General features: G+C 34.9%; 6 protein-coding genes across 13 annotated transcripts; 3 read left to right on the top strand and 3 right to left on the bottom strand.

Annotated features, from left to right (window-relative positions):
• Positions 1–10252: 10252 nt before the first annotated feature.
• Positions 10253–90469, top strand: LOC111395798. Of its 6 annotated transcripts, none has more exons than XM_023021949.1 (4): positions 88192–88463; positions 88560–88765; positions 89508–89596; positions 90154–90469. In XM_023021949.1, the coding sequence occupies exons 1-3, from the start codon at positions 88371–88373 to the stop codon at positions 89578–89580; spliced, it is 372 nt and encodes a 123-aa protein (XP_022877717.1). In that variant the 5' UTR covers positions 88192–88370; the 3' UTR covers positions 89581–89596; positions 90154–90469. The 6 variants fall into 6 exon arrangements, with proteins under 6 accessions (XP_022877718.1, XP_022877719.1, XP_022877717.1 ...); XM_023021948.1 differs by having other exon boundaries at positions 90157–90469; XM_023021950.1 differs by lacking the exons at positions 88192–88463; positions 90154–90469 and adding an exon at positions 10253–10407 and having other exon boundaries at positions 89508–89786.
• Positions 30738–31603, bottom strand: LOC111395799 (heavy metal-associated isoprenylated plant protein 47-like). The gene is made up of 3 exons (XM_023021953.1): positions 31565–31603; positions 31346–31417; positions 30738–31265 (listed from the first exon to the last, which is right to left on the bottom strand). Exons 2-3 carry the CDS (start codon positions 31398–31400, stop codon positions 30952–30954), a joined length of 369 nt encoding a protein of 122 aa, XP_022877721.1. The 5' UTR covers positions 31401–31417; positions 31565–31603; the 3' UTR covers positions 30738–30951.
• On the top strand, positions 63561–66295 carry LOC111395796. 3 transcript variants are annotated; one of them, XM_023021943.1, is made up of 3 exons: positions 63561–63994; positions 64881–65028; positions 65962–66295. In XM_023021943.1, the coding sequence occupies exons 1-2, from the start codon at positions 63671–63673 to the stop codon at positions 65025–65027; spliced, it is 471 nt and encodes a 156-aa protein (XP_022877711.1). In that variant the 5' UTR covers positions 63561–63670; the 3' UTR covers position 65028; positions 65962–66295. The 3 variants fall into 3 exon arrangements, with proteins under 3 accessions (XP_022877711.1, XP_022877713.1, XP_022877710.1); XM_023021945.1 differs by having other exon boundaries at positions 63563–63994; positions 64856–65028; positions 65984–66295; XM_023021942.1 differs by having other exon boundaries at positions 63563–63994; positions 65984–66295.
• On the bottom strand, positions 83856–84787 carry LOC111395797 (heavy metal-associated isoprenylated plant protein 41-like). Its single transcript, XM_023021946.1, has 3 exons — positions 84729–84787; positions 84482–84560; positions 83856–84401 (listed from the first exon to the last, which is right to left on the bottom strand). The coding sequence occupies exons 1-3, from the start codon at positions 84732–84734 to the stop codon at positions 84064–84066; spliced, it is 423 nt and encodes a 140-aa protein (XP_022877714.1). The 5' UTR covers positions 84735–84787; the 3' UTR covers positions 83856–84063.
• Positions 90470–101864: 11395 nt separating the features above from the next.
• On the top strand, positions 101865–102775 carry LOC111395131. The gene is made up of 2 exons (XM_023021143.1): positions 101865–102196; positions 102343–102775. Exons 1-2 carry the CDS (start codon positions 101865–101867, stop codon positions 102773–102775), a joined length of 765 nt encoding a protein of 254 aa, XP_022876911.1.
• Positions 102776–142036: 39261 nt separating this feature from the next.
• Positions 142037–142614, bottom strand: LOC111395132 (small proline-rich protein 2H-like). The gene is made up of 2 exons (XM_023021144.1): positions 142609–142614; positions 142037–142522 (listed from the first exon to the last, which is right to left on the bottom strand). Exons 1-2 carry the CDS (start codon positions 142612–142614, stop codon positions 142037–142039), a joined length of 492 nt encoding a protein of 163 aa, XP_022876912.1.
• Between the last annotated feature and the right edge of the window lie 1565 nt (positions 142615–144179).

The raw sequence follows: 144179 nt of genomic DNA on the forward strand, positions 1-144179 counted from the left end.
TAATGGTAAATTAAGGGTGTGTATAGACTTTAGGAATTTAAACTTAGCTACACCCAAAGATGAGTATCCAATGCCCACGGTGGATTCTTTAGTAGATTCGACTGCCGGACATCTCATGTATTCTTTCATGGATGGGTATTCAGGATACAATCAAATTTACATAGCTGAAGAAGACATACACAAAACTGCCTTTAGATGCCCTGGGTCTCTAGGATGTTTCGAATGGGTGGTTATGCCTTTCGGCCTAAAAAATGCAGGGGCAACTTTTCAACGGGCAATGAATTTAATCTTTCATGATATGATAGGCAAGTTTGTTGAAGTATATGTAGATGACATAGTAGTCAAGTCCATTAAAGAAGAGGACCATTTCGAATAGTTAAGATGTTCGTTTGAGCAATGAAGCAATATAAGCTAAAGTTGAATCCCTTGAAGTGTGCATTCGGTGTTAATGCAGGGAATTTTCTTGATTTCTTAGTACATAAGAAAGGGATTGAACTTGATAAAAATAAAGCGAAGGCCATTTTAGAGGCCAAACCACCTAGCAATAAAAAAGAATTGCAAAGGTTTTTAGGCCAAGTAAACTTTTTAAGACGCTTTATTTCTAACTGTGCAGGGCGAACTAAAATCTTTTCGCTGCTCTTAAAGCTGAAAAATTAGGACGAATTCGTCTGGAAAGAAGAACATCAAAAGGCTTTTGAAAGCCTGAAGATATATCTATCAAGTCCACCAGTGTTGGTGTCACCAATCCAAGGACGGCCAATGAAAGTGTATGTATCGGCTGAAAAAGAATTAATAGCTGGAATGGTCGCACAGGAAGACCAATTTGGTGAAGAAAGGGCAATTTACTATTTAAGTAGACGGTTAACGAAATGTGAATGTAATTACTCTGCTATCGAAAAATTATGTCTTGCATTGTATTTCACATGTACAAAATTAAGGGCTTATTTACGACCTGTAACCGTTTATTTAATTTCTAAAGTAAATTTAGTTAAGTATATGTTCTCGCGCCCTATTTTACACCAGGGTAGGCCTTTGGACACTAGCTTTATCAGAATTCGAAATACAATATATACCTCAAAAGGCAGTCAAAAACCAGGCTTTGGCTAACTTTCTAGCCGATCATCCATGTCTTGACATGCATGAAGAAATCAAACTAGAAATCAATTCGTTCGAGTTAAAACCTTGGGTGTTGTATTTCGATGGGTCAAAAACCTTTAAAGGTGCAGGAGTAGGAGTAGCATTGATTAATCCTTTAAGGATTTGCTACAATTTCGCATTCACTTTAGACAGAATGTGCACCAACAATCAGGCTAAATATGAAACCTTAATTGTAGGCCTAGAACTAATGATAGATATGGGAGTAAGAAATGTGATCGTTAGGGGCGATTCTCAATTAGTGATCCATCAATTGATCGGTGATTTTAAATGCCAAAGTGATTCCATTATAAGTCAATATGAGATCGCCCAAGAATTATTAGAAGAATTCGATCAAGTAGAACTTCAATGCGTTAATAGGATATATAACGACGTGGCAAATGAGTTATCCCAAATGGCCTCAGGGTATTCAAAGGTTTTGAATTGGAAGTCTACTTGTGAGTATGGAATCATATTGCCCGTGACTCAAAGAAGGGCAAGAAAAATTGAACTTCACTGCATATAAGATGGAGACGCAGTGGATTGGAGAACAGAGATTAAAGGGTTCCTTAAAGAACCTAATGGAGGGATTAGTAGGAAAATGAAGCTGTGTTTACTGAACTACACACTAATAGATGAAGAGTTGTTTAAGAAACGCCCTGATGGTGTATTACTAAAGTGTGTAAGTTTGCAAGAAGCCAAGACGATTATTGCTGAGGTGCACGAAGGGATATGTGGAGCTCATCAAGCTGGCCAAATGATGAGATGGTTAATTATTAAGAGTGGATATTTTTTGCCATGGGAGAACTATGCGTTCGTATGCAAAGAGTTGTTTAGCATGCCAAAAACATGGTTCAATACAAAGGGCGCCAGCACGAGAGATGGCACCTATTATTAAACATTGGCCGTTCAAGGGTTGGGCGATAGATCTGATAGGGAAGATTTATCCCCCATCGTCCAAGCAACATACTTTTGTTATAGTTGCAATCGACTATTTCACCAAATGGGTAGAGGCGGTACCTTTGAAAGAGATCACCCAGAAGAATGTTATAGAGTTTATCCGTGATCACGTTATTTATAGGTTTGGAATTCCACAAACGTTAATGGTAGATCACGGAACATCTTTGAATGGGGATCAAGTGAACAAATTTTTGAGCGAGTTTGGGGTTAAATTAGTAAACTCCACACCATACTACGCTCAATCCAACGAACAAGTGGAATCTTCTAATAAGATTCTAAAAAATATCATCAGAAAGATGATAGATGAAAATGCCAGAAATTGGCACGAATGTCTGAACAAGGCCTTATGGGCTTATAGAACATCACCTCGGTCAAGTACCAAAGTTACTCCTTTCCAACTTGTTTATGGACAGGAGGCCGTATTGCCTATGAAAATCAACGTACAATCGATTAGAGTGTGCTTGCAACATAAGTTGAATGATGATGAGTATGCCGAATCACTAGTTCAAAATTTATTGGGTTTAGACGAATTAAAGTTGGACGTCTTAGATAAATTGCATCTTATAAAGCAAATAATGGCTAAGTTTTATAATAAAAAAGTCATAGCTAAGTCGTTCAGCCTAGGTGAACTAGTTTGGAAGACGATACTCCCTTTGGATAACAAGGATCCAAAGTACGGGAAGTGGTCGCCCAATTGGGAAGGACCATACAAAATAAACAGTGTGTTGCCCAATGGAGCGTATCACTTGGAAGATTTAGATGACACCAAGCACGTGAGATTCATTAACGGAAAATATTTGAAAAAATATGTTCCTTCTTTATGAGAATGTGAACAGATAAAATCATAATCAAATATGTTGAACGATTAAAGGATAACAAGGTCAGAGCGAAATACGTTCAAATGAAGTCTTTTATTATCAAACGTTCATTACAAAAATGCAAAAGTACAATTAATGGATGCTCTACAAAATAAAATTAAAAGTAAGCCAATCTCCCGGTTGATCGCTGAGTAAGCCTCACACCGCCTTCCTAAATGCATCGCTGCAATGGTGGGATCGCCGAATAAGAGGGTGGACTGGCCTCACCACCTTCCTAAATGCATCGCTGCAATGACGAGCAAAGAGGCTGAGAAGCACTCTCAGCAAGCAAAGTGGCCCGCAAGCAGCCCAAAAATTGTCTTCTATCATCGACTCCTTGTAAAGGACAAAGAGACGATGGGAAGAACTTTGATGGTAAAAATTTTGCTGCTAGCCAGAAAATATTTCCTATACCTCCCACACCAAAGGTGACATCAAGGTAAATAGTAAAATGGGCGGACTTAACAGTCCATTTTGGTTCGGATTGATTGTCAGAATACCAAACAATGGCAGCAAATTAGTTTCGAAGAAGAAAATGAAGAGATGAAGATAGAAGATGGAAAATACGAAGCATTTATAGGGGGGTGAAGATGAAGAGACAGAATATGAACAGCCACATTTCTGCCTAATAAACGGAATTAAATAGCCCAATGTTTTGGGAAAAGTGGTGGAAATATCAAAAGAAAATGGACAAGATTTTTAGCACAAAGCAGTTAAATGCTTAAAGAATTGACGACTAAAAAACAAACGTCAAATAAATGCACAAGAAGTTAATGTTCATTAATGATGAACAAAATTACAAAGGGAAAAATCAAATTACAAAAGAAAAAAAAGACATCATATGTCTTAATTACAGTCCACCCCATACTGAACGTCCCCTAAGTTTTTCCCAATCCTCGTTCTGCCGAGAGGAAGTGATGTTCAATTCAGCCGCGACATCATCATCAACTTCCAACTTCTTGTATTGCTCGACCAAGGACTTAGTTCGCTCAATTCCCTGGGAGGCGTTGCGCTTTTTAGCAGCCATTCTCGCCCTGCAGTCGTCCATTTTGGCTTGAAATTCCTTCATCTGAGCAGCCAAATTATCCATCAAAGAGTCTTCAACCATGACTTCGGAAGAGATTTCTTTCAACTCGTCCTCAGCCTTGTTAATCTCCATACGCAAAGACTCTTTCTCAGCTACGGCTCGAAGATATTGAGTACTTTTGGCCTTTAGTTCAGCATTCTTGGCCAACAAAGAAAGGACTTCGGAGTGGATAACCTTCAACGTCGCTTTAAAGTCGGCAGAAAGATTGAGCGACGGAAGCGTAAGTGCTTGCTCCAACTTCGCACTCAAGTGCTCAAGTTTATCCTTGTGTCTGGCAGCACTAGCCCTTCCAATATCCATATCCATGAAGGATACGTACTCAAATATCGACTCCTTGAGGAACTTCAAATCTTCCTCTGAAGAAGCAGTAGGACGATCAGATGGAGCAGGGCGAGACGTCTGGACTTGCCCCCAGGAAGCGAATAAGTCTTGGATAGAACGCACAATTTTATCAGCATCCTACAAAGAAAATTGCCAATATTAAAGATCCTCACTACAACGAACAAGATGGAAATAGAAGTGAAGCAAAGACTACCTCATCAACAATCGTAGAAGATGGCATGCCCTTAGCCAAGCTTGCCACCAACGACTCCTCCATTCGTGAGGACTTCCCCTTGTCTGAGCGAGAAGATGTTGCCATAACGGACGGACTCATAGGAGTATCTGCAAAACTCAACAGCAACGAATCAGAAACCAACAGCCCAAGCAAAGGTAAGACATCAAAAGACTGAATTACCTTCTGCTTCAATGTTTAGGGGGTTGACGCCCTAGTACGAAGGTGGTTCATCCATGGGTTGTGATGAGGACTACGGGACTGAAGATGTCTCTTTAAGCGTAGCCCCCTCATCAACCGGTTTGGATGAAGTAGCCTCAGCAGAGGATGATGGAGCAGGAGCTGTCGATGCCAAAGCCTTTGAAGGAGAGGCTGAGCTTTTCTGAGAAGTCCAAAAGATCATCAGCACACAGAAAAGTTTCAAGTGTGGAAAAGTATACTTGTGAGTAAACCAATTTAATTACCTTCCTCCTGATGATAAGAGGGGCATCATCATCATCATCAACATCATCCTCCAGAATGGGAGATGCTGAGGTGGGCCGTTAACGGCTTGGGGCATTCTTGGCCGTAGTAGGCTTGGCAGGGAGAGAAGAAGATGGACGAGCAGACTGTTTAATGCGACGAGAAGGAGAACAAGGAAGTGACTAAAACAGGAGGAAGGGAAGAAATGCTCGGTTGGTCTAATGAATGAAAGGCACGATTGGCGTCAGTCACAAATAATCTGCGCTTCACTGACGGCCAGAGCTGTTCAAAAAGAGGGTGAATGGGGTGGCTAGAATTGAAAGGGGCTAATGAAAAATGGCTGGTTAAAAGAAGATTACGAGCATTTATAGCCTCTACCTCCGCCTTATTAATGGTATAAAAACGATCAACTAAGTTCCTTGAATAACAAGGAGGAACAGGCTAAGTTTGGCCAAAACCAAGCTGACGAGCAAAGAATTAGGGAGCATAAATTTCTACCCCCGCCTTGGCATTGGTCCCAGTTAGAATATCATGAAATAGCTCCCTCCCGGTTAAAAACTGGATCCAAATGAGCAGGGAGGTGCTCGCGTTATCTATAGTGGAAAGGGGATGTACATAGTTTGGAGTCAAAAAAGGAGGAAAAGGAAAAAAGGAAGGGATTGAATCCAAAGAATAAAAGAATGAAAAAATGTCCCTTCTGGACATATTTACAGGAGCTAAGGGCTCCATGGCTAGCCCATAACAGCTAGCAGAGGAGCGAGAGATTGATGGAGCACCAAGCAATAGAAAATAGGATCTCAACCACAGTTGAGTGAACCAAAGAGGTCCACTGCCAGTGGGGGATGCACTATTCTTCAATTGAGCTTGAAGAGAGGCCATGCCTCTATAAAGGGCAGCCAAAAACAAAGAACATAAATTCAAAGGCCTGCCACGCGCCAATTCGTGCGCTATAGGTAAATAACTCAGGGAGGGCTTTATGCTTGGCACACACAAAACATATTTACAAAGCCAAACTAGAAGGAAGGCCACTCGCTCAGTATGGGAAGGCTCAGCGCTCGAATGATTGTGAAGGGTTTGTAGGCTTGAATAAGAATCGGTATAGTTTTTACCAAACTTTGGGGTGCCACCAGAAACCAAGATACCAGGAAAAATGGTATCGCCCAAAGGTGGTAGATTCACCAGGGCCCCAACATCCCTTAAGGTAATAGACATGGGGCCAAGAGGAAAAATAAAGGTGTTATACTCAGGGGACCAAAAACTCAAAGCAATCGAAAATAGTGCTGAATCAAAAGTAGGGGGGCGAATAGAGATTTCTAACAAATCAGAAATTCTAGTGCTATCAAAAAGTGCCTTAGTAGGACCATGACCTACAAGGCGAGCATGCCACCTACGGAAAGCTACATCAGATTTAGGCCAAGTGCGAATACCTCTTTCGCGAAGTGGCCCCAATGGTAGAGAGTTCAGAAATGGAGGGCCTTGAGTGCAAGGAAATAGCTGACCCACTGCCACCTGTTCAACTGCCTCTACATTGTTGAAGAAAGGACCCAAGTAGAACTCATTACGTTCAACGTCGACGGGCGCGAGAAAACTTGGAGTTATGTATGGGCGACTCAGAAGTTTCTGAAAGTCATCAAAACTAAAGGAGTCGCCAGCTTGAGATTGTGAAGCAGACATTTGAGAAGGAATGAAGTTTTCAGGGTTACGTAGCAGGGAAGCAAAAGATGAATAATAAATCGTGAGAGACACGCAAATAATTTGAGGCGTAGTTTAATAGTGCAGTGAAATGGCGTGTTTGGGGTTTATAAGGGTTTGCAAAACGACGCACCTTTTCAAGTTATAAAAGAAAACAATGATTGAAATTCTTAGGAATTTCGAATGTTGCTGGAAACACAAAGTGAATATGACAAAATTTAATAATTATTATTAATTCTGCCATATTGGGGAGTAATTGTTGACACATAAAAATTCAGCCCAAATCGAACAGCCCAAGGAGTGAAGCCCAATCGAAGGGTCCCCAAATCAGATAGCCCAAAGAACGAAGCCAATCAAACAAATCAAGATAAAGGCCCAAATAGGGAGGCCCAAGAACGCGGTAACACCATCGTCCAAGATTGCAAGTCGCCCAGAATCTGAGCGAATGGAGTGTCATACAGTCGCCCAGAGCTGTTACTCTATTCTCGCCCAAACTTTCAAGTCGCCCAAGGTCTTAACAAACATAAAGTGTCGTGGTCATCAAGAAGTGCAGTTATCAAAGTAGTTATTTAAAGCAGCCCCATCACGTTTCACGATTCAAGGAATTCAATCAAAAGCTGTTGAACGATGAAGAGTAATGACAGCAGTTAAAAAAGGCAGTTTTCATGACAAGTTGGCCATTACGAAGAAAGTGGGCAGTTATAGGACGATCAAGCGATTTTTAGGGCGGTTGATCACAAAGAGATCGTCCATGAAGTATAAAAGGGAGAAAGGACATAGAAGCAAAGGACCGAATCCAAAACTCTCGAACAGAGAACGTGTAATTTTAATTGCCTTAGTTTTTAAACTTAAACACTTTTCTTTCAGTAACTCGTATGCTTGCACCCCTTGGAGGCACTTTGTTTTTCATTTCCAATTGTAAAGTCATCGCCAATAAAAGAACACCCCTTTTTGGGACTTTGTCTCAAGAGGTTTTGTCTCTTACACAATCGTCTGATTCTTTTTAATTGTTAACGAATAACCCGCACGGAACATCATCATCATCATCATCAACATCATCCTCCAGAATGGGAGATGCTGAGGTGGGCCGTTTGCGGCTTGGGGCATTCTTGGCCGTAGTAGGCTTGGCAGGGAGAGAAGAAGATGGACGAGCAGACTGTTTAATGCGACGAGAAGGAGAAGGACTCCGAATGGACAAGGAAGTGACTAAAACAGGAGGAAGGGAAGAAATGCTCGGTTGGTCTAATGAATGAAAGGCACGATTGGCGTCAGTCACAAATAATCTGCGCTTCACTGACGGCTAGAGCTGTTCAAAAAGAGGGTGAATGGCGTGGCTAGAATTGAAAGGGGCTAATAAAAAATGGCTGGTTAAAAGAAGATTACGAGCATCTATAACCTCTGCCTCCGCCTTATTAATGGTATAAAAAAGGTCAACTAAGTTCCTTGAATAGCAAGGAGGAACAGGCCAAGTTTGGCCAAAACCAAGCTGACGAGCAAAGAATTGGGGAGCATAAATTTCTACCCCGCCTTGGCATTGGTCCCAGTTAGAATATCATGAAATAGCTCCCTCCCGGTTAAAAACTGGATCCAAATGAGCGGGGAGGTGCTCGCGCTATCTATAGTGGAAGGGGAATGTACATAGTTTGGAGTCAAAAAAGGAGGAAAAGGAAAAAAGGAAGGGATTGAATACAAAGAATAAAAGAATGAAAAAATGTCCCTTCTGGACATATTTACAAGAGCTAAGGGCTCTATGGCTAGCCCATAACAGCTAGCAGAGGAGCGAGAGATTGATGGAGCACCAAGCAATAGAAAATAGGATCTCAACCACAGTTGAGTGAACCAAAGAGGTCCACTGCCAGTGGGGGATGCACTATTCTTCAATTGAGCTTGAAGAGAGGCCATGCCTCTATAAAGGGCAGCCAAAAACAAAGAACATAAATTCAAAGGCCTGTCACGCGTCAATTCGTGTGCTATAGGTAAATAACTCAGGGAGGGCTTTATGCTTGGCACACACAAAACATATTTACAAAGCCAAACTAGAAGGAAGGCCACTCGCTCAGTATGGGAAGGCTCAGCGCTCGAATGATTGTGAAGGGTTTGCAGGCTTGAATAAGAATCGGTGTAGTTTTTACCAAACTTTGGCTTAGTAGGACCATGACCCACAAGACGAGCATGCCACCTACGGAAAGCTACATCAGATTTAGGCCAAGTGCGAATACCTCTTTTGCGAAGTGGCCCCAGCGGTAGAGAGTTCAGAAATGGAGGGCTTTGAGTGCAAGGAAACAGCTGACCCATCGCCACCTGTTCAACTGCCTCTGCATTGTTGAAGAAAGGACCCAAGTAGAACTCATTACGTTCAACGTCGGCGGGCGCGAGAAAACTCGGAGTTATGTATGGGCGACTCAGAAGTTTCTGAAAGTCATCAAAACTAAAGGAGTCGCCAGCTTGAGACTGTGAAGCAGCCATTTGAGAAGGAACGAAGTTTTTCAGGGTTATGTAACAGAGAAGCAAAAGATAAATAGTAAATCGTGAGAGAGACGCACATAATTTGAGGCGTGGTTTAATGGTGCAGTGAAATGGCATGTTTGGGGTTTATAAGGGTTTGCAAAATGATGCACCTTTTCAAGTTATAGAAGAAAACAATTATTGAAATTCTTGGGAATTTCGAATGTTGTTGGAAATACAAAGTGAATATGACAAAATTTAATAATTATTATTAATTCTGCCATATTGGGGGGTAATTGTTGACACATAAAAATTCAGCCCAAATCGAACGGCCCAAGGAGTAAAGCCCAATTGGAGAATCCCCAAATCAGATAGCCCAAAGAACAAAGCTCAACCAAAACAAATCAAGACGAAGGCCCAAATAGGGAGGCCCAAGAACGCGGTAACGCCATCGCCCAAAATCTGAGCGAATGGAGTGCTATACAGTCGCCCGGAGTTGTTACTCTATTCTCGCCCAAACCTTCAAATCGCCCATGGTCTTAACAAACATAAAGCGTCGTGGTTATCAAGAAGTGCAGTTATTAAAGCAGTTGTTAAAGCAGCCCTATCACGTTCCACGATTCAAGGAATTGAATCGAAAGCGGTTGAACGACGAAGAGTAATGACAGCAGTTAAAAAAGGCAGTTTTTATGACAAGTTGGCCATTACGAGGGAAGTGGGAAGTTATAGGACGATTAAGCAGTTTTTAGGCGGTTGATCACAAAGAGATCGTCCATGAAGTATAAAAGGGAGAAAAGACATAGAGCAAATGACCGAATCCAAAACTTTCGAACAGAGAACATGTAATCTTAATTTCCTTAATTTTTAAATTTAAACACTTTTCTTTCAGTAACTCGTGTGCTTGCGCCCCTTGAAGGCACTTTGTTTTTCATTTCTAATTGTAAAGTCATCGCCAATAAAAGAACACCCCTTTTTGGGACTTTGTCTCAAGAGGTTTTGTCCCTTACACAATCGTGTGATCCTTTTTAATTGTTAGCGAATAACCCGCGCGAAACAAATTCACATAAGCACCTCAAGAAAAAGTGAACTGAAACAGTGAGAAAGCTTAAAAATTAAGCTGAAAAATGGCGATTTCTATTCCTGTTCTTGTTATTGTCATCTCACTTCACCTCATAGCGTTCGTATTTGCCGTCGGTGCTGAACGACGACGTAGCACGGTAGTCTCCATTACTGCTTTTCGCGTTATTATTTATTTGTTTTTCAGTTAATTTTCTTGAAAGTAGTAAATTTTTTAAGTGGGTTTGTGTTGACAGGCGACGGTGGTGCCCCAACCAGGAATCGAACTCCCCACACTTGGTTCCAGAGCCCCCCAATGTGATTGTTCTGCCAACTTGGATGTGCCCTGGGGGGCAAAACTGTGTAGGGTAAACTTTTTAAAGTGACTGGCCCCACCGCACTGCGGCCCCATACTCCAGAAACCCCACCTCCGGCCTGGCCCTACGGGTTAGTATACACCGCTTGGCCCTACACGTATGGAGGGATTTTTTTGGAGAGGCACAGTACCACCATGCTGGTAAGAGGACTCGAACACGGAACCTCAGCCAGCAATGCCAATGTCCTTACCGCTAGAGCAAATAGACATCAGCGGCGTTTGGGCTGCTATTGATTAGCCAGACGGTGGTTAACGGCGTCACCAAGTGCTTGTGTTTTGGCAGAGGGATGATGGGTGGGGGCTCTACTACTTGTGCTATTTTCTTCTTCATTTTCTCATGGTAATTTCTGAATTTACTCTATTGTAATTGTCGTTTCACTTTATTTACCATTTTGTGCCTTTTTTGACTGCTTTTATGTTTTTACATGAACTGGATTCAATAATATGAGTGTGACATTGGGGTCGCAAACAGTTGTTTTGCATGTGATTAGATGATGACAAATTTGAATGTAGTAATTATTAGGTTTTTGTTTGAATTAAGCTCCTTGAACATATCAAATGTGCTTGGATTTTTATCTTAAACCCAGTTTTCTCAAGTGGCCAAGTTAGGGTTATTATTTTAAATCTTCGATAATTTTAAAACGAGCTGAACATTCAGATTAAACTGGTCAAATACAGTTTTTATTTTCACAATTTATAGACTCATAAATTATTATTCGATTTTTATCTTCATCTTTTATGGGATTGCTATTTAAATTATTATTTTAACAGTATTGAATAAGCAAAAGAAGTTAATGGTGGAATTTTCAGCGATTATTGGAGACAAAAATTTTCCATTTCGAAATTGCATCAATAATGCATTATGTTTTTCATAATATACCGATCATAATAAGATAAACTACTTAATGCTCTGTCGTGAATGTGTACATTTGGTGTTTCTGACTTTAAAAACAAGGTATTTTCATCCTTTTAATTGTTAAAATTACTTCTTCTTTTTTTATCCACAAAACTTATTTTCTAGTAGTAAATTGCTTTAATTTATATGGTATAAATATATTTGGCTGGGATAAGGCTATGTAAAGTCAATATGGAATCAATATTTCAGTTCAAGAGGACCAGGCCAGTGGAATAAAGTGTGAAATGTTAAGATTTGATGTTTCTGCTCAATCTTGTTAAGAGGATTAGCACAAAAAACTTTTAAATTGATTTATATTCTCATTTTTATTCGATATGAGATTTTATCCCTTACCATGCCGCACAAGATGGTAGCTCATTTAAGTAGACCAATCTTGAAATCTGTATACTCATTTATTGAAACTTAATCGGTTCGAATCGTTAGTTGAAACTTAATGAATTCTGATACCTTATTAAAATTTGGGATTCTGTCAATCTTGTTAAGATGAATGGTTCAATAGCTTTTAAGTTGGTCTATGTTTTCATATTTATTCGATGTGTGATTTTATCCATTGACATGAAACTTATGTTGCTTCAGTACTCAGTAGTCGGTACGACCAATCGATCGTATACAATGAAAGATCTGCAACTTTTAACTGACATGCTAATTTAAAACTAATTGATTCTCTTATTTTAACTAAAATGTTGTGCAGTCCATCAGCCTTATTAATAAGTATAATTTTATGCTTAGGTCATTAAAAGTGAAAGTTTGAGAGTACCTTTATTGAATTGATACTTCATTTTAATTGTATATTATTTTTAGGAGAAGCTCGGTGTTGGATGGCTTAAGGAGAAACTTAATGAAAATTGGATGAGGACTAAATTGACCAAATTATGGAAGATGGATATCAAGATGTCAAGATTTGAGAGATGAAGGACTTCCAATGCAAATCAGAAAAGGTAATTGAGCTGAACAAAAGAAGGAAGTTAGGGATCAAGTTGAATAGGCAGCAAAAGTTAACACCTTGTGATCAAAAGGTGCATACCAAGCAATCGCAAAGGTATCGAAAGTTTCACCAGAACGTCAGACATAGCGATGTGATCACAAGGACTTCTACGATGCGATCACTAGGTATATTCTGACAACAACAAAATTGTTTTCGTTTCCAATTTAGCATCTGTTTGGCATCCATTTTTCTCTCATTATAATGAGAATCTGATTTTGGAATAATAGTTTTTGGAATATAATATTAATGAAAATAACTATATCATTATCAATATTATTAAATGAATTTAGCTGTGTATAGTTTAGTTTACCATTTTGTTGACAGATGTTGAGCTAACGGCAAGTGTATCAAGTTGAATGTAGGAAGTAAATAAATTGAAATAAAATTCACATTTAATCTAGGAAATAAATGAAATTTAAATTTAATTCTCTAAGATCCTAAAATTTTTGGCATCATATGCCATGTAAAATTTCTTTAAAAAATGATGTAAATTACATTAAAAAATTTATCGTGCAAAAATAATATAAATGTTATTGAAATAATTGAATTTTTTAAAGAAAAGGCGAGTTAGACTCCTCATTTAAGGCTTATGTTTGACACATATTCAACTATTTTCAACATCCGTTTGGATAATTTAATATGACTGTAATGTATCTTTCGAAACGTGTTTCTAGATGACGTAAACAATTTGTGGATTCGGATAATATACGATCATCGGCAAACTTTAAAAGTTAACATCTTATCGAAATTTTCGAAATACTAATTTTAAAAGGCCTACTTTAATGCATCCTAACTTTTGTTACGACCGATTATTTTGCACGCCATTAAATAATGAAAAATTAGGTCATGAGCATTTTGAAATGGTGTAAGAATGCAATGTTTCAACTTCATTTGATGTTCCGTAATGAATAAGTCAAAGTATGTCGTAAAAAAGTCAAAATACTATTTTTTGATTTAAAAAAAAAAAAACTAAAAATTTTGTGGGGTCAAATGACCCCACACAACGGTCATATTTCTTTTCCGGCTAAGGAATGTATCAAAGTTAAAATTGTTAAACTGACTTTATACATTTGCTCGGTAATAAATTGTTTAGGCAGCATAGCTTAGTAATTATCCGATAAATAAATGCATATTGGCGGCGGTAAATTGAACACCTCATTGATGTAATTTGTTCGTAAAAAACAAAGATAGCATTTTCGTCGTACATTCTCGAAGGCTACATTTGAATACGATATGCATTTACTTCTTTTCAACAAGTCAACAACTTTAATATAAATTTCACCATGCAAATTGGCTCATGTTTAATCCACAGTTTTCTTCCAAGAAGAGACGAAAAAGAATTATTATTTTAGCATAAGAACTTAATAAAATGATTTCATCTTTTAGGAGATCGACGAGTAATGGTCCCTTAATTATCAAGCCAACCCAATATGCTCCTAAGTAGAAGTTATGCATCACACGTTATAATTTAAAAGTTGGAAGTCGTCGGTAGTGAGCCATTTCTAAATATAAATATATAATGTCTATTGTTCACGAAATTATTTTCTTTCGATTTAAAACCAACGCAAGTGTACGATTCGTTAACAAGTAATAAAGTGGATTAAATGAGTCCGAATATCATCCCATAGAGATTGATTAGTTCAAATTTTACCTACCATAACCTTAACCGAAACTAAATTACCAAAGTGAATGTAAACCTAATTAAACCCCAATTATGCAATTTTTTTATGATTAAATTGAAATGAATGTGCAAAACAATAATTTAAAACTCTAGAATGAAATCAATTGTTGAGAACACATGTTCTTATAATTATTAGGAATTAAATACGCTAGGATCACGAATTCCTATGCAATTATCACTTTAAACCCTAGTTTCATAATATGACAACACATTTCAATTGTGACGAATCAATGTTCCTAAATTTATCCAATACTTTCTCTCGAGATGTATCAAACCTATTTCTACATACCACCGGTCTATATTTCTATGACAAGAGCATATGTAAAAATGCATGCAATTTTATGAACACTTAAAGATTTACGTAGGGTATAGTGGTATATTTCTATCCACTATCGGACCTTACGATGATTTATATTATGTCAAATCTATTCCAATTCTCTCGAATGCAAGAATAAATCACTTAAATTCACACAATTACGAGCCCTTAATTGCGGAAACATTAATTGCATATAAATCATTCAAAACAATAAAAATTGTGTCTTAACATCAAATTGAAAAATGAGGATATTAAATTTCAAATCACATGGTTCATCGATCTCCTAGAATAATAAAAATCTAGCCTAGCATGATTAAAATAACACAATACATCATATTTTGAATAAAAGACATCACCGGGTTATGAAATCTTGAATAAATCTTGAAGTTCTTCGGGCCAATCGTTGTTCTTGCGCTCAAATCCTCTCCAAGAAGTGTTTTTCGGCCTCCAATTATGTTTTGGTCGTCTCTGGAATTTTTTTTGATATTTATATCCCGTGGAAAATTAGGTTACCAAAGGTGTTTCAATCGTATAAGGAAAGAAAAAAATCGCGCCGGAAATGTACCATGCGACCGCATGGTTTTAATCCGTGTGGCCGCATGGTTATTCTATATTTCCAATAAAATTCCTTGCATCCCTTCGTGTGGCCGCACGACATTTCTACAATGCGACCGCATGGTAGAATTCAACTTTTATTTTCTGCAAATTGGTCATTTTACTTGAATCTTCCACTTCTTTGCATCTTTTCTTTATTCTTCACATTCCATCGTCCCTAAATGTAATCAATTTGTATTTGGCAAACTCAATTTCTTGATTTGTTCATCGGGTCAACTTTTGGGTAATTGCACCTTGGTCCTTGAACTTTTACTTTGTGTCATTTTAGTCCTTTTTCACGTCTTTTCTCATGTATTTCACCATGTTCATCGATGTTACCTACAATTCACGAATGTAACAAAATTAAGTCACAATTCAATCATTTTATTCATAATTAAGTCATATTTGTGACCTAAATAAGTGTGCAAAAACACACTTATCAAACCCCCCAAACTTGAACTATTGTTTGTCCTCAAACAAGATGGTGACTAAAATTCTAAACAAACATAGCTTAATACCCTGCTACGGCTCAGGATTGGACTAAGTGTTTGATTTGATGAAGATATATCAGTGCAAAAAAAAATGACATCAACCTTCGCCTATTAAATGCGTACTTGACGTGTGTGTGTGAGTTCATGCCAACATATTAGGTTCATGATGGATTTGAGTCCCGACCCTGAGTGGTCAATTCTATCCTTACTCGCTCAAGAGATACACAACCCCCCAAACTTATGTTTTTTTTTTTTTTTACTCAATTATCCCATAGTTGTGTTTCGAAACTAGGAATTCACATAGCTGTAGTCCCCCCCTCTCATAGTTTGGATTAATCTCACTATCACAAGTTTACATTTCAACAAGTGAAGGCTCTCCTAAGTTTGATTGCTTCGACTCTCAAGATTAAACTAGGTTACTTGCCTTGCCTCAAAGATATAGTTTCTTTAACCAAATGTCCAAGGGCTTTTCTTCATGTTATCGTCTCTCTTTTATCTAATTTTTCTGATTTTATTATTAAGCTTCTCATTTTTTTCAGTTTCATCTTCTCATTTGCTTTCTATATAACCCAAGTAACGAGTGTTAAGCCGGTGACTCCCAAACCAGTTGGCTTTAGGGCACCAGGTTTTAAACTTTTGCAGGCTTATTCACTCGCGTTATAAATGCTCGATCAGATGACTTTCAATTAACCTCTTTCCCTCTTGCTTTCTATATGATCCTTTTAGCAAGTTTTAGGCCGGTGACTCTCAAGTTAGTTGACTTTAGGGCACCAGATTTTGAAATATCCTTACAGACTTATTTACTCGAGTCATAAAGGCATGAAAAGAAGTATATTGTTTTCATAAATTTATGTTATGCCCTTATTGTTCTAGACATTTAGTTTCTAAAACCAACCCCTAATTTAAGATTTTCACCTAATCTTCACCTCATTGGTCTAGGCAATCCACACAATAAAATTCATGCACGGAGCCTCCACTTATCTCAATGCTCCCTTATAATAGCTCAACCATCACCAAACTATCTTAAGGCAGTTTATGGTTTAATTCAATAGAGGGTTATCATTCTTTTTCTATTTTATGCTCAAAATCCAGTCATTTATCTAGTATGTCAAGCATGAATAGTGTGCACAGATAATGTCAAGTTTTGCATCAACAAGTGTCAGTTAGCCTAGTTGCATTAGATCCAATGTTTATACAGTTTAAACTAGTCCAATTATAACATCATAGCTAGCAAGGTTATCAAGTCCACACAGGCATGCATGAAAAGAATTAAAGCAAAAATGAATAAAATGCAAATTTTTTTGTGCACACATACCGATGAACATAGATACTTAGTTAAAATTATGTCACCTCCCCAAACTTTGTTACTACATTGTCATCAATGTAAAATTAACAGAAGATTAAAGACAGAATTTTACGGACAACATAAAAATGAAAATCCAAAATGTGATAAATAGTACTTCCCTTGAATCAAAATGGATGAGATGGTGGGAAACTGGGTCCTGCTATACCATCATCCGGCGGAGGAGGGTGTCGTCCAAGGAGCTGCCGCATCATCTCATTCATTTCCCGCATCAAGGTAGACTGCTATGTCTGCTCGGCCTGGATAGCTCTCATGGTCTCCCAAGTTTCATTGACCCTCATTTGGATACAGTCCACCTGACCAACATACATGTTCAACCGGCCATTCATGGTATCAACCTCCCGTCGCATGACTGTAGCATGATCCCTAGCATCTCTGATGTAGTTCAATGCAAGGTGATTGTCTCTTTGTAAACTTCCCAATTCAGTCCTCATGTTGCCAAAATCTTGAAAGAAACTGTGAAGGTCTCGGCTAATGCCTGTGGTGGTGGAGAAGATTTGTCTCAGCAACTGATTATCTATGTCAGCTTGTGGTACTGGAGCCCGTGGGTCTTCCTGATATTTAGGGATTTGTCCTTGTTCCGCTTGCTATCTACGTCGCTCATTTCCTGCTCTTCCCTGTGCTTAACCCGAGCCCTTGTCTGAGCATCAAATATAGTTCGTTTGATCATGGGGCTGGGTTTTTCAGGTAACTCCTCAGGTAGGAGGGCAACACCCGCAGCTCGACATATGCCACTAATGAGGCTCGGGAATATCAAAGTGAAGCGTAGATCTATCCAAGTTCCCAATGAGTGTAGTTGATTGTATATATGAGTAGCGAGATCAATCTTGTTACCTCGAGGCAAGTGGTAAATGAAACTCGCTGTCTGATCTGGAAATGTAGTCCTGTGTGATATGGGCTCAACATTGTGGCACATAAAGAGCCATAGAATGGCCATGGAAGGAGTAAGCTCAATCTGATGCCACTCGGTAGTGTCAAGGGGCCATGCATTCTCCCATCCCATTAAAACCTCAGCCACTTCATTCCAGTGAAAGTCAATTGGGAGGGGGACCACATTCTCCATGGTAAGCTGGTAGTAATCATGAATGACCTCGGGAGGGAACATAATCCATTTCCCCCGCACCCAAGTCTGATGGAAATGCTCGGAGCCTGGCTTGTCAATGTCACTGTTGAAGTTAGCGAAGAACTCTCGGCATAAAGTCTCATAGAGTGGATGCGGTCTCTCTATTAACTTTTACCACCCACAGAGCTGAATTAAATTGACCAACTCAAAACCCGGGAAGTCATCAAGCTTAACAGGTCTTCAGTATGTAAAGTCCAATGGCGTATGATGTTTTCATATTGTGCCGCGGTAGTTGCAGTTAAGAATCACTAAACTTCGCCCGCGAGCTCTCGAGTACGGGCTGTTTCGGTGGAAGAGCTTGCTTTTTCCTTCCCGTGCACAGTTCTTTTAGGAGGCATCCTGCAAAGTTTGTAAGATTATACTCATTAAGTTCGATGTGAAAAGAATAGGCAAGAAATGAGAAAATAAAATATGCATTGCACAAATCCCCCAAACTTTCCTAGATGTATGTGTAGTAACATAGTGTGCACTAGTCAAGATATGATGTTTAATTGAATTCACGTATTTTTCCAATATGAAAAATGGAGAAAAATTCGGCGTAACAATGCAATATTTCAGAATTTGGAACCATGACCGAGTGCACACCTTCGGCCCTTGACATCATTGAGAATTATCAAAATTTCCCCAAACAATCTCGGGGTATATCAAAGTATTCAGTGAAGTGTATCACATATTCGAATTTCAACTCAATTGGATGTCGTTTGGTGTGTCAAATGAAGATGCAAAGTAAGGGACAGAGGATGCCGTGATGTGCGGTGACCTAGTCATGTGCCTATGTCATGCAATGTGGAAGTGGGTGTTTTCTAGTTCAAATTATTTGGGAATCCGTTAAAATATATCTTGTGCCATGTTGGTGAATCAACGTATATGCAAAAAGCACCTAATTGTATACAAAAGGTTATTGTGGCATTTTATCAAACACTTGGTGTGCATTATGTGAAGGTGTTACCAATGTAATGAATTGAGTTTTAGAATCATTCCATAGTTCTCACAACACAATCACATCAAATCCAAACATACATGAACTAGCCCAATCTCCCTCAAATCCTCAAAATTGAAATTTCAAACGTGAATAACTTGAAGACGGAATCGAGAGGGATTTAAGAACACTTACGTTGTATTTGTAGGGTTGAATTGAGTTCAAAAATTGATTTCCTTTCGAAGATATTACACTTCAATAATGAGATTTGTGTATAGTATATGTGACTTGAACTCAACCAAGTGAAGAAATAGTGCCCTAGGAAGGTTCGTTTGTGAGAGAATTTGGGAAAAGAAAATATGGAGTGTGAATGAAGGAACCAGGCGTAGGTTTTTAACCCACGTCTTATTTTTGCCATGCGACCGCAGAGCTTAAAAACCCATGCCTTATTTTTGCCATGCGGCCGCATGGCTTTAAGCTCTGCGATCGCATGGTTCAAGTGGCTTTGGCCACTTAATTCACAGCTTCTGTTTGTGCAGTCGCACTGTGCGACCGCATGAAATTTATTTATTTATTTATTTTTTTGACTTTGTATAGAAAGGAAAAAATTAATAATAGGAATAAAATAAAACACATTTGATATCCCCAAAAATCCGACTTTTGACTAAAATTTTGGTTTTCAATTGATGAATTGACTCGGCTCTCAACGTCCCCAATTTTTCAAAAGCATACTTCTAAACATTTTGAGATGTGTATGGGTCTTAAACTTAGTACCCAAAACAAAATTTTTGTATTCAAATTCACACATTGACAAGTGAAATTTAGAAAACAAAATTTATCTCGAAATGCGTGAATTCCACACCCAATCACCCAAACTACTCCAATCAACCCGAACTCATGTGTGATGCTTAGGGACTCATGTGAACAGTGCTTGGACTCTTTTAACATGTATGGATGATTGATGACTACATAAAAAAAATGCAAAATGAAATTTAGAAAAAAATTAATTCATAATCTAATGCAAATAGCATAATAAATTAAATAAAAAGGATACAGTGGGTTATCTCCCACCCAGCACTAGGTTATGGTCGATAGCTCAACTTTTCTGCAGTTGCTTCATTCTTGCGTCTCAAGTTGAACGGTGGATTTTTGGTTAGAGAAGTCACCGCCCCAGTAGCGTTTCAGTCTTTGCCCATTCACAGTGAAGGTACCTTAGTCTCATGGTTCACTTGTATAGCTCCATATGGTAAGACCTTTGTGATAGTATAAGGACCCGACCACCTTGATCTTAGTTTTCCTAGGAAAAGCTTGAGTCTCGAGTTATACAATAGCACTTTCTGTCCCACTTCGAACTCTCGCCTCTGAATATGCATGTTGTGCCACTTCTTGGTTCGTTCCTTGTAAAGTTTTGAATTTTCATAAGCTTCCATTCTAAACCCATCTAACTTATTAAGTTGCAGTAGGCACTTTTCGCCGGCGGCGCTCAAGTCCATATTCAATTGTTTCATAGCACAGTATGCTCGGTGCTCCATTTCTAGTGGCAGATGGCACGCTTTCCCAAAGACTAAGCAGTATGGAGACATGCCTATCGGGGTCTTGAATGCTGTTCTGTAATCCCATAATGCATCGTCCAGCTTTTTAGACCAATCCTTTCTAGATGAGTTCACAGTGACCTCGAGTATTCTCTTCAGCTGCCGATTAGATACCTCAACTTGCCCGCTAGTTGGTGGATGATATGGGGTAGCAACGCGGTGTCTAACGCCATATTTATTCAACAATTGCTCAAACTGGCGATTACAGAAGTGCTTGCCCCCGTCGCTGATTATAGCCTATGGTGTACCACATTGGGTGAAAATGTATTTCTTCAAGAACCCAATTACTGCCTTTGAGTCATTTGTTGGAAGTGTAACTGTTTCCACCCATTTTGATACGTAATCCACTGTTACCAAGATATACTAATTTGAGAATGAAGGGGGGAAAGGTCCCATGAAGTCAATTCCCCAAACATCAAATATCTCCACTTCCAAAATATTATTCAGTGGCATTTCATTCCTCCTCGAGATATTCCCAGTGCGTTGACATCGGTCACACCTCTTGACAAACTCAAATGTGTCTCTACATAGTGTAAGCCAGTAGAACCCTGATTGTAGAATCTTTGCAGCTGTTTTTGAAGCCCCAAAGTGCCCTGCGTATGCAGATGAATGGCATTGCTCAAGAATCTCATGTACTTCTTCCTCAAGTATGCATCTCCTTACTATCTGATCAGCCCTTCGCCTATAGAGAATTGGGTCCTCCCAAAAATAATACTTCAATTTGGCGAAGAACTTTTTCTTTTGGTGACTTGAGTAGTCCAGTAGTGGAATGGAACTGGCCAAGTAATTGACAATATCTGCAACCAAGTTGCTTCATCTACTCTCAACATCTACTCATCTGGAAAGATCTCATTGATGTCCACTAATTCTTCTGTCTTCCCAGGCTCTAATCGGGATAGGTGATCCGCTACTACATTCTCACTGCTCTTCTTGTCTCGTATCTCGATATCGAATTCTTGCAGCAATAGCACCCAACGAATCAACCTCGACTTTGCATCCTTCTTTATGAGTAGATACTTCAATGCAGCATGATCTGTGTAGACGATGACTTTAGACCCGACAAAGTATGACCTGAATTTGTCGAATGCATATACTACAGCCAATAGCTCATTTTCAGTGGTGGCATAATTGATTTGCGCTTCATTTAGAGTCCTACTTGCTTAGTAAATTACATGAAAGATTTTGTTTCTCCGCTGTCCTAATACCGCACCCACGGCGTAATCACTTACATCACACATCAATTCAAAAGGGAGTTCCCAGTCTAGTGCCACAATTACTGGTGCTGTCGTAAGCTTCTCCTTTAAAGTGTTGAATGCTGTGAGGCATTCTTCATTAAACTCAAAGGTTACGTCTTTCATTAGCAGATTGCATAACGATTTAGTGACCTTCGAAAAATCTTTTATAAATCTCTTGTAGAACCCCGCATGCCCCAAGAAACTATGAACTCCTTTAATTGATGTAGATGGTGGTAAATTCTCAATAACTTGAATTTTTGCCTTGTCCACCTCAATTCCTTTTGCTGAGATTCGATGCCCGAGTACAATCCCTTCTTGTACCATAAAGTGGCATTTCTCCCAATTTAAAATTAGGTTAGTCTCCTTGCATCTCTGTAAGACCAAATTCAGGTGCTCTAGACATTCATCGAATGAAGATCCAAAAACTGAGAAGTCGTCCATGAAAACTTCAATAAACCTTTCAATCATATCGGAGAATATCGCCATCATACATCTCTAAAATGTCGCTGGAGCGTTGCAAAGACTAAAAGGCATCCTACAATAGGCAAAAGTACCATAGGGACAGGTGAAAGTGGTCTTCTCCTGATCTTCTGGTGTGACAGGTATCTGATTATAGCCCGAGTATCCATCAAGGAAACATTAGTATGAATGTCCAGCCAATCTTTCTAACATCTGATCAATGAATGGGAGGGATAAATGATCCTTTCATGTGGCTGCATTGAGTTTGCGATAGACGATGCAAACTCTCCATCCCGTAACTGTTCTGGTGGGAATTAATTCATTTTCACCACTGTGATTCCCCCTTTTTTCGGTACCACTTGAACTGGCTAATCCATGCACTATTTGAAATTGGGTAGACAATTCCTGCATCTAGTAATTTAAGTATCTCCGCCCTGACCACTTCCTTCATGTTCGGATTTAATCTTTTCTGACCCTCTATACTTGGCTTGCAGTTTTCCTCCATTAGAATTTTATGCATGCACAAAGAAGGGCTGACTCCTTTAATGTCAGCTATTGTCCACCCAATCGCCGTCTTGTTCTCTCTGAGTACCCTGAGCAATTTTTTTCCTCCACCTTTTTGGTTGTATTCGAAATGATTGCTGAAATTGTATCTGACTCCCCCAAATATGCATATCTGAGATGTGGCGGTAGTTGCTTGAGTTCCAAAATTGGTGGCTGCTGAATGGAGGGCAGTGGCTTTGTATTTCCCGTCCCCAGTTCCTCGAAGTGCCTCTTTCGGGTGTATGGCGGGTTGGTCTCCAAAAATCTTGCACATGTTTCAACTTCAAGAGACTCTGACTGGACTGATTGGGATTGTACAATACATGCCTCATAGGCATCAGATGGACCGTGTAGTAGGAATGTTTCCTGTACTGCCTTGTCAATAATGTCAACTTGATAACAGCTAGTTTCATTGCCTTGAATACATTGAACGATATCTGCTCCTCTCCCAATCTTAAAATCAACTGACCCATTTGAACATCAATTAACGCTCTCCCTGTTGCCAGAAATGGTCTGCCAAGTATCAATGGGACGTCCTTGTCTTCTTCCATGTCCGGGATAAGAGAATCCACTGGGAATATGAACTTCTCAACCTTGATAAGCACATCTTCAATTATTCCTCTGGGATGTGTCAGTGACCTATCAGCCAGCTGAAGTGTCACAGTGGTTGCTTTAACTTCTCCCAATCTGAGTTTTCTGAAAACAGACATAGGCATTAAATTAATACTTGCACCGAGATTGCTCTTCTTAGCTTGTGATGCTTATGATATGCTTTCCACCTTATGATACAGAGAGTCAATTTTTGCAGATATTGCTGAATAAGCGTCCACCTCGTAGACACCTGGAGTTTTCTTTGGGATAGCCCTCTCAGAAGACCACATGGCTGATGTGGTAGCCATTCGCTCAAATAATTCCAATGTCCCATCAACTGTTCGTGTGGATATTGAGTCATCTGATGCTGAATCCACCATGCTCTTATGGTATGGAAGTAATCCTGTGTAGAAGAATCGAATTTGGGTCTTTTTATCAAACCCATGTTGAGGGCACTTCTAGAGCATGTTTTTGAATCTGTTCCAGGCTTCGTCAAATAATTCATTTTCTCCTTGATTGAATACTGATATGTCATGTCTCAGCTTCGCTATCTTGGCTGGGGAGAAAAACTTTGTGCAGAATTTGTGTGCTAGCTTTTTCCATGTAGTGATACTTGCAATCGGGAGTGAATCCAACCATTCAAGTGCTCTGTCTCGTAACGTATGTGGAAAAAGCCTTAACCTAATAGCGTCATCCAAAATCCCTTGATGTCTGAAATGTTGACACATATCTAGAAATCGAGATACGTGTGTGTGTGGACTCTCCTCGGCTTTGCCACAGAATTGGTATCCATTTTGAAACAGCTATATTACATTGGTCTTCAATTGAAAATCGGGCTACCCAAACGGTGGATATACAATGCTGGATTGGCTTTGAATAACTTGAGGAGTCAAAAAGTCCCCCAGAATTTCATTTCCTTCATCCACTACCTCTCCTTCGTTAGCTTGAATAATATGATTGTTTAATTCGTTGGCCATTTGTACTTGTGTTTCGCGGTGATCTCTTTGTTGTCGATGAAAGGTGTGCTCAATTTCAGGATCAGCTGGAATCTGCAATTTTCCTCCAGGCAATCGTGACATGCAAATCTGAGAATTAAAACCAGTACGAGTACTGAGATTCAAACAATTCAAATAACTAAAACACAAATAAAGGATAATAACCTAAAATAAAAATAAAAACAAAAATAAAATTATGCTAGCAAAATAAAAATTTAGTTCGAATTAGTGCCTCGAGAAATAAAATTAAACTAAAACTCAATCCCCGGCAACGGTGCCAAAAACTTATTCACGAAATTATTTTCTTTCGATTTAAAACCACTGCAAGTGTATGATTCGTTAACAAGTAATAAAGTGGATTAAATGAGTCCGAATATCGTCTCACGGAGATTGATTAGTTCAAATTTTACCTACCGTAGCCTTAATCGAAACTAAATTATCAAAGTGAATGTAGATCTAATTAAACCCCAAAAATGCAATTTTTTTATGATTAAATTGAAATTAATGTGCAAAAAAATAATTTAAAACTCTAGAATGAAATCAATTATTGAAAACACATGTTGTTATAATTATTAGGAATTAAATACGCTAGAATCACGAATTCCCATGCAATTATCACTTTAAACCCTAGTTTCACAATATGATAACACATTTCAATTGTGACGAATCAATGTTCCTAAGTTTATCCAATACTCTCTCTCGAGATATATCAAACCTATTTTTACATACCACCGATCTATATTTCTATGACAAGAGCATATGTAAAAATGCATGCGGTTTTATGAACACTTAAAGATTCACGTAGTGTATAGCGGTATATTTCTATCCACTATCGGACTCTATGATGATTTATATTATGTCAAATCTATTCCAATTCTCTCGAATGCAAGAATAAATCACTTAAATTCACACAATTACGAGCCCTTAATTGCGAAAACATTAATTGCATATAAATCATTCAAAATAATAAAAATTGTGTCTTAACATCAAATTGCAAAACGAGGATATTTAAATTCAAATCACATGATTCATCGATCTCCTAGCATAATAAAAATCTAGCCTAGCATGATTAAAATAACACAATACATCATATTTTGAATAAAAGATATCACCGGGTTATGAAATTTTGAATAAATCTTGAAGTTCTTCGTGCCAATCGTTGTTCTTGCGCTCAAATCCTCTCCAAGAAGTGTTTTTTGGCCTCCAATTACGTTCTGGTCGTCTCTGGAATGTTTTTTTGATATTTATATTCCGTGGAAAATTAGGTTACCAAAGGTGTTTCAATCGTATAAGGAAAGAAAAAAATCGAGCCGGAAATGTACCACGCGACCACATGGTTTTAATCCGTGCGGCCGCATGGTTATTCTATATTTCCAAGAAAATTTCCTGCATCGCTTCGTGTGGCCGCACGACATTTCTACCATGCGACCGCATGGTAGAATTCAACTTTTATTTTCTGCAAATTGGTCCTTTTACTTGAATCTTCCACTTCTTTGCATCTTTTCTTCATTCTTCACATTCCATCATCTCAAAATGTAATCAATTTGTATTTGAAAAACTCAATTTGTTGATTTGTTCATCAGGTCAACTTTTGGGTAATTGCGCCTTGGTCCTTGAACTTTCACTTTGTGTCATTTTAGTTCTTTTTCGCATCTTTTCTCATGTATTTCACCATGTTCATCGGTGTTACCTGCAATTCACAAATGTAACGAAATTTAGTCACAATTCAATCATTTTATTCATAATTAAGTCATGTTTGTGACCTAAATAAGTGTGTAAAAACACACTTATCATCTATCTAGGCTCGAAGTTTTATATATTTAAAACAAATATGCATCAAGTATATTAAGTTGTTTAATTTTGACATATTATTAATATATAAATAGGCCAACTGCTTGTAAGTATATTATGTTACATGCATGCTGAATGTGAACCCTAAAAATTGAGCTAATGCCCAATGTACATTACATTTTAATTGAGCTAGTGTCAAATGCCCAACTACTTCTCAAACAATCTATTTATTTAGTCCTATGGAGCGACGAAATCCTATGCTGAGAAGGATCCCTGCTCTTGACCTAGTAACAGAGATTCAACATACCCAAACAAATCAATCACAGCTCACGTGCTTTACTTACGCATCACCTAAATAAAGCACACCCCAAGTCAACATAGGCCATCACAAACTATAAGCTTTGGCAGTACTGGATCAGCACTTGGCCAACACCTGCGGTAGCGCGTGTTGGATCCACTGAGAGGAATTTTTTTTTTTTTTGGTTGACAAGATAACTTTTTAGCATATATTACTGGTAATTCATTTTAATGTCAAACATCTCTTCTAACTAAGTTGGTTAAAGCTTGTAAATACAATTTTTACAAAAATTAATGCAATAGGGAAGGCACCGAAGATCATTCAAACTTGTGAGCTCTTATTAGGATTATTGAAAGCTCACCCATTATGGCATTTGTAGAATTTTGACACTAAATATAACAAAATAATATGTGCTAGATTTTAGTGATTTTGATGCAATTGTAAAGATTCGAATGGGTGCTCTTCCTATGAAATATATAAAACTTGGCAACAATGTTATTTGGTGAGTACGGTTTATTCTTATAACCAACTTATATGTGTTCAATTTGAACAAAATAATTGTTATATTTAAATCTTAGGCCTTATTTTATTTCCATTTATTTGAAAATACAGTTTTATCTTTTTTATTTTCAATCATATATTCTTCAATAAAATAATATTACAAGCAAATTCAAAACTTTTTCTTATTTTTAACCGCACATTCTACATCAAGTCATTATTCCAAAATGTATTTTTTTTTTTGCAAAAAAGAGATATCAAACAAGCTCTAAATATTTTATTGTGATCGACGATCACCCGTGCTAACTCAGAATCCTAAACCCACCATTGAGCTTCGGCCAGATTTTTAAGAAAATCTAGATTGGTGGTTGCACGAGCAGGAAACCCGTATTGACAAGGCTAGCGGCATTTGAAACACCCCAAATCTAGATGCCCTGATTTGGAGGTATTATATTTTAACTTTCTCTTGACATCATAAATTTGGAAGCGATTATTTTTTTTTTCTTTTTTTGACAAAGTAAACATCAATGACCTATTAATTTAAAATAATTTATGCTTAAAAATAGAACAATATAAATTGAATGTCAACTTTAATTACAAGAACAAATTCAACAATTAAATATGATAGTATTGACTTCGTGTCACCACAAGTCATCGTCCCAAATCATTATCTGAAAATGTGGGATAACGTGGGATGAGCTAACGCTCAGTAAGCAAACCTCATGCACATGATGCATGCCTATCATACGCATATGAGTTACTGTAAAATAAAAGGCAATTCTCATCATGTATCCCTTTCTTTTCATTTCTCTAAAAACTTAACATTGACATTGTGAGCTCACTTGGTGTATCGACTAGCCAATCAGAATGCAATGTAAAATTATTATTTGGAACCCAGTCTAGTCCTACCGGTAGTACCGCAAAACGGTTAACATTAACGTTATCATTGGACATTGAACATTGGTCGGGTGCGCCGATCCCCCATGCCCCATTTCCCACTCACACCTTTCATGGTGTAGACATTCACCTCTTAATAAAAACATTGAGGATACATATTTTAAAAATATTCGTTGAGTCGTGACATTTGAAAACTATTTTATTCCTTAAAATTTCATGTATGCTTATGGATGCGTTGATGTGCATGAAATATTCATGACATAAAACGTAATAATTAAAAATCATGTTCACATAATAGCAAATTTATGAACACATTGATACATTTAATAATATCACATGTGCATGAAGACAATGGAAGGTTTACTTGAAATCCTTAGCAATTTACATTTTGAATGACAAGTGAAGACATCGTTAGCCGCCCATGAAGTCTACGTGCAAAAATCCTAGTCATTAATATTTTTTTAGAATTTCAATAGTATTCATCCTAAAATCAATCCATATCCTGATATGAATAAGACTATGACTCGTGTAACTATTCACTTGGGGGATAAATTACTGTATGTTAATTACCATAAACAAAGGAACCCAATGATAAAAACAAGTTTCCTGCTCAAATACAATTTGTGCTAAAGGAATTTACATGAATCATTATAACCTAGTTATAATTATGTATGGGGTATACATATATACATATAGTTACGTGTGCTGGAGAAACTAAAATGGGCCGCTATACAATTGGTTGATCCATAGATTGCAAGATGACTCAAAATAGCGTAAGTTTGACCATATCATGATTCCATCAAATACTGTAAAATGTCACTAATCACTAATTTGTCTATCAAATGATATTAGAATAGAACACAAGTATTACACCTCAAGTGTTTGACTCCAAACACAAAAGACGAAGTGGAAAAGAAGAACAATATTCTACGTTATATCCCTTTTATTTATATTAAAGGATTAAGGATTGATTTTACAAACGGTCACTGAACTTACGCGAAAATTAAAAAAGGTTATTGAAATTTAAAACTTTCAGTAACGATCACTTAAATTTTCGGCGCTTATAGGAATAGTCACTAAAGTTTAAAAATCTTTCAGAAACGGTCACTGAAGTTTAAAAACACTTTTTCAGTTTTTGAGTCATTTTTGCGACAACTTTTCGACAACTTCCGACCATCGATACCTTCGAATTTTGATAATATTGGAAAACCCACAATGTCCCCTTCAATTACCACCCAAATCTCCCCATAATTTCAAGGGATTCGACCAAAAAATCGCCGCAAAATTCATCCAAAAAATCTTAAAATCTGCAAAAATTTTCAAATTTTTTAGGCAACTTTTGCGACGACTTCCGACCGCCAAGACTACCGAATTTTGAAATCGTTGGAAAGCCTACAATATCCTCTTCAATTACTACCTAAAATGTCCTCCAAACTCCAAATGATTTGACCTGAATAAACCCACAAAGTCGGGTACCGAAAAGGCAAAAATCTGCGCAAATATTTCAGATTTTTTGGGCTACTTTTGAGGCAACTTTCTGGTAACTTCCGACCACCAACACCATTGAATTTTGATACCATTGGAAAGCTCACAATGTACTCTTCAATTATCACCAAAATTCTCTCCCAAACTCCAAAGGATTCGACCGGAATAAACCCACAAATTTGGCTATCCGAAAAGGTAAAAATCTAGGCATATTTTTTAGTTTTTTGGGCGACTTTTGCGCCAACTTTTCGGCAAACTCCGACCACCAAGACCGCTGAATTTTGAAACCATTAGAAAGCCCACAATATCCTCTTCAATTAACGCCCAAAATCTCCCTGAAAAGGATTTGGCAAGAATAAACCCACAAAGTTAGCATCCCGAATTTGTGGGTTTATTTCGGTCGAATTCTTTGGAGTTTGGAGAAGATTTTGGATGGTAATTGAAAAGGACATTGTGGGCTTTCCAAAGGTATCAAAATTCGATGGTCTTGGTTGTTGGAAGTCACTGGAAAATTCGCCGCAAATGTCGCCCAAAAAATATGAAAATTTGGGTAGATTTTCAGATTTTTACACAGATTTTCAGATTTTTTAGGCGACTTTTGCTGTGACTTTTTGATTTAATCCCTTGGAGTTGCGGGAAGATTTTGGTCGTAATTGAAGAGGACATTGTATGTTTTCCAACTGTATCAAAATTTGACAGTATTGATGGTCGAAAGTGGCCTAAAAGTTGTCGCAAAAGTAGCCCCAAAAATTGAAAAAGTGTTTTTAAACTTCAGCGACTGTTTTTGAAAGTTTTTAAACTTTAGTGACTGTATCTACAAGTTTTTAAATTTCAGTGATTGTTTTTGAAGGCACCCTAAAACTTAAGTAACCGTTACTGAAAGTTTTAAACTACAGTGACCGTTTTGTAATTTTTATATAAGTTCAGTGTCTGTTGGTGAAAATAACCCAAAGGATTAATGATTTTATTCCATAAAAAAAAATGCACAAAAAGGTCTTCAATTCCAAAATTAAAGCATCAATTATAGTATACATTGATTTTGTTTTGGTAACTAATATCCATCAATTGACTTGATTAGTGCGCTAAGTAATCAAATTGATTATAATTATCAAGTTAATTAAGTTGAATAAAATTTATTTAGATGGAACGTAAATTAATTTAACTATATCTATAGTTTACTTCATAGCTTGGTTCATCTTATTATAATTAACTTTAATAGGCACGAGATCATCTGGGGCGTCCGGTGCATTCCACTGCAAAATATAATTAGTCATGAAAATGTTAAATTCATGAATAAAAAATGAAAATAAATATAAGGACAAATGTTATAATTATAAACACTAATCATATAAAGGCGGAGCGTGACGTTACAGCATGTTTCGACCCCTTGCCAACACAGGCTTCTTGTTCATGTACGACTTCCAAGTCTCAATTTTCTTAAAGGTCTGGTCGATCAACCCTTACTGCAAGGATATTTTAACTTGGTCCTAAAATGAACATTTATCTTAATTTCTAAACATATATTACTGGAAATTCATTTATCTAAAAATTGCTCCGTCACGTGGTGGAGCAATTAGGTGGATTTGGATCATTGACTGGACATACGACATATGCTTGGCATGGACTCGGACAGTAACATGGTGTGTACGGCGGACAAGGTGGAGGCAGGCATGACGGACATGGAGACGGGTATGGTGGTGGGGACGGTGGAGGAGGTGGAGGTGGAGATGGTGGAGGCTTCACGTCTTCCACGCTAACAATTTCCACATCGCAAAATTTCTTCCTGAGAGACATAATCAAGCAAGCACCATCAATTCCTTCTCCAGTTACAACCATTTTATCATCCTTTATAATAGTCATCGAGATCACCCCTGAACCATAATTCGAAATAATATAAACAAAAATATTATAGAAAATACGTACAAAATGTTATGGATTAATATGTACATACCTGGTTCAGCCGCAACAATCTGCATGGCTTTAGATTTCATTTTTTCACTTTGCATTGGTTCACCATTTTTTGCTGAAAATAAATTCGAACCAAGATCAATGAATCCATTATATAAACTTGTTTCTCAACACTGTGTCTATTATAACTGGAAAAAAAAAATAGAGAAAGAAAAGTAAAAGCAACGCTATTAATTTCTTGGAAAAATTGTTAATGGCTTACCTTCATGTTTGGCTATAATTTAAATTGCTATTACACGAGGGAATCGGGTTTATTTATATTAAACAGAAACTTTTGTTTATATATAGCTGCGTGGATACGGAGGAATCTAGGTGCAAACTTCAAACTAGTGAAGCAACTAACTGCCACGGGGATTTGCCACATGTACACCCCCTCACATGAGGAGGGGTCACAATGAAGACTAGAGTATACAAATAGAATTTCTCAACGACTACGTCAATGAAAGAAATAAAAATAAAAAGGGAAAAGATATCCTCTGGATGCAGATCGATTTGGTGGGGGCAGTGAATTAGAAATTAATCGAGTGTGTAAAAAATTAAAGAGACAAAGAGGAATTAACATACGATAATATTAAAATTCGAGGTTTCATTTTAAGACGTCATCTTGTTAATATTTGGTCCCCGTTTTGAGCTCATTTTAATGAATTTTTTTTTTTTGGGGTACAAAATCTCAATAATCTACAGTGAAAAACGAATAAAAAATGCAAAAGTTGAACATATTTTGCCATATTATAATTTGCCTTTATTGGATCGTTGGATATTGTTTGGACTCATTTTTGTGGTCAATAAATTGGGAGAATTGTATGTGGAAGTCAATAAATATTCTTCATCTTGCAATAACGAGAATAGAGAGCTTTTGGGAGAAAATCATAAAAATGCATACGTACTTTCAAGTTTATTGATTTAAAATGAAGATTTCAAGCAAAGAGATTGGAATTTAGTGAATACTCTTGAAGACGTTCAAAGGGAATTCAATATTTCGTGTGATGAATTAGCAATTTATTGCGTGTTGCTGTATTATGAACATGATGGGCTAAATCATTTGTGCTTAAGATGATGATGTAAAGCATTATTTGAAGTTTTAATTAGGAATATTAACGAGCAGAGTCGAGCTGAAATTTGAGGCTCAGGCTCTACTTGAGTAAAAATGGTTCAATTTTTTTTTTGGTCAAAGCTGAGTTAAGCTTTTGTTCGGCCAAAAAATCTAAACTCGACCCGAACTTTGGGCTTGGGACCTTATAAAGCCGAGTCGACCTATTTTTTTATTTTTTTTAATTCCTGACAATTTAACATATTTTTAAAAAATTTTAAATTTGTGCAATTTATACGAATTATAAATAGAATAAAAGCTACAAACTTTCTCACTTTTATTGGGTTTGGGACTAACTACAATCAATGTAGATGGAATTAAAATTGTACACAAATAAAATATTTCGTGTACAATTTTTCTAGAAACAAATAAGTTTAAAAAATTACCTTTTTAAAAAAAAATTAATCAATTTAAAAACTTACAATTTGCCTTCTCTTTCAAACAATTTGATGGTATGTTGTGATGTGGATTGAGCACCTACACAATGCACGTAAAGGAGCCCTATAATTATGATTCATGAACCAAGAAAAAATAAAATTGGCCAAGATCCATTGAATCTTGATACTGCATGAACAAAGCCATATATAATACATGCTCATTTGAAAAGAATTGAGTTAGCTAATTTGTGTCACAAAATAATTTCAGCCAGGATGAGAAAATTTTGGATTGTGACACAATTGTCAATGGTAACATATGGCCAAAAGTCGTGACCTTTGGCCGGTAAAAGGTCAAAAAGTAGTGGTCCACGAGCTCAAGATAGCCGACTCATGAAAAAAAATTGAATTTGCCTTGGTCCATGGCTCATCTCAATCCAACCCCTAGCTGCCATGGACAGAGCAATAATGAACCGAGCCCATGAGTAGCTCCTCTCATTTGCCACCCCTTAACATATCTGAATAATTAAGAAAGTCCAACAAGCAGACACGATCCGAGTCATAAACGGCTGGGAAAAACAAGCTACTTAGTATGTAAAAATTCATTTTCACAGCTGCAAATCAAATACCGTTATAGATATGATAGTGAGTATTTTTGTTATAAGCTAATTGATATGTACATATCAGAATCTATTTCACAGAGTAACAACCTTCAGTTTTCACTACATTGTAAAGCTCCAATATACAGACTATAGGTTTATAAAAGCTAATTTTCTGACTTTAAAAAGAAGAAAAGGTATTTTCATCCTTTTAATTATTAGAGTTTTTTTTATATTTTTTTTAATCAACAAAACTTATTTTCTAATAGTAAATTGCTTTAATTTATATGGTATAAATATATTTGGCAGGGATAAGATTGTAAAGTCAATATAGAACTGTTGATACACTAAAAGTGCAGCCCAAATCAAATAGCCCAAAGAGTGAAACCCAATTGGGGAATCCAGGATAAAGGTCCAAACAGGATTATTGATGAATGCGGTGGAAGCCCACAAACACGGTAACATCATCGCCCAAACTTGCAAGACGCCCAAAATCTGAGCGAATGGAGTACCTTACGGTCGCCCAGAGCAATGACCCCGTTCTAGCCCAAGCTTTCGAATCGTCTAGGATCTTAGCAAGCATAAAACATTATGGTTATCCAGAATAACAGTTATTAAAGCAGTTATTGAGTGATTTTATCACATTCCATGATTCAAGGAGCCCAGTTGAAAGCGGTTGAACGAAAAAGAATAATGGCAACAGTTAGAGATCGCAGTTCCACGACAAGTTAGCCACCATAAATAAAGTGGGTAGTTATACAATAATCAAGCAGTTTCCAAGCGATTTGTCACAAAAAAATATCAAGGGAATATAAAAGGAAGAGGAGACAGAGAATATGTAATTACGATTTCTTAGTTTAAACTTAAACACTTCTTTTAGTACTCGTGTGCTTGTACCCCTTGGAGGCATTCTATTTATTTTCAATTGTAAATCATCGCCAATAAAACATCCATTTTTGGAATTTTGTCTCAAGAGGTTTATTCCTTACACAATCTTCTGATTCCTTTTTAATTGTTAGCGACTACCCGTGAGAAATAATTTGGCACGCCCAGTGGGACCTTGGTGTTTGGTGTTGAAGATACAAAAGGTGAAACAATATGTCTGACAAATCTGATAAGGAAGCAGCAAGTCAGGGAGGAGTCCAGTCTGTGATCTAGCGATATGAGGAGCGGCAAAGCTCTCCACGAACAGAGGGACAGAGTTAGAGCAGTCACTGTCATTACGAACCAATGACAGAGTTGAGTCCTCGAACCATGCGTGCATTGCTTGGAGAACTCACACAGGATGTCGTTGAACAAGTAAATCTACGAAATGTTGATAATATGGAAAGATTTACCCAAAATGGGAATGCACATTATGACAACATAGCCAAACAACTGAATAAATTAAATGAAATAATGAATAAGTTAGTAGGTCAAATTTGTCAGCCAGTTGTGCCTATTGCAAATCACTTTCAAACTAGGACAATCATGGGACATAATTCCCTAGTCCTAAGTTCAAATCAGGGGATAGAACCACCTTTTGGTCCACCTACTTCAAACCAGGGGATGGTGTAATGCCAAATCAGAATAGTGGTAATGGTACATCTAACTTGGGGGGTAACCTAAATATAAGAGATAATGTCCTAAATAATGGATAGAATACCCCACATGTCAATGATGGAATAAATATTCAGGGTAATGGTAACAATGGCCCAAATCATGGCAACTTTGTTGCCAACCAAGGACCAAATATCAGGCCTTAGGCAAATCAATCGACCAACCAACCTGTAGAAATTCCATATGACCTCAACGTCATGTTGAGAAATCAAATTATAGAAATAGTGCAAGATCAAATGGCTTTTGGGGTACGTCCTGTCATTAGGCCGACTTACACAAAGCCATACCCTAATTGGGTAGACCAAGCATATACATGACCTAGAGGGTATAAAGTGCCAGAATTTTCATTATTTACCGGTTTAGGAGAGATGTCTACTCTAGAACACATATGACGATTCACACTGCAAAGTGGTGAAGTAACCGACGACCATAAAATGAGGTTGTTCCCTAGTTCATTAACAAGAGTAGCTTTTTCTTGGTTCATCAATTTGCCAGCGAACTTTGTTCAAACATGGCAATAATTGAAGCAATTTTTCCATGCTCAATTTTATAAGACTGAGTCTGAAGTTACTTTGGCCGATTTGGTGAATCTACGTCAAATGCCAAGCGGATGGACAGAAGGTTTCCTTCAAAGGTTCAAGACAGCAAGAAGTAAATGTTTTGTACCTTTGCCCGAGAAGGAGTTTGTCAAAATCTCTCAAAGTTATCTAAGCTTTGATTTGAAAAAGAAATTTCAAGACAGAGAATTTCTTGATCTTTTCCCAATTGAGCGCAAACATGATTAGGTATGAACGATTAATAAGAGAAGAAGAGCAAATGAAAAATTCTAGCAAGGGGACTTATTATAGAGACCCAAATTTTAATTTTCATACCATTAATGACGAGTATTACGATCAAACTGAAATATGTTTGGCCGAATTAATCAAAGGAGGCGCGTATACTTGTCCTATAATGGCTAAGCCTAGATCGTCGGGCAAGGATGAGCTTATAAAAGATGAAAATAGAAAGGCTAGAACGTTCTCGTTCAATGTAACCAAAGTTGACCTTATATTTGATAAACTATATAAAGATAAGCAGATAAAGCTGAGCGATAAACATAAGTTTCCAAGCCTTGAACAAATCAAGGGTAAAAAATATTGTAAGTGGCATAACGCATGGTCGCATTTGACTAACAACTGTTTGGTTTTTCGCCATGTGTTACAGGACGCCATTGAATCAGGACGAATCACATTCGAGGATAAGAAGAAGATGGCAGTGGATGAAAATCCTTTTCCACAGCCACTTGGGGTGAACATGGTGACGACTGATTTCAAAAACAAGTTGCCAAAATTCAAGTTGGTTATAGATGACGGAGAAGAGGACCCTGGGCCACACCCCAGTGTCTTTGAACGTATCAAAGGGAAGGAGCCTAAAAAGGATGAAGACGTCCTGTGTGCAAGATGTAAAAGAGAAGTGAGTGCAAATACAGAGAAATTAGGGATATGGCAGCATCACCATCGCCCTAGTTTTTTTTCCCAAACTCTCAGCCTGGTAGAGGGCGAGGTACATCATTTTATAGGGGACTGCCTTTTGAGAGGCAGTTCAGGTCAATAAATAATGAGAGAACATTTAGGCCGCAACCTCGCCAACCAAATGTATGGCATTTGTTCCAGTATAATGCAGGAAGGGTGATACCCTTCAACGAGATGACTAGAACCCAACAAAGGCATTTTTAACGAAATTATGGACGAATGATGAGGCAACAACAGGGAGTGCCACGTCCTAAGGCTCTTAAACTACTCAAGGTGGCCAATCAAAATGTTCTCGAAGACAGTGAAGAGATTGGTACAGGAGAATTGATGGAAGAATTGCCAGGGAATTCTTCTGGGAGATCGAAGTTTGAGCGAGGTAGAAAGGATGGAGAAGATCCAGATCAGCCCCTTACTATTCAGTTTGGTACGTTACCTCTTGTCATGGCTAATAATTATTTATTAGCCAATGAGTTCAAGAACAAAGAGAAAGAAGAAGAAGACAGGGAGGATAACGAGGAAGAAGCATGTCTGCTGGAATGTGAAGAAGGCCAAACTTCTAGAGGGGTCTACAGTGGTGAAGAGGATGATAGTATGACGGACATCGAAGAGGAAATTGATATGGAAGCAGAAAGAAGAAAGAGAGGAGTATCGCACAATACTCTGTTGAAGCAACTATATCGAGAGGGAGTTCGTGGAGTGGACTTGTTGGGGGAACCATCTGGGCGTTCTTTCGATTATTTCGTGCTGTACGGGACGCTCAAGAAGAAAAAGAGAGTACCTCGCTTTGAAAAGTATGGATCACCTCTAAGAATAATGCCTCCTCCCACAAGTTGGGTAACCGAAGAAGAAGCATTAGAAAATAATACAAAGGAAATTCAGGAAGCGGAAGCTCAGTGTGACATACTGCATGTTGACTTATCACAAAAGGATAATTCAACAGAGAACAAGCAGAAGTGGAAATAGAGCGACCTCCTAGGCATTTTGCTCCTAATGTACTTCTTGAGATTAAGAAAGAAATAGAGCGATTATTAAAAGCAAGCTTTATTAGAATAGTCAGATATGTAGAGTGGTTGTCCAATATCGTGCCAGTGCTAAAAAAGAATGGTAAATTAAGGGTGTGCATAGACTTTAGGAACCTAAACATAGCCACACCCAAAGATGAATATACAATGCCTACGGTAGATTCTTTAGTAGACTTGACTGCTGGACACATAATATATTCCTTCATGGATGGGTATTCAGGATACAATCAAATTTATATAGTTGAGGAAGATATACAAAAAAGTACCTTTAGGTGCCCTAGATCTCTAGGATGTTTTCAATGGGTAGTTATGCCTTTCGGCCTGAAAAATGCAGGAGCGACTTATCAAAGGGCAATGAACTTGATTTTTCATGATATGATAGGCAAGTTTGTTGAGGTGTATGTAGATGATATAGTGGTCAAATCCATTAAAAAAGATGACCATTTTGAACAATTGAGATGTTCATTTGAGCGAATGAAGCAATATAAACTAAAATTGAATCCCTTGAAATGTACATTTGGCGTTAATGCAGGAAACTTCATTGGTTTCTTAGTACACAAAAGGGGGATTTAACTTGAAAAAAATAAATCGGCTGAACAAGAATCAATAGCTGGAATGGTCGCGCAAGAAAACCAATTTGGTGAAGAAAGGGCGATTTACTACTTGAGTAGACGGTTAACAAAATGTGAATATAATTACTCTGCCATTGAAAAATTATGTCTTGCATTGTATTTCACGTGTACGAAATTAAGGGCTTATTTATGGCCCGTAACTGTTTATTTGATTTCTAGAGTAAATTTGGTTAATTATATGTTCTCTCGCCCTATTTTACACTAGAGGGTAGGCCTTTGGACGTTAGCATTATTAGAATTTGAAATACAATACATACCTCAAAAGGCAATAAAAAATCAGGCTTTGGCTAACTTTCTGGCCGATCATCCATGCCTTGACATGCCTGAGGAAATTGAATTAGAAATCAATTCATTCGAATTAAAACCTTGGGTTTTATATTTCGACGGGTCAAAAACCTCTAAAGGTGCAGGAGTAGGAGTAGCATTGATAAATCTAGGGATTTGATACAAGTTCGCATTCACTTTGGATAGGATGTGCACCAACAATCAAGTCGAATATGAAGCCTTAATCGTGGGCTTAGAATTAATGATAGATATGGAGGTAAAGAATGTAATCGTTAGAGGCGATTCTCAATTGGTAATTCACCAATTGATCGGTGATTTTAAGTGCTAAAGTGATTCCATTATAAGTCAATATGAAATCGCCCAAGAATTGTTGGAAGAATTCGACCAAGTAGAGTTTCAATGTGTTAATAGGATATATAATGACATAGCAAATGAGTTGGCCCAGATGGCCTCAGGGTATTCAAAGGCTTTAAATTGGAAATCTACTTATGAATATGGAGTAATATTGCCCGTAGTCCAAAGAAGGACGAGAATGATTGAAATTCATTGCATACAAGATGGAGATGCAATAGATTGAAGGGCAGAGATTAAAAGGTTTTTTAAGGAACCTAATAAAGAAGGTAGTAGAAAAATGAAGTTGCGTCTGCAAAACTATACACTAATAGATAAAGAGTTGTTTAAGAAATGCTCTGATGGTATATTACTAAAACGTGTAAGTTTGCAAGAAGTCAGAACAATCATGGCTGAAGTGCATTAAGGGATATGTGGAGCTCATCAAGCTGGCCAAAAGATGAGATGGTTAATTATTAGGAATGGATATTTTTACCCAAGATGGGAGAATCATGTGTTCAATATGCGAAAAGTTGTCTAGCATGCCAAAAGCATGGTCCAATACAAAAAGCGCCAGCAAAAGAGATGGCACCCATTATCAAACCCTGGCCGTTCAAGGGTTCGACGATAGACCTGATAGGGAAGATTTATCCCCCATCGTCCAAGCAACATACATTTGTTATAGTTGCAACTGATTTTTTCACTAAATGGGTAGAAGTGATACCTTTAAAAGAGATTACCCAAAAGAGTGTCATAGAATTTATCCGTATTCCACAAACTTTGATGGTAGATCACGGAACTTCTTTAAATGGAGATCAAGTGAATAAATTCTTGAGCGAGTTTGGAGTTAAATTAGTGAACTCCATACCATATTACGCTCAATCTAATGGACAAGTAGAATCTTCTAATAAGATTTTAAAAAATATCATAAGAAAAATGATAGATAAAAATGTCAGAAATTGGCACGAATGTCTAAACAAAGCCTTATGGGCTTATAGGACGTCGCCTCGATCAAGTACCAAAGTTACTCCTTTCCAACTTACTTATGGACAGGAGGCCGTTTTGCCTATAGAAATCAATGTGCGATCAATTAGAGTGTGTTTGCAACATAAGTTAAGTGATGGTGAGTATACCGAATCACTAGTTCAAAACTTATTGGAGTTGGACGAATTAAAGTTGGACGTCCTAGATAGATTGTAAGTTCAAAAACAAAGGATGGCTAAGTTTTATAATAAAAAAGTTATAGCCAAGTCATTTAGCTTGGGCGAATTGGTATGGAAGATAATACTCCCTTTGGATAGTAAGGATAGAAAGTATGACAAGTGTTCGGCCAATTGGGAAGGGCCATATAAAGTAAATAGTGTGTTGCCTAATGGAGCCTATCAATTAGAAGATTTAGATGGCACCAAGTACATGAGGTTCATTAATGGCAAATATTTAAAAATGTATGTTCCTTCCTTATGAGAGAATGAACAAATAAATGCGTAATCAAATTGCGTTGAATGATCGTAGATAAATAAGGCCAAAATGAAATACGTTCAAATAAATTCCTTTATTATCAAATATTCATTACAAATTGTGAGATACAAAATACTAAATGCTCTATAAGCTACAATTGAGGGCAAACTAATTTCTCGATCGATCGCCAAGCAAGAGGGTGAACAAACATTGGTCGTCGTCCTGATCGCACTGCTGTAAGGGCAGGTATAGAGGTCGAGAAGCACTCTCAACAAGCAAAAAGGAAGAAAAGCACCCTCAAATCGACTACCTAATCGCATTGCTGCAGTAACGGGCAAGGAAACTGAGAAGCACTCTCAGCAAGCAAAGTGGCTTGAAAAGCATTTTCAAAAATTGCATTCCATCATTGAATTCCTTACAAAGAACATGGAGACGATGGGAAGAACTTCGCTGGCCAAAGAATATTTCCTATATCTCCCATACCAAAGGTGACATCAAAACAGATAGCAAAATGGGCGGATCAAATTATCTATTTCTATGGAAGACGAAAATTTTGGATCAATTGTTGAGATGCCAAACGATGGCAGCAAATTAGTTTTTGAAGAAAAGAATGAAAATGGTGAGTGCGAAATACACACGCATTTATAAAGGTGTGAAGGTGAAAAGACAAAATATGAATGGCCATATTCGTACCTAATAACTGAAATCAAATGCCCATAGTCTTTGGAAAAAGATAGAAATACCAAGGAAGAATGTACATGAATCTTAGCGTAAAGCAATTAAATGCTTGGGAGGTTGACGATTAAGGACAACGCCAATTAATATGCAAGTAGACAAATTAGTCGTCCATCTTTGCTTGAAGCTCCTTCATCTCTGTAGCCAAACTTGTCATCAAAGAGTCTTCGATCATAAAGTCTGAAGAGATTTCTTTTAATTTGTCCTCGGCTTTTTTAATCTCTAGAAGCAAAGACTCTCTTTCAGATGCAGCACGAACATATTGAGTACTCCTAGCCTTCAGTTCAACATTTTTGGCTAGCAAGGAGAGGATGTTAGAGTGAACAACCTTCAACGTCGTTTTAAAGTCAGCAGAAACATTGAGCGATGGAAGTGTAAGTGCTTGCACCAATTTCGCACTCAATAGCTCAAGTTTATCCTTATATTTAGTAGCACTAGCCTGGCCGATAGCTATGTCCATAAAAGACACATACTCAAATATTAACTGCTTGAGAAACTTCATATTTTTCTCTGAAGAAGCAGAAGGATGATTGGTTGAAGTAGGGCGAGATGTCTTGACTCCTAGGAAGTAAACAAGTCCTAGATGGAACATACAATGTCATCAGCCCATGCAAAGAAAAATGCCAACATTGAGGACTTTCATTAGAATAAACGAAGCGAAAATGAAAGTGAAGCAAAAGGTTACCTCATCAGCAATCTTGGAAAATTCAGGCATATCACCAGTTGGCTCCACCACCTGTGGAGACTTCCCCTTATCTGGGCGAGAAGACTCTGTCACAACGGGCAGGCCCATGGGTGCCTCTGCATAATTTAAGAAGCAACGAATTAGAAACCAGTAGCACAAGCAAAGGTAAAACATCAAAATATGTATTACCTTCTGGTTCGACATTTGGGGGATCGGCGCCCTAGGAAGAAGGTGGCCCTTCTACTGGTAGTGATGAAGGTTCCGAGACTAAGGGTTTCTCTTTAACCATAATCCCTTCATTAGCTGATTTGGATGAAGCAGCTTCAGCAGAAGATGATGGAGCAGGAGTTGCCAAAACCAAAGCCTTCGAAGGAGAGGCTGGACTTTTCTGAGAAATTCAGGTAAACCATTAGTACATAGAAAAGTATGTTCGTGAATAAACAAATTCAATTACCTTTCTTCTAAGGATGAGAGGAGCGTTATCATCATCATCATTATCATCCTGTAAAATGGGAGATGTTGAAGCTGACTGTTTGCTGCTTAAGGCACCTTTAGCTGCAGTAGCCTTGGCAGGTAGAGAAGCAGACGGATGGATAGAATGTTTAGCGCGAGCAAGGAAGGAAGGATTCCTAATGGACACAGGGGTGACCAAAATAGGAGAAGTAGAGGGAGTGTCTGGCTGGTCCAGTAAATGGAAGGCACGATTAGCATCAGTTGCAAACAATCGGCATTTTACTGATGGCTAAAGCTGTTCAAAAAGAGGATGGACGGCACAGCTAGAATTGAAAGGGGCTAATGAAAATTTGCTCGTCAAAAGAATGTTGCGAGCATCTATAGCTTGTGCCTCTACCTTATTAATAGTGTGAAAGTGGTCTGTCAAATTTTTGGAGTAGCAAGGAGGAACAGGCCAAGTTTGGCCAAAACCAAGTTAGCGAGCAAAAAATTGGGGAGCATATATTTCAACCCTAGCTTTAGCATTGGTTCCAGTTAAGATATCGTGGAACAATTCCCTCCCAATAAAAAACTGAACCCAAACAAGCAGAGAGACACTTGCACTGTCTAGGGTGGATGGAGGTTGCACATAATCTGAAGTCAAGTGAGCAGGAAAATGAAAGAAGGAAGGAATCGAATTTAAGGGATAAAAGAATGAAAAATGTCCCTACTGGACATATTTACAGGGCTCAATGGATCAATGGCTAGTCCATAGCAGCTAGCAGAATGAAGAGAAATAGATGGAGCACCAAGTGGTAGAAAGTATGCTCTCAACCACAGTTGAATGAACCAAAGGGGCCCACTGTCAGTGAGAGATGCACAACTCTTCAGTTGAAATTGAAGGGAAGCCATGCCTCTATAAAGGGCAGCTAAAAAGAAGGAACATAAGTTCAAAAGCCTATCACGCGCCAATTCATGCGCTATGGGTAAGTAGCTCATAGAAGCTTTCATACTTGGCACGCAGAGAATATATTTACAAAGACAAATCTGAAGAAAAGCCATACGCTCAGCATGGGAAGGTTTAGCGCTTAAGTGATTATAAAAGCCTTGCAGGCTTGAATAAGACTCAGTAAGTTTCTTGTCAAATTTCGGGACAACACTGGAAATCAAGATACCAGGAAAGATGGTATCGCCCAAAGGCGGAAGATTTACTAGGGCTCCAACGTCCCTTAAAGTAATAGACATGGGACCAAGAGGGAAAACGAAGGTGTTATATTCAGAAGACCAAAAACTCAAAGCAATAGGAAAAAGCACTGGGTTGAAAATTAGGGGTTGAAGAGTGATTTCTAATAAGTCTGAAATCCTAGCACGATCAAAAATCGCCTTGGTAGAGCCATGATTTACAAGACGTACATGCCATCTACGAAAAATAACACCAGCTTTGGGCCAAGTGCGAATACCTTTTTCGCGAATTAGCCTCAATGGCAGAGAGTTTAGGAACGGAGGACCTTGAGTGCAAGGGAACAGCTGGCCCACCGCCACTTGTCCAACGGCTTCGGCATTATTGAACGATGGACCCAGATAGAATTCATTAAGGTCAGCATTAGCTTGTGCAAGGAAGTTTGGATTTACATACGATCTAGTAAGGATTTTCTGGAAATCTTCGAAACGAAAAGAATCATCAGATTGAGTTTGTGAAGTCGCCATTGGGAACAAAGTACAGTTTCGTTAAGGTTTGCTTGAGAAACATAGCAGAGAAGCAAGAAGATGAACAGTAAATAGCGAGGAGGAAGCATGAAATATAGAGACGTAGTTTAGTGGTACGATGAAAGGTGTGTCTTTTGGGTTTATAAGGGTTTTTAACGTTGCACCTTTTCAGGCTGTAGAAGGAAATAATGACTGAAATATTGCTGAAAAATACGAAGTGAATATAGCAAAGATTAATAATTGGTATTAATTCTGCCATATTGGGGGGTAATTGTTGACACACTAAAAGTGCAGCCCAAATCAAATAGCCCAAAGAGTGAAGCCCAATTGGGGAATCCACGATAAAGGTCCAAACATGATTATTGATGAATGCGGTGGAAGCCTACGAACACGGTAACATCATCGCCCAAGTTTGCAAGACGCCCAGAATCTGAGCGAATGGAGTACCTTACGGTCGCCCAGAGTAATGACCACTTTCTCGCCCAAACCTTCGAATCGCCCAGGATCTTAGCAAGCATAAAACATTATGGTTATCCAAAATAACAGTTATTGAGTGATCTTATCACATTCCACGATTCAAGGAGCCCAGTTGAAGGCGGTTGAACGACAAAGAGTAATGACAACAGTTAGATACGGCAGTTCCACGACAAGTTAGCCACCATAAAGAAAGTGGGTAGTTATACAACAATCAAGCAGTTTTCAAGCGATTTGTCATGAAGAAATCATCAAGGGAATATAAAAGGAAAAGGAGACATAGATAAAAAGGGACGAATCAAACACTCTCAAACAGAAAATATGTAATTTCAATTTCTTAGTTTAAACTTAAACATTTCTTTTAGTACTCGTGTGCTTGCACCCCTTGGAGGCATTCTATTTATTTTCAATTGTAAATCATCACCAATAAAACATCCCTTTTTGGAACTTTGTCTCAAGACGTCTATTCCTTACACAATCGTCTGATCCTTTTTAATTGTTAGCGACTACCCGCGCGAAGCAGAAACTAATATTTTCTGTTCAAGAGGACCAAGCCAGTGGAATAAAGTATGAAACTTATGCTGTTTATGTACTCAGTAGCCAATACAACCAATCAATCGTTTACAATGAAAGGTCAGCAACTTTTAATTGGCTTGCCAATTTAAAGCTAATTGATTCTCTTGTTTTAATGAAAATGTTGTGCAGTCCATCAGCCTTATTAATGAGTATAATTTACTTGGGTCATCAAAAGTGAAAGATTGGGAGTAGCTTTATTGAATTGATACTCAATTTTAATTTTATATTTTATTTTTTAGGAGAAGCTCAATGTTGGATGGCATAAGGAGAAACTTAATGAAAATTGGATGAGTGGGACTAAATTGACCAAATTATGGAAGATGGATATCAAGATGTCAAGATTAGAGAGATGAAGGACTTTCAATGCAAATTAGAAACGGTGTTGAGCTGAACAAAAGAAAGAAGTTAGGGATCAAGTTGAATGGAAGGCAAAAGTTCAGACCTTGAGATTGAAAGGTGCATACCAAGTGATCGCAAAGGTATCGAAATTTTCGCCAGAACGTCAGGCTTAGCGATGTGATCAAAATGACTTCTACCATGAGATCACTAGGCATATTCCGAAAACAACAAAAATTGTTTCCAAGGCCCGTTTGGCCTCCATTATTCTCTCATTATAATGAGAATCTGATTTTGGAATAGTAATATTTTTATTGGAGAATGTGTGGCTAATAAAAAGAGAGAGAAAAATGAATTATAATTTAATGGGGCCAAACAAATGCTCAATATCTTCATGGCAAGTAATTAGTGCACGATTTTAACTTAATTTTGGAGGCAAATTACATATTCTTCATCTTGCAATAACGAGAATAGAGAGCTTTTGGGAGAAAATCATAAAAATGCATACGTACTTTCAAGTTTATTGATTCAAAATGAAGATTTCAAGCAAAGGGATTGGAATTTAGTGAATACTCTTGAAGACGTTCAAAGGGAATTCAATATTTTGTGTGATGAATTCGCAATTTATTACGTGTTGCTATAATATGAACATGACGGGCTAAATCGTTTGTGCTTAAGATGATGATGTAAAGCATTATTTGAAGTTTTAACTAGGGATGTTAACCAGTTGAGTCGAGTCGGCTCACGAGCCGAAACTTGTGGCTTGGGCTCTACTCAAGTAAAAATAGTTCAAGCTTTTTTTAGTCAGAGTCAAGCTTTTGTTCGACCAAAATTTAGACTTGATCCGAGCTTTCGGTTGGAGCCTTACTGAGTCGAGCCAGCCCGATTTTTTTTCAATTCATGACAATTCTAGTATATTTTTAAAGAATTTAAAATTTGTAAATTTATACAAATTATAAATTAAATAAAAGTTACAATCTTCATCTTTCTTTGGAGCTTGGGATTGACTAGAATCAACGTAGCAGAGTTAAAATTGTTTACGAATAAAATATTTCGTGTACAATTTTTCTTGAAATAAGTAAGTATAAAAAATTACATATTTTTTAAAAGTAATCAATTTAAAAACTTACAATATCTTTATACTTAGATTTGCTGCAATTCTTTTGCTATTATACTATCAACTTGTTCCTGAATACGTAATTTCACACATTCTTAGTCCTTCAAGCATATTAAAGTCTCCAATATATCTTATTTTGGTCTTGATCGTTCGTTTAATAAAACACAACCACCTAAACTAAATACAGCCTCCGATGTCACCGTAGACACAGGAAGTGTTAATAGATCACGTACAATTTTTTATATGATTGGATATTGCCTTTCGTTACATATCCACATGATAAAAGACTAAATTCTAGTTTTTTTTTGGGTTGTAACAGACTAGGAACTTCCAGCACATATACCTAACTAATTGATAGGGAATTTCAAAATTTGTACCACTAATATCTATCGCTCTAGATGTTGGTGAAATAGAACTAAATGAAGTAACACTTGTATTGGTATCCAAATAATTTCATATATCATCTGAATTTTTTGAAATATTTCTCGAAAAAGATTTTTGGGAAGTAGAGATGCCTTGACATCCTTTTCAACATAATGATTTTACATTTCACATAACATAGATTCTATATGCAAATGGATAATTTCATATTTATGAAATTTGAAATCTGCTTTATAATAGTTTTTGTGCTAGTTAAATTGAGTCGAAGGTCTATCATTGAAGCTAAAAGAAATAAAGAGGGCAATGCTTTCCAATATTTTCGAAATTTTAACTTTATAGAGCTACATCAACAAAAATTGGCAAATTCTTATATTTATGAAATGTTAGGAAAAAAGTGTTGTAAAACAAGTAATGATTTAGGGTAACAAATACCAATTCATTCTTTTGTGGCATAGAAAAAGGTTTTAAGAATTTCTTCAAATAAAATGCAATAGACCGTTCTAAATCTTTCAAATTATGTTCGATTCAGTATGTATGTCTACCTTTATAATATAGTGAAATAGCTTTATCATAATTTTCACACGAATATAACATAAAATATGTAGAGTTCCATTTATGTGTATAAATATATATATACTGTTAAATGCTTACTTTTTTGTTGGTGATACATAAAAAAAATTTATTACTTATCTAGTTTTATCTAAAGACAATTTTATATATTCCAATCCATCTTTTACAATCAAATTGATAATGTGTTATACACAAACGTTGGTGAAAAAATATACTTCTAATTGCAGGTTAAAATCATTAATAAATTTATCAATAACACATTTGTTCATACTAGCATAATCAAAAGTAAAACTTCGAGCTATTTTTCGTATACCATATTCTTGTATAATATCTTTTAAAACTATGTATATATTAGCAGCATTATAAGAATAATCTACACATTTGAATGCAATAATCATTTTATGTAGAAGCCACATGTGATCAATGTAATGAGTCATAACAACAATATAACCTTTTTTTTACTATCACCGATCCATAAATCAAAGTATTTCTACAATAAGAAGTATATTTAGATTGGAGATAATTCTGCACAAGTCGGCTAAAATGTATTGAGTCTATTATCATAATCAGCGTCTCTGCTGTAGCCATGTATGCATCCATTCTTTCACGAAACCTTTAATGTGAAAATATACAAAGATGGAATAGTAGAATTGGAACCATTTGGTTTCGCTTTGTAACTCTTTAATACGTACTTATACAAATGCGTCATGCGTAAAATTGGGTTTCCAACTAAGTTCTTTGCCACACTAATTGTTACATGCTTTCCAAATATCAACTCAATTTTGAAAGTCAATTTTTTACGTGTTATATGTTGCCAACAATCTAAGGATTCTTTTTTCGACCTTCTAGTTTCAATTACTTTTTCCTCTTCGATATCCTCCAAATCAATTCAAACATTTTAAAATGCATCATATATGGCTAGAGTACTCGAACTACCCTTAAACTAATTAATCTAATCACTAGTAAAATCTATCTATATTCTATGTCTATTATAATAAAAGATATTGAATATCAAAGTAAAAGAAACTAAATATTAGAGCAAAAAAATTGAAGATTGAAGTTGAAATTAAAATATTGCAAGTTAAAACTGATTGAAGAAAATTATTATGAAACTTAAAAATTAAATTCATATTTATAGCAAAAAATTATAAACGTTTCAACTAAGTTTGAAATTTAAATTTGAATTTTACAATTAGGTAGCTATATTAGCTGCCTGTTTAAATAAGCATTTAAGAGGCAGCTATATCTGCTACCTGTTAAAGGCAATTGTACAAGCAGCAGATAGCCTTTAACAAATAGCTTTCCATTCAGTGTTTTTTCCCTTAAGGCTCCGCTCTTTGGGCCGACCCATGTGGCTCGTTGGCTCGGGCTTGAGCCAATATTCCAAAATGGGGCTCGGTATCTTCGAGCCACAAACAGAGCCTGCGCGGGCATTTTTTTCGGGTTGAGTTACGAGTTGCCTAAACCGACGGGCCAAATTTTCATCCCCTGTTTTAATTCAATTTTTTTTTTCTTTTAATTCTCAATTTTTGTTGAATTGATTGATGTTAATGTTCTAATGACCATTTGAATGAATGATTAACTTTTTAGCATGTTTATGACTTATTTTATATTTGGAGGGTTCAAAGCAGGTGTAACTCATAATTGTCAAGCCACATTAAGTCATATAGACATTATAAATAATAGTTTGTACTTTGTACAATCCATTTCTATAATCTTATTTTGATGCATTCTTATATATTCAAATCCGATTCCCATCTATGGTCATATGTTAAAAATAACTCTACACAGAAGATATTGTCAGATAATATATGATTATTGATTATCAACCTAAGGTTAAATTATATTAAAAATAATTTTAATACTGTTTTAAATTTTCTTTAAAAAATTGTACAAGAACAAACAAACAAACAACACAATTTTTAAATCCGCCTACTCTAAATTTAAGTAGCCGGTCCCAAACCCAAATAAAGGTGGATGGTTTAAATTTTTTACCTAGTTTTTTATATATAAAATTTTTTTTATATAAAAAATTCACGATTTAAAAATTAAAATTACTTTTTTATTTTCAAATTTACCTATTTTTTCCAAAAAAAAAACGACGTGTGCTCGTGAGCTGGACTCGGCTCTGCCCACGAGCTACCCATGAGCCACGAGCTTGTGGGCCGAGCCGAGCTCGCCCATTTTTGGACGAGCCGAGCCAGCTTTACCCATTGAAAATCCTATGTGCATGATAAAGTAAATTCCCAATAGTTGTATCATAGCCTACCTTGTTTTTGCATCTTATAACAATAAAAAATTAATTGTTCTTGTTTTTCACCTTTTTAGTTTTTAAGAAAATTAATTTTCATCTTAAAAATCTATCTCGGAAAACAAAATAATTTTTGGGTAAAAAATTGAATAAAGAGGAGTAGCCGACGGCACGCGTGCGACAACTTCGTGATCGTCGCACTGCTCCAACGCTGTTGGGCACAGTAGTGTCCAACACCGTTTCCAAGCAAGGTAGGGACGGTTATTTAGTGCTGTTGTAGTGAGTGATGTGGGGAAACGCCAAGTCGCATATTGCCTGTACCGACACTACTAGAAGAAAGGAGAAAAAATTTTAAGGTTTGTTTTGAGATGGGGGCTTCACATTCAATTCATGAAATTGCGAACCTCTCTTGTAATTTCTATGTAAAGGTCAAGATGCAATTTTTGAGAAATGACCCATTTTGAAAATTTTAAAATTAGAAGGGTCTATTTATAATTTTGAATTGGGCCAAATTGCAAATTTTTGAAAGGGTTTGAAATACAATTTTGAAAAAGGATTTAAATTTAATTTTGAAGTGGTTTGACCTTTTTTTTAATTTTGACCCAAATTATTTTTTTTAAAAAAATTTACTACCTTTTAAATTATCGTTTGGATTTTAATTTTATAATTAAACTTTGACTCTAAATTAAATTTTATTTTATTTAGAAATTTTATCCTAAATTAAAATGTTAATTCAAATGGAATTAGAATTGGAGTCTAAATTGATATTTAATTAAAACCTTATTTTAATTAAACTATTCCATCCTAAAATTTTTGAATTAGAGTTGAACTCTATTTTAATATTTAATTGAAAATTGATTTTGATTGTATATTTAGTGGATGATGAATGTATATTTAGTTGATGATTGTAAACTCATCCACGTGGATGTGTTGAATGATTAGTTTTTAATTCTTGTTGCTTTGAATCTGCAAACCCTTTATTAATTTGGACTTGTGAATCCGTTATTATCATAATGGACCTATGTGTCCTATTATTTTAGGCCTATGTGCCAATTAATATAGGATGCATATTGCAATTGGACTAATTGGAGAAGCAAGAAGAGGAGACTATGGAGATGGTGAATTGTATGAATAAATGCTTTACCTCTAGGAACTAACCAATTAATATTTCTTTTTGCTCAAGAAGGCTGGATATCATAACTCCATAATTATCTACGCTATTATATGTATATTTATTTGTATGCTAGTTGCTAGATGTATGATTATATATATATATATATGATGAGACATTTGTATGGTAAAACCCCTTATTAAAATATTAAGTCAAAATTATTATTCCCGTTCCATTATTACAGTGAAAAATTAGAGTCTTGAATCGACCTCAACTTGTTGAGCTCACACAATGCTGGTCTATTATGTATATGTTTGACATCATGAAATATTAGATATTTTTGAATGATGGGTTTGAATTAACTAAAATTTATCTTTTATTGAGTTTACTTGAGAAGATAAATTCTAGAAGTATGTTAAGCTAACACATAAGATGTGTGAAGACAAATAGTTATTCGCTTAATGATTTAGGAGTTGTGTATATAAAGATACAATTGATAATAGTATTATATATTCAAATATTTTATTAAGATTTGTTGAGTACGATCAAAGTCTTAATACTACAAATGGGATTAATTTGGCTCGTCGGCTAGAGTTGCCCATGGCTCAGCTCGAGGTTGGAGTCGAGTTTGAGCTAGCCCGCATGGCTTGTCGGTTCGTCTCACAGGCCATTTTCAGTACGTGACAAATCGACCCTTAAAAAAGAGAAAAAATAAAGCTACAAGTAGGTAGCTACACAAATAGCGAAGTAGTTGCATGTGTTTTATATAAATTAAAAAGAAAAAAAAAAAGGAAAAATGAAGCTACATGCGTCCAGCTACTTGCAAAAGGCAACACCACGCTGCCTACATTGCCGCAAGGCAGCTACATAGGCAGCTAAGTAGTTGCCTGTGTTTTATATATAAAAGAAGTGATTGGCTAAAGGTATGGGTCATAATTATTATGGAGATGTATAGCCCAACGATCATTATGTATTTTTTTAAGGACCGAGCTCCATGTACAGAAGTTTAGTTCACAGGGGACTGCCAAGCCCCTCACCATAGGGGTCGGACCCCACAAGCATTAAAAAAATAAAAAAAGATGGGATCCGCCCTCACCTTCTCTCTCACCTGGCAAGGGCCTATGAAGTAGGCCCCTATACTCCCATCTTTTTCCTTTTTGTACTATTGCATTTAAGGTAAGCTTAGCAGTTCTAAAACCTTCAACGATTTGTTAACACAATGTGTGTATCTAGGGAATAGTCGCTTGAAAGCAAATTCTCCCTAGAAACATCAATTCTGAATTTCTTTTGAATATATGAATTGTGCTAAAGATTCAAAACATATTTTCATCGTAATGGAAAAAAATAGAAAATAAAACATTTTCAAACTAAACAGAGAAAAATGAACCAGCATTTATTCGTTAGGATCAAGAAACTCCAAACACTGAATCTGTTCATCCAGAACATTTGAAATCATGTTATATGATGGAAATACTATTTTTAAGCGTATTTTATATACTCGAAAGTTATAAATGAATGACCAAACAGCCACACGAAGAACCTCGTCACAAAACAAAAGGCATAATTTCACTTGAAATTGACAAGTGAGAAATCTTCTTCCCTGGTTCAAGTTCGTCCACGAGATCTTCATCTGCACCAGGAAACCACATCTGCATACATTCAACTCCATGTGCGTGCAGATTTTTTTTGCTACCTGTGAGAGAGAAGGTAGGAGGTAACATAGTGGTAAAGAAATGGAGGGAAATAAACAGTGAAGTACATAATAGGATGGAAATGTGTGTAATGCCCATATTGCCCTCCACTTATTTGGGGAAAGTTCATGAAAATATCATTAGAGAGGTCAACTGACGATTTTGGAGGTCAAACAGATAGAAACCGTCATTTTGGACTGGCACTACTCATTTTTTAAAGGTTTGGTATCTCCTGTGGCACAAACTAAAGATTTGGGCAAAGTCTACTAATAAACTAAGTGTTTGATACCTCGGCTACAACTTTTCCTAATTATTATCATTATATAGAGTTTCATACGTGCATCAACCTTCAAAAGAAGGTCATCGGGGCCCATGAAAGTTGGAAGGGAGTAGGAAGGCTTCCTTCTGGTGGTGCAAGGGCAAAGCATCCGAACCGAAATTTCAATAGGAATAGCTTACAAATTTCACATTTATAATTTCAATTTTGCTCTAATTCTTCTTATAAATAGGGAGCTAGAAATAGGGTTCATCATTATCAAAATCATCATCATCTAGAGAGAGAAAAGAGAGTGCACAATTTTTCTTATAAACTTTTTTCTTTATAGTGAATTACTGCAGCAAAGGATGATGACATAGTCTCATATTGATGCGAACGTCATATATCTTGCATGTTCTTTGTGTCTTTATTTCATTACAGCGATTTTATTGTTATTGGTAGTAAGTAATAGAGGTTTCTAATTCTCAATGCTTAGTCATCTTTGAACAAAAATTTAAAGAATAAATTGTTGTTTTTAGGTAAACAGTCGAGTAGGTATGATACATAATTGAGTTAAACATAGTGGAATGAACTGATTGATTGATTGATTTTCAATCCACTGAAAATAGAATTAAGCTCCCGCTTGACAATCATGAAAATAAATTTTTATTTTTTTTTTGGGAGAAAATAAGTTTTGGAATAATAATTTTTTGGAAAATATGTGGTTAAAAAGTAGAAAAGAATTTTGAATTTTCGTACAAAATATTTTTTTCATGAGAATGTGTGACTGAAGATGAATTTTAGAAAAAAATGAATTTTGTTTTAATGGTCGGCAGAGGCCTCTCAAACTGTGTATATGAATCCACAATGCTGACTTATATGTCCTACTTTGGACTTAAGAATTACTTAACCCTAAAAGTCAAAATTTGACTTTGATTTTCTCCATTTGAATTTGATTAAGTGATTGTGACTTTTATAATGGTAGTAGTAATCTACCTCTACCGGGAGAAATTAGCCTAATACTGCAATTAGTTTATGTAAATTCTTGTCTTATCCAATAAATAATTGCCATCAGGAGAAATTATAGGCAATGGACTAGATGACTTTGGTGTATTTTATCCTAGTAATGCCATTTTCCACCGAGAAAAAGCATACGGATTACAATGAGTCGACTTCTTATAATCGAGCTTCTCTTTTTGTTACATTTTTTTTTTATCAACAAATGAATTAGTTTCATACTCCGTGTCACAAATTATCATTAACATTTACAAAATATAACATTCCGTTCATATTGACATGCACAATGGATTTTTTGAACCTAATTTGAATGTCTTTAACCCATAGATTGTATCATTTGAAAGATGAAGAAGCTTAATAATGTTTTGAACTTTTTACATTTAATGGGAATGAAAAATAGCAGAAATTTATCAATGAGAGGTTCGATATGAACCAGAAGCGCTAGGTGCTTATATGGTTGGACAATAGACAAAAATAACACTATATTTGCATTATTCTCAATCTCAATAAATCCTTCTCTCTTTGTTCATCTCCATCTTCTCAGAAGCAAATCCCATGTTGGTAATCAAATTATGATGGCAAACGTCCTTCCTTATGTTGGGTCTTTTGAAATTAGTTGAACTTCGTTAGGCAAGTTTTCTTTGACTCCTTGAACTCCTTTTATAATTGCACTAACCACTTCATCTTTGACAATTTCAAAGCAAAAAATGGACGGATCATCATAATTTTTACTTAAATCAGCTTCCCAATTAGAATTAAATGGACAAAAATGCATGTATCGGACTCATCACGACATCTATACAACAATTTGATTGTCGTCCTTCAAGGTTGTTGCTCCACCTATCTCATAACCGAGGGCTACCCCTCAAGAAATCAAAACCCTGTCCATCCTCGTGTTCCTCGCTAGCAACTGTGTCATCGTGTCCAAGCAATCAAGCCGGCGACTAACCCCACTGTGGTGCTGGCCTCGCCTAGCCACAACACATGCATCGTGGGCACCACCATTTGCCTCGTGCACGTCACAATAAAAGTCACTCGCTATCTGTTGTTGAAGGGCAAACAATATGGCTACCTGTTGTGTCGAAGCCTTGAGCTATTAGCGAATTTGTATTTGTCCATCTCTACTGTCATACTTAAAATATTTTTCTATTGAGTTTGATCTCTTAGAAAGAGAGAATTTCCTATTTTTCCTAAAACGATCTACTAAATTTATAAAGTTGTTCCAAAGGATCAAAACGGCCAGTTATTAATGGTCTTAGACAAAAAGTCGATATTGAGGCCTAGATCACGATCGATGCCAATAGTAATCCACCCATAATTCAACAGATTACATAGTCCCGAGATTGGTGACTTACTCATTCAGTGACTTTGGACTGGACATTCCCATGACCTCTAATATGTCCTCCTCAATCCGTCATAGGAGCGAAGAATAGTTTTTGATACCAACTGATGTAGAACATGGGATCACAAATGCATATTCGCATATGACTTGATGATAGATTACGTATTTAAAGAATAATATTCAATATTTTTTAATAAATATTCATGAACAATCTAATGTAATGACCATATTAAAATTCTTAAACAAGAAAAACAGGAAAGAAACGTAACCTAATTGGGAAATAAACTTTTAACTTAATTAGGACACAATATCCTTATTAACGTGGATTAATTAATTTAAGATAAAAATGGAAGAGGAAAATATAAAAACCAATGAATTAATTATCTTAATTAATTATTAAACTAAAATTCGAATCAACTAAGGTTTTGGAACAGTGGAATCTCAGGCCTATTGGCTTCGGATTGAAAGTAATTTTGCACTAGATTAAGTTACTACGCCAAGATAACTTTTGAAAAATTGTCTTGTAAGGTATCAAATTAATGTCAAAGGGAGAAGTAGCGATGGAAGCCAATTTTCAGAGCCGGAACTAAAGAGAGGCCCAAGAGACCTATGCCTCAGGCCCAGAATAAAAGGGGGCCCAAAATACTTGTAACCCTTTTTTATTTTTTTTGGAAAACCCGAGCCAATTTCAACAATTGTCTTCTACTCTTCTGCAGTTGGCTGCTCTAGTTCTCCACGCCAATCGCCAGTTTCCCATGGTTTTGGTTACGTTTGCTACAACTTAAGCCTCAACGACTCAACCACTCCTAAAACCTACCAGCGATGGGCAACGCCGCAAAGGCAAAGTCACAGACTCACAGCATCCTGTCCTATGGCGTCGGCGGTCTTCTGACTTCTATTATTGAACTCGTTCGACGATGTACTTGGTACTATTTTGTAAGTCATTTATCCCCAAATTCCAACCTGCTGACGGCAATCATTTCATGAATCCGATTCTGATGCTGGGCTTGGCATTCTGCTTCTGTATCTGTATTACTATTAAGTATTATATATAAATTTGTTAATTGTTTTCTTGCAATGTTTAATATCTAAAATCCGACCGGCCGACTATGTCTTCATCACTTCATGTTCCTGATGCTATTGCTAGGGCATTGTGGCATTTTGTTTCAGTGATTTTGTTAATTATTATCTAATATTTATCAATTTGTTTTCTTGCTATGTTTTGGGTGTGAGATTTAAATTGATTTCTTTGTCTATTAGTTGTATCTTAATTTTTAAACTTGAAGACATGTTAAATTGAATAATTGATTTCAGTCAGTGAAAGAAATTCTTAAATTCATCCATTAATGATGAATGATTAACTATTAATCCTGCCATGTTAAAGTAATTTGAGGGCAACTGAACTGTGATTATGTGATGTAAGCTGCCTGTGACTATGAGCAATTGTAATCTAGACTAGCATTCCAATTTTTGTGTTGGGGGAGGGAGGGGGGGTTTGAAGATAGTAGTTGATGATGATCCGATGAAATAGGAAAGGCTACGTGATGGAAATATAGATTCACTAGCTCGACTTAATGGATTTAGATCTCTAGTATTTATTTTTTATGTTCTGGTCTAGTTCTCTCATTATCAAGTGTGCAACTAAAACTCTAGAATTGATAAAGTGTGAATTATGGTCGATGTTAAGTTGAGTACTTTTATTATAAGTTGTGAGGAAATCTCCCCAATGGTCACTGAACTTTGCAGAAAATCCCCTTAGAGGTCACGAACTTCAATGCGTCCCTAAATAGTCACTGAACTTTTTCGAAATCCCCTAAGAGGTCACCGAACTTCAAAACATCCCTGAATGGTTATTGAACTTTGTAAAAAGTCCTTGAGAGGTCATTAAACTAGTTATGTATGGGATCCCAATTTACAACATTGAGTGACCTCTTAGGGGGGGACTTCAGCAAAGTTCAGTGACCATTTAGGGACGTTTTGAAATTCGATGACCTCTTGAAAGACTTCGGTAAAGTTCAGTGACTATTTAGGGACATATTGAAGTTCTGTGACTTCCTAGGAAATTTTCTCCTAAATTCAGTGACCATTGGGGGGATTTCCTCTATAAGTTGTTAATGGTAACTGGGTCATCAATTTTGAATTTTTAATCTTAAATTAATCTAACTTGGGCCTCTTTTACTTTCAAATTTCAGTAAGCGTTTGCTGTTAAGTGACTTGAGTCAAATACCATGGCTCCTAAATATGCGTTGAGAGCTAAAAAGAGGAAGAAGAAGGAAAGAGTCGAGGCATTAATTCGAAGTCAAGCTAGAGATATGGATAAGTACTTTAATGGCAAGAAAAGAAAAGAGAAGGAAGGAACACCAAAAAAGTTAACGATTGAGGAACAACAGAATCGGAATGATAATGACAATGATCATGTGGATGAATGGAAAGAGAATAAAGAAATGATTGAACCTGCAAATATAGATAAGTCAAAATAGAATAATGAAAATAATGTTCAACATGAAGATTTAAATCAAGAGAATTATTTTTCTTTGAATTTTAATGATCCTGAAAATTGGAAGGATATTCACATTGATCAAAAGATAAGAGACTTTTTAGTTGAAATGGGTCCAAAAAGAGTTGATGACATCTTGTTTCCCAGAGATAATCATGGTAGACATTTTGAATCATTACAATATAAGTGGGTAATGGCAAATGGGCAGACAACTGATAGAAGATGGCTAGTGTATTCAATTTCTTTGGATAAGATTTTCTGTTTTTGCTGCAAATTGAGTAAGACAGAAAAAATGGTTAAGAATATTGGCCAATTGAGTAATGATGGATACAATGACTGGCATAATATGCATCGGTGTCTTACTCATGACGAAGTGTCTAAAGAGCATATAGGTTGCATGATTAGTTGGATGGAACTGGAAAATAGACTCCAAGCAAAACATACAATTGATGAATGCATAATATTGTCCATCAACAAAGAAAGAGAGCATTGGAAACAAGTGTTAACGAGAATAATTACTATTGTGAAAAGACTCGCTAAAAATACTGTGGCATTTCGAGGAGATTGTGAGCAACTTTATGTTGAGAACAACGGACTCTTTTGGCAAATGATAGAAATGGCTGCTGAGTTTGATCCAATAATGGAAGAACACATTCGACGTGCTAAAGCACATGAGATTTAGTATACATATCTGGGTCTAAGATTTAAAATGAATTGATACAAATGTTGGCGGGCGAGGTAAGAAGTGCAATCGTCACAAAAGTGAAGCATGCAAAATATTTTCGTCATACTTGATTGTACTCTGAATGCAAGTAATGAAGAACAAATATCTCTATTAATAAGATGCGTGGATGATTCGATAGACTCACCGATGGTACAAGAATATTGGATTGAATTTTTTAAGGTGGATGATGCATCAGGATTTGGACTTTTCGCTGAGCTTAAAAATGTATTAAAGGATCTTGAGCTTGATATTGATAATATAAGAGGTCAAAGGTATGATAATGGAGCTAACATGAGTGGGAGACAGAGGCGTACAAAAAAGGTTACTTGAAATAAACCCTAGAGCTTTCTATGCTCCATGTGGTTGTCATAGTCTTAATCTAGCATTATGTGATATGGAAAATTGTTGTTCGAAAGCTATGTCCTTCTTTGGAGTGATACAACGAATCTACACATTGTTCTCTTCTTCTCCCAAACGATGAAAATTTTTTAAAGATAAGGTTCAAGGTCTGACACTTAAGCCATTGTCACAGACACGTTGAGAAAGTCATGTGGAAAGTGTGAAACCTATAAAAGAGCAATCTGTGCAAATAGGAAATACTTTATTTGACTTGGCAAACATTGTTGAAGATCCAAAAAAAAAAATGTGAGGCTGAGTCCTTAGCTATATATGACTTGAAAATTTTGAGTTTTTGTTAAGCATTGTAATTTGGTATAAGTTGTTCCATGCAATCAATACTGTGAGTAAATTTTTTCAAGCCAAAAGCATGGATATTAATGAAGCCATCAAACTTTTACAAACACTTATTTCATTTCTCGAAGATTATAGAGAATTTGGGTTTGCTAGTGCCATGGATGAAGCTAAACAAATGACAAGTGAAATGGGAATTGAAGCTGTTTCAAGAGAGACATAGCATTCGAAGAAAGAAGCAACTCGATGAAAGTGGCGCTGAAGAGGTAACCTATTCGGCTGAAGAATCTTTTAGAGTTTAGTATTTTCTCTTTATAATTGATCAAGCTCGATCATCACTTCAAACTCGTTTTGAACAATTTACACATTATGAAGAGATATTTGGATTTTCATTTAACTTGGATAGATTAATGAGTATGCAAGTTGACATTTTGTTGAAATCCTGTATGAATCTTGTGCAGTGTTTAAAGCATAATGGACATTCAGACAATTTAGGTGATGATTTGTGTTCATAGTTGATCATCTTGAGGTGCTATTTAACTAGCGAAACAAAAAGAGCAATTGATGTATTACATTACTTGAAGAAAATGAATGGTTGTTTTCCAAATACTTGCATTGCTTACAAGATTTTGCTCACTATCCTGGTTACAGTTGCATTAGCAAAAATTGATCAAGAATTATATCCAATCAACTATGTCAGAGCAAAGATTGAATGATTTAGCCATGTTATCAATTGAAAAAGAAATGGTTGAACAACTCAACTATACAAAATTGATTGATATTTTTGCTTTGAAAACTGCAAGATGGGTTGTATTTAAGTGATATTTTAGAACTTTTTCACATTGTTATTTGATTATAATTTACATATTTTAATTATTTCATTTTTTTTGTTTTATTTTTTGATTTTATGTTAACAAATTTAGTTCTTTAATTCTCTTATACATGAAAAAAATTAATTACTTCTTATGATTTTGAGGCCCGAAATTTGAATTTTGCCTCAGGCCCCGCAAAACAAAGGTTCGGCCCTGCTAATTTTTAATCACCAATAATGGAATCTTGACACAGTATTTGAAACATTAAGATCTTTAGTTACATCATGAGTATTCTTGATGAGTTGACCGATATGAATATTAAGGATGGTGTCATTTCAAGGGTAGCTTGTCTAGCTACTCAAAGTATTCATGAAAAATCTAGGATGAAGGACACACGGCCAATACACATTTATGTTTATATGAACACATTGGGATATGATACTTGTGTTTGAGATGTTTCCGGTTAGCCACACAAGGTTGTTGGCTCAAACTTTGTCTTCCATGTCAGCTTGGTTAACATTTAAAATATTTTCATTGTGTGAATATTCCAAAAGACATGATTTATGCATAAAGTTGGGGAAGTCCATATGAGAGATTTCAAAACTGTTATTTGATTTGAATATGGTGAAGGATTGTATGAAATAACTATGTGATATTCCTCCAAAAAAAACTCTTTTTTTTCCCCTTTTAATTCAAGGATAAATTTGTTAATCAACAAAGAAAAATGAAAATTCTTAAAATCATCCATTCAAATTCCATAAGGGGCTTTGGCTTTTTCATAAAATTGTAGTCGTAGTATTCAAAAAATAGAAATATATAAAGTAGTAATTTTCAAAAGAATGTTAACTAAAAATTGGTAGATTAAATCGAAGATGGATATACAAGTCAAGGAGCATTGGATCAAGAGGAAACTAGAACCAAAAACGATGGAGTGGCAAACTTCTAAACAGGGTTTTGAGGCAAGCTAGAACAAGTGCACTGAAGGGCTAACTCACCTACGCTGCCATTCTGACAGCATTATACATGATGTTTGGCTGCCAAGCGCCACCAATGGTGTCTTTTCGTACTAAATTGGTTTTGGTTAGGCTTGGACAAAAAAGCGACCAAATTAATCAAATCCAACCAATTCAAGTTGATTCAGGTCGGTTTGACACAGATAATTAATTTGATTTGATTTTTTTAAAAAATATCATAGTGGATCGATTTAGTCATGATTTGAAGTCTCCAACTATTGGTTAACCGAACCAACTCAACTTAGTTACAATTTTACCCTTTTTTTAAAAAAAAAAATTTAAAAAGTAAAAATTAAAAGATAAGCCATAATCTCATAACTATATCTCGATTCCCTCCAATCTATGATATTGCTGGTAAGTAATAATACTGAAAATTTCCTTTCACAAATTCATTATGTTACACTTAACATTTTTTCATACTCCGACAGTCAAACTACATAATTCATAAAAATAAAAATATAAAAAAAAAATTCTTAAGTTTCTGTTGACCCATCTCTATTAATATGATTTTATTTGTTAGTCAATCATTCTTGTAATATAAAATTATTTGATTTTTTTATTTCTTATAATCTAAGTGGACTCAAAATTCGGACAATTTTTTTTTTTTCAAAAAGTCCAGACGAACTAGTCAAACCGAACTCAACCCAACCAACTGATTGGTCGGGTTCGATTCGATTTAAGAGTTAAAGTGGGTTAGTTTAAGTTGAAATTCGTCTAAACCGTTAATTTGGTTTCGATTTTTGGTTGGAGTAGAAATCAACCCAAATCAAACCGCGCCCATGCTTAGTTTTGACCATTAATATTTGATTTACTTTTTTTTTCAGATTTAATAAATGTAATTCAACTCAAAAAGACACTATTTGTTCATAATTATGTTATATCCGAAATTGGGCCTATAGTATGGATGATCTTGAAAAGGGAAGAAATTGGGCCCAAAATGAATGAATTGGGCATGTACGCATGGGCTAAATTACTAGTCGCTAGGCTGATTTTCAATTTTTATTTATTATTATTATTATTATTATTTTTTTTTATGGTTGGCACTTTTTCGTGGTGTATGGATGGAAAATTAAATAAGTGATAGTTTTTCCATTTCTAGTACATGAAATCAATTATCAAAAATCACATTTGAGTGAAATAATTTCAATTCTTACCTTCTCAATAAAAATTCAAATACTTATAAATTTTTTTTTATAAAGTTTTGAAATATCACGTGAACTTTAGTGTTTATTTCATAAAGGCCTGTTTAATCTTACAAAGTATTTCCCAGTGAATTCCTTTAAACATTCTAACAATTCTAGAGAAAACAAATATCGTTTGAAGACAACGTTGTTCGTGGTATTCTTCATATTGTGTGTTCTATCCTTCACCACTTTCATATTTCTAACACTTCGGAAGAGTTGTAACTTTTGGGAAGATGTGTAATTCAATTCTTTTATGGTTATTTGATCAAGAGACATGAAATAAAAATCAATATTCTTTCTACAATTTTCTACACTTTCTCACATCCAAAATTTCAACTTTTGTGCATTCATTTCTTCTTAAATATTCTTTTTTATTCATCGAACTGCATAAATAAAGGGCAAATGTTACGTATAGACTTCAAAATCTTTTATGTTCGAGTTTTCTTCGTTTTTGCACAACATAGACAATGTGAATAGCTTCATTGTTTCATAGGCATGATCGTGTTTCCAAATGCATCACTAAATTGATAGGGGAGAAGATAACGTCTTAAGGAAAGCATTATCACGTGTCTTAAGTTGAGTTTGACAAAGTTTAGGATCTTGCATTTTCAACTTCTTGTTCTTCTCCTTCTCTTGTGATTCTTGGTGACATCCATCAACACGTGGTGTGACAGCAGTGGCAGTGTGGAGGCTCGTGTGAGTATATCTCTTTCTCTTTCTGTCTGTTACTCTCAAAATGAGACTACAATGCTTTTTGTGATGAAAATTTGACATTGACGACTTTAAAATATGGTTTCAATTTTTATTCATTGAGAATTAAAAAGGTTGAAGCTACACGAGGGGTGAAACCAGAAATATAGTCTAATGAAGGCTTCCTAATATACAAGACCAGCTAAGTAAAATATGTAAATTAAAATGCATACTATTGACCCTAGAAAATGGAAGACAGGTGTTGATACAAGACAATATACACGTGGATGTATAGTGTGGTATTTCTACTATAAATATGAATATTTGTGGAAGAAAGTGAATAGTAGACAATGCAAGTATATTATCCCTTCACTATATTTTTTCAAAATCTTTCAATTGATACAAGAATTTCGTATTTATAGTGATCAGACCAACGTGGTCACCGTAGGATTGGATCCATGTGGCATGATTTGCCAACCCTAATTATTACATCAACTATGTCATCTATTAATTACATTGATAGACACTACTAGAAAAGGTTGCAACAGAGACGGAATTTTAGCGACAATCGTCTTCCGTTGCGACTACCAACGGATTAACAACGGCTTTGTAATGACTTATCATTTTATTATTTTTAAAAATTACATATTAATTTAACGACAGAATTACCAACGAAAGTATTTCGTTGGTACAATATCCGTTGCTAATCCGCAAGTAAACAATTTAAAAATAATAAATTATATAATTTAGTGACAGAATTTCTCAATGGATGATTTCGTTGGAAAAATATTAAAATTGATGAAATCATGTACCTACGAAAAATTCTGTTGAAAAACATTGGAAGTAAAATTTTAAAAGTATTATATAATTACCAACAATAAATTCCTTCGAAAAATTCAAAAAGTTTCAATTTCCACCTAAAATTTAATTTGCCTTTAAAATTTTCATTTTCCTCCAATCAATCCCCACTCAAATATTTCATTTCCTCCCAATAAATGTCAATAACCAAAATCAACCGGCTCAAATTAGAAAATGAGAAAGAAATAACACAACCCACTCCCGTTTCTCTCCACAACCATGGGTTGACGTCTAACTCTCAAGCCTTTCCCAATTATCAATGGCGATTCCGAAAACCCTAAATCCAGCAATCCCCTTTCTCATCATCCTCTCAACTCTACTCCTCTCCAGAGAAGCAAGAACTGACACGAATAATGTGTTCTTTCCGTGCGGTGATACGAAGGTGCAGAAGAAGGATGGCTTCGCATTGGGTATCGTGTTCGGTTCAAGGTCGGCCTTCTTCTCCAGCAACAACAATTCCGTTCAGCTGTCTCCGTGCGACAGTCGCCTCTCGATCTCCAACGGAAACTCCCAGGTCACTGTTTTCCACCCCAAAGTGGACGAGATCTCATTTCTCACGATCAATACCTCCAGCTTCTTCCCGGTACTATTACTACTTCTATATAGCTGCTTGTATTTTTTTTGGTATAAATTGACTAATTATGGGTTTATGCAATGAAATTATTATTTTTTTCTTGGGAAGAATTGCGTTTCTGATTTTTGGTTTATTTTTTCTAAATTTATTTATCTGTCTGACCATGAAAACATATGGTTCTCAGAAATTGGGTTTTAAGAAGAGTAGAGAATTGGGTATCACTTTTATAGCAAGACGGAACTTTCCTTAGGATATCTAACATAGTCTGCAGTTATATTTTTCCCAGTAGAAGTGGTTACAATATGAATTTGGTGCAAGTAGGATTGGGGTGGGTTTCAATGAAACAATTATGGAAGTAGTTATCAATGAAACAAACTAGAAATTTTGAAGTTTGGTTTGTGGAAATTATGGAATTATATCGGTTTGGACTCTAATGTGTGGCCTTTAAATTCATGAAATGAAGAAAATGTTTTACTTTGGCAGGATGGAAGTCGTGGCCCTTTCTCAATTAGATTTTTTTTTTTCTTTTTCTCTCCAATGAGTTTTGCTACTTGCACTAGTGGCATTGCAAATGAAAAGCCTAATCTCTATTGTTAATATCTCTGGTAACTATTTATGTTGTGGTCAGTCTTCATTTGCCTCTTTAGCCCTTTACTTTCTGTTGATGTATATTTATGTTTGCTGCTGACAGAAAGAGCAAATTTGGTAGTTTGCTAATTAGCACAGTTGGCATTTCTGGAAGATTCAATGGCAGGCAATGGCCTGCTAACATTAGGCCCTGTTAAATTTAATTTGTGTGGTTCTGTTCTCATTTGTACTTTGCCAAGTGGGGGTATTGTTTCATCTCTCTGTTTTATTTCATGTGTGCTGTCGGCCAACTGCATTGCAAGACAAGACCAGGGAGAGTGACGAGGATGATGTCCATGATAGGGATTATGATGTTGCAGCTCTTGCAAATAATTTAAGCCAAGCATTCAGATACAATGCTACGCAATTACTTGACAGGAAATCAAATCGAGAAAACATTCAGAGCTGGAAGTAAGGTAACACTCTGTAACTTTTGAATTTTGGTTCTTGTTTCTTTCCTGATTATTTACAAAGAATTATGTCATGGATGGAGTAGAGAAAATCTAGTTTAACATTTACAATGCAAGTATTCCTTGTGTTAGATAATCTGATTGTTATGGGGCAGATAGAAATGATCTGTAAGCCCTGTCATACTTAGTGGTGGAAAGTTTAAATGCATGGTGCATGCTAGGTTGGTCTACATTCTGCGTGTTAAGTTGTAAAATATTTTTGCAAATGGAAATAACTATAAACATTTTAAAATTGTATTGGGCATCTTGCCTCTGTGTTGAATTCTATCAATGCAAGTACAATCAATTCAATATAAAATTAGATGGTCGATGGCCATGAGGTCAAACAAGACACTATTTGGTAATAGATCTGTGTGTATTTTTTAACTGATGAATCTTGGTGCTTGACTAGTGGTAATATGAAAGTGGTGTATATACGAACTTTATAAGTTGGAGGATTCATAAAGCTGTGTCTAATAGATTTAATACATTGATCACTACAACACCTATCACTTCATGACATATTAAATTGCGGGGACGATATCAACAGGAGTTGGTAATATTGAGACAAGCACAGCCTAATGATTATCTTTCATTGTATGGGGCAGTCAATATTTCTTTGATTGGGTTCTAATAAGCATAATTTCTACTTAAATGTAAGGGGGCAGTTAATCTTTTTTTGATTGGGTTATATTAAGCATAATTTCTGCTTATCTGGAAAGTCTTATTTCTCTTTATTTCATCCATGTTTCATGTCTTTTTATTTATTCGGTTATGCTATGCAGGTAAGATGCTTCACTGAGATAACTGGATATCATAAAATTTTGAATCTAAATCAATTTGAAAATTAGCCAACCTAATGCCTTGTGCCCATTTTTCTAATTCAGTTCTCTATCTTAGAATCCGGTCATATGCATTGTAGGTTCTAAACAAAAGTTGGAAAGCTGACATAAGTGACTCTTGGAAAAGCTAGAGAATTGGGATCCGGTAGCTGTCAAAGTACGGAGGCATTTTGTTCTTGAGACTAGTTGGAGATTTACATGGTGCAATTTGGATTGTCTACTCAAATTTTTGTAGGTAATGATTGTTCTTTTTTTTCTTTTTCTTTTTTTTTTTCTTTTTTTGGAAGAGGTGATTAACAAGGACCAATGAATCTGTATCAAATCTAATTTTTTAAGATATTCATGGAGATGGTTGGATTGACAGATGAATGGGCTGCTTGCTTCTTTGATGATCTTGATTATTTAGTGAGGGAGAAAATGGAACTCAAAAATTAAGGAATGTTTACATTTTATTGGATTTCAACTTTTATTTTAAACTTTCATTTATGAAGTTTTGGAGAAAATAATTATTAAAATAAAATCATATATTTTTTAAATATTTTAATTTAAATTAGCGACGAAAATCCGTTGGTAACCATGTTGCTAATTAGCAACGGAAATATGCGCTGGTAAACATCGAAGCCTTCTTCCGTCGCTAAATTACCAATGACTTTAGTAATTCGTCGCTAAATTAGCGGCGGGGTTATTATCGACGAATTTTTCGACCAATTAATTCCGTTTGTGAAAGTCATTAGTGACAAAATTTTAGGCATCAGTGATGGAAATTTTCGTCTCTGAAGCCGCATTTTTTTTGTAGTGAGACTTTTGACAAGAGGTCAAGCACGCTATAAGTTAGGCTGGCTTTCCTGACATTTATTAACTAAGCACGTCACATCAGTCAACTTTGGAGACGTGCTTGTTCGATCCTCTTCTGTTTGTCAAGGATTTCGGATAGTAAAGTGGTTCGACGGCAGAAGGCGAATCAACTTAGAGCAATGTCCGAAGCTATGACCTTGGCACTTCCTTTGACAGTTTCGGACGTTAATCCCTTTTGCACCAATTCTTGGGTGCTCGCCACGTGTATGCATATGAGGTCTCCACGTAAACTTTTCTGTATTGACAAGTAACACAGACCTTTTTTTTTTTTTTTAATAAAAACATTGAAAGACATAAAAAAAAATATAAATTAGTTACCATTTATAAGTTATAACAAAAAAGAAAATTAAACCAAATATGAAAATGCAACGAAACTTAGATTTATAGTGAGTGTTGATTGCATCATCGTGACAAAATAATCTAGTTCAAAATTCTTTAAATAATTAATTAAAAAATTATATTGAATAATGATATAAAGAAAGCCGTAATACTAATTGTTTATAGCCATTTTTGATATAAAGAATAATGATAACAAATTAAGTATTAATCCAAATACACAAATTATTTTTGAATATTACACCTCCAAAGATTTAAAACAAATATATCTTTAACAATTACAACGTACCATTAATCTAAATTCAAAAATTATTTTCAAATATTACACCAAAGATTTAAAACATTTATATCTTTAACAATCACAACGTACCATTTAGTCCTATGTTATACCTATATTTTTTATTCTATTCTTTTAAAATAATTCACGTGCGAAAAAATTATAGTTTAAATTTTACGTGAGCTACACCCGACCACCTAAACGATTCTCTTTAATTTATGTTTTACTTGCACCAGAGTGGTCTTGTAACGTTTCAAGATTTTCAAATTTTTATGTTTACTTGCACACTTAAGTTGTCGCATTAATATATTAAACGCTACATAAATTATATATAACAAACAATGTCTAAACTGAAAATATTTTATATAAAAACCTTTTTATCTATAATATTATAATTTCTTGCATCGTTTAAATATGAACAGCATTGAGCAAATTTTTTTTTCTGGACCTCCCCTACAATATTGTAACTGTAGTAGAGCTTAATCACCAAGTTTGGGACGAATTGATGTGGTTTCTTTACGTCTAAGACACCATCGAATCACGAACGGAGGAAGGTATGACAGAAAAGTCTATTGGATAAAACGTTTTCATGACTCTATCACCCAATCAATTCTATCCTACTTAGTACCTTTTTTTCTTTTATGGTCATATCTTATTTGCACCACCACTACGAGAAAGCTAGTTGGCTCATATCTTTCTGTCAATGATGAAAAATTCTCCTTTGATCACTGGAATTTAGAAGGTGGCCATGGAGGTGGAGGTGGAGGTGGAGGTGGAGGAATAAGGGGTGGTTCTGATTTTGGAAAAGGATATGGGGGTGGGTTTGGAGGTGGTGCTCAATGAGGAGGAGGTTTTGGTGGCAGAGGCGGATTGGGTGGACGATCTGGTAGTGGATTCGGAATTGGATATGGTGGTGGATTAGGAGGTGGAGGAGTCCCTTGAGTAATTAAAGAAGTTTCAGTCCTTTGCATTTCCTTCTGCCTAGCGATTTTGTTCATGGCTCAATTAAAAATAAACTACTAGATGGCATGTGTTTGATTTTGTAATCAAATTTATTCAAACTTATTAACATAAACATCCATTTGTTGATTAATAAGCATCTTTCTTAATCTCATGCGTTATTTCTTCCATTAAAATCTTATTGTATTGTAAGGTTAAGATTATTTGTTCTTATAATTTTGTCGCAAATATAAAAAGTAAGTTACAGTGCACATTTTAGAAATGTGAAATTTAATATTTTTAAAGTGAACAATTTATTTGAGCACTTTAACACCATATTCTAAGTGAATAAAACTTGTCTAGTGCTAGTTCCAACTTAGTAAGTCATATTCGACTTGATTCTAATTCTCAATTCAAAATCAACTTCGACACACTCAATCTATAGTTGAGTCTGACAAGTGTCCCAAAAGATATTTGGTGTTGTGATGAAGAATTTGATATTTTATTTTCCTTCGGGTTAACTAGGGATGACAATAGGTTGGGTTGGGTTCGGGGAACGGGTGCGGCGCAGTGATGGCTTGCCCCGTTTGTTGCCTTTATTTTATTTTATTTGGAGTTATGTTATTATTAGAAAATAAAATACAAATTCAAAATAGGTTTATAACAAATGAATTGTCCAAAAATAAAATTATTTTTATTCTCTTCATGGGGCGGAGCAGGTTTTTTTGCTATCACTAGAGTTAATTGTTGGACTCAGAAGGATTGTAGTGAATGAGATTAATAACGTGATATGAAGTAATGAAGATCGTAACAAGAAATAAAATTTAAAAGTAAAGAAATTAACAAAGTGAGTTAATCGCAGAAGCACGACGTTTTATTAAACGACAATATGAAGAGAAATATAAGAACTCAGTAATTCTTGCTTAAACAAAATTGAAAGAGAAGACCACTATTTATAGGTACATGACATAACATAAAGATGAAAATAACGTGGAATAAGGAAATAATATATTTTTATAAAAATCACGTGAAATATAAGGAAACAAATTTTCCCACATGAAAATACGAAAATAATTTATTTCCCAAAAAAAAAAAAAATCCACTCTAATTTGGGTTACAAATCCAAAATCTCCACCTTGACCCAAATTCTGGTGCAACGAACGAAAGTCCAAGATTTCAAATCCGTGTGTATCGACATAGCCAATCTCCTCAGCACAGTAACCAAAACTCTCCAAGCCAAACCATCATCCTCTACAAGGCATCCACAAGCAACACCTGAACCCAAATCCTGGGTTCCCAAAATTCTGCCGAGAAATTACTGTTGACCAAACAGGATCGAAGCATACCCTATAGCAGATACTGGATTAGAAGGCTCATTGCTAGAACTGTCACCTTCAACGTCCCCAAAAGCATCCCAAACATTATTGACACCCGGTACCTACGCTCCATAAGTCCAACCCTAACAAATGAACACAGTGTATCCGCTGAAATTGGTAGCAAAGCGGAATCACCAATACTCCCTTGAGCAATGTTCTGAACTGACCCAGAGCCCGTCACAAGAAATACTGTACCAAACTGAACATCCACTACGATATTGAACTTGTCCCGATATTTCTTAACTGGTTCTGTGTTTCCCTAGGAGATGCACAATTGAGACTTCTTCCGTTCCTTCAATACAACCCGGACACCCATTCGGATTTTCAAAGCTCCACCTCCACCAGAGAATTTATACCATTTTGCATCCAAAGTACTAAATGAGATGAGATTCATTTTTAGGTCTGGAACATGTTGAACCTGATCAATTGTTCCGACTGTTCCATCCTGCAACCTTAATCTGATTCGACCGATTCCATCAACACGACAAGACTGGTTGTTTACCATCACAACTCGACCTTGCTTGACAGCCTCATATGTCTGAAAGAAATTTCAATTGGAACACATATGATGCAAAAATGTCTAATCGAGAATCCACTCCTCGTTAGACCTAGATTCCACGTCAGATACCACAGTCAACATCACATCTTCGCCGTTTGAAAAATCATCAACTACATTTGTTTCTTCTAAGGTTAAAGGTTGTGCTCCAGGATTTGCAACTAAATCAACTTTAGCCTGTAACTTATTGCAATCATTTCGATTATGTCCCTTACGTCTACAGTAGAAGCAAAACAAATTGTTGTTATTTTTCGATCTGCCCCTCCATTGACCACCATGAGATATAAGATCTTCCTCATCCCTCGATGTAGTTCCAACCAAATGCTTCAACTTTTCCTTTGAGTACAAAGTATCATAGACGTCAACTATAATCAAAGTATCCCAACTATACAAAATGGTGTTTCGAAACAACGCATAAGAGCCAGACAACGAACATAACAGGATCAAGGCATGATTCTCTTCATCGTACTGAACCTCCACTGTTTCCAAATATGCGACAATCTCCTTGAATACGACAATATGGTCTTCCAACGACCCTCCTTCCACCATGCGATGGGAATACCACTTCTGCTTTAGAGCTAGTTTACTGGTAAGACTCTTGATCATACATAACTGTTCCAGTTCAACCACAAAGTAGCTACCGTTTTTTCCTTCAAAACATCCTGCAGAATATTGTTGGATAAATGAAGACGAATCAACGACAAAGCCTTCCAATCCCTTTGTTGTTTCTCCTCCATTGTCCAATTAGTTGGCATCTTCTCAAAACCTAGTAACACATCGTCCAAATCCAACTACGCCAAAATAGCTCTCATCTTTACTTGCCAAAAAGAAAACCTTGTATTGCGATACAATTGGGGATTATCATACTTCAAAGCAGACATCTCTGAAAAACCTCAACCAATCCACAACAAGAGCCAAGCTCTGATACCAATCGTTAGACCCAAAAGTATTGTAGTGAATGAGATTAATGAGGCGATATGAAGTAATGAAGATCAAAAAGAGAAATAAGATTTAAAAGTAAAGAAATTAACAAAGAGGGTTAATCGCAGAAGCATGACGTTTTATTAATCGACAATATGAAGAGAAATACAAGAATTCAGCAATTATTGTTTAAATAAAACTGAAAAAGAAGACCACTATTTATAAGTAATGGCATAGCAGAAAGATGGAAATAACGTGGAATAAGGAAATTATATATTTTCATAAAAATTACGTGAAATATAAGGATACAAATTTTTCCACATGAAAATGAGGAAACAATTTATTTCAAAAAAAAAAAAAAAAAAAAAACTTTGCTCAAATTGAAATTGTTTACGATTATAATCTTCTGGGGGTTATGATTTGTTAATTAAAGTAATGAAGTAAATTAATAAACACTTAGAGTGTGTCTGATTGGCATGAAAAATATTACCTAAAAAAAAAATTCCTCATTTGAAGATAACAAAAACCACTCCCCCCCCCCCCCCCCAGAAAAAATTTTTTTTAAAAAAAAAAAAAAAAAAAAAAAAAAAAAAAAAAACCCACCCTAATTTGGGTCACAAACCCAACATTAACAACATTTAAAATAGCAACAAATAGAACTAAAAACATGTCTAAGCACATATAATCATCAAGCAACAATCAAATTGAAATAAAACATGTATTCTTATGTGTAAGGCCATTAGGATCCGGCCACAAATATCTTAAACGCGAGTCAAACTAAAAAAGTTAGGCTCTCAAATCGTATTTGTGCATTATTATTTCTTCTTTTTCCCCCCTTAGTAAAGGTTTTTAGCGAAGTACGAAAATAAATGAAAATCATAGGTGTCCATGCACATAAATACAAAAATAACGCAAACAAATTTCCCTACATTTTAGAAACATATTGTCATGATGTGCATAGTCGTCTTTTTCAAATATTTTGCACAACTTTCTTCGAAAATTATTCGTGCACTCAACCAAATCTTGACGAGATTTGGTGTAAAAAGTAAAGATTTTTCTTTCAAATTTTGAAATTGAAAAAATGAAAATAATTTGGTGTGAAAGTTTGTGTTAGATGTTTAGTATTTTGTACAAATTTTATCTTGTGATCCTCAAGCGAAAGGATGTTTAGAATACTAAACCTTTACCACTTCACCACTACTACCTAGTTGTCATCAAATTATCATTTTTATCTTCTTGTTATATTTCAAAAAACAAAAAGGAAAATTTTTGGCCCTCAGTGATTCTCTGCCCGAGATGGTAGCCTCTTGTGCCTCGTCCCAGGTAAAACCTCATATCCTTGTTGAAATTAGCTAAGAATAGACAATCTTCATGAAAAAAGGATGCATCTCATGAGATTTGATTCAATACCATATGCTTGATATTTGACAACACAAAAATTAAAACATTATTAACATAAGGTTTACAATTATAATTTATTGTTATCATTATAATATTAAAGCAAAGAAATAATAAAAGTTCCAAATTTGTTCCCTGCGAAATAGAAAAGGAAATATTACCGAAATTATAATGCGTCCCTAAAGAGCCAATAGATGCCGACTATAAATTAAGTTGTTTGAGTATTGAACAAATAAATTACAAACCTCATGTACAAAAAGCATTTTATTTATCAAGTGACTAATTCAGTTTTATTTCAAGTATTTTTTTCGCTATTGAAATCGAAATCGAACGATTTTAACTATTTAAAATAATTGGACTTAAAACCAAAATGTTGATCGGTTTGATGTGGACAAAAACCAACGGCTTCGTTTGACCTGAGCTGGTTAACAGTTTTTCTTGTTTTACCATTTAATTGGAATTAAAATACTTCAAAATTTCTTTATTTTTTTCAAGAATTTTACTATCTGATCAAGGAGGTTTAAAAATATAATTTGGAGGTGGAGGAGAATAAAACATTATACCAATTATTGAAGAAGAATTGGAGGTTGAACATGTTGTGAGAAGGCTATCCTAAAATATTGCTTTTGATGTTGCTTATGAGAGAGCTGATACACCACAAAATAGTTGTCTTGGTGAGTTTGGATCAAGCAAATTTGAAAACTCACATAGGAAATGAAAATCTATGTTAACGAAACGGGATAGGACTTAATTGCTATTTCGACAAGGAAAACTAGAAATCGACTATAAAATCGGTCCGAATAGTGCTTGAAACTAAAGAAATTGTAAACCGAGAAAATCCCAGCTATATATTAGATCAATTCAACCACTGAAATCGATTGACTCGTATCATGGCAGCTGAGGCCTTGAAGCCCTTGGAAGGCAACTAGACTTAGCACTTTAATTGAAGCATAGCATTATGAGGTCCGAAGAGCATTGGCTGAAGTGGTTTAGTTTGAGGCCCATGCATCGAAGCTAAGACTTTTGAAGCATCTTCACTATCATTTCTTCCAAGAGATCCGTTTCTACACAAGTATCTTCTTCGAATGATTGATGAGACGTCTATCATAGACTTTAAGTGTCAAGTCTTGTAAAAAAAAAGTAGTGGCTTTGACAATTAATAAATGTAAAGTGGGTTATCAAGTTAAAAATGATGCCTAAGATTAGATATATGAATCAAGGAGATGATGCCACGTATACTCCCATCCGAGGGCGACAATTCACTTTGTATTACCATAAATACTCTCCCATGCTAACATTGTAACGCTAATGCAACTTTGAATGCAAGATTCAATACTAGAACAAATACGAACGATACCTTACATTTACTCTCTTGCAATACATCAAGATTACATACATAATCAACAAATGCGATTGGTAATTATTACACAATCGTCCTACGTCTCACCGGATTTCGAACATTGTCATCCCGCTCCTTTGAGCCGCTCCCACACCCTTTCTCGGACCGTTCCAGACCGCTTGCGTGTCTTAGTGTGTTGGACTAGACTTACGTATACGTGTGTACAGATGGGTCTGGTATTTGTTGTCTGCATGGCCCCAATCGAAAACGAGGTCAACGAGTTCAGTTGCTACCTATATAGATTTTCTTCTAGTGGGCTGGGTATATATTACTTTTATTGTACAATGTGTATTATTTTGATTGTGGTCTTTTACATATGCAATAGCCATAAATAACAGGCAAATATTTACGAATGGGATAGATTTTCGCAGCAGTCCATGCGTTACAAATATATATTTGCTGATTTTCGTGCCCAAGGATGCCCATCAAGTAAAATCTCATTTCTTGCATTTTCTTTTAAAATATTTCTGATACTTGAGCCGGGATTACTTAAAGTTGTTTGACAACATTTACCATCATCTCTCTTTATATATAATGTGGAAAAAAAAAAATAAAGGATGCTTGACCAACAATGGAAGGAACAGAAAAATAAATGTTTGGGTAACTTAATAAAAATAACACATGAAAATTGGAATGGAAATTTACGTTACTGTGTAATCTGAATTGTTGCACTATTATATATGAGTTACAGTGATCTTCATAAATTGCCAAACACCTGGAAAGATCTGAGAACGTGTATAAACCACTAAGGAATATGAACATATGTTATTGCCTAATTAATCTACTATTACACTAATTAATAACTATAAAAATTAAATTAAATCATTAGTGCGTACTTAGTAACCGCCAAGTTAATGAGACCCCCATTAATTCACACATTAATTCAAGAATAAACTTTAATGCAAATAACTGATATTCAAGCTATATAATCCCTTTTCTGTGTCCTAAATTCTCATCAATCAAAAATATATCTTTTAATTACAAATTGAGATGACTTCCAAATTTGTTCTCTTGGTTCTTCTTGGGATTCTTATTTGCACCGCCACTGCGAGAAAGCTAGTTGACTCAGATGATTCGGTCGATGATAAAAAAGTCTTCTTTGATCACTGGAATTTAGGAGGAGGTGGTGGTGGTGGAGGTGGAGGTGGAGGTGGAGGACTAGGGGGAGGTTCTGGTTTCGGAGAAGGATTTGGTGGTGGGTTTGGAGGTGGTGCTCAAGGAGAAGGAGGAGGTTTTGGTGGTGGAGGCGGTGGTGGAAGCGGATTGGGTGGAGGATCTGGGAGTGGATTTGGATTTGGTGCTGGCTATGGCAGTGGAAAGAGAGGTGGAGGAATCCCTTAAGTAATTAAAGAAGTTTCAGTCCCATACATTTCCAATTCATACCTAGTGATCATTTTCATGAATCAATTAAAAATAAAGTACTAGATTGCATAAGTTTAATGTAAGGTTCATTTTGTTGATTAATATATTTGAATAAATTTGATCACGATATGCATTATTTACAGTAAATCCGCAACTTTAATATAAATTTCATTATGCAAATTGTTTCATGTTTAATAGATAGTTTTCTTTCAGTAATTGAAGAGACGAGAAAGAATTCTTATTTTAGTATGAGAACTACATAAAATAATTTCATCTTCTAAGCAATCGAAGAGTAATGGTCCCTTAATAGTCAAGCCAACCTAATATGCCCCTAAGTAGAAGTTATGTATCGCTTGTTATAATTTAGAAGTAGGAAGCCGTTGGCAGGCAGTGAGCCATCCCTATAATGTTAACCGAAAAGGAATTTATCGAGGTTCGAAGTTTCATATATTTAAAACAAAAAATGCATTAAATAAATTAAGTTGTTTAATTTTGACATAGCTAACTACTTGTACGTATATTATGGTACCTGCATGTTGAAGATGAACCCTATAAATTGAGCTAATGTCCTATGTACATTATATTTTAAATGATTTTTAATAGTGATGGGTGAAGAAATTTAGGGCGGCAGTGGCGTTTTCCGGTGAATGGGATTGGTGGTTGGAACAAGATGAGGTATTTTTATGATGTCAATTTTTCATTATGATGTGACATTAGAACTCAAACAATCGACTTCGAGCGAGGGATTCCTCTGCTAAGGAGGATCCCTGCTCTTGACCTGGTTCTTATTACAAGTACCGCGATCAACCATAATCATTCTACTTTACACAAAGTCAACATTATCAATATTATTAGATGAATTTTGTTACGTGTATAGTTTTGTTCACCATTTGAGCTAACGGCAAATGAATCAAATTGAATGTAAGAAGTAAATGAATTGAAATAAAATTCACATTTAATTTAGGAAATAAATGAAATTTAAATTTAATTTGAAAGTAATTTAAATTACATTTATTTCGTAAGGATCCTAAATTTTTTTACGTCATATGCCATGTAAGATTTCTTTAAAAAAATGATGTAAATTACAGTAAAAATTTATCTTGCAAAAATAATAGATGTTATTGAAATAATTGAATTTTTTAAAGAAAAGACGAGTTAGACTCCTCCTTTAAGGCCTATATTTGACAGATATTTAATTATTTTCAATACCCATTTGGACCATTCAATATGACTACAATGTATTCTCGAAACAAGCTTCTAGATGACGTAGGCAATTTGTGGATTCGGTAACATACGACCATCGATGAGTTTTGAAAGTTAACATCTTATCGAAATTCTCGAAATACTAGTTTAAAACGACATACTTTACTGCATCGTAACTTTTGTTATGATTGGTCCTTTTGCACGTAATTAACGAGCGAAAAATTAGATCATGCGAGCTTCGAAATGATATAAGAATGCAATGTTTCAATTTCATTTGATCTCTCGTGATGAGTACGTCAAAGGAGGTCATAAAAAAGTCAAAACACTATTTTTTGGGGGGAAAAAGGCAAAAATTTGACACCCGTGACCCCATATGGGTCCACACAATGGTCATATTTCTTTTCCGGCTAAGGAATGTATCGAAGTTAAAATTGTTAAACTGACTTAATACATTTGCTCTGTAATAAATTGCTTTGGCAGCATAGCTTAGATAATAATCCGATAAGGAGAACTAGGGGGAGGTTCTGGTTTTGGAGAAGGATTTGGTGGTGGGTTTGGAGGTGGTGCTCAAGGAGGAGGAGGAGGAGGAGGTTTTGGTGGTGGAGGCGGATTGGGTAGAGGATTAGGGAGTGGATTTGGATTTGGTGCTGGATATGGTGGTGGAATGGGAGGTGAAGGAATCCCTTGAGTGATTAAAGAAGTTTCAGTCCCATACATTTCCAATTCATACCTAGTGATCATTTTCATGAATCAATTAAAAATAAAGTACTAGATTGCATAAGTTTAATGTAAGGTTCATTTTGTTGATTAATATATTTGAATAAATTTGATCACGATATGCATTATTTACAGTAAATCCGCAACTTTAATATAAATTTCATTATGCAAATTGTTTCATGTTTAATAGATAGTTTTCTTTCAGTAATTGAAGAGACGAGAAAGAATTCTTATTTTAGTATGAGAACTACATAAAATAATTTCATCTTCTAAGCAATCGAAGAGTAATGGTCCCTTAATAGTCAAGCCAACCTAATATGCCCCTAAGTAGAAGTTATGTATCGCATGTTATAATTTAGAAGTAGGAAGCCGTTGGCAGGCAGTGAGCCATCCCTAGAGATCAATAAATAATGTTAACCCAAAAGGAATTTATCGAGGTTCGAAGTTTCGTATATTTAAAACAAAAAATGCATTTAATAAATTAAGTTGTTTAATTTTGACATAGCTAAGTACTTGTACGTATATTATGGTACCTGCATGTTGAAAGATGAACCCTAAAAATTGAGCTAATGCCCTACGTACATTATATTTTAAATGATATTTAATAGTGATGGGTGAAGATATTTATGGCGGCAGTGCCGTTTTCCGTGAATGGGATTGGTGGTTGGAACAAAATGAGGTATTTTGATGATGTTAATATTTCATTATGATGTGACATAAGAATTCAAACAATCGACTTCGAGCAAGGGATTCCTATGGTAAGGAGGATCCTTGCTCTTGACCCGGTTCTTATTACAAGTACCGCGATCAACCATAATCATTCTACTTTACACAAAGTCAATATTATCAATATTATTAGATGAATTTTGCTAGGTGTATGTTTTTGTTCACCATTTGGGCTGACGGCAAATGAATCAAATTGAATGCAAGAAGTAAATGAATTGAAATAAAATTCACATTTAATCTAGGAAACAAACGAAATTTAAATTTAATTTGAAAGTAATTTAAATTACATTTAATTCGTTACGATCCTAAAATTTTTGACGTATAATACCATGTAAGATTTCTTAAAAAAATGATGTAAATTACAGTAAAACATTTAACGTGCAAAAATAATAAATGTTATTTAAATAATTGAATTTTTTAAAGAAAAAACGAGTTAGACAACTCCTTTAAGGCCTACGATTGACACATATTTAATTATTTTTAATACCCGTTTGGACCATTCAATATGCCTACAATGTATTCTCGAAACGAGTTTCTAGATGATGTGGGCAATTTGTGGATTCAGATAATATACTACCATCGACGAATTTTGAAAGTTATCATTTTATCGAAATTCTCGAAATACTAGTTTAAAACGATCTACTTTACTGCATCGTAACTTTTGTTACGGCTGGTCCTTTTGCACATCATTAACAAACGAAAAATTAGGTCATGCGCGCTTCGAAATGATATAAGAATACAATGTTTCAATTTCATTTGATATCCCGTGATGAGTACGTCAAAGGAGGTCGTAAAAAAGTCAAAACACTATTTTTTGGGGGAAAAAACCCAAAAATTTGACACCACATGATCCCATATGGGTCTGTACAATGGTCATATTTCTTTTCCGGCTAAGGAATGTATCGAAGTTAAAATTGTGAAACTGACTTTATACTTTTGCTCTGTAATAAATTGCCTTGGTTGCATAGCTTAAATAATAATCCGATAATTAAAAGCATATTGGCGATAGTATACATTTAATTTGTTAGTAAAAAAACAAAGATAGCATTTTCGTCATACATTCTCGAAGGCTACATTTGAACACGATATGCATTATTTACTTATTTTCAGCAAGTCAACAACTTTAATATGAATTTCATTATGCAAATTGGTTCATGTTTAATCCATAGTTTTCTTTCAATAATTGAAGAGACGAGAAAGAATTATTATTTTAGCATAAGAACTTAATAAAATGACTGTGCTAGATCGACGAGTACTGGTCCCTTAATTATCAAGCCAACCTAACATGCTCCTAAGTAGAAGTTATCCATCACATGTTATAATTTAAAAGTTGGAAGTCGTTAGTAGTGAGCCATTTCTAAATATAAATAAATAATGTCAACCCAAAAGGAATTTATCAAGTTTCGAAGTTTCATATATTTAAAACAAATATTAAGTAAATAAGTTGTTTAATTTTGACATAGTATTAGTATATAAATAGGCCAACTGCTTGTAAGTATATTATGGTACCTGCATGTTGAATGTGAACCCTAAAAATTGAGCTAATGCCCAGTGTACATTACATTTTAATTGAGCTAGTGTCAAATGGCCAACTACATTTCAAACAATCAATTGATTTAGTCCTATGGAGCAACGGAATCCTATGCTAAGAAGGATCCCTGCTCTTGACCTAGTAATAGAGATCCAATATACCGAAACAAATCAATCACAACTCACGTGCTTTACTTACGCATCACCTAAACAAAGCACACACCAAGTCAATATAGGCCATCACAAACAATAAGCTTCGACAGTAGCAGATCAGCACCTGGCCAGTACCCACGGCAAAGCGTGTTGGATCCATTGAGAGCAATTTTTGTGGTTGACAATAGATAACTTTTTAGCATATATTACTGGAAATTCATTTTAACGTCAAACATCTCTTCTAGTTAAGTTGGCTAGCTTGCAAATACAATTTTTACAAAAATTAATGCAATAGGGAAGGCACCGAAGATCATTCAAACTTGTAAGCTCTCTTATTAGGATTATTTAAAGCTCACCCATTATGGTACTTGTAGAATTTTGGCACTAAATATAACAAAATAACATGTGCTAGATTTTAGTGATTTTTATGCAATTGTAAAGATTTGAATGCGTGCCATTCCTTTGAATTATATAAAACTTGGCAACAATATCATTTTGTGAGTATGGTTTATTCTTTTAAGGGACTTATATGTCTTCAATTTGAACAAAGTAATTGTTATATTTAAATTTTAGGCCTTATTTGATTTCCATTTATTTGAAAATACATTTTTATCTTTTTCATTTTTAACCACATATTTTTCAATAAAATAATATTACAAGCAAATTCAAAACTTTTTCTTATTTTTAACCGCACATTCTACATCAAATCATTATTCCAAAATGTATTTTTTGCAAAAAAGAGACATCAAGCAGGCTCTTAATATTTTATGGCGATCGACGGTCGTCCGTGCTGACTCAAAATCCTAGCCCCACCATTAAGCTTCGACCAGATTTTTAAGAAAATCTAGATTGGCGGTCGCATGAACAAGATACCCGTATTGACAACGCTAGCCGCATTTGAAACGCCCCAAATCTAGATACCCAGATTTGGAGGTATTATCATTTAAATTTCTCTTTGACATCATAAATGCGGAAGCGATTAATTTCTTTTTTGACAAAATAAACATCAATGACCTATTAATTCAAAATAATTTATGCTTAAAGAGTAGAACAATATAAATTGAATGTCAACTTTAATTACAAGAACGAATTCAACAATTAAATATGATAGTATTGAATTCGTGTCACCACAAGTCATCGTCTCGAATCATCATCTGAAATGGGGGATAACGTGGGATGAGCAAGCGCTTGGTAAGCAAATCTCATGCATATGATGCATGCCTATCATACGCGTATGAGTTACTGTAAAATAAAAGGCAATTCTCATTATGTATCTCCTTCTTTTCATTTTTCTAAAAACTTAACATTGATATCGTGAGCTCACTTGGTGTATCGACTAGCCAATTAGAATGCAATGGACAATTATTATTTGGAACCCAGTCCAGTCCTATCGGTAGTATCGCAAAATGGTTAACATTAACATTATCATTGGACATTGGACATTGAACATTGGTCGAGTGCGCCGGTCCCCCATGCTCCATTTCCTACTCACACCTTTCATGGTGTAGACATACATCTCGTAATAAAAATATTGAGGATACATATATTTTAAAAACATTTGTTGAGTCATGACATTTGGAAACTATTTTATTCCCTAAAATTTCATGTATGCTTATGGATGCGTTGATGTGCACAAAATATTTATGACATAAAACATAATATTTAAACATCATGTTCACATAATAGCAAATTTAGGAACACATTGATACATTTAATAATATCACGTGTGCATGAAGACAATGTAAGGTTTACTTGAAATCCTTAGCAATTTACATTTTGAATGACAAGTGAAGACATCCTTAGCCGCCCATGAAGTCTACGTGCCAAAAATCCTAGTCGTTAATATTTATTTAGAATTTCAACAGTATTCATCCTAAAATCAATCCATATCCTCATATGAATAAGACTCGGACTCATGTAACTATTCACTTGGGTGATAAATTACTAGATGTTAATTACCATAAACAAAGGAACCCAATGATAAAAACAAGTTTCCAGTTGAAATACAATTTGTGCTAAAGGAATTTACATGAATTATTTCAACCTAGTTATGTATGGGGTATATATATATACATATAGATACGTGTGCTGGAGAAACTAAAATGGGCCGCTATACAATTGGTTGATCCACAGATTGCAAGATGACATCAAAATAGTATAAGTTAGACCACATCATGATTCCATCAAATACTGTAAAATGTCACTAATCACTAATTTGTCTATCAAATGATATTAGAATAGAATACAAGTATTACACCTCAAGTGTTGACTCCAAACATAAAAGACGAAGTGGAAAAGAAGAACACAGATAATATTAAGATTCTACGTTATATCCCTTTTATTTATATTAAAGGATTAAGGGTTAATTTCACAAAGGTCATTGAACTTATGCGAAAATTAAAAAACAGTCACTTACATTTCGGGGCGCTTTCAGAAACAGTCACTGAAATTTAAAAACTTTCAGAAATGGTCACTGACATTTAAAAACTTGCAGAAAGGGTCACTGAAATTTAAAAACACTTTTTCAGTTTTTGAGTTATTTTTGCGGCAACTTTTCGGCCACTTCTAACCATCGATACCACTGAATTTTGTTACCGTTAAAAAATCCACAATGTCCTCTTTAATTACTACCCAAATCTCCTTGTAACTCCAAGGGATTTGACCAGAAAATCGTCGCAAAAGTTGTCCAAAAAATTTGAAAATCTGCCGACTTTTGCGGCAATTTTTCGGTGACTTCCGACCACCGGATTTTGATATCGTTGGAAAACCCACAATGTCTTCTTCAATTATCATCCAAAATGTTCCCCAAACTCCTAAAGATTCGACTGGAATAAACCCACAAGTCGGACCGAAAAAGCGAAAATCTGGGCAAATATTTCAAATTTTTTGGACTACTTTTGAGGCAACTTTCCGGTAACTTCCGACCACCAATACCGTTGGATTTTGATACCATTGGAAAGCTCACAATGTACTCTTCAATTACCAACAAAATTCTCTCCCAAACTCCAAAGGATTCGGCTGGAATAAATCCACAAATTTGGCTATCCAAAAAGGGAAAAATCTGGGCAGATTTTTCAATTTTTTTGGGCTACTTTTGTGCCAACTTTTCGGCAAATTCCGACCACCAAGTCCGTTGGATTTTGAAACCATTAGAAAGCCCACAATATCCTCTTCAATTAACACCCAAAATATCCCCATAACGGCGAAGGATTTGACCGAAATAAAATCACAAAGTCAGCATCCCGAATCTAGACAGATTTTTGCCTTTTTTTAGTAGCCAAATGTGTGGATTTATTCCGGTTGAATCCTTTAGAGTTTGGTGGAGATTTTAAATGATAATTAAAGATGATATTGTGGGCTTTTCAACGGTATCAAAATTCGATGTCTTGGTAGTTGGAAGTCGTCGAAAAAGTGTCGCAAATGTCGCTCAAAAAATTTGCAAAGCTAGGTAGATTTTCAGATTTTTTGGGCGAATTGTGCGGCGACTTTTCGATTGAATCCCTTGAAGTTATGAAGAGATTTTGAATCGTAATTGAATAGGACATTGTGCGCTTTCCAATGGTATCAAAATTTGACGGTATAGATGGTGGCCGAAATGTTGCTACAAAAGTAGCCCTAAAAACTGAAAAAGTGTTTTTAAATTTCAGTGACCGTTTCTACAAGTTTTTAAACTTCAGTAACCGTTTTTGAGTTACCCTGAAACTTAAGTGACCATTACTAGAAGTTTTAAAATTCAGTGATCGCTTTGTAATTTTCATGTAAGTTCAGTGATCGTTTGTGAAATTAACCCAAAGGATTAATGGTTTCATTCCATAAAAAAAATGCACAAAAAGGTCTTCAATTCCAAATTTAAAGCATCACTTATGGTATACATTGATTTTGTTTTGGTAACTAATATCCATCAATTGACTTAATTAGTGCGCTACTTAATTAGTGCGCTAAGTAATCAAATTAATTATAATTACCAAGTTAATTAAGTTGAATAAAAGTTATTTAGATGGAACATAAATTAATTTAACTATATCTATAGTTTGCTTCATAACTTGGTTCATCTCATTATAATTAACTTTAATAGGCACGAGATCATCTAGGGCGTCCGAGATGCATCCCACTGCAAAATATAATTAGTCATAACAATATTAAATTCATAAATAAAAAATGAAAACAATAAGGACAAATGTTATAATTATAAACACTAATCATGTAAAGGCAAAGCGTGGTATTATAGCATGTTTCGACCCCTTGCCAACATAGGCTTCTTGTTCATGTACGACTTCCAAGTCTCAATTTTCTTAAAGGTCTGGTCGATCAACTCTTACTGCAAGCATATTTTAAATTGGTCCTAAAATGAACATTTATCTTAATTTCTAAACATATATTACTGGAAATTCATTTATCTGAAAATTGCTCCATCACATGATGGAGCAATTAGGTGGATTTGGATCATTGACTGGACATACGACATATGCTTGGCATGGACTCGGACAGTAACATGGTGTGTATGGCGGACAAGGTGGAGGCAGGCACGACGGACATGGAGGCGGGCATGGCGGTGGGGACGGTGGAGGAGGTGGAGGTGGAGGTGGAGGCGGAGGCGGAGGCGGAGGTGGTGGAGGCTTCACGTCTTCCACGCTTACAATTTCCACATAGCAAAATTTCTTCCTGAGAGACATAATCAAGCAAGCAGCATCAATTCCTTCTCCAGTTACAACCATTTTATCATCCTTTATTATAGTCATCGAGATCACCCCTGAACCACAATTCGAAATAATATAAACAAAAATATTATAGAAAAGACGTACAAAATGTTATGGATTAATATGTACATACCTGGTTCAGCCGCAACAATCTGCATGGCTTTAGATTGCATTTTTTCACTTCGCATTGTCACCTTGATCACTATTTTTTGCTGAAAATAAATTCTAACCAAGATCAATGAATCCATACTAAACTTATTTCTCAACACTGTGTCTATTATAATTTTAAGAAAAATAGAGAAAGAAAAGTAAAAAAACAACGTTAATTATAACTTGGCAGTAACTTCATTAATTTCTTGGAAAAATTGTTAATGGCTTACCTTCATGTTTGGCTATAATTTAAATTGCTATTACGCGAGGGAATCGGGTTTATTTATATTAAACAGAAACTTTTGTTTATATAGCTGCGTGTGTACGGAGGAATCTAGGTGGAAACTTCAAACTAGTGAAGCAAGATTTGCCACATGTACACCCCCTCACATGAGGAGGGTCACAATGAAGACTAGAGTATACAAATAGAATTTCTCAACGACTACGTCAATGAAAGAAATAAAAATAAAAAGGGAAAAGATATCCTCTGGATGCAAATCGATTTGGTGGGGCAGTGAATTAGAAATTAATCGAGTGTGTGTAAAAAATTAAAAGGACAAAGAGGAATTAACATACGACGATATTAAAATTTGAGGTTTCATCTTAAGACGTCATCTTGTTAATATTTGATCCCCGTTTTGAGCTCATTTTAATGAATTTTTTTTTTGGGTACAAAATCTCATTAATCTACAGTGAAAAACAAATAAAAAACGCAAAAGTTGAACCTATTTTGCGATATTTTAATTTGCCTTTATTGGATTGTTGGATATTGTTTGGACTCATTTACCCTCATCTAGCCAAGTCTATTGTCACCGTTACTAGCCCCCAAGAGATAATCCAGTTGTACAAAGGATAGGAGTGAGATAGTCTCAACCTTACTGGTAGCCACAGTGTGAGGGTTCGATTCCTGAAATATGAAATTGGACTCTTTGTGAGCACCAGCGTAAGGGTAAGCTCTTGTTCTCTAGTCTATTGGGACACATCCCGCGATTTATCTCTCTCACGATGCTCCAAAGGAGAGGAGATTAGGGCCCTTAAAATTGGGATTCAATATTTTTTTTTTTTTTTATTGACACCATTACAAATGTCAATAAAATTGGGAGAATTATATTTGGACAACTGTATGGAAAAGTCAAAAAGTGGTAGCCTTATTGGTTGGAATGATGCAACTATTTCGTACATGTGGAACACAAATTATGACAATGAGATTCAAAAAGTTGGAAAGAATGTGGGCGAAGCACACACTGCTTAGTCCCATTATTTTTTCATTAAAATGAAAAATATAATTTTTATCTATCATATTAAATTATCAAATTTGAATTTCTATCTCTTGTGTGGAACCCATAACAGTTATATTTTTCATTCTCATTCTCTAAAAAATGAGAAACAAATAGGGACTACGATTTGATTGTGCAGTGAGGTCTGCTCGAGGACACTAATGTTTACGGTCATTAATGAGGAATTCGAAAAATTTATCGCGATAAATTAAATATATAATTTAGTACTAGAGTAAAGCTATTTAGCTCAACTTGAATTACAACCCCAATTTAAATGACGTTAACGTAACATTAAATAATATGTGGAATTAAACAAGTAATTTAATTTCATATTTCATTCAGCCTATTATTTAGTGCTATATAAATTGAGATTGTAATTTCAGTGGAGTTACACAGCATTATTCTCAGTACTATTACCAAACACAAAGTCGAAGGCAAGTAAGTCACAGGAAGATTAAAAGTCGAGACGAAATTCTTAAATTTTTAAAACACAATATATAGTAATAACAGTTGAGCTCCCAATATTATTTTGACAAGACACATATATGTTTTACTAAAATAAATTGAAAAGAATTTTGTGAGTAGAACTTTCAATTTGTGACAAAAAGTTGAAACGATGACTTACTGTGGACGGAAAACTTCAAATTTTTATAGAACGTTTTGAGAAAAATTTATTAATTTGCTAGTTGATTAGAAAATGGGGGATTCGTCGAAAACAATATATTTGTGCATTTGCTTTCAGCTCTCAACCTATTCCACGCAAATCAAACCTTAATTCAGGATTGAAATAACCCCTCGTAACTAGAACTTTGCATAGTATTTGGTTGTTAAAATGAGATTCGATTTCTCATAGGAAAGTAAGTACTATTATACATGCTTAAGAAATTTGCAAGGTGATATCAAGAGCAAGGACGGGGGAGGTGGGGCTGGCCGCGGGTCCTAACCTCCAGTGAAATTTGAGAATTTATTTTTTTTTTATTTTTTGTTTTTAAAAAAATTCATTAGTTAAATTAGACTTCACTGATTTCGAGTCTTGGTTTCGAGACTAATCACTAGGGGATGTACTCAATCCATCACAAAGAGCTTAATCATCGCCTTGTATATATTCTAATAATTTAAAAATTAGTTATGTTGAATTTTATAGGGCTAATTGCATTTTTAATTATGACACGAGGGGAAAGCACATGGACTTAAAAAGTCAAGATCTTGCGCTGTAGCTGCACTCCATTTAGGCCATTATCGCTATGATTGGTAGAAGTAACTCAATAACGTCATCATGTTATATTGCCCCCGTTTTTAGTTCTTATTAATTTTCATTCCATTATATCCTATTTTTTGCTCATTTATTTTTAACCACACAATTTTTTATAAAAAAAATATTACATGTAAATCGTAAATTTTTCTTTTTTTCAACCACTCATTTTTCAAAAAAACACTACTCTACCCATTTTTATTTCAAAAAAATGGGGGCACACTTTCCATTCCACTAGAATGAGAAACATGACTGTTGCAGCCTCAGCCAAGTCCCACACATGAAAGAAGATATCAACAATTGGGGCTGGAAATGATTGATAACAGTACACATTTTTTTTTTTTTTTTTTCATAATATCTTATAGCTAACTTCTTGCATATATTATTAGCGCATGATTGGGTGAGCCTAAAAAAAAAATAGAATTATTTGCAACTTAGTTTATTTATAAGTTTTGAGAGCTTTTGTTAAGCTTAAAACGAAAAAAAAATTACTAATAAGATTTTATTGCAGATATAAATTTAAACTTAACTTTCATACTTAGCCGAACATATTTTTAAGTTTTAAAATAACTAAATTTTTATTATCTATGAAAATAATTAAGTTATTTGTTTTATAAAGAAACCTCAATCTGTTATTTCAAAACAAGTTATTATATCTGAAAAAGAAGTAATGTATTTATTAGAAATAAAAATTGATTGTAATATTAGAGAGTTGATGCATGATTAATTTGATTTCTACTGAATTCTATTATTTGTGGAAATTTAACGGAGAGTTTTCGTTTAAGTTTACCGTTTGAAGTTGACCCACGTATTAAGCCAAGTTAGTTGGGGTCTAAAGTTATATTAGAGAGTTGATGCATGATTAATTTGATTTCTACTGAATTCTATTATATGTGGAAATTTAACGGAGAGCTTTCGTTTAAGTTTACCGTTTGAAGTTGACCCACGTATTAAGCCAAGTTTGTTGGGGTCTAAAGTTATATTAGTGGCTACCAAATTTGGTTATGTATATGAATTATAATCTCTCAAGACCAACGTGGCCAAAAAAAGGTAAAAGAGAAAAAATAAATTCGATCTTAAAAGTAATTACTTTTAAAGTTAATTAAATAATTTTACGAAAATACTTTGTTTATTTTCCCCAAATATTATTAATAATTCCACGTTAGAATTAAATTATCAAAAGGCAATTTGAGGAGGAGAAAGCCCTACTACCCGTTTTGTTTTGTTTCACTTTCCTGTTATCTGCGACATATTTTTCAAAGCACTAAGCACAATAATTCACATAAGCACCTCAAGAAAAAGTGAACTGAAACAGTGAGAAAGCTTAAAAATTAAGCTGAAAAATGGCGATTTCTATTCCTGTTCTTGTTATTGTCATCTCACTTCACCTCATAGCGTTCGTATTTGCCGTCGGTGCCAAACGACGACGTAGCACGGTAGTCTCCATTACTGCTTTTCACTTTATTATTTATTTGTTTTTCAGTTAATTTTCTTGAAAGTAGTAAATTTTTTAACTGGGTTTGTGTTGACAGGCGACGGTGGTGCCGGACGAGTATGATGAGAAGACGTACTGTTTATATGGCACTGACGCGTCCACGGTTTACGGTTTGGCGGCGTTTGGGCTGCTATTGATTAGCCAGACGGTGGTTAACGGCGTCACCAAGTGCTTGTGTTTTGGCAGAGGGATGATGGGTGGGGGCTCTACTACTTGTGCTATTTTCTTCTTCATTTTCTCATGGTAATTTCTGAATTTACTCTATTGTAGTTGTCGTTTCACTTTATTTTCCATTTTGTGCCTTTTTTGACTGCTTTTATGTTTTTACATGAACTGGATTCAATAATATGAGTGTGACATTGGGGTCCCAAACAGTTGTTTTGCATGTGATTAGATGATGACAAATTTGAATGTAGTAATTATTAGGTTTTTGTTTGAATTAAGCTCCTTGAACATATCAAATGTGCATGGATTTTTATCTTAAACCCAGTTTTCTCAAGTGGCCAAGTTAGGGTTATTATTTTAAATCTTCGATAATTTTAAAACGAGCTGAACATTCAGATTAAACTGGTCAAATACAGTTTTTATCTTCACAATTTATAGACTCGTAAATTATTATTCGCTTTTTATCTTCATCTTTTATGGGATTGCTATTTAAATTATTATTTTAACAGTATTGAATAAGCAAAAGAAGTTAATGGTGGAATTTTCAGCGATAATAATTAATTGGAGACAAAAAAAATTCCATTTCAAAATTGCATCAATAATGCATTTTGTTTTTCCTAATATACCGATCATAATAAGATAAACTACTTAATGCTCTATCGTAAATGTGTACATTTGTTTTTCTGACGTTAAAAACAAGGATTTTCATCTTTTTAATTATTAAAATTACTTCTTTTTTTTTTCTTTTTTTTAATATCAACAAAACTTATTTTCTAGTAGTAAATTGCTTTAATTTATATGGTATAAATATATTTGGCAGGGATAAGGATGTAAAGTCAATATGGAATCAATATTTCAGTTCAAGAGGACCAAGCCACTGGAATAAAGTGTGAAATGTTAAGATTTGAGGTTCCATCTCAACCTTGTTAAGAGGAGTAATCCAAAAAACTTTTAAATTGATCTATGTTTTCATCTTTATTCAATATGAGATTTTATCCCTTACCATGCCGCACAAGATTGTAGCTCGTTTAAGTAGACTAATCTTCAAATCCGTACTCATTTATTGAGACTTAATCGAATTGAATCGCTAGTTGAAACTTATTGAGCTTTGATACCATTTAAAATTTGGGGTTCTATCAATCTTGTTAAGAGGAGTGATCCAAAAACTTTTAAGTTGATCTATATTTTTATCTTTATTCGATGTGTGATTTTGTCCCTTGACATGAAACTTATGTTGTTTCTATACTCAGTAGTTGATATGACCAATCGATTGTATACAATGAAAGGTCTGCAACTTTTAATTGGCCTGCTAATTTAAAAAAAATTGATTCTCTTATTTTAATTAAAATGTTGTGCAGTCCATCAGCCTTATTAATAAGTATAATTTATACTTGGGTCATCAAAAGCAAAGTTTGAGAGTACCTTTATTGAATTGATACTTAATTTTAATTGTATATTATTTTTAGCAGAAGCTCGATGTTGGATGGCTTAAGGAGAAACTTAATGAAAATTGGATGAGGACTAATTGTAATAACGAGAATAGAGAGCTTTTGGGAGAAAATCATAAAAATGCATAAGTACTTTCAAGTTTGTTGATTCAAAATGAAGATTTCAAGCAAAGAGATTGGAATTTAGTGAATACTCTTGAAGATGTTCAAAGGGATTTCAATATTTTGTATGATGAATTAGCAATTTATTACATGTTGCTGTATTATGAACATGACAGGCTAAATCATTTGTGCTTAAGATGATGATGTAAAGCATTATTTGAAGTTTTAATTAGGAATGTCAACGAGTAGAGTCAAGCTAAAATTTGAGGATCGGGCTCTACTTGAGTAAAAATTGTTCTAGTTTTTTTTGGTCAAAGCCGAGTTAAGCTTTTGTTCAGCCAAACAATCTAGTCTCGACCCGAACTTTGGGCTCGGGGCCTTACAAAGCCGAGTCAACTCTATTTTTTATTTTTTTAATTCCCGACAATTTAACATATTTTTAAAAAATTTAAAATTTGTGCAATTTATACGAATTATAAATTAAATAAAAGCTACAAACTTTCTCACTTTTTCCAGGTTTGGGACTAACTACGATCAACGTAAACGGAGTTAAATTGTACACTAATAAAATATTTCGTGTACAATTTTTCTAGAAACAAATAAGTTTAAAAAATTACCTTTTTTTTAAAAAAAAAAATTAGTCAATTTAAAAACTTACAATTTGCCTTCTCTTTCAAACAATTTGATGGTATGTTGTGATGTGGATTGAGCACCTACACAATGCGCGTAAAGGAGCCCTATAATTATGATTCATGAACCAAGAAAAAATAAAATTGGCCAAGATCCATTGAATCTTGATACTACATGAACAAAGTCATATAGAATACATGCGCATCTAAAAAGAATTAACTTCGCTAATTTGTGTCACAAAATAATTTCAGCCAGGATGAGAAAAATTTGGATTGTGACACAATTGTCAATGGTAACATATGGCCAAAAGGTCATGGCCAAAAGTCATGACCTTTTGGCCAGTAAAAGGTCAAAAAGGAGGGGTCCACGAGCTCAAGACAGCCGACTCATGAAGAAAATTTGAATTTGCCTTGGTCCATGGCTCATCTCAATCCAACCCCTAGCTGCCATGGACAGAGCAATAATGAACGGAGCCAATGAGCAGCTCCTCTCATTTGCCACCCTGAAACATATCTGAATAATTAAGAAAGCCCAACAAGCAGACACGATCCGAGTCATAAACGGCTAGGAAAAACAAGCGACTTAATATGTAAAAATTCATTTTCACAGCTGCAAATCAAATACTGTTATAGATATGATAGTGAGTATTTTTGTGATAAGCTAATTGATATGTACATATCAGAATCTATTTCACAGAGTAACAACCTTCAGTTTTCACTACATTGTAAAGCTCCAATATACAGACTGTAGGTTTATAAAAGCTAATTTTCTGACTTTAAAAAGAAGTAAAGGTATTTTCATCCTTTTAATTATTAAAGTTACTTTTTTTTTTTTAATCAACAAAACTTATTTTCTACTAGTAAATTGCTTTAATTTATATGGTATAAAATATATTTGGCAGGGATAAGATTGTAAAGTCAATATGGAACTAATATTTTCTGTTCAAGAGGACCAAGCCAGTGGAATAAAGTATGAAACTTATGCTGTTTATGTGCTTAGTAGTCAGTACGACCAATCGATCGTATAATATGAAAGGTCAGCAACTTTTAATTGGCTTGCCAATTTAAAGCTAATTGATTCTCTTGTTTTAATGAATATGTTGTGCAGTCCATCAGCCTTATTAATGAGTATAATTTACTTGGGTCATCAAAAGCGAAAGATTGAGAGTAGCTTTATTGAATTGATACTTAATTTTAATTGTATATTTTATTTTTTAGGAGAAGCTCAATGTTGGATGGCTTAAGGAGAAACTTAATGAAAATTGGACGAGAAGGACTAAATTGACGAAATTATGGAAGATGGTTATCAAGATGTCAAGATTAGAGAGATGAAGGACTTTCAATGCAAATTAGAAAAGGTTCTGAACAAAAGAAAGAAGTTAGGGATCAAGTTGAATGGGAGGCAAAAGTTCACACCTTGAGATCGAAAGGTGCATACCAAGTGATCGCAAAGGTATCGAAATTTTCATCAAAACTTCAGACTTAGCGATGTGATCAAAATGACTTCTATCATGAGATCACTAGGCACATTCCGAAAACAACAAAAATTGTTTCCAGGGTCCATTTGGCATCCATTATTCTCTCATTATAATGAGAATCTGATTTTGGAATAGTAATTTTTTGGAGAAAGCATGTAAAATAAAGGAAAAATTTTAAATTTACATGTAATTTTTTTATTGGAGAATGTGTGGCTAATAAAAAGAGAGAGAAAAATGAATTATAATTTAATGGGGCCAAACAAATGCTCAATAACATCATGGCAAGTAATTAGTGCACGATTTTAACTTAATTTTGGAGGTAAATTACATATTCTTCATCTTGCAATAACGACAATAGAGAGCTTTTGGGAGAAAATCATAAAAATGCATACGTACTTTCAAGTTTATTGATGCAAAATGAAGATTTCAAGCAAAGGGATTGGAATTTAGTGAATATTCTTGAAGACGTTCAAAGGGAATTGAAAGAATGAGAAAACTTTGAGATTAACTACAGTCTCATGATCAAGCCATTAAACAACAAAATAAATGCAAAAAATAAAAATCAACACGAGGAATTTTTCGACCGTAGCCCCAGAGGTTTGGCGACCACTTTTTAACGCCTAATCCCCTGTTGAGCATCCATTATAAATGGATAAAACTCGGTTGCACTAATAGCCCAAAAATCGGCAGCAAATATACATGAGTATCTCAAAAAATATTACAAATAACTCAACATGAAGACTTATCTTTGCAAGAACTACTCGACAGACTGCTATTCCACAAAGGAATCGAACGGATCACAAAGATCTATCAAGAACCAGAACTGCACGCTATGAATAACACAGATTCATCCAAAATACCACACAGGGTAATACACGAATTTGCAAATCTATAATACCACAAGGTATTCTACATTTATTCACTGAATTCATTCAAGATTTATGAAACCAAATCACCAAGAAAAGGAATAATCTCACGCAGAGAAGAGGGAGAACAAAGAGATGAACAGCCGAGTCAAAAAACACACCGCAAGTGAGCTGAAAAGGCACGTTTGGATATTTAGGGTTGGAATCATCCAGAAGCTCATCCAAGGGTCATTACTTAGCCATGTGTTTCAATCCCATCAGTTCCATTTATTTTCAAAAGTGTTAATCCAAGAAACACGACTTTTCAATAACATTTGGAAGCACACTTTTATAAGTAATGAGAACACACGGTTCGAATATCAACAATCTCCACCTTGCTTCCAAATTCTTGGCCATAGTGCAGCCAGGAGCTTCACCAGCAGTTTATAATTTCATTTACTCATTGTACCTGCGTGATCAGTAAAGGGAATCAATTGATAAAAGCTTCAAGCAGTTTTGAAACTTGTTTAAAGGTATTACTTTTGTTCCCATGTCAAATGGATTGAGCAATGTAGCAATTTTACCAATCTTTAATAACCCTTTTGATATTACATCTCTTATGAAATGGTATTTAACATCAATATGTTTGGTTCTATCATGGAACATATGATTTTTACTCAAATGAATAGCACTTTAATTGTCAGAAAATAAGGTTGGATTAGTGTCTACAAAATCAAGTTCATATAGTAGACCATTTAACCAAATACCTTCTTTAACGGCATCTGTAGCAGCAATATATTCTACCTTAGTGGAAGATAAAGCAAATTCTTTTTATAACTGTGATTTCCAACTCACAGCCGTACCACAGAAAGTAAAGTAATAAGATGAGGTACACCTCCTATTATCTTTATCTCCAGCAAAATCTGAGTCAGTATAACCTTTTAGTATTACCCCCTCTTTATTTATCTTAAACACTAGACTTACATCATATGAACCTTTTAAATATTTCAACAACCATTTTAGTGCTTCCTAGTGACTTTCACTAGGATTGGCCATAAATCTGCTCAACACACTAATACTATATGCTAAATCAGGCCTAGTACATATCATTAGATACATTACTGATCCTATAACATTAGCATAAGGTATTCTATTCATTTTCGCCTATTCTTCTTCAGTTTTAGGACATGCATCTGAGGTCAGCATAAAATGATTTGCAAGAGATAATGCTACAGGTCTACACTCAAACATATTGAACTTTTTCAAGATTTTATTCACGTAATCCTTTTGGTTTAAGAACAACGTTCCATTTTCTTTATTTCTAACAATTTGCATACCAAGAATCTTCTTGGCTGAGCCAAGATCTTTCATGTCAAATTTTGATTTTAGCTTTTGCTTAATGTCATTAATTTCAGATTTACAAGCACTAGCAATAAGCATATCATCCACATAAAGAACCAAATAAAGAGAATTCTTACCACCACGTCCTTTACAATACAAACATGTATCATAATTACTTCGATTAAAACCAAGTTTTAACACAAAAGAGTCAAAACGTTTGTATCATTGTCTAGGGGCTTGTTTCAACCCATACAATAATTTTTTCAACATACAAATAGTTTTATTTGGATCACCATTTTCAAAACCTGTTGGTTACCTCATATAGATCAATTCATCCAATTCTCCTTATAGAAAAGCTATTTTTACATCTAATTGATCTAATTCCCATTCAAATTGAGCAACCGAAGCCAAAATACATCTTATGGTGGTATACTTAACTACAGGGGAAAAGATCTCATCATAGTCAATCCCTTCTCTTTGGGTGAACCCTTTTGCAACAAGCCTAGCTTTATATCTAATGTTATTGTTGCCCCCTTCCCCTTCTTTTATTTTATATATCCACTTGCAATCTATCAATTTTTTATTCTTAGGTTTGTCAACAAATTCCCATGTTTTATTTTTATGCAATGAGGTCATCTCCTCTTCCATAGCAGCTAACCAAATTTTTGAATCCTTTGATTTTATGGCATCATTATATGAACAAGGTTCAGATTCAATTTCAACCTGATAGGAGAACAGTGAGACAAATTCTTCAGTATTATACCTAGCAGGAGGTCTAATTTGCCTTCTTTCTCTATATCTAGTTAGCTGGTATTCATCAGGTGGTATTACAGTGTCATTATTAGGTTCAGATTCTGCCAGTTCAACATCAGTACCATTCAGGTCTGCATCAATATTTTCAGTTTCTAAAGGGACAGTATTAAGATTATCAAGCTTGGTAGGCTCCACCTCAATTTGGACATCATTATCAGTTAAGTTTTCTTTCTTTCCCTCTAAACATGGCATACAAGGCTCATTAAAAATCACATCTCTCCTTATAATAACCCTATAACCTTTTTCCCCATAAACCCACAGCCTATATCCTTTAACATTTTCAGCATAACCCAAAAACACACATTTAAGGGATCTTGGTTCTAATTTCCCTATGTTTTGATGAGCATATGCAGCACAACCAAATGTTTTTAAGTAGAAATATATCACAGGCTTTTGAGTCCACACAGATTCTGGCACATTAAAATTTAAAGCACTTGTAGGACTTCTATTAACTAAATATGCAGCAGTTTTAACAGCTTTACCCCAAAATAGTTTGGGCAAGCCAGAACTCAAAAGCATGCATATAACTTTATTCAACAAGGTCCTATTCATTCTTTCTGCAATGCCATTTTGCTGGGGTGTATAGGTCACAATTCTATGTCTTAAAATGTCATGCAGTTTATAAAACTCATTAAACTCATAATTGCAAAATTTTAGACCATTGTCAGTTCTCAATGTTTTGATTTTCAGATCAGTTTGATTTTCAATTTGGGTTTTCCAATTTTTAAATGTAACAAAAGTTTCATCTTTAGTTTTCAGAAGAAATACCCAAATTTTTCTTGAGAAATCATTAATAATAAGCAAGTAATACTTATAACCTGACAGTGTAGAGGTGGATGCAGGACCCTATAAATCAGCATGTAAGTATTCTAGAATTTGTTTTGATTTAAGAGTGCTAGTGGGAAAAGGTAACTTAACTTGCTTCCCAATCAAACATTGTTTACATTTAGTCAAATTACCAATATTTGATTTTCCAAAAATACATTTATTTTGTAAAGTCTTTAAGCCTTTTTCACCAATGTGACCAAGTCTATGGTGCCATAATTTTGCAAGGTTAAAATTGTCATCTAAAACTGCAGCTGAAAGGCCCAACATAGGTTTTGCATTTAAAAAATATAAGTCATGTCTCTTCGGGATAGAAGTGATCAAATCACTTCCTCTAAAGATTTTTATGTGTCCTTGACCCAATTTTATATCAAACTCCATGTCATCCAACATTCCTAAAAACACTAGGTTTCTTTCTAATTCTGGAACAAATCAGGCACTTTTCAGTAATAGAATTCTACCATTCTCTAAAATTAATTTTATTGTTCCAATACCTTTCACTTTGCAGGTCATGTTGTTACCCATGATAACTTGGCCTCCCTTAGTTTGTTCAAGATCCAAAAAATAATTTTTATTTGGGCACATGTGGAAAGAACAACCTGAATCAAGAATCCATTCTTGATTTAGATTCATTTCAACATTAACTAAGACCAGGCCATTATCACAACTCTCCTTCTTATAAGACGTAACAACATTAACTTCATTTAAATTCTTTCCTTTTAAGTCATTTTGTTTTTTGTAGCAATCTTTAGCAAAGTGACCCAACTTACCACAATAATAACATTTCTTTCCCTTAGCCTTGGTTTTGTATTTCATTTTATCATTATTTATTTTCTTAGGGTCATTTGAAAACTTTGAATGAAAATTAGATTTACTAACATTTTTGCCTTTTAACAAAAGATTTTCTCCACTTTGATGGTTGATAGAATCTGATTTTAATTCAAGAACCCTATTTCTCAAGGCATTTATAATGATATCTGTGGGAAGACTATCTCTACTATATTTCAAGGCATTCTTTAAGTCTCTATGCCTATCACTAATGAAGTTTAACGAGACCACTGCCAGCTGATCTTCTGATAATTTCTCATCACAGTTGGCAAGGTCCTGGGTCAGTTTTAGTTTCTCCTATAGTCCTGATCACACTGTCTGAAAGGTACATAAAAAATTGTACTTCATGCTATTTCTTCTAATTCAGTTCTTTTACCAGCGGACATTTCAGTAGGCCATGTATTATCTAAGGCTTTAGCACATTTCATTTGCATCAAGATAGCCCTCATTTTCTGAATCCACATATTAAAGTCCCCCCCTTCCATCATACATACTCATTTCAAACTTAGCAGTAGCCATCACAGTATGTCAGGTTAATGTACAAGACACAAGTTTGAATTTCAAGAATACACTGAGGGTCACTTAGAACAGGACTAGTTACAGATCACAGATTATTGTTAATCAATAATGCACTTAGTAAGGTAATCTCAAAACAATGATCACTCAATTCACAGTAAAGAAGCAGAAACAGAAAAACAGAGATTACTATCCTATGTATCTCAACTGAATTTCTCCAGCAAGATCTTCCAATTGTACTCCTTCATCGTGTTGTTATCTCATATTCCCAAGACTTCTTGGAGTCTTTGAACAAAGACCAATCACAGGAGGGTGTTGAAATACAAGGTAAATCAAGGGAAAATTTTCAAGAAATACAACAGGTAAAAAATTACCAGACACGAAGTATAGGAAAGATCTCACCAAAAGAATTTAAGAACTCAAATTCCTTCTGCTCGAGTTAACACAGTTTGAGGCAGTATTCGAATGCACAATTTCCTAGAGGATCAGGTATCACTCAAAATGCCATGGCTCTGATACCACTGAAAGAACGAGAAAACTTCGAGATTAACTACAGTCTCATGATCAAGCCATTAAACAACAAAATAAATGCAGAAAATAAAAATCAACACGAGGAATTTTTTGGCCGTAGCCCCAGAGGATCGGCGACCACTTTCTAATGCCTAATTCCCTGTTGAGCATCCATTATAAATGGATAAAGCTCGGTTGCACTAATAGCCCAAAAATCGACAGCAAATATACAAGAGTATCTCAGAAAATATTACAAAGAACTCAACACGAAAACTTATCTTTGCAAGAACTACTCGACAGACTGCTATTCCACAAAGGAATCAAACAGATCACAAAGATCTATCAAGAACCAGAACTGCACGCTATGAATCACACGGATTCATCCAAAATACCACACAGGATAATACACGAATATGCATATCTATAATACTGATAAGTGTATTTTTACACACTTATTTAGCACTTTTTGGAACTTTATTATTGATAAAATTGAGTAGATTTCTATTTATAATTGTGTAATTGTTACTTTTGTAGGCTAAAACCCCGGAAAGAAGTATAACGAACGAAAAGAGAAGGAAAAGGACTTAAATTGAACAAAATTGTGAAGCTTAGGACTTGAAGTACAATTATGGAAGAGCCTAAATGTAATAAAAGTCAAATTTTGAGGACCAAATTGCACTAAATGAAAGTTGAAGGACCTGATCTGCAATTTCGAGATTTTTGGTCAACCTTTTTATTATTTTATCCTTATTTTATGCTAGATATTTTTAGGATATTTATGTTGTGTCTAATAATATTTTTTTATATTATATTTTATCCTTATTTTATGCTAAATATTTTTAGGATATTTATGTTGTCTCTAATAATATATATATATATTTCTATATATTATATTTTATACATATTCCATATATATACTAATATAACTTGGTAGGTAAAAAAAATTCCCCAACTCTTTCACTTTTCTCTCTATCTCTCTAGGTCTCTCTCGCTCTTTTTCTTGGTTTTTTTTCTTTTAGTTTTATTTTCTTTTGTTAATTTTAATTTTATTTTGGGAATCAAGTGGATATAGCAAGGAGATCATTAAGGAAAGCTTGAAGAATACACTGAAAGAATTACAATTCGTATTTAAAAGGTGTTTATCTCAACTTTTGTATTCCTTTCATTTAGTTCTTCATGTTTGAAATGATAGGTTTATGAGAATCTCTTTGTTATTTTGTTAGAATGATGAACTAAACAAGTTTATGTTGGAATTTATGTATTAGCTTAACCTATTTTCATTAATATCGTGTTATATGTTGTTAGATATGCATTTGTTATCAAAATATTGGTGTATTAATTATCATGTTTAAGATTACTACATTTATTTGACGTCAATAGATGTTGTGGTTAGGTAGTTGTGTAATTATTGAAAAATTATTGCACATAATGGACCGAAATAATTAATACCATAGGTTTGTATGGTTACGACTATACGCGTTTAGGTATCTAGACATGTATACCTACCCTATGTGACCCGTTGAGTTATTTTCACAAAAATTGAATGCAGTTGTTTGGTTTAGAACGACATAGAAATATGTTAATGCCAAGCAATTAGGGTTGATATCGCTCGACAGAGGTTATTGACTAATTTTGGAAAATCTGGTCTAACACATATTTTGGTAATTTGCATCGACGCATAATGGCTTGAAAAGGGTTAAGCGAAATCATAAATTCCAACATCTTTTAAAATCAAACTTTTCCATTTTTTAAGTATTATTTAAATATTTTAAATCAAAATCGAGTTTTCACCTTTTTATAGTTTTTAAAATCGAACTTTTAAATGTGTGTATCTTTTTCGTTAATTTCAAACAAATACATTCGTAATTGAAAACAACATTCTCTGAGGGATCGACTGGGACTTAAAAGGTCCATTATACTACTTGATCGCGACCCCGTGCACTTGCGGCGTGCCATTTAATACCGATCAAGTTTTTGGCGCCGTTGCCAGGGAGTGTTTTTATCAAATTACCAGTTAATTTGTCAATCACTTTAACGAACTTTTTGTTTTAAATTCCCCCTTTTAAATCCAAAAGTTACTTTGTCTTTGTTTTTATCAAATTCCTAACTCGTTCATTGTTTATGCATCGTTCGCGAAGTCTCAATCTTCTAGAATTTGATCCTGAAATCGAAGGGACTTTCCGAAAGAGGCTTAGAGAACAAATGAGTTGAAAAGACAACAACGAGACATGGAGCATCAAGAAGGTCATCTGGACCCTCTTATTCGACATGAACAAGCTCCTCAGGATGATGTGCCACCTGGTTTTGATAATCAAGCGGGCAGGGTTCAAAATCCTGTAGTCAATGAGGAAGATATGTTGTTTAGGGATTTTCTGAACCGCCCTGTCGTTGAGAACCAAGCGGGTATCATTTACCCGTCATATGGACACCCTAACTTTCAACTACGACCAGATGTCATTAATCTATTCTCCAATTCTTTATCATTCTATGGTAGAATAGATGAAAACCCACACGCTCACATCGCGAGATTCAAGGAAATTGTTAGCAATTTCACATATGAAGGTGTGAATGATGAGGTTATAAGAATGAGGTTATTCGTGCATACTCTGAAAGATAAGGCAAGAGAGTGGATTGACACTCTACCTTCGAGGAGTATCACGAGTTGGGTGGAGTTGGTACAAAAATTCACTACTAAATTTTTCCCACCTGCTCGTGTGGCCAAGTTAAAGCACGATATAACCACTTTCCAACAACTTGACTCTGAAACCTTTCATAAGGCTTGGGAGAGGTTCAAGGACATGCTAAGAAAGTGCCCAAACAATGGGATTACTTTAGCACAACAAGTCCAGTGCTTCTACGCCGGGTTAACTCTTTCTCACCGCTCAAATGTTGACTCATCGTCAAACGGATCTATCCAAAACAAAAGTATTCGAGAGGCGTATGAGCTATTTGAGGTGATGAGTGAACAGAGTGCCATGTGGCCAGATAGACGTGCTAAAGTGGGAGTTAGTGGAGCTCAAGAAAGTGAAGCATACTCTCTTATGTTATCAAAGATTGACTTTCTAGCACGAAAAGTAGAAGGACTTTCTACTTCATCATCTGGCTCTCATTCAGCTCATATGGTCCAATCCCCACCTGCCTGTGAAATGTACGGAGCTAATCATTTGAGTTCAAGTTGTCTGTTGATTGCTAGTAGTTCGGGATCCACCGAGCAATTGGCATATACACAAAATTTTCAACGCCTTGGGTACAATCCTTACGCTCAAACTTATAACCCTGGATGGCGTAATCACCCTAACTTCTCTTATGGGAATAACCAGAATGTGTTAAATCCTAAACCACAAAAGAAGAAAGAAGGTTGGGAAGAGGCCATTGCTAAGTTAGCAAATCATCAATTGCAATACCAAGAACGCAGTGATGCCTCGTTGAAAAATTTGGAAAGGCGGGTGGGCCAGATTGCAAAACTTCTCTCTGAGAGGCCTCAAGGGGCTTTACCCAGTGACACTGAAACAAATCCTAGAGAGAATGCAAAGGTCATTATTACCAGGAGTGGGATTCAATTGCCTGAACCCATGATAGTACAGCAAAAGGCTCGAGCTGACAAAGAACCAGTCGTTGAAAATGAGGTGGTGCAAGCACCTAAAGAGGTTGTTGAAGAAGGTAAGACTGATGAACGGGAACTATTAACATCAAAGACTCCAATTCCAGTCAAAGCCTATGTACCTCCTATTCCTTTCCCTTAAAGGTTCCTGAAGCATAAACTGGATATTCAATTTGGTAAGTTTTTGGAGGTGTTTAAAAAGCTACACATTAACATTCCGTTTGCAGATGCTCTGGCTCAAATGCCGAGTTATGCGAAGTTCATGAAAGATATCCTTTCTAACAAAAGGAAACTTGAAGAGCATGAAACGGTGATATTGACGGAAGAGTGTAGCGCCATTCTCCAGAACAAATTGCCTCCTAAAATCAAAGATCCAGGGAGCTTTACTATTCCATGTGCTATTGGGGATCTTAATTTTACTAAAACTTTGTGTGATCTCGGAGCGAGCATTAACTTAATGCCCTTGTCTATTTTTGAAAAGTTGGGAATGGGAGAAGCAAAGGCTACTACGGTATCATTGCAATTGGCCGATCGGTCAATTAAATATCCTCGAGGTGTGGTTGAGGATGTCTTGTAAGAGTGGATAAGTTCATCTTCCCTGCTAATTTCATTATACTTGACATGGAAGAAGATAATGATGTCCTTATCATTCTGGGGTGACCATTTCTTACCACCGGTCGAGCCTTGATTAACGTACAAGAGGGTAAACTCATTTTAAGGGTACAAGATGAGCAAGTCACTTTTAACATCTTGAAATCCATAAAGTACTCGTCAGAACCAGATGACTGTTTTCGGGTGGATATGATTGATCATTTGGTTGCCGACTCTCTTTATGGGCGTTCTGACGACACTCTTGAGAGATGCCTAGTAAGTTCTTCTGATATAAGTGATGGTGACCCCGATGTTGAAGGTATGACAAAGTACTTGGAAGCTACACCTTTCCGCACCTTCAAGAGGGTACCATATTATGAGGAGGTGGAAAAGACATCTTCAATACCTCTTCCATCTCATCAAAAAGCCCCTACGCCTGATTTGAAAATACTTCCACCTCATTTGAGGTACGCCTATTTAGGAGAATCATCCACACTTCCAGTGATCATCTCCAAGTCCTTAACCGATCTAGAAGTAGAGAAGCTACTTCGAGTCTTATGAGAACATAAGGAAGCAATTGGATGGACGATAGATGATAATCGGGGAATCAGTCCGTCATTTTGTATGCACAAAATACGGATGGAGAATGACTTTAAGCTATCAGTCGAGCATCAAAGGCGGTTAAATCCGAATATGAAAGAAGTGGTGAGAGCGGAAGTTGTTAAATTACTTGATGCAGGCATTATCTATCCCATTTCTGATAGTCCATGGGTAAGTCCTGTTCAAGTTGTACCTAAGAAAGAAGGCATAACGGTAGTGAAAAATGAGGACAACGAACTCATACCCACTAGATCGGTGACTGGTTGGCGAGTGTGTATTGACTACCGCAAGTTAAATACTGCAACTATAAAGGATCACTTTCCTCTTCCTTTCATAGATCAAATACTAGAGCGGTTGGCAGGGTATTCACATTATTATTTTCTTGATGGGTATTCGGGCTATAATCAAATTCCAATAGCTCCGGAAGATCAAGAGAAAACAACATTTACATGCTCGTACGGTACTTTTGCGTACAGGAGAATGCCCTTTGGCCTGTGCAATGCACCTGCTACGTTCCAAAGGTGTATGATGGCGATTTTCTCCGACATGGTGGAGAAAAGTATTGAGATTTTTATGGATGATTTTTTAGTTTTCGGTGCCTCATTTAATAGATGTCTTAACAATTTAGAGATGGTACTTAGACGATGTAAAGAGACCAATTTGGTTCTAAATTGGGAAAAGTGTCATTTCATGGTCAAAGAAGGCATAGTTCTTAGCCATCGAATTTCTCTGAAAGGCATAGAGGTTGATAAGGCAAAAATTCAAGTAATTGAAAAATTGCCTCCACCAACTATAGTAAAGGGAATTCGAAGTTTTCTTGGACATGCTGGCTTTTACAGGAGGTTTATTAAAGACTTTTCAAAAATCACAAAACCTCTTTGTTCCTTGCTTGAAAAGAACACGGTCTTTAATTTCTCTCTAGAATGCCTTAATGCTTTCAATGCACTGAAGGAAAAGCTTATCACGGCTCCTATCATCGCAGCTCCAGATTGGAATCTTCCATTCGAGCTGATGTGCGATGCTAGTGATTATGCTGTTGGAGCAATTCTGGGGTAGAGGAGAGATAAAGTCCTACATGTTATCTATTACGCCAGTCGAACTTTGACCGATGTGCAATTGAATTATGCTACTACTGAAAAGGAGATGCTGATAGTAGTATTTGCATTTGATAAATTTTGGTCATACCTCATTGGTTCCAAAGTAATTGTCTACACTGACCACTCGGCCATCAAATATTTGTTGGCAAAGAAAGATGTCAAGCCGAGGTTGATCAGATGGGTACCCCTCTTGCAGGAGTTCGACCTCAAGATTCGAGATAAAAAGGGAACTGAAAATGTCGTTGCTAATCATTTATCTCGTCTCGAGCAACCCGAATACGTTTTGGAAGGTGAAATCAATGAGGTGTTTCCTGATGAACAGCTGTTGCAAATCATCCAGATTTTACAAGCCAATCATACACCATGGTATGCAGACCATGTGAACTATCTTGTTAGTGGCATCATACCCCCAGCTCTTTCTTATCAACAAAGGAAGAGGTTCTTCGCTGATGTGAAGCATTACTTCTGGGAAGATCCTTTGTTATTCAAACGGGGTCCGGATCAAATTATCCGGAGATGTGTGCCGGAGGAGGAAATGGAGAAAATACTTGAACGATGTCATGCTTCTCAATATGGTGGTCACTTTGGTGCTGTAAAAACTGCATCAAAGGTCCTTCAATCTGGTTTTTATTGGCCCACCTTATTTAAGGATGCTCATACACTTGTCTCTAAGTGTGATCGATGCCAACGGACCGGTGAAATTTCCAAACGTAATGAAATGCCGTTGAATTCCTTATTGGAGGTGGAGATATTTGATGTTTGGGGTATTGATTTTATGGGGCCATTTCCGTCCTCATTTTCAAATAAATACATATTGGTGGTTCTACGTGTCAAAGTGGGTAGAAGCGGTAGCTTTACCTACTAATGATGCTCGGGTGGTAGTAAATTTTCTGAAGAAAAATATTTTCCCGCGCTATGGCACTCCCCGAGCTATCATTAGTGATGGTGGTAAACATTTCTGTAATCGCCTCTTTGACTCACTTTTGACCAAATATGGAGTGAATCATCGAGTGGCCACTCCCTATCATCCCCAAACAAGTGGCCAAGTTGAAATATCTAATCGAGAGTTAAAGAGAATTTGCGAGTTGACGGTCAATGCATCAAGAAAAGATTGGTCCAAAAAGTTAGACGATACATTGTGGGCATATCGGACTGCTTTTAAAACGCCGATTGGTATGTCTCCATATCGGCTTCTATTTGGAAAAGCATGTCATTTACCGGTCGAACTCGAATATCGGGCCTATTGGGCTATCAAAGCCTTGAATTTTGATGAAAAATTGGCCGGTGAGAAGAGATTGCTCCAACTGAATGAACTTGACGAAATTCGCCTTGATGCATATGAGAGTGCACGTCTCTATAAAGAAAAGACAAAGAGATGGCATGATCAGCACATTGTGAGGCGGGAGTTTTTTGTCGGGCAACAAGTTCTTCTATACGATTTTCGACTCCAATTATTCCCTGGAAAACTCCGCTCCAGATGGTCGGGTCCTTTCACCATCGTAAAAAATTTTCCACATGGAGCGGTTGAGCTTCTTGATGAAGGAAAGGCGAATTTCAAAGTAAATGGTCACAGATTGAAACCATATTTGGGAGGTGATTTTGCTAATGAAAAATCCTCCATTCCTTTCAAAGATCCGAAATAAAGATGCCCTATAGTCGAGCTAAGGACTATAACCAAGCGCTTCTTGGGAGGTAGCCCAACTGTTTTAACTCTTGTTTTATTTATTTACTTTTAATGCTTTTGGTTATTATATTGTTGAACTAATATATTTATTTTGTAGGAAATTTTTGATATCCCAACCATTTCTGGATCTCCCAGGTTCTGGAACAATTCATGTGCAAAGAAGTCTTTGATCCAAGTGACTCACGTTCATCATAAGTCCAGCAAATGCATTGGTTCCACTTTACGAATGGCTATTCAGGGAAGTTTCCTTATTCCACTTTACTTTAGCTTGTTATTTACATATTGATGACAATGTGTGAATTAAGTTCGGGGGTGATGAGCCTTGTCGGCTATTGCTTTGCTAGATGTTAGAGCCTTGTCGGCTTTCTTTTTGTGTTTGTACATATTTTTTGTGTGTTATATCGACATGTTAGGTGAGCCTTGCCGGCTTTGAAATGCGTGATGTTGAAATTGTTCTTGATTCATAAGCTATGCATGCGTGCCAAATATGCTATTATGTGTAAAAAATTTCGATTCGAAAATTGCTTATTCTATGTGAGATCTTGAGTTACATTGAACATAGTCATGATTAATTATCATTTAGATGTGGAAATAGCTGTTTGTTGGAAAATTTTTGAATTGATGAGAACTTAGGTTGTGAGTTATCTGAAACAGTATATCAACTTATGTCTTATTCTCTTTCACTTTACCTTGTACTGTGAGAAATGTTGAATTAGCTAGTTTGTTATTTTCATTGACGATGTAGTAACTGAATAGGGTGAACACAAAGCTGGTGAGACTTTGAGCCGATAGACTGACATTTATTACAGTCTCATCATTTCTTTTTGGTGTGACATTATTCCATGATTATGATTCTCTAGAACTTGCGTTGCTTCTTTAAAATATCACATTGATACATGTATACATGAATATGATTTAAGGCAATTTTTGTTACCACTTTAGCCAAATAGCTTACCATGAAATTACTCTTTCCTTTGATAACCCCTTTGAGCCTATTTGCCTTTTCTTTGGTTTACCCACATTACAAGCTTTCATTTCTAGAAAACAATATCTTTATCCAGCCCTCAAAGCTAGTGGAGTGTTGTTGGTTTTATTGAATGTTGGGTGTGAAAGAAAAGAAGTTTGGGGGTATCAATATCATTTGAGGTGCTATGTTGGTGTGTATATATATATATATAATTGTTTGACAAGGGAAAATATGTGGAGGAGACTGATTTTGAGTGACTAAAATTATAAGTTCTCCTGAGAGTTGAAAGAAGAAAAAGGGTGATTGTGCTGAATTGATGATAAGAAAGAAGTTATTGATTGGAGGGATAGGGTTGTGTACAGATCCTGTCTATGTTGAGCTGAGTTGAATATCTTTTACTCCACTGATTTATTTGAAGCTTCGTAGTCACTTATCCAAATGTTTCAACACCTTAACCTTAAGCCACATTTCAACCCTGAAAAGACCTTATGATTTATGTAATCCATGTGATCTAAGTGGTGACGATTAAGAAAATATGCAAGCTTATGGTAGAACATATTCATTGGAATGATCTGAGCGAAATAGTACCCAGTCTTATACACTTGAGAGTGAGTGATCATACTATCTTACAAGGTTCTACATGTTCAGTTACTTTATCTTCATCTGAGAATGCATGCTAGTTGAGTATTTTTGATCGATAAAGAAAAGAGTGTTTGAGAGCAACGTTTAGATTTACACTTGGGAAATGAAGTGGAATATCTGTATTTGAGTGTGAATCTTACGAGCAGGAAAGAATATATTTGACCACTGAGGGTCGGGTTGGTGCTAATTTAGAAATTTTACTGTCTTGACAGTCTTTTCTTAGTTTAGATGATGATTGAAAATGGCTATGCACACACACACACTGATTGAACATGGGATAAGCTGTAATTATTTTTTATAGCATTATTTGGAAGTATGGCTGTGAATTGATATACAATTTTGAACTCTATGATATTTATAGCAAGGTATCTAATATGTTGATCATTTTTTCATTTGCATGATTATGTTAGCAGTCAATCTTGCTCGAGACGAGCAAGAGCTCAAGTTTGGGGGTGTGATAAGTGTGTTTTTACACACTTATTTAGCACTTTTTGGGACTTTATTATTGATAAAATTGAGTAGATTTCTATTTATAATTGTGTAATTGTTACTTTTGTAGGCTAAAATCCCGGAAAGAAGTATAACGAGCGAAAAGAGAAGGAAAAGGACTTAAATTAAACAAAATTGTGAAGCTAAGGACTTGAAGTGCAATTATGGAAGGGCCTAAATGTAATAAAAGTCAAATTTTGAGGACCAAATTGCACTAAATGAAAGTTGAAGGACCTGATCTGCAATTTCGAGATTTTTTGGTCAACCTTTTTATTATTTTATCCTTATTTTATGCTAGATATTTTTAGGATATTTATGTTGTGTCAAATAATATATATATATATTTTTTTTATATTATATTTTATCCTTATTTTATGCTAAATATTTTTAGGATATTTATGTTGTGTCTAATAATATATTTTTTTTTATATATTATATTTTTTATATATTCCATATATATACTAATATAACTTGGTAGGTGAAAAAAATTCCCCAACTCTTTCACTTTTCTCTCTATCTCTCTAGGTCTCTCTCTCTCTTTTTCTTGGTTTTTTTCTTTTAGTTTTATTTTCTTTTGTTAATTTTAGTTTTATTTTGGGAATCAAGTGGATATAGCAAGGAGATTATTAAGGAAAGCTTGAAGAATACGTTGAAAGAATTACAATTCATACTTAAAAGGGTTTTATCTCAACTTTTGTATTCCTTTCATTTAGTTCTTCATGTTTGAAATGATATGTTTATGAGAATCTCTTTGTTATTTTGTTAGAATGATGAACTAAACAAGTTTATGTTGGAATTTATGTATTAGCTTAACCTATTTTCATTAATATCGTGTTATATGTTGTTAGATATGCATTTGTTATCAAAATATTGGTGTATTAATTATCATGTTTAAGATTACTACATTTATTTGACGTCAATAGATGTTGTGGTTAGGTAGTTGTGTAATTATTGAAAAATAGTTGCACATAATGGACCAAAATAATTAATACCATAGGTTTATATGGTTTCGACTATACGCATTTAGGTATCCAGACATGTATACCTACCCTATGTGACCCGTTGAGTTATTTTCACAAAAATTGAATGCAGTTGTTTGGTTTAGAACGACATAGAAATATGTTAATGCCAAGCAATTAGGGTTGATATCGCTCGACAGAGGTTATTGACTAATTTTGGAAAATCGGGTCTAACACATATTTTGGTAATTTGCATCGATACATAATTGGCTTGAAAAGGGTTAAGCGAAATCATAAATTCCAACATCTTTTAAAATCAAACTTTTCTACTTTTTAAGTATTATTTAAATATTTTAAATCAAAATGGAGTTTTTGCCTTTTTATAGTTTTTAAAATCGAACTTTTAAATATGTGTATCTTTTTCGTTAATTTGAAACAAATACACTCGTAATTGAAAACAACACTCTCTGAGGGATCGACTGGGACTTAAAAGGTCCATTATACTACTTGATCGCGACCCGTGCACTTGCGGCGTGCCATTTAATACCGATCAAATACAACAAGGTATTCTACATTTATTCACTGAATCCACTCAAGATTTATGAAACCAAATGACTAAGAAAAGGAATAATCTCACGCAGAGAAGAGGGAGAACAGAGAGATGAACAACCAAGTCAAAAACACACCACAATTGAGCTGAAAAAGCACATTTGGATATTTAGGGTTGGAATCATCTAGAAGCTCATCCAAGGGTCATTACTTAGCCACATGTTTCAATCTCATCAGTTCCATTTATTTCCAAAAGTGTTAATCCAAGAAACACAACTTTTCAATAACATTTGGAAGCACACTTTTATAAGTAATGAGAACACACGGTTCGAATCTCAACAGGAATTCAATATTTTGTGTGATGAATTAGCAATTTATTACGTGTTGCTATAATATGAACATGACAAGCTAAATCGTTTGTGCTTAAGATGATGATGTAAAGCATTATTTGAAGTTTTAACTAGGGATGTTAACCAGTTGAGTCGAGTCGACTTACGAGCCAAAACTTGAGGCTTGGGCTCTGCTCAAGTAAAAATAGTTCAAACTTTTTTTAGTTAGAGTCGAGCTGAGCCAAGCTTTTGTTCTACCAAAATTTAGACTTGACCCGAGCTTTCGACTAGAGCCTTACTGAGTCAAGTCAGCCCGAATTTTTTTCAATTCATGACAATTCTAGTATATTTTTAAAGAATTTAAAATTTGTGCAATTTATACAAATTATAAATTAAATAAAAGTTACAATCTTCATCTTTCTTTGGGGTTTGGGACCGACTAGAATCAACGTAGACAAAGTTAAAATTGTCTCCGAATAAAATATTTCGCGTACAATTTTTCTTGAAATAAGTAAGTATAAAAAAATTACATATTTTTTAAAATTAATCAATTTAAAAACTTACAATATCTTTATGGTTAGATCTGCTGCAATTATTTTGCTATTATACTGTCAACTTGTTCTTGAATATGTAATTTCGCACATTCCTAAATCTTCAAGCATATTAAAGTCACCAATATATCTTCTTTTGGTCTTGATCATTCGTTTAATAAAACTCAACCACCTAAACTAAATGCAGTCTCCGATACCACCGTAGGCACAGGAGGCATTAGTAGACCACGTGCAATTTTTTATATGATTGGATATTGCCTTTCGTTACATATCCACATTATAAAAGACTAAATTCCAGTATTTTTTTATTTTTTTATTTTTTGGTTGTAACAGACTAGGAACTTCCAGCATACTAATTCAGAGGGAATTTCAAAATTTGTACCACTAATATCTATCGCTCTAGATGTTGGTGAAATGGAACTAAATGAGGTAACACTTGTATTGGTATCCAAATAATTTCATATATCATCTAAATTTTTTGAAATATTTCTCGAAAAAGATTTTTGGGAAGTAGAGATGCCTTGACATCCTTTTCAACATAATGATTATACATTTCACATAACATAGATTATATATGCAAAGGGATAATTTCATATTTATGAAATTTGAAATCCGCTTTATAATAGCTTTTGTGCTAATTAAATTGAGTCGAAGGTCCATCATTGAAGCTAAAAGAAATAGAGAGGGCAATTCCAATATTTTCGAAATTTTAACTCTATAGAGTAGACTACATCAACAAAAATTGGCAAATTCTTATATTTATGAAATGTTAGAAAAAAAAGTGTTGTAAAACAAGTAATGATTTAGGGTAACAAATACCAATACATTCTTTTGCGGCATAGAAAAAGGTTTTAAGAATTTCTTCAAATAAAATGCAATAAATCATTCCCAATCTTTCAAATTATGTTTGATTCTGTATGTATGCCTACCTTTATAATATAGTGAAATAGCTTTATCATAATTTTCACACGAATATATAAATACATATATGTATATTTCAAGATTTACTCTACAAGCAAACTGTTAAATGCTTACTTTTTTACTGGTGATACATTAATAAAATTTATTACTTATCTATTTTTATCTAAAGACAATTTTATATATTCTAATCCATCTTTTACAATCAAATTGATAATGTGGCATACACAAACGTTGGTGAAAAAATATACTTCTAATTGCAGGTTAAAATCATTAATAAATTTATCAATAACACATTTGTTCATACTAACATAATCAAAAGTAAAACTTCGAGCTATTTTTCATATACCATATTCTTGTATAATATCTTTTAAAACTATGTATATATTAGCAACATTATAAGAATAATCTACACATTTGAATGCAATAATCATTTTATGTAGAAGTCATAGGTGATCAATGTAATAAGTCATAACAGCAATATAACCTTTTTTTACTATCACCGATCCATAAATCAGAGATAAACGATATGACACTATTAAAAGTTTTTAATTATTCAATAACATCTTATTTTCTTTTTTTAATATATATAATTTTATAGTATATGAACGAAGAGTATTTCTATAATAAGAAGTATATTTAGATTGGAAGTAATTCTGCACAAGTCGGGTAAAGTGTATTGAATCTATTATCATAATCGACATCTCTGTTGTAGCCATGTATGCATCCATTCTTTCATGAAATCTTTAATGTGAAAATATACAAAGATGGGATAGTAGAATCAGAACCATCAAATAGTAATTTGGTCTGTTACCGGTAGAGACCGTTTGGTTTCGCTTTATAACTCTTTAATACATACCTATACAAATGCTTCATGCCTAAACCGGGTTTCCAACTAAGTTCTTTGACACAATAATTGTTACATGCTTTCCAAATATCAACTCAATTTTGAAAGTCAATTTTTTACGTGTTATATGTTGCCAACAATCTAAGGATTCTTTTTTCGACCTTCTAGTTTCAATTACTTTTTCCTCTTCGATATCCTCCAAATCAATTGGAACATTTTAAAATGCATCATATATGGCTAGAGTAGTCAAACTACCCTTAAACTAATTAATCTAATCACTAGTAAAATCTATCTATATTCTATGTCTATTATAATAAAAGATATAGAATATTAGAGTAAAAGCAACTGAATATTAGAGCAAAAAAATTGATGATTGAAGTTGAAATTAAAATACTACAAGTGAAAACTGATTGAAGAAAATTATTATGAAACTTAAAAATTAAAGTCATATTTATCGCAAAAAATTATAACCGTTTCAACTAAGTTTGAAATTTAAATTTGAATTTTACAATTAGGTAGCTATATTAGCTGCCTGTTTAAATAAGCATTTAAGAGGCAGCTATATCTGCTACCTGTTAAAGGCAATTGTACAAGCAGCAGATAGCCTTTAACAAACAGCTTTCCATTCAATATTTTTCCCTTAAGGCTCCGCTCTCTAGGCCGACCCATGTGGCTCAATGGCTCGGGCTCGAACCAATGTTCCAAAATGGGTACCGAGCCACAAATAGAGCCTTTTTTTTGGGCTAAGTTACGAGTTGCCTAAACCGACGGGCCAAATTTTCATCCCCTGTTTTAATTCAATTTTTTTTTTCTTTTAATTCTCAATTTTTGTTGAATTGATTGATGTTAATGTTCTAATGACCATTTGAATGAATGATTAACTTTTTAGCATGTTTATGACTTATTTTATATTTGGAGGGTTCAAAGCAGGTGTAACTCATAATTGTCAAGCCACATTAAGTCATATAGACATTATAAATAATAGTTTGTACTTTGTACAATCCATTTCTATAATCTTATTTTGATGCATTCTTATATATTCAAATCCGATTCCCATCTATGGTCATATGTTAAAAATAACTCTACACAGAAGATATTGTCAGATAATATATGATTATTGATTATCAACCTAAGGTTAAATTATATTAAAAATTAAATTTTGAAGACTATGATAACAACTAATGGTAAAGTTGGATTCTTAGCATCCTTTTCTTAACTGATATATTTATAACTTAGTTAAAATAATAGTACTTCATACCAATCACCATATGGGTTGTTTCAAGTTCGATTCATTGAAATTAAGTAAAATCTAAATCCTCATGTGAACGCTATTGTTTAATCACTATTACTAGTACTTGTCAATGAACTCGTACGCTTGTAAGATTTCAATTGAACACTTATTATAATTATATTTTATAAACTAACTTCTCATTTAAAATGTATTAATTTGCAAATATATATAGGTGACTCAGGTGTCCGAACTTCGCCTAATTAATCAAGAGAAGTGGCGACATTCCCCCTAGTTTGCCACGAGGTAAATCCATAGTTTATACATACTTCGGCCGGACTGTTAGACATCATGTTGTCAAACGACCTCCCGGGCGATGATGAAAACCAATTTTATCAGTCGACATGAATGACTGAACGATAAATCAACACCGAATAATGGATGAACCGACCTAGCGTTGCTTTACCTATTGGATGGCTATTAATCTTTGTGGCTTGTTGTTTTCTATTGGGACTTAACCCTAGTCGAGCCTACTTACCATATTGTGACTTACCTTAAGTTGGCCATTGAACTAATATATATTGGCAATTGACTCCTTCTCCTTTTGAGCCATGCGTGAGAACCCGAGAGAGAGAGAGGCATTATTCTTCTTCTTCTCCTTCATGCTTCCTGCCAAGTTATCTTCCCTACCAATTGCTTGAGGCTTTGTGACTCTTACCTGTGTGGTATCCATCCTAAGTGTTTGGTAGAATCAACAAGCAAAAGAGCAATAGCAACCATAGGAAGAAGGTGGACGTCGGCGGTCGGTCATCTCGGTTTTGGTGATTGAATTCGATGTTTAATGGTTAATTGAGCCCGAAAATCACTTTGAGCAGCTTGAGGAAGATCCTAACATCTGGTATCAGAGCTTGGGTAGCAAAAATTGGCTCAAAATTGGCTGATTTTCGGACATGAACCTTAGAACCCAAATCTGAAAATTTCCAATTACTCACAAATCAAAACTCGGTTGGACAAACGGAGGCCATACCCATCACTAGCAGATCGAGGCGCTCCCGGAGAGGCGGCGCATGGACGGCGGCGACGCGTGGGTTGACGGCCACGGCGCGCGAGTGGCGCGTGGGCGGCTGTCCGGCGACGCTGTCTTTAGGTAACTTGCTTGTTTCGATCTCCTGAATGCGTTGATATACTTTGTTTTGTGTTTCAGGTTACACAGAAAAAGTTGGACGATTTTGCCCCTGGTGCGACGCCGACTGAAATTCAACAGCAAGCTCGTTTTTCTCCACTCTACGGACTCAGATAGGTCCGCGCTGGTAAATTGGCTTAATCCATTTAAATTCAGCAATAGCAAGATCATCGTGTGGGGTGATCATTAGGTTTTGGGGTTACCGTGAAGGGGTAACCATTGCTTGTGCTAGAACTAGGATTACTTGCGTTAATTGAGTGCTTGTTCTTTTGATTTAAAGTGCTTGGTATTTCTTGGTGGACGTAGCGTTTAGGTTCATTGTTACTTTTGCTAAAAATTAACAAGATATTACCTTATCACGCTTCCCAATACTACTTCGTGTGGTTTAATTAGTGTGTTAATCAATGACAACACATAATTTTGATTTGGGAATTTTTAATGGTAAAGGGGACTTCTCTATCTGGCAACAAAAGATGAGAGGCATACTAGTCCAACAAAAGGTGTCAAAAGCCATCGAAGGCAATTTTGCACCTGACATCTCAAAAGAACAAAAAGAGGAAGCCGATGAGTTTGCCTATACCTCAATAATATTACACTTGTCTGACGCTGTCTTAAGAAAAGTGGGGAAACTAAAAACCACCAAAGAACTTTGGAAAAGACTAGAAGACTTATACTTGCTTAAATCTACACCGAATAAACTCTACTTACTCGAATGTTTCTTCGGCTTTAAAATGGATCCTTCAAAGGATCTCGACGACAATTTAGATGTATTTAACAAATTGATGCAAGATATTGTCAATTGTGACGAAGCCGTGTCTGAAACTTATAAGGCCATTATCTTGCTCAATTTAATCCTGAACTCTTATAAAGAAGTTAAAAATGCCATTAAGTATGGTAGGGACACGTTAACACCTGAAATTGTCGTAGATTCTCTTAGGAGTAAGGAGATGGAAATGAGGGCTGAAAAACAAGATAGGAGGAGTGGAGAGTTGCATATGATGCGGGGTAGAACTCAATTTAGGCAAGCCAGTCATGACGGATACCAAAGTAGTGGCGAATCAAGTAGTAATAGTTAGAAAAAGAAGGGGAATGGTAGACCTAGATCAAAGTCTAGAACTAAGGCTAGAAAATGCTATGGCTGTGGAGGCACAGGGCATTTTATAAAAGACTGTCATAAAGAAAAGGGAAAACAAAAGGTTAAGGAAAGAGATGAGGTAAATGTGTTATCCTCTACCTCCGATATCGAAAACTATGAAGTCTATGTGATCACTAGTCCAGTCACATATACTACTGAATTAAATCTAACTACTAATTCTCACATGCATGAATGGATATTAGATTCTGGTGCATCTTTTCATGTGACATCTGAAAAGAACTGATTTGAAAACTTGCAAGAATCTAATGATGGACAAGTAGTTCTATATGATAACTTCGCCTATACAATTGCTGGAATTGGAGATATAAAGATAAAATTTAACACAGGCTTTGTGTACATGTTAAAGGAAGTTAGATACATTCCGAAATTATCTAGGAATTTGATTTCAGTAGGAAGACTTGAGAAAGACAATTTCACCGGTAAAATTGAAAACGATATGTTTAAAATGATGAAGGGTGCGTTAATCTCTATTAAGGGAATCAAAAAAAACGACATTTACATCACTACTGGGGAAGTAATTAGAGGATTAAACTCCTCTATTTCTTCCGTCAAAATCGATCACACACACACACACGTGGCATAGTAGGCTTGCACACGTAAGCATTAAAGGACTTAAGCTACTTAATGAAAAAGGTACATTTGGTAATGACTGTGTGTCTGACCTATCGTTCTGTGATCACTATGTGCTTGGAAAGCACCATAGAGTGTCGTTCTCCACTAGTACGCATAAGGCTAAAAGCATGCTTGAATATGTGCATTCTGATCTGTGGGGTCCTGCTAGTAATCCCACATCGGGTGGGAATAGGTATTTCCTATCTATCATAGATGACTACACCAGGAAAGTGTGGGTCTATCTATTGAAAGACAAAACTGAAACCTTCCATAACTTTAACAACTGGAAGAAACAAATGGAAAACCAAACTAGCAAGAGGATCAAATTTTTAAGGACAGATAACGGCCTAGAATTCTGTAATACTGAATTCGATAGGATGTGTAAAGAAAGTGAAATAACAAGGCACAAAATGGTTCCTTATACTCCTCAGCAAAACGGGGTAGCAGAAAGAATGAATAGGACCATACTAGACAAAGTGCGCTGCATGATGTTAAGTTCTGGGGTTCCTAAGTCATTTTGTGGTGAAGCCGTTGTCATTGCCTGTTATTTAATAAATTTGACTCCATCGGCTGCATTAAATGGTGATACTCCACATAAGAAATGGTCTGGAAAATTAGGTGAGTACTCAATGCTTAAAGCGTTTGGCTGTGCTGCCTTTTCTCATCAAAGTGAGGGAAAGTTAGAACCTAGAGCCAGAAAGTGTGTCTTTCTAGGATATCCCGAAGGGGTTAAGGGCTATAGGCTATGGGATAGAAACCAAAAAGGAGTTAAGATCATCGTGAGTCGGGATGTCACATTTAATGAGAGTGAGATGCCTTGTCTAAAGAACGAAACCGAACCTGTAAGTGAAACTGAATCAAGTGAAGAAAGAAATCGGTTTAAGGTGGAGTTAGGAAAATTTAACACATCAGTACCTAGTACTTCGAGTGAGGTGGAGATTCAAGTCCAAGAACCTGAAGAGGAAAATGAAGTAGTGATAGAAGAGCATCATGAGGAAGAAAATCCATTAGCTAACTATAATTTAGTTAGAGATAGAGAGAGAAGACAAACAAGAGAACCTAGAAGGTTCGGATATGAATCTGAATTGGATTTTGCATACGCTAGCTATGAAGAACTAGTTGATAGGGAGCCAAAAACTTTTGAAGAGGCTATGAATAGTGGTCAATCTAAGGAGTGGTTTAAGGCTATGAAAGAAGAGATGAGTTCTCTAGAAAAGAATCAAACTTGGGAGTTAGTACTGAGACCTAAGAATAAATCAATCGTTGATTGCAAGTGGGTCTTTAAGGTTAAGGAAGGTACTAGTAGTACAGAACCCTTAAGATTTAAGGCTTGGTTAGTAGCAAAGGGTTACACACAGAAAGAAGGTGTTGATTATAACGAGATTTTCTCACCAGTTGTCAAGTACACTACTATTAGGGTCATGCTCGCATTGGTTGCACTCTTTGACTGGGAACTTGAACAACTCGATGTAAAAACCGGTTTTTTACATGGAGAGCTTGATGAACAAATCTTTATGAATCAACCAAAAGGTTTTAAAGATAACTTAAAACCTGATTATGTGTGTTTTTTGAAAAGATCCCTATACGGTCTAAAGCAATCACCCAGACAGTGGTACAAGAGGTTTGATTCCTTTGTACTCACTATAGGATTTCAAAGAAGTAAATTCGATCACTGCCTATACTTTCAACACAACGAGACTGATAACAATTATTTGTTCTTGTTGCTCTATGTGGACGACATGCTTTTAGTTGGATCATCTCCTAAGTGGATAAACAATATAAAAGCAGATCTTAGTGGAGAATTTGACATGAAAGACCTAGGAAAGGCTAAAGGATTCTAGGCATGGAAATAGGTCAAATTCAATCGTATTCTTGCATCAGTCTCCATACATATCAAAGGTGTTCAAAAGGTTTAATATGAGTGACTGCAAACATATCACGTTGCCTCTTGCAAACCATTTTGTTCTATCTAAAGAGCAAGCTCCCTACAATGAACGTGAAGTGGAATATATGAGTAAAATTCCATACTCAAATGTGATTGGTTCCATAATGTATTTGATGGTTTGCACTAGACCGGACTTAGGATTCGCTGTTAGTACTTTCAGTAGGTACATGTCTAATCCAGGTCCTGAATATTGGGAAGCATTAAAGTGGCTTTTAAGATATTTGAAGGGCACAAGTGACGTAGGTCTAAAATTTAGTGCTAATAAGGAAGGCGTGAAATTAAAGGGTTTTGTAGATGCTGACTATGCAGGAGATAGGGATAATAGGAAATCAACTTCCTCTTACGTATTCACCTTATCAAATTCGTGTGTTAGTTGGAAATCTCAGTTACAACACATAGTTGCACTATCCACTACAGAGTCAGAATATATTGCCACCACTGAAGCAATTAAAGAGGCTCTACGGCTTAGAGGTCTACTTCATGAACTGAGTGTCTTGAATGAGTATGTGGTTGTGTATTCTGATAGTCAGTCATCCATACATCTGTATAAGAATCCTGTTTTTCACGAATGCACTAAACATATCGATGTTAGGTTACACTTCATTCGGGATATAATATCACAAGAAGTAGTAAGACTTGAAGAAATTCACACACAGTATAATCCTTCAGATTTGGGCACAAAAGTACTGCCACTGGTAAAGTTTAGAAGATGCAAAGAGCTTCTAAACATCGGTACAGGCAAATGATTTCAATTTTATCGGTTTTCTGTTAGAGGTGTCACTAATGGAAAACGTTTTTCTTTGAAGGTCCTTTGACACCAAGATGGAGGTTGTTAGACATCATGTTGTCAAACGACCTCCCGGGCGATGATGAAAACCAATTTTATCAGTCGACATGAATGACTGAACGATAAATCAACGCCGAATAATGGATGAACCGACCTAGCGTTGCTTTACCTATTGGATGGCTATTAATCTTTGTGGCTTGTTGTTTTCTATTGGGACTTAACCCTAGTCGAGCCTACTTACCATATTGTGACTTACCTTAAGTTGGCCATTGAACTAATATATATTGGCAATTGACTCCTTCTCCTTTTGAGCCATGCGTGAGAACCCGAGAGAGAGAGAGAGGCATTATTATTCTTCTTCTCCTTCATGCTTCCTGCCAAGTTATCTTCCCTACCAATTGCTTGAGGCTTTGTGACTCTTACCTGTGTGGTATCCATCCTAAGTGTGTGGTAGAATCAACAAGCAAAAGAGCAATAGCAATCATAGGAAGAAGGTGGACGCCCGCGGTCGGTCATCTCGGTTTTGGTGATTGAATTCGATGTTTAATGGTTAACTGAGCCCGGAAATCACTTTAAGCAGCTTGAGGAAGATCCTAACATCCGGACAATTCAAGATGCAGCTCCCTTCTCTGTGGACATCCCTTTACGATGTGTGGACGGGATTTTTGAAGGGACGACAAATTGCATTATAGACTTGCCTTTACCGGACCACTGGACATTTGGGATATTGTTACATATTTTTAATCCCATTGGCTACAGATTGAGGATGAATTCTGAATTCAAAAACTATAGATAATACGTACACACACACACACACACACACAATTAGGTTTAGGGTTTTGGTTTTGAAAACAAAAAATGGAAAATGAGAATGTGCTTCGAGAGAGATCTTCTATAATTTTCAAGAGTTTTGACTTACTGAGATGTAATTAAAATTGCTTGTATTTCGGTTAAGAGTTATTCAGCGATGGTTCAAAAGACCGTACTATGCTTGCTTGCACAATTCTACTACTTTCACACGTAAGATATTTGTGATCGAGCAAGTATGATTTGGCTGAAATTTCTATTAGGATAGTCATATGGTTATGGTCATTATAAGCATATTCATGTCAGCTAGTTGAAAGATATATTTGTCACCAAAATTCAATCAGATGATATATATATATATATTTTTTTTTTTTTTAAATTATATTAGCAAACAGATCGAGAAATAGCTTCATACATTCTATTGAATAAAAAGAAATTATATGAGGAGAAAGGAAGCTAGCTCATGAATTACTATATTTCCTACGCAGGGAACAAAATGACATGAACCATTGCTAACACTTTGAACTAAATCAGAAATACCATGAAGAAGCATTTTCCATTCGACACAAATTGAAAGTTTGTCCTCAATTGTTGGATGATGTCAAGCGACTCACATTCATTCAATTGTAGCATTCCTATATGCTGGATGAACAATAGTCTCTCCCATGAAGTTTCTACTTCAACATCTGCCATCGAGAAGGAATAAGAATCCATACTTACAATTGAAGCCATTGATTTTGGACGTGAACACTTTCATATGATTAATGCATTTTTATTTATAGCAAGATCTATAATTTATTTGAATTACTATTCTAATAAGTTATACTAAATAGAGTCTGTAAATTCAAGTTTTAATATCTTGTTAATTACAAGGAGTTGTGACACTAAAAAAAATAAAAATAAATAAAAAAAATACACTACTGAATCTTAGCCCTTGTTCGTACTCCATTTTATTCAAACGCATTTTTTTCTCTTTCTTTCTTCAAATGTACAATCTCCTATAAAATAATATTACCCATAAATTCAAAACATTTCCTTCTTTTTTAACCACACATCCTTAAAAAAAAATCTCTATTGCAAAATACATTTATCCTAAAATTCAATTTTAATGGAACCCAAACAAGCCTTGGTCATAATTAATGACTAGATACAGATATCGTTATTATAGATGGACCATCATGTGTACATTTCTCAATTGTGAAGTGAGTAGCTAATCTCACAGGCTAAAATGTAGTGAGACTTAAATGGATGCGTAAATATTTTGTTATGAGAAAAAAACATTGGAGATCCGTTGGAAAGATTCTACATGAATAACTATTTGAGTGTTAGTGGCTAATCTTTAATGTTCAGTAGTAAAATTAATTTTTCAACTTGATGTCATCATAGTGCTTTATATGATGACGGTTCTATTTTGGTAATGTTAGATGTTGCTCTACCAAAAATTGATAATACGACATTGTTCTGGTATGTTAAAAAACACATAAAGTTTATGAATGATCAATAAATAATTTGTCACTCTTAGATAGTACGAGATTATTGATGAGTACTCTACACTTATTATATTTATGTCACTTAATTCATTATTTTGTTACCCTTGAGAATGTTTTAATGTGTGTTTGATATTGTGATATATGTTGATGAAATTGAATGAAATAAGCAAAAGTTGGCGAAATTGGAGAAAAGGCCAAATTGCAAGAGATCCAAAGTTCGGGGACTAAAATGCAAATATTCAAAAGTTGTGTCAAATCTCATGATAAAGATCTGAGAGTGTTAGAAATCAATTGGATGAAGAAAGATATCAAAGGGATCAAATTTATTAGGAATCAATTGAATGAAGAAAGATGTCAAAGTGATCAAATTTAGGCAAAATATGATCACAAATCAATTTCCAACCGAAAAATTATGCTCCAAAATTTTAGCCTCACACTGAAATCCATTTTTGACGTAGCAAACGATTGAAATGGAGAATGATGTCTGAAGCAAAGTTATAGCCCTTTGAGTTAACCTTCCAACACATCTTGAATCACCTCAATCGAATATTAGATGAGAAAGTTATGCTAAAATTACTAAAAGATTTTTTGTTTGTCATTTTTTACTGAACCGGGTGCCAAGGCGCCCAATTTTGGCCCTGCAACGCCCATCTTGGGCACCGAGGCGCTGGATATACGGAAAAATGCATTTTTATATTTTTGGACTATTTTTTTAGCCCAATTCAACCATAATTCATCCAAGACCCCAACATACTGTAAATACCATTCAAAAAATCCTATTCTCAAGAAAAATATAAGGGACCAAACACAATAATTGAAGGGGGCAAGATTGAAGACAATTCAACAAACAATTCATCAAGGGCAAAGAGGCATGAAGAAAATCAAGGGAAATTTCAATTAAAAGTTTCAAAAGAGTTTTTCTTTCTTTTTCTCTTCATGTTATTCATCAAGTTGTTTAGATTTAATTCTTCCATCATGAACAAAACATTAATTCTGGGGTTTGATATAACCTACGTAGACATGTTTTGATTTCGATATAATTATTTAATTAAATCTTTCTGCATATTTATTTATGTTGATTCTTGTGCAATGCTTTCAATTAACTGGCCACTAATTGAATGATTTGATACTTTAAATTTCGACGTTCAAGAGAGGCATATTTAGGAGTGATCTAAGAAAACATAACCTACATTTTGTAGGTTTCTAGAAAAAGTGCGAAATCTTTGATGCGTGTTTCAATTAAGAACCATGTGCTTGATGATTTTTATGTTTTAGTTCGAAATAGAGATATTGAAATTAAAATATAGAAATATATTCCATTTGGCGCTCAAGAGAGAGAAATAGAATCAATTTAGTGTTCTTGCCTATAAATTTTGGAAAGATTGATAGAAATAGTTATAAAGGTTGAAAAACATTGTCGTTAGTACGGTGAAATCACTCCCCAAGTACTCATAATTTGATAAGAAACTTTACACATTGTCCTTGTTCACTTGCATTGTTTATCCCATTTATTTTAAATTAGCAATAAAACATCATTTCAAAATTTGATTGTCTAAATAAAGTGAAAGTTAAAATAATTATAATACTCGATAGGATTCAAATATCAATCCCTGTGGGTTTGACACTAGTATTTCAAAACTATATTACAAAACTTGACACCGTACACTTACAATATAAAATCACGTTGCATAAATTGCGTGGCAACTATGATCTATACTTTATTCAATTAAATTGATAACAATATCATTGGCCAAACTGTGCTCATAAGTCAAAAAGAGTTTTCGTCTTATAATCACTTAAGAGTAGGATGAATGTTATAATCGATAATCGAGATTGACATACTTTCATATTTCATACTTGATCAGATCATATTGACGAAAGGATTATAGTATTACAATAAATGAACGAGTTTGATTTTGTCATACCATCTGATATCCTCCGTCATATGTAATGTCCTGACATATTACTATATGTCAATATGGGAAGACGAATATGAATTAATTAATTTAGGTGAATTAGTGATGAATTTATTTATCTTATTTTGATTAAATCAAAATAATAATTCATATCGTTAAGTATCGTGATCGAAAACCTAATGGTTCACATACAAAATAGAGAACTAGAAGAAAGATGATATGAATTAATTAATTGACAAGTGTAGGATATTTGTGTAATTAATTAATTGGGTTGCTCATGATGAGCCCAAATTATTAATTAGATTCATTAGATATTGTACCGAGTCAAGTTTAATGAATAGGTCAAGCCTACTTGAGCTTCTATTAATAAGCTGTTAGGGTTTGAGAAATCTGTACACACACTCATTATCTTGCTAGCACAAGAAAATAGAAACTCTAATTCCCTCATTCTTATTCCCATATGCGAATTACCGTTGAAGGCTAGACAATTAAACATCTTTGGTGTGCGGATCGTGATTATACATGTTCCAAGATTGTCAAAAAACTTCACAAAATTAACTAATTCTTATCAAAGCTTCTATATAAACACAAGGAATATCCTCAGTGAAAATTGAAATTATTCATATTCCGTTGTGCATGTAGGGGTGGCAAATGGACCGAGCGGCTCGTTGGCTCACCCACTCGGCTCGTGAAAACGGAGCTCGTGGGCAGCTTGGGCTCGTAAAAACACGAGCCCGAGTGCTAGCTAAGCGGGCCCGTTCGGTGGGCGAGCTGAGCTCATGGCGGTCACTGACTTTTGTCAGTGACCGTTTCAGTCCCCGAATTTATTTATTTTTTTACCGCTAACGGTCACTGAATTTTTTCAGTGACCGTTTTGGTCCTTATATTTTTTTCTTTTCTTCTTCTATAAATAGTGGCATTTAGCTACAAAAATTTTTATAATTCACTCTCAACTCTCAATTATCTTTCTCTCAACTCTCTTGTATTGTATTGATAGTTGTGCAATTTTTATATACAATTTATACAATATCCAATTCTCAGTTCTCACTATATTTATTGAAATTTCATCCAATTTTCATTTCTCACTACATTTATACAATTATTCTTCTACTAGTTATTACTTATTACAATTAAACAAATGGATCCACGCACATTTGTCGAAAACTTGTTCGGTGTGGGAGGAAACGAATCGCCTATGACACCGCAAAGTCAATTTCAGAATCAATATGAAGGTCTAAATGACGTACCCCTACCTGAAAATATTCCAGATTTGGATCTTCATCATCATGTAAGCAAATTATCCAATTAATTTGGATGATGTTGACATTCTCGAAGCGGAACACGATCAGGAAGAAGAAGTTGAATTAAACATTCCTGATGCGAGGGGAAAGTGAAAGCGGAAAAAAACAAGCAAAATATTGGGATTACTTTAAGTTGATTTCAATGGGAAAAATCGTCAATGGAGTCCAAAAATCCAAAGCAGTATGTAAATACTGCCAATAAAGATTGGCATAACAAAGAGAAATTGGTACAACCCATCTCAACCGTCATTACAAAGTATGTGCGACCAAACACAGACTTATTCCAGGCTGTCAAACACAATTGCAATTTGGTAGTCTAGACGCCGGTGGTTCTGATGCACCCCTATCCACATGGGTGTATTCGAAGGAGAAAACTCGAACCGGAATGGTGAAACTTGTTGCTGGTACTGAGTTGCCTTTGACATTAATTGACAACCAACACTACGTCTCGTATGTGAAAGAATATCTGCAGCCAAGGTACGTTGGGGTAAGTCGAAACACTCTTCGTTCCGATACAATACAATATTTTACTTCAACAAAACAAAAATTAATTATGGATTTGCAAAAATATGGGGGTGTCATATCTTTAACTTCGAATATATGGAAAGTGATTAATAAAAGAGCATATATAGCTACAACTGCACATTATATAGATCAACTTTGGTGCATGCATAAAAAATTATTGCTTTTAGAATTATTGAGTTTCCTCACAACGCTAATAATATATTTAATGTTATTATTAGTATTGTTAGTGGATATCATTGCGAAGGTAAAATTCGTTCATTTACTTTCGATAATGCTAGTGTTAATAAAGTAGTTGCCGAAAAATTGCATAGGGTACTACAACCTGATTTTGGTGGGTATTTGTTTCATATTCGTTGTGTATGTCATATTTTGAATTTAATTGTCCAAGATGGTTTAAAACATATAAAGGATGAACTTCAAAATATTAGGAACGCATTAATATATATCACAATCTCTCCAAGTAGAAAACAAGCATTTGAGGATTATTGTGCCGAAATAGGAGTGCAAAATGCTAAAACATTTGTTAGCGACGTAGGTCACAGGTGGAACTCTACTTGTTATTAAAGTCATGTGAAGGTTTTGAACATTTAATAACTGACTTTTATAACAATAGACATATTAGAAGTGACGATGAGGGTATGTTGACTGAACGTGATTGGCATTTTGCTTTGAAAGTTAAAATTTTTTTTACATCTTTTTATGAAACCACTAAAATTTTATCGAGCGTTTACTATCCCACCAGCTGTATGGTGCATGAACGTCTTTATATAATTGCAAGAACATTTCATAAATATAGAAATGACTCTGATTTTAGTGAAATTATAATTGCTATGGAATTAAAATTTAGAAAATATTGGGAAGATTTGCCTATGTTTTTTCCTTTAGTATGCGTGATGGACCCCCGATATAATTTATCGGGAACTAAATATATAATTGATCAAATTTCAAATGCCTTAACATTTGATACATCTATCATATATAGAAATTTAGAGCAAACATTATGTGAGATGGATGAATTATATGCGAACCTAATGGGTACCAATATTAGTCGGGTACCATCTGTACATACTCCTTCCGTTGAAATTGAAGAAGAAGATACGAAAATATTTAATTTATTTCAAGGCATTAATTTGTATAGATTTGATTCATCTGTAATGTGTTCATCTACTACCACCGCCACTGCCATGTCGTCACCATCTGTATCTCATTCTCATCAAATATCTACGGGCTCAAGCCATAATGCATTGCCTGCTGAATTAATTGATTATTTCAATCAGAATATGCCAATAGATAAAACAATTAAAAAAAAGTTCAGACGAAGTAATTGAATTCTGACGAAGGTATGAACAATGTTGGCCAGTTATATCTGCGATTGCAAAAGATCTGCTGAAACCTCCGGTTAGCACTGTTGCTTCAGAGTCTGCTTGTAGTGCAGGTAAAAGAGTTTTGAGCGAGGTCAGGAGCCAACTGAAAGAAGATATTTTAGAAGTGTTAATGTGCGTTAAGGATTGGCAGGACGCTCATTTTCGACTACAAGATAAATATGTCGAAATTGCATGTCGTCAAGTAAGTGATATTTGATTTAATTATATTGATGAAACATTTCTTTTCTTATCATTACTTTTAATTTTCTTTAAAAAATTGTACACGCTACAAAAAATTATTCGTATACAATTTTTAACTCCACCTACTAAAAATTTAAGTAGCCAGTCCCAAACCCGGATAAAGGAGGAGGGTTTTTATTTTATCTATTTTAAAAATAAAAATTAAAAATTAAGATTTCATTTTAATTTTTTTCTATCTCTTTTAGTTAAAAAAATAAAATAAAACAAATTCCTTTCCACCAATTTAGTTAAATTTTTGTTAGTACTTGGTACTATTAGTCTATTACTAATTTACTACTATATATCTACATTTTAAATTCTTTTCTCGAAAAACGTTGTACGTACCTTTGCATATAATTTTTGAAGTAAATTCCTTCTGAAAATTGAAAAGGTGATCGAATGATTGCTCTTTCAATTGTCAGAAGTCTTTCATTTCGAAGATTATATATAATCTTCAAAGTGAAAGACTTCTATATAATTTTCGAAGTGAAGACTTCTGACAATTGAAAGGGCATTCGATTACCTGTTCAATTTTTAGAAGGGATTTTCTTCGAAGATTATATGCAAGGGGACGTGCAGCGCTGCTTGAAAAAATAATTTTTAATACTCTTTTAAATTTTCTTTAAACAATTGTACACGAACAAACAAACAAACAACACAACTTTTAACTTCGCCTACTCTAAATTTAAGTAGTCGATCCCAAGCCCGGATAAAGGAGGAGGGTTTAAATATTTTACTTAGTTTTTTATATATAATTTACGATTTAAAAATTAAAATTACTTTTTTATTTTCCAATTTACCTATTTGTTTAAAAAAAAGGAAAAACGACGTCTGCTCGCGAGCTGGGCTCGGCTCGGCCCACGAGCCGCGAGCTCGTGGGCCGAGCCGAGCTCGCCCATTTTTGGACGAGCCGAGCCAGCTTTACCCATTGAAAATCCTATGTGCATGATAAAGTAAATTCCCAATAGTTGTATCATAGCCTACCTTGTTTTTGCATCTTATAACAATAAAAAATTAATTGTTCTTGTTTTTCACCTTTTTAGTTTTTAAGAAAATTAATTTTCATCTTAAAAATCTATCTCTGAAAACGAAATAATTTTTGGGTCAAAAATTGAATAAAGAGGAGTAGCCGACGGCACGCGTACGACAACTTCGTGGTCATCGCACTGCTCCAACGCTGTTGGGCACAGTAGTGTCCAACACCGTTTCTAGGCAAGGCAGGGACGGTTATTTGGTGTTGTTGTAGTGAGTGATGTGGGGAAGCGCCAAGTCGCATATTGCTTGTACCGACACTGCTAGAAGAAAGGAGAAAAAATTTTAGGGTTTGTTTTGGGATGGGGGCTTCACATTCAATTGAGGAAATTGCGAACCTCTCTTGTAATTTCTATGTAAAGGTCAAGATGCAATTTTTGAGAAATGACCCATTTTGAAATTTTTGAAATTAGAAGGGTCTATTTATAATTTTGAATTGGGTCAGATTGCAAATTTTTGAAAGGGTTTGAAATACAATTTTGAAAAAGGATTTAAATTTAATTTTGAAGTGGTTTGACCCTTTTTTTATAGTTTGGCCCAAATTAAAATTTTGCTTAAAATTTACTACCTTTTAAATTATCATTAGGATTTTAATTTAAAAATTAAACTTTGACTCTAAGTTAAATTTTATTTTATTTAGAAATTTTATCCTAAATTAAAATGTTAATTCAAATGGAATTAGAATTGGAGTTTAAATTGATATTTAATTAAAACCTTATTTTAATTAAACTATTCCATCCTAAAATTTTTGAATTAGAGTTGAACTCTATTTTGGTGTTTAATTGAAAATTGATTTTGATTAAATAAACTCGCTAATTATTTAATTTGATTAATTAATTTGTTCCAATCCATATGTCTTAATTAGTTTAAATGACATTGATTGCTAGAAATTTGAAACATGATTATATATAATATATAATATTAGATATTATATAGAAATACATTTGTGTGATGAATGTATATTTAGTGGATGATTGTAGACTCATCCACGTGGATGTGTTTAATGGTTAGTTTTTAATTCTTGTTGTTTTGAATCTACAAACACTTTATTAATTTGGAATTGTGAGTCCGTTATTATCATAATGGACCTATGTGTCCAATTATTTTAGGCCTATGTGCCAATTAATATAGGATGCAGTTTGCAATTGGACTAATTGGAGAAGCAAGAAGAGGAGATCATGGAGATGGTGAATTGTATGAATACATGCTTTACCTCTAGGAACTAACCAATTAATATTTCTTTTTGTTCAAGAAGGCGGGATATCATAAGTCCGTAATTATCTACACTATTATATGTATATTTATTTGTATGCTAGTCGCTAGATGTATGATTATATATATATATATATGATGAGACATTTGTATGGTAAAACCCCTTATTAAAATATTAAGTCAAAATTATTATTCCCGTTCCATTATTACAGTGAAAAATTATATATATACATATATATATATATATATATATATATTGTATGGTAAAACCCCTTATTAAAATATTAAGTCAAAATTATTATTCGCGTTCCATTATTATAGTGAAAAATTAGAGTCTTGAATCGATCTCAACTTGTTGAGTACACTCAATGCTGGTCTATTATGTATATTTTTGACATCATGAAATATTAGATATTTTTGAATGATGGGTTTGAATTAACTAAAATTTATCGTTTGTTGAGTATACTTGAGAGGATAAATTCTAGAAGCATTTAAGCTAGCACATAAGATGTGTGGAGACAAATAGTTATTCGCTTAATGATTTAGGAGTTGTGTATATAAAGATACAATTGAAAATAGTATTATATATTCAAATATTTTATTAAGATTTGTTGAGTACAATCAAAATCTTAATACTACAAATGGGATTAATTTGGCTCGTCGGCTAGAGTTGCCCGTGGCTCAGCTCGAGGTTGGAGTCGATTTTGAGCCAGCCCGTCTGATTTGTCGGTTCATCTCACGGGCCCTTTTCGGCACGTGACAAACCGACCCTTAAAAAGGAGAAAAAATAAAGCTACAAGTAGGTAGCTACACAAACAGCTAAGTAGCTGCATGTGTTTTATATAAATTAAAAAGGAAAAATGAAGCTATAGGCGTGCAGCTGCTTGCAAAAGGCAACACCACTTGCCTGTGTTTTATATATAAAAGAAGTGAGTCGGCTAAGCTCAATAAGGTTTGAGCTGAAAGTTGGAGTCGAGCCTTGATTATTTTGCTGAGCAAAAGCTTCTCTTGGGCCAAAAAAGCCCAACTCATTTTTACTAGAGCCAACTCGAGCTTCAATTTCGATTCACCTCATTGACATCCCTAGAATCAAGTATGGATTCCATAAATTTATACAAGATGGTCATAAATTTGAATTAAACAGGAGGATCATAATTAATTTAATAAAAGATCATGTTAAATTAGTTGATGCATTTTTATATACTATTCTTTTATTTTTCATCATTTACATTTTTTTTAATCATGTTTAATCATAAGAATTTGAAAGGCATACTTGATGTCAATAGCTAAGCCATATTTTCTTGATTGACAGCAATCTGAGAACTCTTCTCAGACATGAGAAAATTGGTTGTTCTTGAATAATACTTTTCAGAGATATCTACTGAGGACTATGTCGAAAAGAGTTGGCTGCTAATAATAAACACAGTGATGACGATAGTACTGCAACACGTGTGATGCTTACAGCTGTGTCATTTGAGTTGCAAAAGTAACATGAGGGTATGGATGCTAACACAATGATTTTTCATCTCAAAGAGTTGTACAATGAACAGTTATGTGTGGAAAAATATGAGACTTTCAAGTAACTGTATCAATATAAAATGGCAAAAGGATCTTCAATCAATGCTTACTTACAGAAGATCATTGGCTACATTGAGAAGTTGTCTCATTTGAGTTTGTTTATGAACTATGAACTTGGTATTGACTTGGTTTTGCAATCTATGCCAAAAAACTATTCGCACTTTATTATAAGTTTAACATGAATAAGCTCAAATTCACACTCACTGAGTTGCTAAACATGTTAAGACTATTGAGCACAACATCAAAGTTAGTAATGGACAAGTCTTGGCCATTGATTCCTTCAAGGGCACTAAGAGAAAAAGCATCCAAAATGACTAAGACAATCAAAGCAAAAAATGACAATACCAAATCTGTTAATCCTCACTATCATGGTTGAATAAAAGATCATTAGAAGAGGAACTGCAAGACATATCTCATAGAGCTTGAATGGAAAGAAATCTTTTGAAACTTCCACTTCAGGCATCTTTATTATCAAGGTTTAATATGTCTATTTCATTAGTTTTTTGAGTATTTGATACCGGATATGGATCTCATACACAATGAATGCAATTATGACCCTTTTTTTCTTGTTACTGTTTAGAAATATTCTGTCCAACTTAGCGTTTATCCATAATGGACCAATACAGAACATATACCTGAAAATTGCCCCTAGTCACTGTTGGGAATCTACTTATACATGCACAGCGGAATTTAAAATAATTTTCGATTCCCACCAAGAATCGCCTTTGTGTTTAGATAGAAATTGTGATAAGATTATACCTTTTTCAGATCTGCAATCCTTTTGCTTTTCTTTTCGTTCCACAACCTTGATTCGCCACCACAGCTGTTCAATTGTCCAGCCTCCAACGGTGATCCACACAGAGAATATGATTGCAGCCTCTAGGGTTTTCTCTTGTGCCAGCAAGAATAATGAAAACCTTATGGACCTCAAACCCTAGTTATGTATTTATATAAACCCAAACAGGCTCGGTCCGGTCCGGTCCAATAATTAATTAATCCAATTAATTAAACCCGGTCCGTGAATTAATTAATCCAATTAATTAATTCGAAAATATAAATAACAAATCCAATTAATTAATTTATCCAACGATTGTTAAATTAACCAATTGGCAATTTGCAATCTTCCAATTCTCTTTTGTGTGTGACCCATTAGGTTCCCGACCACGATGCCTAACGACGTGAAATATTATTTTGATCTAATCAAAATTGATAAATTAAAACACCATTTTAATTTATCGTCAATTCACATTCATCGCCCCTGATTGACATCTAGCAATGTGTCAGGGCAATACATGTGACGGGAAATGTCACGTGGTATGACAAAACCAAATTCGTTCGTTCACCGTGAAATTATAATCCCTTCGTCAATATGATCCAAACAATTACGAGATATGGAGTTGTGTCAATCTCGATCATCGATCATATCTTTCACTCCACTATTAAGTCAATATAAAGCGAAAACTCCTTTTCGACTTATGAGTACACCTTGGCCAAGGATTTCATCACTGACTTAATTGAATGAAACGCAGATCATAATCTCCTACTATCTAAGAGTGACGAATCATTTATTGATCAATCACAACCTTCATACGATTTTTGACGTACCCGAACGATGTCGTATTAGGGCCCTTTTCAGAGCAACATCCAACACCGTCAAAGTATGACTGTCCTCATATAAGGTACCATGACGACCTCAAGTCAAAGGATCAATTCCACTACCGAACGTTAGAGATTAACCACTGACACTCAGATAGTTATCCATGTGGAATCTCTCGACGGGTCTCCAATGTTTTGTTCTATAACAAAAACATCCACGTGTTCATTTAAGTGTCACCACACTTTAGCTTGTGAGATCAGCTACTTACTTCACAAGTAAGAAATGGCACACGTGATGGTCTATCCATAATAACAATATCCGTATCTCGTTATTACTTACGACCACGGATGATTTAAGATTCAATCAGATGTAATTTGTATCTCACAATCACAACTCATTGTGATTAAACAAATTATAAATATTTGAATCTACGGACTCTATTATTTATTTAATTATCTATTAATTAAATAATAGATCTGTCATTTAATTGCATTAATTACATATAAAAGTATTTATGTCCAAAGTTGATTGGACCTAGGGCATAATACTTACAGTCACATGATAGTGCAATTAGGTGGATTTGGATACAGACTAGACATACATCATATGCTTGGCATGGACTCGGATAGTAATATGGTGGGTACGACGGACAGGGTAGAGGCAGGCACGATGGACATGGAGGCCGGCACCGCCAATGGGGACGGTGGAAGAGGTGGAGGTGGAGGCTTCACTTCTTCCACGCTTACAATTTCAGTATCGCAAAATTTCTTCTTGAAAGACATAATCAAGCAAGCAGCATCAATTATTTCTCCAATTATAACCATTTTATCATTTTTCCTTTTCTATAGTCACTGAGACCAATACCCCTGAACCACAATTCAAAATAATATAAACGAAAATATTATAGAAAAATACGAACAAACAACAATTTGCATGGGTTTAGATATCATCTTTTCACTTTGCATTGTCACCTTGATCATCATCTATCTCTCTCTCTCTCTCTCTCTCTCTCTCTTATATATATATATATATATATATATATATATATAGCATAATATGGCCAAGATTCCAAAAATTTGTAAATGACGAAGGACATTATGCAACTCCACTTATTATTATTAAGCCGAAGGATATGAACATTTAATTACTGAATTTCATAACTCTAAGAATGTATATATATATAAACATAACGATATATCTCTATCCCGTATTGTAACGATTGTTTTCATATGCTAAAATATTTATTTTTTTCTCTCAATTAAAACACAGCATTGCATAGTTCCTTTAGTTCTTCCACGCTTACCATTTCAGCATTGCAAAATTTCTCCTTGAGAGACATAATCAAGCAAGCAACATCAATTCCTTCTCCATACCTTGTTATAGAAAAAATACGTACAAAATGTTATGGATTAAGATGTACATTCCTTGTTCATCCACAACAATCTGCATGGCTTTAGATATCATATTTCACTTTGCAATTTGCATCATCACCTTGATCACCATTTTTTGCTGAAAATAAATTCGAACCAAGATCAATTCCACTCTAAACTTATTTCTGAAAACTATTTCTATTATAGTTATAAGTAAGGTCGAAATAAATAAATATAGAGAAATAAAAGACAAAATAATGAACTTGATAATAAGTTCATTAATTTCTTGGAAAAAAGTCTTAATGGCTTACCTTCATGTTTGGCAATAATTCATATCAGTCGAGTGCATCAGATTAATTGAGGGAATCGGGTTCATTTATATTGAACAGAAACTTATATTTATTTATATATATAACTGCATGTGTGTGGAGAAATCTAAGTAGAAACTAGAGGATGTACTCAATACATGATGAATAGGATGTACTCCACTGAATTTGAATCTTAGCTCTGTGATTAAGCACAAGGATCATGGACTAGAGGATGTACTTAATACATCACAAATAGCTAAACTATTGCTAAAAGTGGCCCCAAATCAATAATTTTGAAGACATTCATTCTCCTGCTAGCCAATTGCATTTTAATGAGCTAGGAACTTAGTCTAGATCTCTAATCAAAGTACAATTTTTATAAAAGGGTAATTAGCATATAAAGTCCTTACTTTTTATTATTATTGTGAAAAACGTCATCACCTTTCATTTTTTGGCATTTTCACATTTTATTGTTCAAAAGGTCATTTTCATCCATTTTCCTAATTAAAAATTATGAAATGACGAATATCCCCTTCTATTTAAATAAAGCAAAAGAAAAAAAGAAAGAACTAATTGTAATAATAGTCTCAAATTTTTTAAAAAGTGTAAATGAGTCCCAAAATAAATTATTAAAAGGGTAATTAGCGTTCCTATCTTTCATTATTATTGTGAAAAATGTCCATACATTTCATTTTTTTAAAAGAATTTTCACCCTTAATTACACATTTAATTGCGTAAATCATCATTTCTATCAATTTTCATCCAATTTCTCAATAAAACCTATAAAATAACGAATATACCCTCCTCTTTATATAAGAAAAAGAAAATTAAAGAAAAATTAATTTTTTTATAATAATTTATTATAAAAAATTAATTTCTATTTTTTTAAAAATTTATTTGGCACTGGTTCTACTTTTTAAAAAATTTGGGAATTGTGATTGCAATTAGTTCTTAGTTTTTTTTTATTTAAATATGAGATTATATTCGTTAATCCACAGCTTTTTATTGAGAAATTGGGTAAAATGGATAGAAATGATATTTTATGCAATCAAATGTTTAATTAAGGGTGAAAATGTCAAAAAATGAAAGGTATATGAGTTTTTCACAATAACGGTGAAGGTAGGGACATTATATGCTAACCCTTTTATTAATTTATTTAGGACTCGCTTGCACTTTTTTAAAAAAATTGGGACTATAATTGCAATTATTTTTTTGTTTCATTTAAGAGAAACAATAAAGCTATGTGACAGGGTTCTAAACAAGGTAAAATACCGAATTTTGAAAGTTCAAACGTGGCATGTTGACTTGCGTTTCTTTTCATTCAACACAACAGTATAATAATGGAAGCTTGTCAGTTGCTTTCTCTCTCCAATTCACACGTTCTTTCAAAAGGCCTCATTCTCTGAAATTTTAATCTTTTGATTGAAAACTCCCCATTCTGATTTGTTCATCTTTTAATCGTGAAATTTACGAAAGAGCAAAGAACCTTAACTTCAACTCCTATCGCCACACAACCCACCGTGTTCGGTCGTCAAAGTCCCAATTTCACGAAAGAGCAAAGAAGCTGTAACTTCAACTCCGATCGCCACACAACTCACAGTTGTCCGGTTGTCGGAGATCGAAAGTCATACCCATTGTCGAAATTATTTTCCCTCTACAAGACCCTTCAGCATTCTATATCGTTTTCTTGCAAAATCATCACAAACATCAGTCAATTTCCATTTGTAGGTAGATGTTTTTATTTTTCATCTATTATGGCATCCATGTAGAGAATTGGTTTTCATATACGGTCCTCCATAGAATATTGGACCTCCTGTTTTGTTGTGATTTTTTACACTTGATTTTATTTGGGTTCGGTATTCCAACTAATTCTGATTTGTGTGTTTCATTGAGGCTATACATAACTGAGTTCACATTTGTCGGTGGTGATTTATTCCCATCTTAGAATGCTTGGGAGGAACTCTGGGATTTGTCATAGTTGTAGAGCTAAAGACCATTTCTTTGAAGATTGCAAAAAGAAACTCCTTTGTCCACGATGTCAGCATGGATTCAAGAAATATTTTGTGGTAGAGAAGGATAATAAGAATAAAGGAAAATTATTCCTCTGCTGTAGTAAGAATTGTGGATTTTGGGAATGGGTCGTGAAAGACGAATCAAGCGGTCAATCCAGTTGCAGTAGCCCTACTGTGGTTAACCCTGTGACGCATGAAACAGTTGACGAGATGTCTCGCATGTTTGAATCTCGACTTCAGATAAGTGACGAACAACAGCCCCAAATTTCGATGAACCTTGACCATTCGGACGACAAAAATAAGCCCGAAATTAAATGAAAAGGAGAACCTGTCAGCTTGATTAGAAGTTAGTGATTGCAGTATTTGAGAGATGTTTGTATGCGTATGATTAATATGACGCAAAACCTTAATGTTCATCTTTTAAAATGTGTGTCGTGTTTGTGAAATAATGAAATCGTCGAAGTTTTTTCTTGTTGTAGCGTAGCCTATCTTGAAGCTTGATTTTGTGGTGTGAATTATGTACTTTTATGAGTTCTTAAGGTGACAAATACGTATCAAAACGACCTTATATTGATGTAATCAAAGATGTCTATACGGATAGTGAGGTGCTACCAAGCTATCTTGTATCATCCACAAAACCCAATTAAAAACCAATTTCTTTTAAAAACCGTATGTGTGCTTTAGTGCCATCCAAAACCAATTCATATCTTTACTTAATTAGAGTTTGGAACATTTGAGAGAGAATAGTTTTTGGGAAGTGTTGCAACTTTCAACTTGAAGTTTTTAGTCCTAGCATGCATTGCTAATTATGCAAATTCCACAATTAAAAACTAGTTCTGAAGTTCACCAAAACGGAGCCTAAAATACATTTTGGTGGCGGTTTGGATAGTCTTACAAATAAAATTGGAAATACCATGAAAGATCTTGACGGACGCATTGTTGTATTGCTTGAACTGTATTTGGAGTTCCCTCATTGCAAATTAACAAAATAGGCAAAACAATATGTACACCGATTCGAACAATAGCAAAGATAACAAAAACTTCTATCTAAATAATTAGCTCTATTTCTTTCAGAGGTACTAAAACGATCCGACAGTCCTTCTCAATGCAAGTCATGTTCTTATATCCTCCTGCTTCTACAACTACAGAATTGTAACTTTTATGCAATGGAATTCCTGTCAAATTATTCACTTGAAGCTTCCGTTTCACATTTGCACTTAAGTATCGATTGCATCGGAAAGACCTAAAATTTGATGGACTGTTTCATGATTGTGCTCGAGATGGACTGCATTAATTCTCTAGTTTCCAAAAATATCACAAGATACAGATATCCTAGCTTTACAACCCATCTGCATTGTCGGTTGTGGCTTCACTAAACTGCCACTATTACTGGGTCTTTGACCTTCATGACTGCATGTCAACGTTACATATCTCAAAACTCCGTCATCCCCTTTTTTCGAATTCCTTTTCTTAACTGGATAACCAATGGCATAAGCATACTTTCTGCAGAAGTCACACATAGCCCTTTCATCTTTAAATATCATACCCACCTCAGGCGCATTTACATCATCTGCCACTAGGTTTCAGGCCGATCCTAATAAATCCCAATTAAGTGCTATTAGGAGGATCATTAGGTATGTTAATGGAGTAGTAGATTAGAAAGACTCTAATCTTGATCTCACCGGCTATTCCGATGCTGATTGGGTTGGAAATACTAATGATAGGAAGAGCACTTCTGGTGGTTGTTTCTATATCAGATGTAATCTTGTAGCCTGGATGAATAAAAAGTAAAATTCTATCTCCCTATCCACAGCCAAGGCCGAATACATAACTGTAGGTAGTTACTACACTCAGCTGTTTTGGATGAAACAGATGCTGAGTGACTATAGCATCAGTTAGGGAATAATGACAGTCTTCTGTGACAATACGAGTGCCATCAATATTTCCAAAAATCCCATTCAACATTTTCGAACCAAATACAGTGACATTAGACATCACTTCATTAGGGAGTTGGTAGAGAGTGTTGTAATATCCCTTGAACATGTTTCCACTGAAAACCAACTAGCTGACCTATTCACCAAACCATTAGATGGCTTAAAATTTGAATCTTTTAGGAAAGTTGTCGGCATGTGTCCGCCTCCATGATCGTGTCCATAGGATCATGCATGCATAGGTTCATTACACTCATTCATTCTTGCATCCATTCCATCCTATGCATACTTGTGTGGTTTTCTTTCTTTTGTGGAGTGCTTTTTTCTTACTGTTGCCTATTTAAAAAAAAAAAGCACACACTTTTGACTGAGCGAGGGGTGTGCAACATCATGTTTGTTTTCTTGAAATTACATTTGGTGATCAAATGTGGGTACAATATATGAATAGTTTCATTAGTTCCATCACGTGATTTAAGTCCATAAGAAGTTTGGAGTTTATGTTTTCCAAATATATTATTTGCACAGGATACACTAAAACCTTGTAAGTGAGTCTTGACCGCATGTGTGAGATTTGGGATGACTGATATTTGTTGATGGGGGTGACTTTGACCGTAAATTGATCTATGACTAGTGTGATCTCATTTTGTGTTATTTTCCCTAACAAAAATTGTGAAAAAGGTTAGATCATGTATTATCTTATTCTTATCTTCGGAGCCTATTTGACTCGAGCAATTAAGTTTGCGGGGTCTTTTAAAACCTGGTGCCTATGGTCAACTGACTTAGGTTAACCAGCCTAAATCTCGCTACTGGGGTCATTTCATTATCATCTTCAACCAAAACATCATCATGTTGATCTTGCAAATCGTCCATACTTTGTGGGCTGTGATAAAAACAATTTTACGTTTAGTATCAATTGTTGTAACTCTAATAATTCTCCGTAAATCTTAATTATTTTATTTTTTGTTTTCATAAATAAAGTAAACATTACAAACAAAAAGTTCATGCACCATGGTAAAATTTGGTGAGCAAATCATAACAATGAATAAATTGATAACAGTGACTTCAATTACAAAAAATATTATGCAAACACCCATTGAACTACTCCCTTGTTGTTGTGCCCCCAATATACTTGATCGACCATTCAAATTTCAAGATTCAACAAATGTAGTCAGTTAATAGTTTTACAAATAACCCAACAAAAACTATTCAATTTCCTTACTGTTCCTATCTCAAGTTCAATCCAACCTTTTCCATTTATTAAAAAAATCAGTAACAGACAACAACATTTTGTAAAGCACAAACTCCCCTGCTTTGCACAAAGAAATTCTCATCATAGTAACCACTTTCTTTCTACCACGTTTATTTCTCTCTCGCCCGAATACACAAGTGCACTCAATGCTGCCTGTTCATTTTATACACTCACAAATTAAGAGTTATTGGTCTTTTGAGCTCGTCCAGTGGAACTCACTACAATCGAGATTGTTGCTCTGTACATGCGATTTTCTTTTGTTAAGGGAGACGAACAAGGCATATATTCATCAATAAAAAATTACAAAGTTCAAAGTTAACAATCTTTACTGTAATTAATTACTTTACAAAATGCATGAGCTAATGAAGATTAAAAGGAGACCATAATTAGTGCATTAATTACAAAAATTCCAATTAATTGTAATTTTCCAAAAATTTAAGCAAAAGTGTGCAATTAATTACAAAAAACAAGGTGAAATTTACCCACCTAAATTCATTCGCCGTTGAAGCCGATGTTGTCTTATTTTCCATTGCCTAACGTCGCCTAACAAATCTTGGCTTGCACTGAAGTTGGTACCATCTCAAATGGTGGGTTTAGGTCGCTAAATTAATTTTGGCAATGGTTTTCGATCGGCTGCAAAAGTGGAGAGAGAAGAAGCCCTTTGTTGTACAATAATGAGTCGCTGTTTAATTTTTTTCCTGCTCATTCTTCCCTCCAAACAGCAGTACCATTATTGATAAAAAAAAAAAAAAAATGATTGTCAAATGAAAAGGGATGCAAGTTAGCATGCCACGTCTGAATTTTCAAAATTCTGTATTTTATCATGTTTAGAAGCCTATCACAGTAGCACTATTGAGATAGAAAAGTATATTTATTATTTCACAATTTTTAATTGAAAAAATGGGCGAAAATGACATTTTAGGCAATAAAAGTTGAAAATAAAGGTGAAAATGTCAAAAAATGAAAGAGAATGTTGTTTTCCACAATAATAGTGAAAGATAAGGACATTAGGTGCTATTTAACCCTTACTAAAAATAAATAAATAAATTCAACTATGTTGAACTTTCGAGGGCTAATTGTATTTTTAATTATTGGAACGAGAGGCAAGCACGTGGACTAAAAAGCCAAGGTCTTCCGCAACTTACAAACGTATTCTATACCCAACTTCTCGCATATATTATTAGTGCATGATTGGGTGAGCTTAAGAAATTATTTGCGATTTAGTTTATTTTATAAGTTTTGAGTGCTTTTATTAAGCTTAAAATGAAATGAAACTTGTAAGATTTTTTTTTTTTCAGATATAAATTTGAAATTAACTTTCAAACTTAGCCAAACATGTTTTTTAAGTTTGAAAATAATTAAGTTATTTATTTTTAAACAAACCTAAAAAAGTAATTCTTTTAGTTCTATCTGAAAGCGAATTAACATATTTCTTAGAAATAAAAATTTACTTCAAAATTTTAGATGTGATATTAGAGAGTTGATGCATGTTTTAATTTCTATCGAGTTCTATTATTTGTCAAAACTCAACGTGGAGTTTTTGTTTATTAAGCTAAATTAGTTGTGGTCCAATGTCGTAATAGTGGCCACCAAATTTGGATGTATATATATATATATATATATATATATATATATATATATATATGAATTGTCATCTCTCAAGATTCCAAACATTTGATTGAGGTATCAAGTTAGACCTAATTTTCGCAAGTGGCCAAGTTAAGGTTTCTTATTTTGAAACTGTGATAATTTGAAAATGAGTTGAATATTCAAATTAAGGTTTCGAAACATTCATGTTCTTGAAAATTAAAAGATATGAAGCCATGAGATGAGAGTTAATGAGCCAAGATCATGAAAAGCGATTTGTCAAAATACTTGCAAACGACCGAATTAGTATGTTGAAAATGCTATTTGCAAGTTTGGCAAAGTCTAATTTCGGAAAAATCGATGGCTGCATCAAAGATACAATGCTAGTACATCTGAGAATTCTTAATTGGCTAGTTGTAAATAGTCGCATGGCTATGGAACAAAGGATTAATCTGGACCTACACCGAGGTATTGACGGTGATTAAATAACTAGTTATATCATGATATGTATAGTATTGGGGAGTATGCGACAAAAAATAAATCTACTTGATTTCAGACTTGGTACAATCCAAGGTCATCAACAGCTGATATCCGCCACAGGGTAAGCCACCGCCTCTCAGGCCCCTTGACTAATTCTACCATACAAGCAAACGATAGACAATAACTCCCCCCGAACACAGCTTTCAACTTTCATCGTACCGTGCTCTTCAAAGAGTAGATGGTTAAACACACTTTTTATCTACACATAAAAATGGTTTGATTTGAAGAAATAAATGATTTATTTCAAAAATAAAAATAATAAAAAAGAATCGTACAGATCGAATTACGGTGACCTAATATATGGCTTAATAAGTGATACTCAAAACTTCTGGGGCAACTTAATGTGATATTTTATATGTGAAGGAGTGTTTCTCATAAAGTTTGGAAAATGTATATGATATTATTTCTATATTGTGTATATAATTTTGTTTGGGGTAATAACTTTTCAAGGAATGCTGAATAGTTGTTAGAAGGCGAACAGCCTATCGATTAAAAAAAAAAAAAAAATGTCAATCCAAATTCCAAAATATATATAGGTTGGACGCCTGGTTATGAAACTGTAATAACATTGGCTTGGTGTGGTGGTGCAAAATGTTCCTAATTTATTAATTTTCTAATAAATCCAAAACCAATGTTAAGTAAATTAATTACATTGATGAATAAGGCTGAAAAATTTAGGCCTTATGTGAGCTGCATTCTTTTAAAAAAATACATTTTTAAACAGTGATTTGATATCATTTCAACCACACATTCTTTAATAAAATAATATTACATGCAAATCAAAAAAAAATTCCTCATTTTTTAACTATATATTCTTTATTAATTTACCATTTCAAAATACGTTCTTTCAAAATAATGTGGCTCAAACACATGATTGAGAATTATAATATTTCTTTTTCTTTTTGATATTTTGCAATATGTTACTAAAGGTCCAACGAACAATATTTTTCCAATATACACCAATTTTGACGGATAATGATATTCAATGTTGTTCTTGAATTGATTGCTCAATACATTAGAAGACATCACAATTTCATTAAACAATGAATCGGTGACCTCTCTAGTAAATTAACGATACTATCCTTAGTCAATTCAAAACATTTATTCAATCAGTAAATTGTTGCATTTAAACATTTTAATTGCGCAGACTGTCTTCCAGTGGAGAGAAACAGATTGGAGAAGAATTATCCAAATACTTGAGCCTACAAACTGCCAATAAATCACATGCTGAGGCAGTTAGGTGGATTAAAACCATAGTCTTCACATCCATAATTTGATTGGCATGGACTGGGATAATAACATGGCACAGGTGGGCACGGTTTACATGGCGGAGGCAAGCACGGTTTACATGGCGGAGGCAAGCACGGTTCACACGGCGGAGGCTTGCACGGTTCACATGGCGGAGGCTTGCACGGTTTACATGGCTTGCACGGTTTACATGGCTTGCACGGTTCACATGGTGGACACTTCGGTGGAGGCGGTGGAGGAGGCTTGTTTTCTCCCACACTTTCAATTTCGACAGAACAAAATTTCTTCCTGAGAGAAATAACCAAGCAAGCAACATCAATTCCTTCTCCAAGTACAACCATTTTATCATTTTCCTTTTCTACAGTCACTGAGGTCACTCCTTGTACACCAACAGCAATCAGCATGGCTTTTGATTTCATCTTTTCGCATTGCAAGTTCACCTTTATCACTATTTTTTGCTGCAAAATAAATAAATTCATTAATCCCATCAAAATGAAAATAATAAAAAAAAAATCAATTAATTTCTTGGAAAGAGGCTAATTACCTTCATGCTTTCTCAATGAGAGTACTACAGGGACTTAACCTATTTATATATACGGCAAAGAAACTTTCGTATTAAGGTTTATGGTGGAATGGAATCTGTAAGGAAACTAATGACTCAGCTAATACTAAGTTTCCCCGACACGAAAAGACAAAAACAATGAAATAAACCATAAAATAAAGGAAGCTAAAACCCTAAAATCTGCATGTGAACATGATCTAATAGGACCAGCGAATTAAAAATAAAACAAGTGTGTAAGAGGACAAAATCATAGAGTAATTATACCACCGTTTGGTAACAATTTTTCACTCCCAAAAAATCAAAAATTTGACCGATATTTCACTATTTTAACCGTCATTTTTTACTTCTTCACTCATAGGTAAAACTTACTTTTCTCTTTAACAATCAAAAAATCAATTCTCATAATCACTATCGAACAAATGTAGTGAAGTTGGTCAGCAGACGTCAATATTTACAATCTACTTAATTAGGAAATTAAAAAACTTCCCAAGTGAATTACGAGCTTGATATTTAAAGGTGAACAGTATAATTGAAAAGAAGAAAAACAGTAAAATCGACACACAGAATGTTAACTAATTTTAGACAATGTATGTAGTCCTTACTTCAAACAATTATCCAAACAATATAGGTCCATCTCTTCTGCTTCATCAACTAACCCTCGTATATATAAATATGAGCCACCGACAAAGCTTTTAGTCAAATTATTCATTTTTTTAAGTTTACAGATTAGTTCCACCACGTTAGATTTTAAAGAATTTTGCGAGTTACTACATGTAACTAAAGTGTACTTCGAGAGGTACGTAAGCTTCAATTCTGAAACTCGGCTTTAAGACAAAGACAGAAGTAAAAATTTATAAGCTGGAAAATTTATTAATTTACACTAAGTATCATTTCATAAACTGGATTAGGGAAATTAAAATATTTGATGTACGGACCATCCAAGGATAATTAATATTTTCTCAATAAAATATTTAAAGCATATCTTTATGGCCTTATAAGTTCAAAAACAAGAAGACAAAATGCTTATGCATGGAGACGAAATTCTGGGATGTGACAGCCCAGCAGAAAATTGATGCTCGTCAAAATCGAGCTGACATTACTCCAAACGGATCAAACCGTACCAATCGGGTTGGTTTGACGATTTAGGTTGGTTATAAGATAATACGTTATTAAAAATTCATTTAAATCGCAATTAATATATAAATTAATAATATATTGATACGTAGTGCTTATCATTCAACTATGATGTCTTCGTAAATTATGATTCAATCACGATTTTTTTCAAGAGAAATTGTATCTCATCTCTAATATTTCTTTAACATGATAAAAAATTTTGGTGTGATTTTTTCGTACTATAACAAAAAATTATTGAATGTCATCATCACTTGAGATTTTATTTTTGCAAAACGAAATCCTTAATAACTACCAACTTCGACTTTATCATTTTTATCATTTTCTATGATGCTCTTTAATTATATGTTTGTCATTTTCGATAATTTGACAGATTTTCTCCGGTCCCAAGGGCGACGGCTAATAACGTGTTTTGATAATCT

The sequence above is a fragment of the Olea europaea genome, chromosome 6, assembly GCF_002742605.1.
Source record: "Olea europaea var. sylvestris chromosome 6, O_europaea_v1, whole genome shotgun sequence".
NCBI lineage: Eukaryota > Viridiplantae > Streptophyta > Magnoliopsida > Lamiales > Oleaceae > Olea > Olea europaea.

Excerpts from the sequence above, each read along its gene's own strand:
- LOC111395799 (XM_023021953.1), bottom strand. The coding sequence starts at position 31,400 with ATGCAAAGTGAAAAAATGAAATCTAAAGCCATGCAGATTGTTGCGGCT. Across the intron at positions 31,266-31,345 it reads GATTGTTGCGGCTGAACCAG|GGGTGATCTCGATGACTATT; the intron begins GTATGTACATAT and ends ATTATGGTTCAG.
- LOC111395796 (XM_023021943.1), top strand. The coding sequence starts at position 63,671 with ATGGCGATTCCGAAAACCCTAAATCCAGCAATCCCCTTTCTCATCATC. Across the intron at positions 63,995-64,880 it reads ATACCTCCAGCTTCTTCCCG|ACCAGGGAGAGTGACGAGGA; the intron begins GTACTATTACTA and ends TTGCAAGACAAG.
- LOC111395797 (XM_023021946.1), bottom strand. Across the intron at positions 84,402-84,481 it reads GATTGTTGCGGCTGAACCAG|GGGTGATCTCGATGACTATA; the intron begins GTATGTACATAT and ends ATTGTGGTTCAG.
- LOC111395131 (XM_023021143.1), top strand. The coding sequence starts at position 101,865 with ATGCCGAGTTATGCGAAGTTCATGAAAGATATCCTTTCTAACAAAAGG. Across the intron at positions 102,197-102,342 it reads GGTGTGGTTGAGGATGTCTT|GGTACAAGATGAGCAAGTCA; the intron begins GTAAGAGTGGAT and ends ACTCATTTTAAG.
- LOC111395798 (XM_023021950.1), top strand. The coding sequence starts at position 10,315 with ATGGCGATTTCTATTCCTGTTCTTGTTATTGTCATCTCACTTCACCTC. Across the intron at positions 10,408-88,559 it reads CTGAACGACGACGTAGCACG|GCGACGGTGGTGCCGGACGA; the intron begins GTAGTCTCCATT and ends TTGTGTTGACAG. Across the intron at positions 88,766-89,507 it reads TTCTTCTTCATTTTCTCATG|GGATAAGGATGTAAAGTCAA; the intron begins GTAATTTCTGAA and ends TATATTTGGCAG.